The sequence below is a fragment of the Ranitomeya imitator genome, chromosome 2 (assembly GCF_032444005.1).
Source record: "Ranitomeya imitator isolate aRanImi1 chromosome 2, aRanImi1.pri, whole genome shotgun sequence".
Taxonomy (NCBI): domain Eukaryota; kingdom Metazoa; phylum Chordata; class Amphibia; order Anura; family Dendrobatidae; genus Ranitomeya; species Ranitomeya imitator.
The window spans coordinates 850609611-850753789 of NC_091283.1; the positions used below are offsets into that span (position 1 = coordinate 850609611).

The 144179-nt window shown below is 45.9% G+C and overlaps 1 protein-coding gene across 1 annotated transcript; it reads right to left on the minus strand.

Annotated features, from left to right (window-relative positions):
- Positions 1-12922: 12922 nt before the first annotated feature.
- Positions 12923-78079, minus strand: VAX1 (ventral anterior homeobox 1). Its single transcript, XM_069754397.1, has 3 exons — positions 77854-78079; positions 53763-53950; positions 12923-13390 (listed from the first exon to the last, which is right to left on the minus strand). The coding sequence occupies exons 1-3, from the start codon at positions 78077-78079 to the stop codon at positions 12923-12925; spliced, it is 882 nt and encodes a 293-aa protein (XP_069610498.1).
- Positions 78080-144179: the final 66100 nt, after the last annotated feature.

Below are 144179 nucleotides of genomic sequence, written 5' to 3' on the forward strand. Positions count from 1 at the left end.
GCCCATTTTATGGCTAAGCACTCTTTCTCAGCGATGCCATAGTTTCTCTCCCATGAAGAGAGCTTCCAGCTCAGATACAGGATGCTCCTCCCCACTCACTTCCTGAGATAGCACGGCTCCCAAGCCGATTTCTTGATGCATCTGTCTGGACCACAAACTCCTTGCTAAAGTCTGGTGCGACCAGAACTGGATGTCTACACAGAACCCGCTTCAGCTCTTGGAAGGCATCTCAGACTCAGCAGACCATTTAATCAATGATGATCTTGTGCCTTGAAGGAGGTCAGTTAACGGCACGGCAATCATGACGAACCTTGGGATAAACTGCCGGTAGTAACCCACAATTCCAAAAAACGCCCTCACTTGCTTCTTGGAAAATGGTTGTGGCTATTTCTGGATCACCTCAAATTTGTTTATCTGGGGCTTGATTTCTCCCCTCCCGACTACATAGGCTAGGTGTTTGGCTCTTCCTTTCCTATGGCACATTTTTTTTGGGTCTATGGTGAACCCCGAATTCTTCAACGCATCCAGGACTGCCTGTATCTTTGGTAGATGACTACTCCAGTCAGGGCTGAAGACCACAATGTCATCTAGGTAGGCAGCGGCATACTACTTATGTGGAGCCAGGACCCAATCCATAGCCCTCTGGAAGGTTGCTGTATCCCCCTGTAGTCTGAAGGGCATTCTGGTGTATTGGAAACACCCATCAGATGTCGACAAGGCCGTCTTCTCCTCCAGGACATGGGGATCTGTCAGTAGGCCTTTGTCAGGTCGAGGGTGGTAATGTACCTTGTGGTTCCCAGTCTCTCAATGATTTCATCCGCACGGGGCATCGGATATGCATCACATTTACATTTGTAGAACTCATTCAGTTTGCAGTAATCATTGCAAAACTGCCACTCACAGTCGGGCTTCAGTACAAGGATGATGAGACTCGACCAATCACTTTTTGACTCCTCAATCACCCCAATCTCTAACATCCTCTTCACCTCATGGGCTATTACCTTCCGACGTGCTTCGGGAAATCTATGGGACTGAGGTTTACCCTTACGTGTGGCTTTTTCAACAGACGCTGCAACGGAAACATCATCCACTGTGGCTTTGGGATTGGCTCCCAGGCAAGGGGTTTCCAGCGACTCCCAATGTCACCATTGCTTGAGCAAGTTCTCATGGTATATTTGGTGTGGCTTCCTTCAGTCGGCCTGGTGTACCTTGTAATTTACCTCGCATAGTTTCTTCACCACCACGTATGGGCCTTTCCACTTGAGTAGGAACTTGCTCTCCACCATGAGGATAACCACTAGCACGCAGTCCCCAGGCTGGAACTGCCTCACTCTCGCTGAACGGTTATACACCCTTGCCTGTGCCTCCTGTGCCTGGAGAAGATGCTCCTTCACGATGGACATCACTTTTACCATCCTCTCCTGTAACTGGGTAACATGCTCTATGATGCTCCAGTGTGGCGTGATCTCGGCTTCCCAGGTTTTCTTGGCAATGTCCAGGAGCCTTCGCGAATGTCAACCATACAGGGGCTCGAACGGCAAGAAGCCAGTAGAGGCCTGGGAACGTCTCTGATGAAGAACAGAAATGGAAGCAAATAGTCCCAGTCTTGACCGTCCTTCTCAATTACCTTTTTGAGCATCATTTTCAATATCTTATTGAAGCGCTCTACTAGTCTTTCTGCAGATGGTAGGCTGAGGTTCGCAGCTGGGAAATCTGAAGGACCAACTCCCTCAATACCTTGCTCATGAAAGGGATTCCCTGGTCTGTCAAAATCTCCTTCGGCAGACCTGTCCGTGCAAAAATACGAAGTAGTTCCCGAGAAATACTCTTGGCTGAGGAGTTTCTTAGTGGTGCTGCTTTAGGGTATTGCTGCCCTCTAGAGGACCCATTAGATCCATGGCAATCATCTCAAATGGGACCTCTATCATGGGTAATGGTTCTAGGGGACTTCGGAAGTGAGTAGAGGGAGCGGTTATCTGGCAAGTGGGACCAGACCTACAATAATTTAGGATCTCCTGGTAACACCCCGGCCAATAGAACCTCTGCATTATTCTCTTTTTCTTTCTCTACCCCCAGATGTCCCCCCAAAACATGTGAATGTGCCAAGTCTAACACCTTCCACCGGTAGGGACCAGGAACCAAGAGCTGCTCCACTATTTCTCCTCCCCTCAGTGTGGTCACCCAATACATCAGCCTCCTATGCCATTTTTAAAAGGGTGAGGTGTCAAAGAAAAATGTAAAATAAATAAGACATGCCCGGATGTTCCCGTCACATAGAACACCTGGGAGAAGAGCTTACACTTAAAACTTTTTGAAGCAGACCTCACACTGAACATATAGAAAAGAAGGGGAAACTCCGTATAGCTAGGAAGTGAAAGTAATTAAAAGAAGGGAAATAGGCAGAGAGATAATGCTTTAACCTCGTCTGAAGCAGATGATCCCTGCAGTGTACAGGTAATTAAACAGGAAAACTGGGAAAATAACTAGGCTGAAATGTGTTTATCGTAGGAGAAGAACTGCCCTTCATCCCAGGCGGAAGCTTCATATGATGAAAGGAAAGAATCTGGTGTAGACAACCTGGCTCCAGGGTCCGGAATGGAATATTGGGGTTTGTATCAATCCAATATTTATGAGCTATAGATTTTTGGCATTGTAGCAAAGGAACGGACATGACGCATTCACTGACTTCACTGTAGAGCCACTAGAATCCCTCCAACTAAATAATCATCCCGTAGATGAAGCCATACTTGTCATATTTGGTTTGCAATGGCAAACTCATGATAACAAAATATGACATCAATATCTAACACCTGGGACCTGCAGAGGTGAAGGTATTTTGTATGTTGGGGATCTCAAAATTCTAACAGACCCAGCACATCCCACAATCGGCCCGCATGAGGTTATCAAGGGAAGGTGTGTGGGAGTAACTTAGGAGTTAAAAAAATCAGAAACTGTCTGGGTTAAATGTACTTGGAAGGCATAGCTCGCTGTAGGTTCTACCTGTTTTCCCATCGGAGTGCTTCCCTCAGCCAAGCTCTTGACAAATAGGCAGTGGGTGGATCTGCATGATGCCCTGGCTGTGTATCCTTAACACTGTAACATCGTGTTTTATTTCCCAGTAATGCTACTTTCACACTAGCGTTAACTGCAATCCGTCACAATACGTCGTTTTGCAGAAAAAACGCATCCTGCAAAAGTGCTTGCAGGATGCGTTTTTTCCCCATAGACTTGTATTGACGACGCATTGCGACGGATTGCCACACGTTGCATCCGTCGTGCGACGGATGTGTCGTGCTTTGGCGGACCATCGGGAGCAAAAAACGCTACATGTAACGTTTTTTGCTCCTGACGGACCGCTTTTTCCGACCGCGCATGCGCGGCTGGAACTCCGCCCCCACCTCCCCGCACCTCACAATGGGGCAGCGGATGCGCCGGAGAAATGCATCCGCTGACTCCGTTGTGCAGTGCGTTAAACGCTAGCGTCGGAATCTCTGCCCGACGCATTGCGACGGGGAGATTCTGACGCTAGTGTGAAAGTAGCCTTACCTCCAGAGCTGCACTCACAATGCTGCTAGCACACTGATTAGGTCCAGTCATATGCCTCATGATAGCCAAATGCTGGAGGAGGTGATGTTGAGTGGACGCTCATAGATGTGGACACACAGATACAGGTATAGAGCCAGTAGAGGCTGCAGTAGCATGCGGGGAGTAACAGGACATCAGGGCGCAGTGATAGGCGCAGTGCTGAAAAAAGTGACGCCAGATGGAGCCTTTAACCAGATGGAGACATTTCAGTTTATTTCAGGTACAGACGTCCAGGAGACGCGAGAGTCGCTCGGATCCATCTCCTCCTTTACAAATAAGAATCTGCCGTTTAAATAGAATGTGAAAAATACAGAACTCTGCTCTCATATATATACGGCCTCCTATATATACAGACACATCATATATATACATATACGGCCTCCTATATATACAGTCACATCATATATAAACATATACGGCCTCCTATATATACAGACACATCATATATATACATATACGGCCTCCTATATATACAGACACATCATATATATACATATACGGCCTCCTATATATACAGTCACATCATATATAAACATATACGGCCTCCTATATATACAGACACATCATATATATACATATACGGCCTCCTATATATACAGACACATCATATATATACATATACGGCCTCCTATATATACAGACACATCATATATATACATATACGGCCTCCTATATATACAGACACATCATATATATACATATACGGCCTCCTATATATACAGACACATCATATATATACATATACGGCCTCCTATATATACAGACACATCATATATATACATATACGGCCTCCTATATATACAGGCACTTCATATATATATACATATACGGCCTCCTATATGTACAGACACATCATATATATATATATACATATACGGCCTCCTATATATACAGACACATCATATATATATATATATACACATATACGGCCTCCTATATATACAGACACATCATATATATATATATATATATACATATACGGCCTCCTATTTATACAGACACATCATATATATACATATATGACCCCTATATTTATACAGACACATCATATATATATATATACATATACAGTGTCCTATATACAGACACGGCTCATATATATGTGGCCCCTATATATACAGACATGGCTTCTATATATATATACGGCCCCTATATATACAGACACGGCTCATATATATACGGCCCCTATATATACAGACACGGCTTCTATATATACGGCCCCTATATACAGACAATTATTCTATATATATATACGGCCCCTATATATACAGACAAGTCATATATATATATACGACCCCTATATATACAGACAAGTCTTCTATATATATACGGCCCCTATATATACAGACATGACTTCTATATATATACGGACCCTATATATACAGACACGGCTTCTATATATATACGGCCCCTATATATACAGACAAGTATTCTATATATATATACGGCCCCTATATATACAGACATGGCTTCTATATATATATGGCCCCTATATACAGACACAGCTTCTATATATATACGGCCCCTATATATACAGACAATTCTTCTATATATATACACGGCCCCTATATATACAGACATGGCTTCTATATATATACGGCCCCTATATATACAGACAATTCTTCTATATATATATATATATATACGGCCCCTATATATACAGACATGGCTTCTATATATATATATGGCCCCTATATACAGACACAGCTTCTATATATATACGGCCCCTATATATGCAGACAATTCTTCTATATATATACGGCCCCTATATATACAGATAAGTCTTCTATATATATACGGCCCCTATATATACAGACATGGCTTCTATATATATACGGCCCCTATATATACAGACAATTCTTCTATATATATACGGCCCCTATATATACAGACAAGTCTTCTATATATATACACAGCCCCTATATATACAGACATGGCTTCTATATATATATATACGGCCCCTATATGTACAGACATGGCTTCTATATACATATATATATATGTATATATATATATATGGCCCCTATATACAGACACAGCTTCTATATATATACGGCCCCTATATATACAGACAATTCTATATATATACGGCCCCTATATATACAGACAAGTCTTCCATATATATATACGGCCACTATATATACAGACAAGTCTTCTATATATATATATACGGCCCCTATATATACAGACATGGCTTCTATATATATATATATATGGCCCCTATATACAGACACGGCTTCTATATATATACGGCCCCTATATATACAGACAATTCTTCTATATATATGGCCCCTATATATACAGACACAGCTTCTATATATATACGGCCCCTATATATACAGACAATTCTTCTATATATATATATATATATATATATACGGCCCCTATATATACAGACAAGTCTTCTATATATATACGGCCCCTATATATACAAACATGGCTTCTATATATATACGGCCCCTATATATACAGACATGGCTTCTATATATATACGGCCCCTATATATACAGACAATTCTTCTATATATATATATATGGCCCCTATATATACAGACAAGTCTTCTATATATATATACGGCCCCTATATATACAGACACGGCTTCTATATATATATGGCCCCTATATATACAGACAAGTCTTCTATATATATATATATATATATATATATATATATATATACGGCCCCTATATACAGTTAGGTCAATATATATTTGGACAGAGACATTTTTCTAATTTTGGTTATAGACATTACCACAATGAATATTAAACCAAACAATTCAGATATCGTTGACGTTCAGACGTTCAGCTTTCATTTGAGGGTATCCACATTAAAATTGGATGAAGGGTTTAGGAGTTTCAGCTCTTTAACATGTACCACCCTGTTTTTAAAGGGACCAAAATTAATTGGACAATTGACTCCAAGGCTATTTCATGGACAGGTGTGGGCCATCCCTTCGTTATGTCATTCTCAATGAAGCAGATAAAAGGCCTGGAGTTGATTTGAGGTGCGGTGCTGCATTTGGAAGGTTTTGCTGTGAAGTAAATATGCGGTAAAGGAGCTCTTCATGCAGGAGAAACAAGCCATCCTTAAGCTGCGAAAACAGAAAAAACCCATCCGAGAAATTGCTACAATATTAGGAGTGGCAAAATCTACAGTTTGGTGCATCCTGAGAAAGAAAGAAAGCACTGGTGAACTCATCAATGCAAAAAGACCTGGGCGCCCACGGAAGACAACAGTGGTGGATGATCGCAGAATAATCTCCATGGTGAAGAGAAACATTCACAACAGCCGACCAAGTGACCAACACTCTCCAGGAGGTCGGCGGATCAATATCCAAATCTGTCATAAAGAGAAGACTGCATGAAAGTAAATACAGAGGGTTCACTGCACGGTGCAGCCACTCATAAGCATCAAGAATAAAAAGGCTAAAAACATCTAAAAAAGCCGCACAGTTCTGGAAGAACATTCTATGGGCAGATGAAACCAAGATCAACCTCTACCAGAATGATGGAAAGAGAAAATTATGGTGAAGGCGCGGTACAGCTCATGATCCAAAGCATCGCACATCATCTGTAAAACCCGGCGCAGTCAGTGTGATGGCGTGGGCATGCATAAACCCGGCGGAGGCAGTGTGATGGCGCGGGCATGCATAAACCCGGCGGAGGCAGTGTGATGGCGTGGGCATGCATAAACCCGGCGGAGGCAGTGTGATGGCGTGGGCATGCATAAACCCGGCGGAGGCAGTGTGATGGCGTGGGCATGCATAAACCCGGCGGAGGCAGTGTGATGGCGCGGGCATGCATAAACCCGGCGGAGGCAGTGTGATGGCGCGGGCATGCATAAACCCGGCGGAGGCAGTGTGATGGCGTGGGCATGCATAAACCCGGCGGAGGCAGTGTGATGGCGCGGGCATGCATAAACCCGGCGGAGGCAGTGTGATGGCGTGGGCATGCATAAACCCGGCGGAGGCAGTTTGATGGCGTGGGCATGCATAAACCCGACGGAGGCAGTGTGATGGCGCGGGCATGCATGGCTGCCAGTGGCACTGGGTCACTAGTGTTTATTGATGATGTGACACAGGACAGAAGCAGCCAAATGAATTCTGAGGTATTCAGAACCGCCATACTGTGTGCTCAGATCCAGCCAAATGCAACCAAACTCCTGGTCGTCGTTTCATACTACAGATGGACAATGACCCAAAACATAAAGCCAAAGCAACCCAGGAGTTTATTAAAGCAAAGAAGTGGAATATTCTGGAATGGCCAAGTCAGTCACCTGATCTCAACCCAATTGAGCAGCATTTCACTTGTTAAAGACTAAACTTCAGACAGAAAGGCCACAAACAAACAGCAACTGAAAACCACCGCAGTGAAGGCCGAGCATCAAAAAGGAGTAAACACAGCGTCTGGTGATGTCCATGAGTTCAAGACTTCAGGCAGTCATTGCCAACAAAGGGTTTTCAACCAAGTACTAAAAATGAACATTTTATTTAAAATTATTTAATCTGTCCAATTAGTTTTGGTCCTTTTAAAAACAGGATGGTACATGGTTTTTCCACCAACATAGAAGAGGATTCTTTACTGTTAGGGCAGTGAGAATCTGGAATTGCTTGCCTGAGGAGGTGGTGATGGCGAACTCAGTCGAGGGGTTCAAGAGAGGCCTGGATGTCTTCCTGGAGCAGAACAATATTGTATCATACAATTATTAGGTTCTGTAGAAGGACGTAGATCTGGGGATTTATTATGATGGAATATAGGCTGAACTGGATGGACAAATGTCTTTTTTCGGCCTTACTAACTATGTTACTATGTTAAGGAGCTGAAACTCCTAAACCCTTCATCCAATTTTAATGTGAATACCCTCAAATGAAAACTGAAAGTCTGAACTTCAACTGCATCTGGATTGTTTTGTTTAAAATTCATTGTGGTAATGTCTATAACCAAAGTAAGAAAAATGTTGTCTCTGTCCAAATATATATGGACCTAACTGTATACAGACAAGTCTTCTATATATATATACGGCCCCTATATATACAGACATGGCTTCTATATATATACGGCCCCTATATATACAGACAAGTCTTCTATATATATACGGCCCCTATATACAGACAAGTCTTCTATATATATATATATATATATATATATATATATATATATATATATATATATATATATACGGCCCCTATATACAGACACAGCTTCTATATATATATACGGCCCCTATATACAGACACAGCTTCTATATATATATATATATACGGCCCTTATATACAGATACGGCTTCTATATATATACGGCCCATATATATACAGACACGGCTTCTATATTCTGTATATATATACGGCCCCTATATATACACAGACAAGTCTTCTATATATATATATACAGCCCCTATATATACAGACACGGCTTAAATATATATATATATATATATATATATATATATATATACGGCCCCTATATATACAGACGAGTCTTCTATATATATATACATATATATATATATATATATATATATATATATACGGCCCCTATATATACAGACACGGCTTCTATATACTGTATATATCGGCCTAGTCACTCGCATGACACCAACACAAGACGCCACTGAACGACACCTCGCAGGAAGTCTCGCCCCCATTTTTCCCGCTTTCCCTTCATTAAATAATTTACAAATAAATGACTATAATTACACTGAGGCATCGAGCGCGGCCCCTGATTGGCCGGTCACATGGCATGATCTCCGGATCAGCCAATCAGGAGGCGCTGAAACCTGCGACACATTCAAGTACAACTGACAAATCGCTGGTGGTATAATCATCCAAACAGGCCACAAATAACGTGAGCGCCGCGCGACACTGATGACGGGGGCACCGGACGCGTCTGATGCTGGGGTCTGCCCCACCGATAAGTGTCTGAGAGCGGCATACACTGCGGGACTATCCGGACCTACACGACTATCCGGACCTGCACGACTATGAGCAATTCCCAAACAAAAGGGTCCAGCTCCGGGCCCCAGGGGTCAGTGCAGGAACATTGAGTAATTGCTATACTAGTAATTTCCCGCCGTGTGGGCGTCACAGGGGAGCAGCTCTGGGGCCCTGTTATGACCTGGTGGTAAGGACAATAATGGACCTAGTGGTTAAGAGCACACGGAATGACCTGATAGTTACTAATAATATAGGACGAGCTCTGGGACGTGGGAACTCTGCTGACCGCAATCCCTAATCCTTTCACACACACTAGAAATAGCCGTGGATTGCTCCTAACGCTCCCTATGCAACTCGTCACAGCCTAAGAAACTAGCTAGCCCTAGAGATAGAAAAATAAAGCCTACCTTGCCTCAGAGAAATTCCCCAAAGGAAAAGGCAGCCCCCCACATATAATGACTGTGAGTAAAGATGAAAATTACAAACACAGAGATGAAATAGATTTAGCAAAGTGAGGCCCGACTTACTGAACAGACAGAGGATAGGAAAGATAACTTTGCGGTCAGCACAAAAACCTACAAAAAGACCACGCAGAGGGCGCAAAAAGATCCTCCGCACCGACTCACGGTGCGGAGGCGCTCCCTCTGCGTCCCAGAGCTTCCAGCAAGCAAGACAAAAATCAAAATAGCAAGCTGGACAGAAAAATAGCAAACCAGAGAAAAACAAGCAGGAACTTAGCTTCAGCTGGGAAGACAGGTCACAAGAACGATCCAGGAGTGAACTAGACCAATACTGGAACATTGACAGGTGGCATGGAGCAAAGATCTAAGTGGAGTTAAATAGAGCAGCAGCTAACGAATTAACCTCGTCACCTGTAGAAGGAAACTCAGAAACCGCAGCTCCACTCACAACCACCAGAGGAAGCCCATGGACAGAACCAGCCGAAGTACCATTCATGACCACAGGAGGGAGCTTGACAACAGAATTCACAACAGGGCCCCTGGGGTCAGTGCAGGAACATTGAGTAATTGCTATACTAGTAATTTCCCGCCGTGTGGGCGTCACAGGGGAGCAGCTCCGGGGCCCCTGGGGTCAGTGCAGGAACATTGAGTAATTGCTATACTAGTAATTTCCCTCCGTGTGGGTGTCACAGGGGAGCAGCTCCAGGGCCCCTGGGGTCAGTGCAGGAACATTGAGTAATTGCTATACTAGTAATTGCCCGCCGTGTGGGTGTCACAGGGGAGCAGCTCCGGGGCCCCTGGGGTCAGTGCAGGAACATTGAGTAATTGCTATACTAGTAATCTCCCGCCGTGTGGGCGTCACAGGGGAGCAGCTCCGGGGCCCCTGGGGTCAGTGCAGGAACAGTGAGTAATTGCTATACTAGTAATTGCCCGCCGTGTGGGTGTCCCCGGGGAGCAGCCGCCTCCTCAGCCACATTCATCACATGAGAATGCAGCAGTTTGGAGTAATAAAAAAAATCAGGTAGTGGGTGTGGTTTACTTGTGAGGGGCGGAGTCAGCAACTTTTCAAATGTTACGCCCATCTCTGCCTTTCATGGGGACCGGAGACAAAGTTCTGGAAGCCTCCGAGCGCCGCACTTTACTTCCCACAGAAATAACAGGAGCTGTGGATACAACACCGCGAAGTGAGCAACGCTGCGGCTCCTCAGAGGCGGGTCCCCGCTCTGCTGTTATCTGTAGCCCCGCCTCTAGCCCCGCCTCTAGTGGGAGGGACCTACAGCCACAACTCACCCATGAAAGGAAGACATGGAAAGAGAGAAAATGGCACAAAATTTACAACAAAGCTCGGCCTCCTCACAGCGCCGAAACAGGAGAGGATTTCATATTCTGACTTTGGGAAAATCCAAAAAGCACCAAATTTATTAGGAGGAGTTCGCTGCTAATTGTGCGAAATTGTAACGTCTGAGTCACCGTGTAACCAGCAGAAATAACTGAGCTAGTGTTATGCTCCAGAGCTGCAATCAGAATTCTGTTATCATCATATCTTATCCTCCAGCCACCTCCAGAGCTGCACTCACTATTCTGCTGTTACATCGTGTCTTATCCTCCAGAGCTGCACTCACTATTCTGCTGTTACATCATGTCTTATCCTCCAGAGCTGCACTCACTATTCTGCTGTTACATCGTGTCTTATCCTCCAGAGCTGCACTCACTATTCTGCTGTTACATTGTGTCTTATCCTCCAGCCACCTCCAGAGCTGCACTCACTATTCTGCTGTTACATTGTGTCTTATCCTCCAGTCACCTCCAGAGCTGCACTCACTATTCTGCTGTTACATCGTGTCTTATCCTCCAGAGCTGCACTCACTATTCTGCTGTTACATCATGTCTTATCCTCCAGAGCTGCACTCACTATTCTGCTGTTACATCGTGTCTTATCCTCCAGAGCTGCACTCACTATTCTGCTGTTACATTGTGTCTTATCCTCCAGCCACCTCCAGAGCTGCACTCACTATTCTGCTGTTACATTGTGTCTTATCCTCCAGTCACCTCCAGAGCTGCACTCACTATTCTGCTGTTACATCGTGTCTGTTACATGATGTAACAGCAGAATAGTGAGTGCAGCTCTGGAGGTGGCTGGAGGATAAGACACAATGTAACAGCAGAATAGTGAGTGCAGCTCTGGAGGATAAGACACGATGTAACAGCAGAATAGTGAGTGCAGCTCTGGAGGTGACTGGAGGACAGGACTCGGGGAGTACAGGGTTGCCCGCTGGCTCCTCACTCCTGCAGTGCTCTGGGGCAGCACATGTCGGGGGCAGCATTCTGCAGACCAGTGGGTGCGGAGGGCTGTGGGTGATAGATGCCTCCGCGCTGGCAGCGATGGCTGCTACTTGCCGCCTCCCCATTATGTGTGGGATAGCAGGGCCAGCAGCACCCCATTGGTGCTCTAGCGGTACCCTGCTGCTGTCAGAGATGCGGGGCCCCGGGCTGCAGCTGCAGATGATGATTGGGAGGCAGGAGGGTCCGGTCCGGTGGAATCCCGGAGCCGGGCAGCACTGAGCGGGTTGTTGGACCTGTCACTATTCATATGCTCTAGGTCTTGCTTTCTGTCTGTGGCCCCTGGGGCCCCTCTGCACCCCACTGGCGCTCTAGCGGTACCCTGCTGCTGTCAGAGATGCGGGGCCCGGGCTGCAGCTACAGGTGATGATTGGGGGGCAGGAGGGTCCGGTCCGGTGGAATCCCGGAGCCGGGCAGCGATGTGCGGGAAGGTGTGGAGCCATCTATGATGTCAGTGGATGCTTTGACTCCCTTACTGACCCTGGATCGGACGCCTGGCCCCTGCATTGTGTCGGGGTCCCCTCCTCCCCGGCCGCTCTGGTTTGGGGTGCAGTAAGGTTCGGGTACAGGTACACCTATCACACAGACACACACAAGCTGCAGGTCAGTCCAGAGACTTCTTGTCTAACGTCTCCTTGGAGGAGCTTCTAGAATACGGCTCAAAAGCGGAGGAGCTGAGGTAGCGGGCGGACAGTTCCTGCAGGTTTCCCGCCATTGTCAGGGGGTTGGATGTGAGCCGGTTGGTGACTGTGCCCAGGAGAGATGGCACTGGCATGCTGAAGATGCTGTGTCCAGTGGGAGAGGTGTGGAGTCCAGACTGGTGAGCAGGGGAGCTGGTAACATCAGGATGGGATGGGGCCCCAGGACCAGAACTGCTTGGGGCCCTTAAAGCACCCGTAGCACAAGCAGGTATTAGTCCAGGCAAGCCAGGAGGCGACAGGAGGCGACCTTGTTCTAAAAGTCTGAGGACACTGCAGGTGGCGGCCGTCTCTGACACCACTGACCGCAGCTCAGAGTCCTTTCCCTGGTCCTTCTTCTGCTTAGTCCTACGGTTCTGAAACCAAACCTTCACCTGAAAGAGAAGAGAACAGGCCATGAGCTTGTGAAAGGGAGAGATGGATGCAAGATCACGGCCGACATGCCCATCCGCGAGATGGGCCAATCCGGAGGTGGCTTGTCTGGCCGACAGCACATATCACAGTATCCGCACCCTCAGGATGCAGATGTATGACATCTGGACATGACCCAAACTTCATGGCACACGAAAATAAAACACACAACACAATATTTTTGGTGTAAAAAAGGCCACAGCTTTTTATTAAAGACCACATGAGTATCGCAAGAGTCAGGTGAAACTTTGGGCAAGTCTTTATTTCTCTAACTTATACAGCGCCATTAATTCCACAGCGCTGTACAGGAATCATCATCGCTGTCCCCATTGGAGCTCACAATCTAAATTCCTCACAATCTGTGGAAGGAATCCAGAGAACCTGGAGGAAACCCACACAAGCATGGGGAGAACATACAAACTCCTGCCAGATGTCCTTCGCGGGATCAAGTATATTCTGTGATTCACAGATACCATGCGATCCCTAAACTGCTGCCGCACGCTCTGACTTGCCACAGAAGCAAAGCCAGTCCACCACAAGGGCTCCAATCACCCAAGGGCCCTAATTCCTGTAGGTAACAGCTGAGCCACCCCTGGATGACGTTACCATGATCACAATCTCCATGCTGTACAACAAAGCTCGGCCTATCCACCACCATTGTGTAACAGCTGAGCTGCCCCTGGATTGAGGCTACCATGATCATATCCTCCAGGCTGGACACCAAATCTCGGCCCATCCACCACCATTGTGTAACAGCTGAGCTGCCCCTGGATGACGTCACCATGATCACATCCTCCAGGCTAGACACTGAATCTCGGCCCATCCACCACCATTGTGTAACAGCTGAGCCACCCCTGGATGACGTTACCATGATCACAATCTCCATGCTGTACAACAAAGCTCGGCTTATCCACCACCATTGTGTAACAGCTGAGCTGCCCCTGGATTGAGGCTACCATGATTATATCCTCCAGGCTGGACACCGAATCTCGGCCCATCCACCACCATTGTGTAACAGCTGAGCTGCCCCTGGATTGAGGCTACCATGATCACATCCTCCAGGCTGGACACCGAATCTCGGCCCATCCACCACCATTGTGTAACAGCTGAGCTGCCCCTGGATGACGTCACCATGATCACATCCTCCAGGCTGGACACCAAAGCTCGGCCTATCCACCACCATTATGTAACATCTGAGCTGCCCCTGGATTGAGGTTACCATGATCATATCCTCCAGAATGGACACCGAATCTCGGCCCATCCACCACCACTGTGTAACAGCTGAGCTGCCCCTGGATAACGTCACCATGATCACATCCTCCAGGCTTGACACCAAAGCTCAGCCAATCCACCACCATTGTGTAACAGCTGAGCCGCCCCTGGGTGATGTCACCATGATCACATCCTCCAGGCTGGACACCAAAGCTCAGCCAATCCACCACCATTGTGTAACAGCTGAGCTGCCCCTGGGTGATGTCACCATGATCACATCCTCCAGGCTGGACACCAAAGCTCAGCCTATCCACCACCACTGTGTAACAGCTGAGCTGCCCCTGGATAACGTCACCATGATCACATCCTCCAGGCTTGACACCAAAGCTCAGCCTATCCACCACCATTGAGTAACAGCTGAGCTGCCCCTGGATGACGTCACCATGATCACATCCTCCAGGCTGGACACCAAAGCTCAGCCTATCCACCACCATTGTGTAACAGCTGAGCGACCCCTGGATTGAGGTCACCATGATCACATCCTCCAGGCTGGACACCGAATCTCGGCCCATCCACCACCATTGTGTAACAGCTGAGCTTCCCCTGGATGATGTCACCAGGATCACATCCTCCAGACTGGACACCAAAGCTCAGCCTATCCACCACCATTGTGTAACAGCTGAGCTGCCCCTGTATGACGTCACCATGATCACATCCTCCAGGCTGGACACCAAAGCTCAGCTTATCCACCACCATTGTGTAACAAACAGCTGAGCTGCCCCTGGATGACGTCACCATGATCATATCCTCCAAGCTGGACACCAAAGCTCGGCCTATCCACCACCATTGTGTAACAGCTGAGCTGCCCCTGGATTGAGGTTACCATGATCATATCCTCCAGGCTGGACACCGAATCTCGGCCCATCCACCACCATTGTGTAACAGCTGAGCGACTCCTGGATTGAGGTTACCATAATCACATCCTCCAGGCTGGACACCGAATCTCGGCCTATCCACCACCATTGTGAAACAGCTGAGCTGCCCCTGGATGATGTCACCATGATCACATCCTCCAGGTTGGACACCAAAGCTCAGCCTATCCATCACCATTGTGTAACAACTGAGGCGCCCCTGGATGACGTCACCATGATCATATCCTCCAGGCTGGATACCAAAGCTCAGCCAATCCACCACCATTGTGTAACAGCTGAGCTGCCCCTGGATTGATGTTACCATGATCACATCCTCCTGGCTGGACACCAAAGCTCGGCCTATTCACCACCATTGTGTAACAGCTGAGCCGCCCCTGGATTGATGTTACCATGATCACATCCTCCTGGCTGGACACCAAAGCTAGGCCTATCCACCACCATTGTGTAACAGCTGAGCTGCCCCTGGATGACGTCACCATGATCACATCCTCCAGGCTGGACACCAAAGCTCAGCCTATCCACCACCATTGTGTAACAGCTGAGCTGCCCCTGGATAATTATTGTATATATTGCAACAACTCCTATTTACTACTGTTTAATGGTACATGAGTGTCTGTCTTCAGTAATAGTGTTATTAATGATGCATTGTTAATAAAAGAAACCATGAAGTTCCTGTTCACACTGTGTGTAGCTGGAGCACATTTTACTTTCACTTTACAAGCTGACAGACAAGATGCTAAGATCCTAAGCTAAGAAATACCAGTTGTAAGCTGTTATCTCTGTTCCTGAATAAATATATATTCACTGTGAACAGCTGGGCAGTACAGAGATTAATCTGCTGCCAGTAGGTTATGGGCCCAGAGATCTAAAGAACAGCCCAGAGAAGAGTGACTAACCATGTACTAAGAAGAAGAAGGTGCAAACATGGCCGCCAGCAGCAACTCTGTGAAGTTCACAGTGCCAAATCCGACTAATCAGAAATGCCAATCCGGAAATTCAAGGTAAAGATGCTGCTGATAAGAGAGGAAAAGTCGAAATACACACAGGAGTCTATACCTGATGCACTACCAGGAGACTGCATAGAGAAGGATCTTAAAGCACACAGCACCACCTCCCTCAGTATACTGTATGTGATGATCAGATTCTGCATGCATTTAAATGTGAAACTGCAAAAGAAATGTGGGAACAGCTGCAGAAAGTGCATGAAATGATAAATCTCAGCAATTAACTCTATTTTTTGTGTTTAAGCTGTATCAGTCTAAGCTAAATAAGGGCCAGGGTATGCAGGATTACATAAGACACACTCTAGAAATTGTGGAGCACCTGTGGGGCATTGGGGAGATCTACATTATTTCCATGTTTCCAAACTAATACTAAGCGGTCTACAAGAAAGCTATGACACACTTGTAACTGCACTAAATGCGCACCCAGATATGAGTTTACATTGGAGTATGTCAGAGGAAAGCTTGTAGATGAGAATAAGGGAAAGACAGAAAGCGTAAGTAGCAGTGGTGTATTCAAAGCAGAATCTGCTTTAAAAACCCAAGATCTACCCAAACATAAAAGTCATTTGAAGAAAACAAGTGAGTGTTTTGTCTGCAAGAAATCAGGACATCTAAAGGCTGACTGCACAGTTTGTAGAGATAGAATTAAATAGCTGAAAAAGCAAAATAATGATCAAAGGGTTAAAAGTGGAATTACTGAGGAATATGACACTTCAAGTACTGAAGCTGTGTTTACTATTAATACAAGTATATCAAAGCTGGCATGGTGTATAGACTCTGGGGCAACTAGTCACATGACTAATGACAAAAACTTTTTCTCTATCCTAGACCAGAGTAAGTCAAAGTACTTGGCCAATGGTCAGTATATGAATTCAGAGGGAAAAGAAGATGGTTACATTAATTGTCAAGTCTCCCCAACACAAGGCAGAAAGATCCCAGTAAAGGACATGCTCTATGCCCCTTGAAAGCAATCTGTTATCTGTGGAGAAACTCAAAAGACCAAGAAATTAAGTTACATTTAACATACAGTTGACAGCTGTATCATTTCAAAAGAAAGTCACACATTAGCAGAAGGAAAAATCAAAGATGAGTTGTACCAGCTAAAATGCAAGGAAAGTGTTTACACTGCTAAACATGAACAGCACAAGAACTGCATCCATGTGTGGCACAGGGGTCTTGCACAGAGAGACCCAGAATCAATAATAAAGTAACTTCAAAACCAAATTACTGATGATATAGTCGATCTGTGTAATCATACAATGAAATATACTAGCTGCTTTAAAAGGAAAATGTCAAGAAAATACTTTCCTAAGAGTAGTACTACAAAATCAGAACAGCTACTCAAACTCCTGGAAAGAAGATATATTTTATTATATTTATTGATGATTATTCAATATATACAGTTGTCTATTTGCTTCACAGTAAAGATGAAATTCCAGAGAAACGTGAAATATATCTCGCTGAAGTATATAACAAATTTTGGAGAATGAAAGCAATTCTGCGCATAGATAATGGAGCCCTGAACAAAATGGTGTAGCGGAATGAAGTAACCGGACACTTTGTGAAAGTGGAAGAATTAGGCTATGTGATGCCGATTTGCCAACAACAACATATTGGGGTCAAGCAAACATGACAGCTTGTCTCGTCAAAACAGACTACCAGGTAAAGCTACGAAGATAACTCAATTTGAGCAATGGAACAGTAAGAAGCCGAACTACAAGGCATAAGAATATTTGGAAGTAAAGTAGTTGTACATATTCCCAAAGAAAAATATACTAAGTGGGAGTCTCATGCCAAAAGAGGCATTCTGGTGGGCTACAGAGAAACCAAGAAAGGATGTAGAATCATGCACCCAAAAACCAACAAGGTGATAATAAGCAGAGATGCAAGGATTGATGAGAACTTCGTGTTGCTCAAATGTCACGACATCATACCATTAGACCAGCTAAAGCAACAATAATCTCAGTCACAACTTCAAAATAACAAGGAAAAGGATGTAGAAGTTTGGTTAGGTTCTTCAACCACTGAAGAAGCAACAGAAAAATCAGGTGAACCTGAAGTGAGGAGATCGTGGAGATCAAACAAGGGTATACCAGTTAAGTGTCAATCCTACCACCTGAGTCAGAGCCGCAATCATGGGTTGAGATGCAGCAACTAACTGGTCATGAAAATCTGAAGAGGATTAATGCTGCTAATGAGGAAATGAAGTCCCTTCATCAACTTCAAACTTGGTAACTCACCAAACTACCACAAGGCAAGAAAGCCATCAAATGTAAATTGGTTTTCAAGACCAAATGTGACTGAGAAAGCAAGTTTCATAGATATGAGGCAAGATCAGTCACAAAAGGCTAGTCTCAGAAATATCGTGAACATTATGATGCCACATTTTCTCCAGTCATTAAGCAGACCACACTCAGGACTCTAATGGCTACATCTGCTGTGCAAAATATGTTTGTTAGACATTTGGACACCAAAACTGCCTTTTTAAATAGTGACATTGAAGAGGACTTGTACACAACTTAACCTGAGGATTATATCAAAAAGGGTGCAGAGAATCTTGTTTGCAAACTATAAAAAGCAGTTGGCAAGAGCGTGGAACACTGAAATGATCAAAGTCTTATTGGAAAAAGCAGTTAACAGAGGTCAAGCAGATCCGTGTTTATACACAAAATTTTGACAGAAAGTGGATGTATATTCTCTTACATGTGGACGATGTGGTTTTGGTTCATCAAAAGGAAACAGAAATTGCAAAGATTACTAAAATTCTGAATCAGCATTTTGAAACTAAAGACCTTGGAAATGTGACACATTATCCAGGAATTCAGGTCTAAAGAGGAGACAATGAAAGCCTTCTAAACGAAAGTGCAAAAATCAGCGTAATTCTGAATAAGTTTGTGTGAAATATTTATTCTTACTTAAGCAAGATGTATTTCCCAGTAGGTCAGACACATAAGCCATTGTTCATGTAAGCCTGTACATTGACTCTTGAATTGATGTTTGTTTATGTACTTGTTCAATGCCTGCTGTTTAGCCATTTTATCAGCTCCTACAGTTTACTGTTCTGCTATCCTTGGGGGACAAATTGAACAATCGATATTTGGTAATACGTTATTTACCTATTGTATCATTATTATTATTATTTATTGTTATAGAGCCATTTATTCCATGGCGCTTTACATGTGAGGAGGGGTGAACATAATAAAAACAAGTACAATAATCTTGAACAATACAAGTCACAACTGGTACAGAAGGAGAGAGGACCCTGCCCGCGAGGGCTCACAATCTACAAGGGATGGGTGAGGATACAGGAGGAGAGAGGACCCTGCCCGCGAAGGCTCACAATCTACAAGGGATGGGTGAGGATACAGGCGGAGAGAGGACCCTGCCCGCGAGGGCTCACAATCTACAAGGGATGGGTGAGGATACAGGAGGAGAGAGGACCCTGCCCGCGAGGGCTCACAATCTACAAGGGATGGGTGAGGATACAGGAGGAGAGAGGACCCTGCCTGCGAGGGCTCACAGTCTACAAGGGATGGGTGAGGATACAGTAGGTGAGAGGACCCTGCCCGCGAGGGCTCACAATCTACAAGGGATGGGTGAGGATACAGTAGGTGAGGGTAGAGCTGGTCGTGCAGTGGTTTGGTCGATGGGTGGTTACTGCAGGTTGTAGGCTTGTCAGAAGAGGTAGGTCTTCAGGCTCTTTTTGAAGGTTTCGATGGTAGGTGAGAGTCTGATGTGTTGTGGTAGAGAGTACCAGAGTAGGGGGGATGCGCGAGAGAAATCTTGTATACGATTGTGGGAAGAGGAGATAAGAGGAGAGTAGAGAAGGAGATCTTGTGAGGATCGGAGGTTGCGTGCAGGAAAGTATCGGGAAACGAGGTCACAGATGTATGGAGGAGACATGTTGTGGATGGCTTTGTATGCCATGGTTAGGGTTTTGTACTGGAGTCTCTGGGTAATGGGGAGCCAGTGAAGGGATTGATAGAGGGGAGAGGCCGGGGAATAGCGGGGGGACAGATGGATTAGTTGGGCAGCAGAGTTTAGAATAGATTAGAGGGGTGCGAGAGTGTTAGAGAGGAGGCCACAGAGCAGTAGGTTACAGTAGTCGAGGCGGGAGATGATGAGGGCATGGACTAGGGTTTTTGCAGATTCTTGGCTTAGGAATGTACGGATCCGTGAAATATTTTTGAGATGAAGGCGGCAGGAAGTGGAAATGGCTTGGATATGTGGTTTGAAGGAGAGATCAGTGTCAAGGATTACCCCAAGACAGTGAGCTTGTGGGACTGGGGAGAGTGGGCAGCCGTTTACTGTAATGGATAGGTTTGTTGGGGGGGTCACGTGAGATGGAGGAAAGACGATGAATTCTGTTTTGTCCATGTTAAGTTTTAGAAATCTAGCGGAGAAGAAGGATGAAATAGTGGACAGACATTGAGGGATTCTGGTTAGTAGGGAGGTGATATCTGGTCCAGAGATGTAGATCTGTGTGTCGTCAGCATAGAGGTGATACTGAAAGCCATGAGATTCTATGAGCTGTCCCAGGCCAAAAGTGTAAATGGAGAAGAGCAGGGACTCTAGGACTGAACCTTGTGGGACTCCGACACATAGGGGGCGAGGTGAGGAGGTGGTGTGTGAGTGGGAGACGCTGAATGTCCGGTCTGTTAGGTATGAGGAGATCCAGGATAGGGCCAAGTCTGTAATGCCAAGGGATGAGAGGGTCTGTAATAATAGGGAATGGTCCACTGTGTCAAAGGCAGAGGACAGGTCCAGGAGGAGGAGGAGGAGGTACCAATCTACACAGCTTGTTGTCCTGCAAACATTAAAAGACAGACTATGATCAACCCTCGAACAATGAGAGATTAGCTCCTGCCACCTTCCCTCAATCCTGTGGAAAAATGCCTTATGAATTAAGAGCTGTGAACTATAAAAAGGGGATCTGCCTCTGTTACCCGTGAGATTTGACAGAACAGCAGCCAGACAAAATGGCTTCAGCCAGAGGAACACAAGTTTGATCCACTGCCAATCACTGAGCCCATGAAGACGATTGGAGCACCCAGGTTGGGAAAGTCAGGTCACCTGGCCAGATACCTCAATGAACTGTGTGGTATGGCGAGTGGCCATGTGATTAATGGGCGGTACAGTTAGGTCCATATATATTTGGACAGAGACAACATTTTTCTAATTTTGGTTATAGACATTACCACAATGAATATTAAACAAAACAATTCAGATGCAGTTGAGGTTCAGACTTTCAGCTTTCATTTGAGGGGATCCACATTAAAATTGGATGAAGGGTTTAGGAGTTTCAGCTCTTTAACATGTGCCACCCTGTTTTTAAAGGGACCAAAATTAATTGGACATTTGACTCCCAGGCTATTTCATGGACAGGTGTGGGCCATCCCTTCGTTATGTCATTCTCAATTAAGCAGATAAAAGGCCTGGAGTTGATTTGAGGTGTGGTGCTGCATTTGGAAGGTTTTGCTGTGAAGTAAACATGCGGTCAAAGGAGCTCTCCATGCAGGTGAAACAAGCCATCCTTTAGCTGCGAAAACAGAAAAAACCCATCCGAGAAATTGCTACAATATTAAGAGTGGCAAAATCTACAGTTTGGTACATCCTGAGAAAGAAAGAAAGCACTGGTGAACTCATCAATGCAAAAAGACCTGGGCGCCCACGGAAGACAACAGTGGTGGATGATCGCAGAATAATCTCCATGGTGAAGAGAAACCCCTTCACAACAGCCGACCAAGTGACCAACACTCTCCAGGAGGTCGGCGTATCAATATCCAAATCTACCATAAAGAGAAGACTGCATGAAAGTAACTACAGAGGGTTCACTGCACGGTGCAGCCACTCATAAGCATCAAGAAGAAAAAGGCTAGACTGGACTTTACTAAAAAACATCTAAAAAAGCCGCACAGTTCTGGAAGAACATTCTTTGGACAGATGAAACCAAGATCAACCTCTACCAGAATGATGGAAAGAGAAAAGTATGGCGAAGGCGTGTACAGCTCATGATCCAAAGCACACCACATCATCTGTAACACCCGGCGGAGGCAGTGTGATGGCGCGGGCATACATAAACCCGGCGGAGGCAGTGTGATGGCGCGGGCATGCATAAACCCGGCGGAGGCAGTGTGATGGCGCGGGCATGCATAAACCCGGCGGAGGCAGTGTGATGGCGCGGGCATGCATGGCTGCCAGTGGCACTGGGTCACTAGTGTTTATTGATGATGTGACGCAGGACAGAAGCAGCCGAATGAATTCTGAGGTATTCAGAGCCGCCATACTGTGTGCTCAGATCCAGCCAAATGCAGCCAAACTGATTGGTCGTCATTTCATACTACAGATGGACAATGACCAAAAACATAAAGCCAAAGCAACCCAGGAGTTTATTAAAGCAAAGAAGTGGAATATTCTGGAATGGCCAAGTCAGTCACCTGATCTCAACCCAATTGAGCAGCATTTCACTTGTTAAAGACTAAACTTCAGACAGAAAGGCCCAGAAACAAACAGCAACTGAAAACCACTGCAGTGAAGGCCGAGCATCAAAAAGGAGGAAACACAGCGTCTGGTGATGTCCATGAGTTCAAGACTTCAGGCAGTCATTGCCAACAAAGGGTTTTCAACCAAGTACTAGAAATGAACATTATATTTAAAATTATTTAATCTGTCCAATTAGTTTTGGTCCTTTTAAAAACAGGGTGGCACATGTTAAGGAGCTGAAACTCCTAAACCCTTCATCCAATTTTAATGTGAATACCCTCAAATGAAAGCTGAAAGTCTGGACTTCAACTGCATCTGAATTGTTTTGTTTAAAATTCATTGTGGTAATGTCTATAACCAAAATTAGAAAAATGTTGTCTCTGTCCAAATATATATGGACCTAAATGTATGTATCACAGAGGTGAGTGGCCCTGTGATGGAAGAAAGAGCTTTTTTTGCTCAGCAGATCTACTGCTGAGTGTTACTATACATTGGAAAGGCTTCCAGGTGACTTGGAGAGTTGGGTGGGTCCAGTCACCTACATACCCCACCGAAGGGGTTGTGTCTGAACATCCAATATATAGTCTGTGTGTTTGTGCACAGGCAGTGCTGGCTAAGCTGAGCCAGAGAGAGAAGGCCTGGGGTATACCTCCGGAGAGGATGCCTCTGAGGATAAGAGGTATCCAGGAACCTGTGTGGTCATCACGGACACTTAATGGACACTAATCTGGGTTAAGCACACCAAGGCTCAGTGAGGACCGTGGGTACTGTAGAGCTGAACGGTTGCAGAGCGGAGCCTTCTGGAGCCATGTAGAGCCTTGCAGAGCCTTGCGGAACTGTGCAGAGTTGTGCAGGGAGGTGCAGAGCCTGGCAGAGCGGTGTGGATCCTTGCTGTGAGGAACTGTTGGGGTAGATAGACTGTCGTGCACAGGCGGTGAGGAGCCTGAGAGGGCTGTGTGGTGGCGCTCTGGCAGCTTTGTTGCTGGGGGCAATGATATAGCTACAACAGCACACGGAAGCAAGCATCTGGCTGTAACTTGGCGGAGTTACGAAGATTAAAGCTTCTGGCTGTAACTCAGCAGGGTTACGAAGCTTGTCAACACCCTCATTCCAGGTTTTGCTAAGGCTCTGAAGAGCGTGCCAGAAACAAGAGTGACCTCAGCAGCAGCTGTGCAAATTGCCCAGTGTGGATCGGTGTGCAGTGTCGGGAGACCCAGCAACAGCCATGTGAGAAGTGGCTTGCAGTGACGCTTTCAAGAAGTTCTATCACTCCATGATCCGTGGGCATTCGCGGGTGTCCCAAAAGGGGGTGGAGTAAAAAAAGGGCGGTGTCGCAAAAGGGGTTGGCGTCCCAAAAGGGGTGGACTCCCAAAAGGAGGCAGTATCCCAAAAGGGGGTGATTGCCCAAAAGGAGGTGGAGTCCCAAAAGGGGTTGGCGTCCCAAAAAGGGGTGGTGACCCAAACAGGGGTGGTGGCCCAAAAAGAAGTGGCGGCTAATGCACCAAAGGACTGTTGCCGGGAACAATGTTCAAACAGCACATGTTCAGTATCCTGTACCGAGTATACATCTGATAAGACTTCACAGAGGTGTTTGGTGGAAGTCAATGGAGAGAGAGTGATTAGACTTCTAGATTCAGGGAGCTCGGTGACCCTGATGGGCGCCACACTCCCAGTCCATCTGATTCCTGGAAGGAAGATGGAAGTCCACTGCATCCATGGGGTCGCTAGGGAGTAGGGACTATCCAGTGTCCAGGGTGATCATTGAGACGCCCACAATTATTAAAAGCCATGACGTCCCTGTGGTCTTGGACTTGCCATGCCCCTATGAAAACGGGGTAGCTCCAGAAAAGGGGTCTGACACCTGTTTAAGTGAGGACTTGTTGTGCCAGGGTGACTGGGTGAGTAGTGGTGACTTCCATTCAGACTGTCACTCTAACGCAAGGGAAAAAGAGTGCAGTAAGGTTGAGCCGGGTACAAATGGCAAGTCTTCCTCTTGTCGCCTGGGACACGGCGATCACAGAAAGACAGGACATGCTACACCCTCTGAAAAGAGGAATGAAGGAGAGATGGGGTCAGGTGCAAACAAGCTTAATGCCCTTGGTAAGGTGGTCACCTTGCCACTAACAAACCACAGCAAAGAAGTAGTCGATGATGTGGGGGAAATAAAATTGATCCATTGTGACGGTGGATATCCATCAGCAGTGAGCACAAGTGGAGGGAAAACCCACAAAGGTCACGGAAAGCAAACTGGTGGTTCATTCACCTCTGAGGTTGCGGAAGACGACAACTGCACCAAAACTCTGGAAGAGGTCGGAAACTGTACTGAGGCGTGTGACACCGGGACAGTAGGTGGTGAGAACTCCAGGGAACCCGAGGTTGGGGAGATGGAATCTGGGAATGAGGACATTGAATCTTTAGCGAGCCCAGCAGAGACCCTAGAGGCGGTTGAAGGTAATGGAGGGAAGACTCGAGAGAAAGCTGAACCTGCTGATGAAGGTAGTGACTCTTCTGTGAGCTCAGTGCTGAGTGTCCTAGGCGGGAGACCCCGTAGCGGATGTGGTGACAGAGGGTCAGTCCAGACAGAAGGTATGGGTGCCAGGGAATCACCACATGGTACTGACCGCCGGGGATGGGGTGGACCGACAAAAGGACAACTCTATCAGAGGAGGTGACGGGTGGTTCCAAAAGGGTTCAGTGACAGGGCCCGATTCTTCAGTATTTGAAAGAGTTGTGATTTGTTGTAGGGATAGCGTTATTTAGAGCAGCCTCGTCGGTGGCATTCTTTGTGGCATTGAGAATTGGGCACACAAAGAATTCCAGAAACGGTCTGTTGTTCAAGGATGTGGTCATTTGTGGTTGGATGTTAAAAATATGTGACAGGAGGTCAAAAACAGATGTTTTCAGATGTGGCACATGGTTGTCGGCGAACAAGTCCAGATGGAATTCTGCCCAGTTAAAATGATAAAAGAGTATTTGTAAAGGAGTGTTTGTGGGTTAGAGGTGATGGTGGAGTTTTCTTGTTGCATAAGGATAATACACCGCTGACTCGTTACCAATGTTCGGTGGCATATAAAAAGGGCATTGGCGAATTAGGTTAGCCCCTCAGAATTTAGGACGCACTCCTGTGTCAGGGCAGCTAAAACGGCAGATGCGTGGGGTATGTCACCAGGGGAAGTCAAAACATTGGATGGGTAGAAATCCGATTGTTTTAGAAGTTAGATCCTCCCCAACCTTGTCATTTAAGTTGTCAAGTGTATGTAGGGCATAATACAGTGTATGAGGTATGGATCTCCCCATTTCATTCTGTTGCAGGTATCACAATGAAAAAAAATGTTTTTGTAATAGGACATTCGTTCATTTTTTGGGCAGAGAGGAGAGCAGGCATCTGACCCAATGGAATTAATTTGGGCAGTTCACAGGTTTTGGTCTAGACGGGCTAGAGGTCTTTGTTGGACCCATGTCCTCCTGATGGTTGTGAAATGCAGCCATTAGTGTGGTGACAACGTTGTGCTCATAATTCATGCAGGAGGTAATGACTTGTGCAAGATAAAGGTAGAACATTGGCTGGCATTGTCGGAGGAGGATTCTTCTAGATTTAAGGATTTCTTTACAGGTGTGACTATCGTCTGGTCAGAAATAGTGCCTAGAACTAATTGGCAGGAGGCTAGGAGTTCAGCAGGTGTTGAAATGGCAAGGCAATTACTAAATGTTAGGGTTTCAACACGTTCAGGCTTTGTTCGGGGTGGTGGGACATAGAGAGCTAGAAGGGGACAATAAGGACGTATTTAGGAGTGACGGGGTTCATTTGGACGAGATAGAGATGGATATCTTCTCTTATTTTCTGCTGGGGTTGGTCGGAATGCAATGTAGGGCTCAATTACCTCCTGCCGTGGCGGTTCTCGTCCTTGCTCGATACGCTTTATTCACTGTTCAGAGGTCGGCCTTTGGAACTTTTTTTTATTGTAAAGCATAAAATAAGCATGGATTAGGAATGATTTTTTGGCAATGTGTGTGTGGCACCCCAAGGAGTTCGGGTACCGCAGTAGTGCTGCCTTCCTCTTGGGGAGGGTAGTGCTATGCCTGGAGACAAGAAGGTTCCCTTTGGCAGGTAATCTCACACACAACACCTTCTGAATCCAGGCCGGGGGGTGCTCAAAACCTGGTTTTAGGGCAGCTTCCCTGAATAAAGATTCTGGTCTGGAGGAGGAGTCAGACAGTTGGTCCAGAGAGACCAGAGAGTTCAGTTCAGTCTGGAGCAGACAGGAAAGGAGCAGAGCAGAGATTGAGGGCTCAAGGAGGCGACGATTAGACCCCTAAGAGCAAGAGCGCAGAAACCGGGCATTGGGAGCCCGAGGTTGTGGATAGCTGTAAGGTCCACAGCAGAGCCGGGGGGCATAGGACTATAAGTATACTGCCCATACCATACCTGGGGCAAAGCAGCAGATAGAGCCTGGAGTCACCGTGTCAGAGACCCCCAAGAGTACAACTCAAGCTGCCTGCAGTGCAGGTTCTGTCCCAGGACAGGAGAGAGGAGTACTTTGTCAGCAAACCACAGGTAGCAAGGTACCAGAAACCCAGCGCGTAGAAGAAGGCTCCCATACTGACCTGCCAAGGGGACTTCTTCTTGTTTCCGGGCTGCCTGGACACCTTCTCTACCTGTTGCGGGTACCCTGGACTGTGGCCTGCCACCAACAGTAAACCAGGTAAAGACTGCAACCCTGAGTCCTCTGTTATTTCCCAGCAACACATCATTCCTGCCACATACCTTGGGAGCCCTGGGGACCCCGCATCACCTGTGGGAAGCGTCACCATCCAGCCGCCATGCCATCACCCCAGAGGACACCTTTAAGTGGCGTCGGTCCCTACTGACCGAGAACCACAGGTGGCGTCACGACAATAGACTTTCACAATACCCCTTAAAAGTCAGTTCCCCTTTAACTGAGTCCCAGGGCTACGGACCGGGTCGCAGCCACTGTGACATCCCCTTTAAGGCTATGTGCACACGCAGCGGTTTCCCATGCGTTTACAGTACAATGTAAACCTATGGGAAACGAAATCCACAGTGCACATGCTGCGGAAAAAAACGCGCGGAAACGCAGCGGTTTATTTTCCCGCAGCATGTCAATTCTTTGTGCGGATTCCGCAGCGGTTTTACACCTGCTCCAATAGAAAACTGCAGGTGTAAAACTGCCGTGAAAACTGCAATAGAAACCGCGATAAATCCGCAGGAAAAACCGCAGCCCTCACAGATACGTGTGCACATACCCTGAGAGCGACCGGACCCAGTACCGAGTATCGCCATTGCCCTGGTGGGTGACTCATATGGATGGTGTTTTTTGGCTAGATAAAAGCTGTGGCCAACCACACAGCCCAGCAGTGGCGCACAGTGTCTGCTAATCAGGGTGGTCAGCAGTGTGTTTCGTTAATGCCGCCCATGATATTATTGAGAAGGAGGGTGATGTTTTACCCTCCATACAGTCGGCGTGACACAGGTTGTCAGCTCATGTATTTTAGCCAAACTATTGCCCAATACCTTATGCATTTTCTACAGCTTTTTCACTGCACATTGTGGCTTCTTTTCTGGGTGCAGCCGCTTTGTATTGGGCTCGGGGGCCTATTATCATGGGGCTGCCGCCTCCTCCAGGGGTTATGTTGGGCTCGGGGGCCTATTGTCATGGGGCTGCCGCCTCCTCCAGGGGTTATGTTGGGCTCGGCGGCCTATTGTCATGGGGCTGTCGCCTCCTCCAGGGGTTATGTTGGGCTCGGGGGCCTATTGTCATGGGGCTGCCGCCTCCTCCAGGGGTTATGTTGGGCTCGGGCGCCTATTGTCATGGGGCTGCCGCCTCCTCCAGGGGTTATGTTGGGCTCGGGCGCCTATTACCATGGGGCTGCTGCCTCCTCCAGGGGTTAGGTTGGGCTCGGGGGCCTATTGTCATGGGGCTGCCGCCTCCTCCAGGGGTTATGTTGGGCTCGGGGGCCTATTATCATGGGGCTGCTGCCTCCTCCAGGGGTTATGTTGGGCTCGGGGGCCTATTGTCATGGGGCTGCCGCCTCCTCCAGGGGTTATGTTGGGCTCGGCGGCCTATTGCCATGGGGCTGCCGCCTCCTCCAGGGGTTATGTTGGGCTCGGGGGCCTATTATCATGGGGCTGCTGCCTCCTCCAGGGGTTATGTTGGGCTCGGGGGCCTATTGTCATGGGGCTGCCGCCTCCTCCAGGGGTTATGTTGGGCTCGGGCGCCTATTGTCATGGGGCTGTCGCCTCCTCCAGGGGTTATGTTGGGCTCGGGGGCCTATTATCATGGGGCTGCTGCCTCCTCCAGGGGTTAGGTTGGGCTCGGGCGCCTATTGTCATGGGGCTGCCGCCTCCTCCAGGGGTTATGTTGGGCTCGGGCGCCTATTATCATGGGGCTGCTGCCTCCTCCAGGGGTTAGGTTGGGCTCGGGGGCCTATTGTCATGGGGCTGCCGCCTCCTCCAGGGGTTATGTTGGGCTCGGGGGGCCTATTGTCATGGGGCTGCCGCCTCCTCCGGGGGTCTCGTGACCACTATTGGGAAGTGCAGCTACGGCCTCAGGGATATTTTCTGTAGCGAAGAATTGAGAATGGAAACAGTCATCATGGTGCTCCGAGCTGAACAGAAAAGAAAATGCAAAATGAATGGTTGATCAGACAGAACGACAGCGGTGAGTCAGCCTCTTGTTGTATGGTCTTCTGAGCGCCGGTATCTACCGCTGTACGGCACTGTATGGCGGTAATACTGCCGTTACTACAGTGCTCTTATCACTACGGTATATGCTGGCGATATGTCACCACGGTTTATATTGCAGTATTTATGACAATATTGTTTTTTGTTAATGGCGCCATTAATCATGGTTAATGATGGTATTAAAGGGATTGTGTAGGCCTGAGGCTCATGCCTGCAGTGACTCTATGTGACTGCAGCCTTGTGAATCCTCACAGTGCGTGCGCTGCGCACTGTCAGTAACCTACGTTCGGTCATGTGCCGCCTAGACGTGCGTGGCTCATTCAATACAAGTGAATAGAGCGAGGCCAGACGTGTCAAGTCAGAACGTGGCTGAAAGACTGCAAATCGCATACTTGTGGTCTCCTGCTGGAGAATCCTGACTCTGCACACTTGAGCCCCAAGCCTGGACAACCCCTTTAATGACGGTATCATGTGGTCACGGATTGGCGGTATTATATGGCGATGTTCATGCATAATGGTACTGTTTGCACACTGCGTGGCGGTGTTATCAGTGATGTTACTATGGTGATAATATTAGGCGGTCAGACAACATTGGTCACGGTTTGTATTCTGCAACTGTCTCATTTATGCTGTTAAAATGAATAGTGATGTGAGTGGGGAAATGATTGTGGAGCACGTGGTCCCGTCTATGAGAACAGCCCCGATCAGCAGCAACAACCGGGGGGCGCCATTTAGTTACAAGCAATTGCAGCAGCAAAGTGCCGGATGCCCCTGGGGAGATGGCACCTGTTCACACTTGTGCACAGGAGAATTTATCACACCATACGGCATCACCCTCTTAATGAATTTGGCACATGTTTTCTATCTTCCAGGTGCCACCACAAGAAGCGCCCCACAGCCAAGGACTCTCTGCCGTATTTACGACACTTTTCTGGATGAAATTTTGTCAGATTTTTTTTAGCGGCGATCACTTACACACTTCTCATAAAGCTCTGACCACTTTTTACAAAGCCATCAGAGTTGCCCAGGACTGGGGTAAAAATGTCAAAAGTGGTAAAGAGTTTTCAATATTTCAAACAGTTGTACAATAGATTTCTGGCAAAATGTGTTTGATGAATCATGACCTGCATGTATAAAGACAGGGGAAGAGGTCTGCAGGGGAGAGGTCTGCAAGAGGGGGAGGAGGTCTGTGGGCAGATGAAGAGGTCTGCAGGGGAGAGGTCTGCAAAAGTTGGAGGTCTGTGGTCAGGGAAAAAGGTTTTCAGGGGAGAGGTCTGCGAGAGGGGGTGAAGGTCTGTGGGCAGATGAAGAGGTCTGGCGGGGTAAGGTCCGCTAGAGGGGTTGTCTGTGGACAGGGTAAGAGGTCTGTGGGGAGAGGTCTGTGGGTGGTGAAGGTGTCTGAACAGGGGAAGAGGTCTGTGGGGAGAGGTCTGTGGGTGGTGAAGATGTCTGTGAACAGGGGAAGAGGTCTGCAGTGGAGAGGTCTATGTGTAGTGAAGATGACTGTGGGCAGGGGAAGACGTCTGTAAGCAGGGGAGTGTGCTGGGTTGAGGAGGTCTATGGGCAGAGGAAGAGGTCTGCAGGTGATGGTGGGATTAGAGGTATATGGTGGGAGGTTTCTGAGGGGGTGAGGAGGAGTTTGCAGAGGAGAGCTCTGCGGTGAAGAAGTCTGCGGGTCTGCCTCGGTGACGTGTCCACTCCTGGTCGCTACTGTCAGTAGGTTCTCTCTGAAATGCCGCAGCATAGAACACAAATGGCTGTAATGATGGTACCAGACTCTGATGTCCGTGGTTCTACAGCATCAGCCACTGGACAGGTTGTCTTTCCTTTTTGTCTCTGTATGCTGCACATCATATCGGCCACTCCTGAGCCACAAAGACTTTTTCACGGGACGGCCCTTTATTTGGTCTCCTGCCACTGAGTATTGACACCAGTCCTGCTGATCACATCTACAGGAGGATCTGCCGGGATCAGAGTTTTCTCCGATGTGGACAGTGGCGGCAGCTTATATATATAAATAATACAGGCAGGAGGTGATGTATACAGGCTCGGACTGACCCATAGGGGAACAGGGCAATCCCCCGGAGGGCCCCAACCCCACTGTATGGGCAGTACTTTGCATAATGCACGAGGTACAGAAAAAAGCAACGTCTCCATCATTCATTTATCAAATTACCCAGTTTATTATTGTATAGATGATTAGGTAAATTTCTGAATGAAGGTCATGTGATATTTACATGCAGGTGAAAAGTGGCCCCCAAAGGTAATGCTACTGTTGGGCCCTTGGCACCCCAGTCCGACACTAGAGGTACATAAAATATATATATATACTGTATATACAGTGCAGACCAAAAGTTTGGACACACCTTCTCATTTAAAGATTTTTCTGTATTTTCATGACTATGAAAATTGTACATTCACACTGAAGGCATCAAAACTATGAATTAACACATGTGGAATTATATACTTAACAAAAAAGTGTGAAACAACTGAAAATATGTCTTATATTCTAGGTTCTTCACAGTAGCCACCTTTTGCTTTGATGACTGCTTTGCACACTCTTGGCATTCTCTTGATGAGCTTCAAGAGGTAGTCACCGGGAATGGTTTTCACTTCACAGGTGTGCCCTGTCAGGTTTAATAAGTGGGATTTCTTGCCTTATAAATGGGGTTGGGACCATCAGTTGTGTTGTGCAGAAGTCTGCTGGATACACAGCTGATAGTCCTACTGAATAGACTGTTAGAATTTGTATTATGGCAAGAAAAAAGCAGCTAAGTAAAGAAAAACGCGTGGCCATCATTACTTTAAGAAATGAAGGTCAGTCAGTCCGAAAAATTGAGAACTTTGAAAGTGTCCCCAAGTGCAGTTGCAAAAACCATCAAGTGCTGCAAAGAAACTGGCTCACATGAGGACCGCCCCAGGAAAGGAAGACCAAGAGTCACCTCTGCTTCTGAGGATAAGTTTATCCGAGTCACCAGCCTCAGAAATCGCAGGTTAACAGCAGCTCAGATTAGAGACCAGGTCAATGCCACACAGAGTTCTAGCAGCAGATACATCTCTACAACAACTGTTAAGAGGAGACTTTGTGCAGCAGGCCTTCATGGTAAAATAGCTGCTAGGAAACCACTGCTAATGACAGGCAACAAGAGGAGAGACTTGTTTGGGCTAAAGAACACAAGAAATGGACATTAGACCAGTGGAAATCTGTGCTTTGGTCTGATGAGTCCAAATTTGAGATCTTTGGTTCCAACCACCGTGTCTTTGTGTGACGCAGTAAAGGTGAACGGATGGACTCTACATGCCTGGTTCCCACCGTGAAGCATGGAGGAGGAGTGTGATGGTGTGGGGGGGAGGGGGGGGGGCTTTGCTGGGGACACTGTTGGGGATTTATTCAAAATTGAAGGCATACTGGAACCAGCATGGCTACCACAGCATCTTGCAGCGGCATGCTATTCCATTCGGTTTGCATTTAGTTGGACCATCATTTATTTTTCAACAGGACAATGACCCCAAACACCTCCAGGCTGTGTAAGGGCTATTTGACCAAGAAGGAGAGTGATGGGGGGATACCCCAGATGACCTGGCCTCCACAGTCACCAGACCTGAACCCAATCGAGATGGTTTGGGGTGAGCTGGACCGCAGAGTGAAGGCAAAAGGGCCAACAAGTGCTAAGCATCTCTGGGAACTCCTTCAAGATTGTTGGAAGACCATTCCCGGTGACTACCTCTTGAAGCTCATCAAGAGAATGCCAAGAGTGTGCAAAGCAGTCATCAAAGCAAAAGGTGGCTACTGTGAAGAACCTAGAATATAAGTCATAATTTCAGTTGTTTCACACTTATTTGTTAAGTATATAATTCCACATGTGATAATTCATAGTTTTGATGCCTTCAGTGTGAATGTACAATTTTCATAGTCATGAAAATACAGAAAAATCTTTAAATGAGAAGGTGTGTCCAAACTTTTGGTCTGTACTGTATATAAATTGATACAGGCAGGAGGTGATGTACATTATATATATAATACAGGCTGGAGTTGATGTATATAATACAGTGTGGGCTAAATATAATGGGGATGGTTGGTGATATCGACTTCCTGTTTGTAAACAAAGTATAGAAAAATACCGCACACTCGATTTTGGTATGATGCAAAAGAGGTTTTGTGTCAAATTTATTTAAATGCAAGGTACAAGAAGTTGCCACATTGAAAGAGTGAAGGAGAGAACCCAACGTTTCAACCCTTCCCGGGTCGTATTCATGGGGTTGCTAGGAGAGTAGAAAAACAACAGTGTAAACATCTGTTTCTAATACAGCAACATAATTTACATAATTTACATAATTTACATAATTTACATAGGACATGAGATCAAAAATAAAGAAATAAAGATAAAGATTGACAAATGTCACAAGTTAACAGAACAAAAACAAAAACAAAATATCACCAATAAGTTAAAAATCAAAAATAGAAATAAAAATAAGAACAAGCAGCCAGAAGCCACGAAGGGCTGGCGATCGGAGGCGACAGGAGTCAGTTTCTCTGGACATGTTTAAGGTCAGTTGAGATATACATATTTAAGTTACCTCTGGTTCTTGTTACAATTGTATACAACAGTGGCAATGGTAGAGGAAAAGACAAGCGATCCCTCCCAGGTATGTCCTGTCATTATGATAAGACCCCATGTTAGACTACACAAGTTATATATAATATAGAGATAGACAATCGTGTAGGTATCAGACAAGAGTAAATCTATAGGTATAAGCTGTATGTTATAGGTGTTACCATATAGGTGATCCCATCGAGTATGGGCTAGGAACCAATTAGAGGGGTCCCCTATGATATGTCATAAAGTGTGAGAAAGGTCATAGTAGCAGTGGGAGGTCTGCTATAGAGGTACTAGATCCATATAGTGTGTCCATGATGCAGGGTGAAGGGATGATAAAGGAAAGGGGGGGAGGAGAGATAACAACACACTTAGGAACAAGCCTTAAACAGGTACGGAGATCCCCTACGGCAGCACCTCACCAGCCTTCTGCCCTGTTATTTATAGAAGCCTTATACTCATTGCACCTCCTAACAATTAGGCCTTCTTTCCAGTGTGACAGCCTTCCCTAGCAGGCTCCATATACTTGGGACACAGGATATTTACTTGACCCTATACAAAGGTATTTATCTCTCCTCCCCCCCTTTCCTTTATCATCCCTTCACCCTGCATCATGGACACACTATATGGATCTAGTACCTCTATAGCAGACCTCCCACTGCTACTATGACCTTTCTCACACTTTATGACATATCATAGGGGACCCCTCTAATTGGTTCCTAGCCCATACTCGATGGGATCACCTATATGGTAACACCTATAACATACAGCTTATACCTATAGATTTACTCTTGTCTGATACCTACACGATTGTCTATCTCTATATTATATATAACTTGTGTAGTCTAACATGGGGTCTTATCATAATGACAGGACATACCTGGGAGGGATCGCTTGTCTTTTCCTCTACCATTGCCACTGTTGTATACAATTGTAACAAGAACCAGAGGTAACTTAAATATGTATATCTCAACTGACCTTAAACATGTCCAGAGAAACTGACTCCTGTCGCCTCCGATCGCCAGCCCTTCGTGGCTTCTGGCTGCTTGTTCTTATTTTTATTTCTATTTTTGATTTTTAACTTATTGGTGATATTTTGTTTTTGTTTTTGTTCTGTTAACTTGTGACATTTGTCAATCTTTATCTTTATTTCTTTATTTTTGATCTCATGTCCTATGTAAATTATGTAAATTATGTTGCTGTATTAGAAACAGATGTTTACACTGTTGTTTTTCTACTCTCCTAGCAACCCCATGAATACGACCCGGGAAGGGTTGAAACGTTGGGTTCTCTCCTTCACTCTTTCAATGTGGCAACTTCTTGTACCTTGCATTTAAATAAATTTGGCACAAAACCTCTTTTGCATCATACCAAAATCGAGTGTGCGGTATTTTTCTATACTTTGTTGACTTGGATCACACGGTCCGTTATACCAGCACCTCCGTGTCCCAGACTCGAGTGCACACCATTACCAATATATTTAACTTCCTGTTTGTGGCACACTAGTATATGGGAGGGGGAACTTTTCAAGATGGGTGGTGACTATGGCGGCCATTTTGAAGTCGGACATTTTGGATCCAACTTTATTTTTTCCAATGGGAAGAGGGTCATGTGACACATCAAACTTATTGAGAGTTTCATAAGAAAAACAATGGTGTGCTTGGATTTAATGTAACTTTATTCTTTCATGAGTTATATACAAGTTTATGACCACTTATAAAATGCGTTCAAAGTGCTGCCCGTTGTGTTGGATTGTCAACCCAACCCTCTTCTCACACTTTTGAGACACTGATAGCAACACCGCAGAAGAAATGCGAGCACAGGCGTCCAGTATCGATGCTGCACATCTCGTATCTCCACAGGATAGACAATAGCCTTCAGATGACCCCAAAGATAAAGGTCTAAAGGGGTCAGATCAGGAGACCTTGGTGGCCATTCAGCTGGCCCTCAACGACCAATCCAGTTTCCAGGAAACACAAAAATTGATGGCATGGTGTGGTATATGGGGTAGAAAGATAGTGGGGCCATTCTTCATCAATGGAAACCTCAATTCCCCTGGATATCTAAAATTGATACATGATGATGTGTTGCCCTCTTTAAGCACTGAAAATGTCACGTTCCCTGAGTTTTTCCAGCAAGATGGAGCACCACCACATTATGGGTGTCAGGTCCAAGTATTTCTACATGAACAGTTTCCTGGAAAGTGGATTGGTCATCGTGGGCCAGTTGAATGGCCACCAAGGTCTCCTGATCTGGTCATAAACTTGTAAATAACTCATGAAAGAATAAAGTTACATTAAAACCAAGCACACCATTGTTTTTTTTTGTGAAATCCTCAATAAGTTTGATGTGTCACATGACCCTCTTCCCATTGGAAGAAATAAAGTTGGATCTAAAATGGCCGCCATGGTCACCACCCATCTTGAAAAGTTTTCCCCCTCCCATATACTAATGTGCCACAAACAGGAAGTTGATCTCACCAAACATTCCCATTTTATTTAGGTGTATCCATATAAATGACCCACCAGGTGTAAATATAGTATAGGCAGGAGGTGATGTATATAAAATATAAAATACAGGCAGTAGGAAATGTATATAATATATATAATACAGGCAGGAGGTGATGTAAACTAGATGGAGGCCCGATGCTATCGGAGCGGGAGGGCAGTAATGTCACGCCGGGATCAGCCAAATGATTCACTGCGCCTGGGCGGATTTCACGCAGGCGTAGTAAATCAGACTGCTGCCATCTTTGTGCAGACAGATAGAGGCGGTCACATTAAAACTGCGCATGTGCTCCTCCTGTACAAAGATGGCGGTGGTCAGTGAATCATTCAGCTGATTCCGGCAGCGGTGTATTCGCGACGGTGTTCCACTGGTGGTACCGCACAAGAGGCTGCGTACGGCGTATACAGTGTGTGTGTGTGTGTGGCGCGTACAGCGTATACAGTGTGTGTCAGTGGTGCGTACGGCATATACAGTGTGTGTGTGGTGTGACAGTGTTCCGCTGGTAGTACCGCGCAAGAAGCTGGTACCAGCAGCAGTTTCCATATTGAGACACCCATCACTTGGGTGTCCCAATTTGGTGGTCGTTGAAATTCCGCCACTTGGAATTCTGAGATCCGGACACATCTGGATGGAACAGGATGTGAAGACATTACAAGGTAAGTATATATTAAGATATGTAATTGTCACGATCTTAGTCACTTTTGGTCATCATCTTGCAGCTCTGGCGCCCCCCTTACCCTGCTGGCTAATAAGGGTATTGACAGAGGATAAGAAAGTGAGCGCAGCTGCTCTAATGTATGTTGAATATTGCAGCACGTGATGTGACAGGATGTAGATATACCACCAGTTCCTGATAGAAACTTATATATCCCGATTCAGTCAGCATCAAGTCCCCCAACACCACATAAATATGAAAACTATGCTGCCGCCACTGACCTCTTATAGGTGGATCGGACTCCCGTTGGTAACGTGAATTTGGTCGGAGTACGTGGCGGATCATTCATAGAGCAAGAAGAACAAAGCTAGTAAATTAATACGTTTACTCCAGAAAAAATCATCAGAGTTTACAAAAGATACAAATGATATTACAAAAGAGACAAAATACAAATATGTATAAGTACTTATGAAATAAAAGGGATGAAAATACAAAACGTACTAAATTTCAGTCACAGGTATGACGTGTCGATAAAGGGGAGGAGAGATCCCAAAGAAATGATCCGGTACCACAGCATGGTGTCTAGCGCATGGTGCCTAGCTGTCTCTACCGGCTCTGAATGAATGCCAAAGAGGAACGTTCCTGTTTTATGCTTCGGCCATACAACTAAGGACTCCTACTTTGCTGACCTCACGTATGGGCTGATTTCTGGGAGGTACACATAGCTAGGGAAGTTATCAATAACTCATTTTCTCATTTCTCATTTCCCACAATCCATCTCTTCTGACCCTGCAGCCTGGAGTATAAATTTAGAACCATCCTTAGGGGTGCATGCATGTGGGGGTGCACGCGTCCCAGAAGCAAAGCGTCACGGAGATAAGCGTCGTGATACAGCAGTTATTCCATGGCAGTTAGTCAGGGCAGGAGTCAGGTAACCCACACTCTGCACTCCCCTTTATCCATGTGCTTTATTCCTATCCTCCTATGTTCCCTTGCAATCCACTTTCACCGCCCAATCCCCCCTCCACCACGACTCATATACATCAGCTCCTCTTCTCCTTCCCTCTCCCATGTACAGCTCCCATGCACTTCTCACCTTCCAGAAAAACCTCAGCCTATCTTGCCCAAACACATCGCACAAAAAAACTTCAAACAATTCCAAAAACTACTTGCTCTTTATTTTCCTGCTCCTACTGATTTCAGGGGACATCTCCCCCAACCCCGGTCCACCATCCACCAACCTCAACCTCTACCCTACCTCACATCGAAACCTTAATAATCTTACTAATATTATTTGCACTCCTTCATCTCCTTCTTTTAATTGTGCCCTTTGGAATCCACGGTCTGTTTGAAACAAGCTTCCTTTCTGAAAAACTCTCTGAATCTGTTGGCCCTCACGGAAACCTGGATTCAGGATTCTGACACTGTCTCTCCTGCTGCCAATTCCCATGGTGGCTTACAATTCTCCCATTCCCTGAGACCAACAAACAGACCTGGTGGTGGAGTAGGCTTACTCCTGTCCCCACAATGCACTTTCCAGGTCATCCCCCCAGTTCCATCGCTCTCATTCCCTTCTTTTGAAGTTCACACCATCAGGCTCTTCCGTCCCCTCTCCCTCAGAGTAGTGGTCATATACCGGCCCCCAGGCTCACCCACCCACTTCCTGGACCATTTCTCTGCCTGGCTGCCGCACTTCATGTCCTCAGAACTACCAACCCTTATCCTGGGAGACTTCAACATCCCCATTAACAGCCCCACTTCCACATCTGCATCCCAGCTTCTATCACTAACCACTTCTCTTGGCCTCTCACAGCTCTCAACCTCGGAAACACACAAAGATGGTAACACCCTGGACCTGGTTTTCGCCCGGCTCTGCTCAATCCCCTACCTAGATAACTCACCACTTCCCCTCTCTGACCACAACATTCTCTCCTTCACACTCACAAATCCTCGCTCACCCCAGCACCCTCCTACCTACCATTTAGTCAGAAATCTACATGCCATTAACCCTCTTACACTTTCAGACTCCCTACGCTTATCATTGTCCCCAATCTCTTCCTTTTCCTGTCCTGATCTGGCGGTACATCACTACAATGACACTCTTAGAAGCACCCTTGACCAAGTAGCTCCCCTCACCCTCAGAACCTCCAAACACAGAATAAAACAGCCCTGGCTCATATCGCAAACCCGATTTCTCCAGCGATCCTCTAGGTGTGCTGAACGCTTATGGAGGAAAACACGCACACCAGAAGACTTCATACACTTCAAATTTATGTTAAGGACCTATAATTCTGCCCTTCACCTTGCCAAACAGACCTACTTCACCACCCTGATCTCACTATCCAACAACCCCAAGAAACTTTTTGACACCTTTCACTCCCTCCTCAGGCCAAAAGCAAAAGCCCCTATCACAGACATTTGTGCTGATGACCTGGCCTCCCACTTTATAGAGAAAATAGACAATATCCGTCAGGAAATCCGCTCCCAGCCACCAAGTGCAATGACTCCCATCCCTCCCTGCATTTCCCCTGGCTCATTCTCCACATTCGATCCCATCACAGAAGAAGAAGTCTCCAGGCTCCTCTCCTCTTCTCGTCCGACTACATGCACCACTGACCCCATTCCCTCTCATCTCCTCCAGTCTCTCTCTCCAGTCGTCACAACTCACCTAACTACAATCTTTAATCTCTCCCTCTCCTCTGGCATTTTCCCCTCCTCCTTCAAACACTCTATCATTACTCCATTACTAAAGAAACCCACCCTCGACCCATACTACACAACTACAGACCAGTCTCCAATCTCCCGTTCATCTCTAAACTCTTGGAGCGCCTGGTCTACTCCCGCCTTACCCATTACCTCTCCACTCACTCCCTCCTAGACCCTTCACAGTCCGGTTTCCGCCCCCTACATTCGACAGAAACTGCACTCATCAAAGTGACCAACGACCTCCTGACAGCAAAACGTAACGGTGACCACTCTCTGCTCATTCTTCTCAACCTTTCTGCAGCTTTCGACACTGTTGACCACCCTCTCCTACTCTCTAGGCTCCAGTCACTTGGCATTAAGGACACTGCTCTCTCCTGGTTCTCCTCCTATCTTTCTGACCGCTCCTTCAGTGTTCTGTTCTCTGGCTCCACTTCATCTCCTCTTCCTCTCACTGTCGGGTACCTCAGGGCTCAGTCCTTGGCCCCCTTCTCTTCTCTCTCTACACGGCCCCAATTGGACAGACCATCAGCAGATTTGGCTTTCAGTACCATCCTTATGCTGATGACACACAACTATACACGTCATCCCCTGACCTTACCCTCGCTGTACTACAGAACACCACTGACTGACTGTCCGCAGTCTCCAACATCATGTCCGCTCTCTATCTGAAACTCAACCTCTCCAAAACTGAATTTCTTCTGCTCCCGCCATCTACTAACCTCCCTAAATCTGACATTTCCCTCTCCGTGGGTGGCACCATAATAACACCCCGGCAGCAGGCGCACTGTCTGGGTGTTATGTTTGACTCCGATCTCTCCTTCACCTCCCATATACAATCTCTTGCCCGCTCGTGCCGCTTACACCTAAAGAACATCTCTAGAATCCGCCCTTTTCTCACCATGGAAACAACAAAACCCCTCACTGTCGCCCTGATCCACTCCCGCCTGGACTACTGCAACGCTCTATTAATTGGCCTCCCCCTTACTCGACTTTCCCCTCTCCAGTCCATCCTTAATGCAGCAGCCAGGGTCGTCCATCTGGCTAATCGTTACTCGGACGCGTCCGCTCTTCGCCAGTCGTTACACTGGCTGCCCATTCATTACAGGATAAAATTCAAAGTACTTGTTCTCACCCACAAAGCTCTCCACAGTGTGGCACCCCCATACATCTCCCTCATTTCAGTCTACCGGCCTAGCCGACCACTGCGCTTTGCAAATGACTTTCGACTAACCTCTGCATTAAGCCGTACCTCCCACTCCCGACTCCAAGACTTCTCCCGCGCTGCGCCAATCCTCTGGAATGCTCTACCCCAAGATATTAGGACCATCCACAACTTGCATAGTTTTAGGCGCTCGCTCAAAACACATTTGTTCAGAGCGGCCTATCACATTCAGTAATCAAAGTCATGTTATGTTTGTGTGTGTGTGTAGCCCATTCACTATCCCCATCTATCCCCCACCCCCTGAAGATGGCCGGACCATGATTGTAAATACATCATTGTAAATACACACCTGTACTTTGTATCTCCCCCACCTCATTGTAGTTTGTAAGCTCTGACGAGCAGGGTCGTTTTATTTACCTTTAATTATTGTATTGTTAACATTGTTACTTATGTCTGTGGTGTTTGAAACTGTTAAACTGTAAAGCGCTGCGGAATATGTTGGCGCTATATAAATAAAGATTATTATTATTATTATTTTCTTCATATCTTTGGCCTTGAAGCTCATAGGCCAGCGATATTGGCATTATTTTTCCCCTGCAATTTTACCATTCTTTAGAGTCCAAACACGATATGTATGAGATTTTCTGGTGGGCAGAAATTAATTTCCCAGGTTTTTGATGACCCTAAATGCTGCAAAATGCTGCCATATGTAACACCAAGTGCCCAGATCCTGGAAACCTAAATTTTCATGTGTCTGGGATTAATGTGTTTTATTGAATTCGACTTTGAGTGCTTGACTTAATAATAAATAATAATAATCTTTATTTTTATATAGCCCTAACATATTCCGCAGCGCTTTACAGTTTTGCACACATTATCATCGCTGTCCCCGTTGGGGCTCACAATCTAAATTCCCTATCAGTATGTCTTTTGGAATGTGGGAGGAAACCGGAGTGCCCAGAGGAAACCCACGCAAACACGGAGAGAACATACAAACTCTTTGCAGATGTTGTCCTTAAAGGACAAAGAGATTTTTTGGGGGAAACACATTCAGCTCTGCTAGTCCTAGCAGGCAATGAAAATCGCATTCCAAAGCTGACCATCTGCCTGAAGGGAGTGGAGGTGGAAATTGACAGAGGCGGAGAGGGGCTGCATGAAGGATTTGGTCCTACAGAATCCCATGATCGGAGGAGTCAGCTCTGCTTGTGTCTCCAGACAATTATTATTATTATTATTTATATAGCACCATTAATTCCATGGTGCTGTACATGAGAAGGGGTTACATCAAAATACAAATATCACTGACAGTAAACAAACTAACAATGACAGACTGATACAGAGGGGCGAGGACCCTGCCCCCGCGGGCTTACATTCTACAGGATGGTGGGGAAGGAGACAGTAGGTCGAGGGTTGCGGTAGCTCCGATGGTGTTGAGGTGAACGGATAAAACTTGCATGAATACGCCAAATGTTGCAAAACTATTTTACCCAATGTGACGAAAATGTTTTGATGAATTAGTGCCCAAATATTTGTCAGGACCATTAATTGTCATAAAGTTGGACGACAACCACTTAGAAGCCAATGGAAGATAATTCATGTTTTCCTGACAATAATATAGGCAAGGGTGATATATATAATGCATATTATGAGACAGATAGGAGGTGATGTATATAATATATATATAAGTATATATATATATATATATATATATATATATATATATATATATATGTATATATATATATATATATACCGTATATATACAGCTCTGGCAAATATTAAGAGACCACCACATCACATCCCTGTCATGGCCGCCCAATCTCCAGACCTGAACCCACTGAAAACCTCTGGAATGTAATCAGGAGGATGATGGAGAGTCACCAGCCATCAAACAGAAAAGAACGGCTGACATTATTGTACCAGGAGAGGCATAAGGTCACCCAGGAGCCGTGTGAGAGACTGGAGGAAAGCTGCCGAGACGCAGGAAAGCCGGGATTAACAATCATGGTTATTCCACACAATATTGATTTCTGAACTCTTCCTGGGGTAAAACATTAGTATTGTTCTTTTTAAATGATTATGAACTTGTTTTTTTCATTATTTGAGGTCTGCAAGCAATGCATTTTTTATTATCTTGACCAGTGTGAAGATTACTGTAGAATTAAAACCAGAATTGAACCAGAAGGGAACTGAAGGTAACTGGCCAGTCACTGTAAACAATGTTTCTGTTTGTTTTCACTTTCACCCCTATAATCCTTCACTTTATGCAAACTCCCCTAATCCCCACACCAAGTAAGGAACTGTTCATCTCTTCTTCAATCCTCCCCATCCACCTCACCTCCTCCTCTGAACTGTTCCTTAACATACAATCATCTGTCTCCAAGCACAGACAGCCACCTCATGTCCTCTCCTGCTCCCACCTGCTAACACTTTCTCTGCTGCTTCTCACTGCTGGTGATATCGCTCCAAATCCTGGTCCTCCTCACCACATTCCCACAGTCAGTTCTACCTCCCATCCACAATCTATCACAACCTTCTGTAACCTCTCTAACCTTATACCCATTCACCCAGCCCCCGCTTCCCCAGTCCCACTAACAGGAGCTCTGTGGAACGCTCACTCTGTCTGCAACAAGCTCTCCTACATCCATGATCTTTTTGTTACTACCAAACTTTCCTTCCTCGCCATCACCGAAACCTGGCTCACCCCTTCTGACACAGCCTCTCTTGCTGCACTTTCGTATGGCAGCTTCCACCTTTCTCACACACCCCGCCCCAGCAGCAAGCATGGTGGAGGAGTTGGTTTTCTGTCAAATAACTGCTGCTTCACCCCAATCCCACTGCCACCCTCTGTTACCCTTCCTTCCTTTGAGGTGCACTCTGTGCGCATCTACTCCCCGTCCAACCTCCAACTGGCTGTCATCTACTGCCCCCCCAGGGACAGCCACCACCTTCTTTGACCACTTCACCACCTGGCTACTTCATTTCCTTTCCACGGACATCCCTACTATCATCTTGGGCGACTTCAACATCCCCATTGACACTTCTCTCTCAGCTGCCACTAAACTTCTATCTCTCACTTCCTTCTTTGGCCTCACTCAATGGTCTCCTACAGCCACCCACAAAGATGGTCACACACTGGACCTCATCTTCACCCGCCTCTGCTCCCTATCTAACCTCTCTAACTCACCTCTTCCTCTTTCTGACCACAACCTACTCACATTCTCTTCCCTCTCCACTCCATGTCTACAATCCCCACCCCACAAACTTTCACACCCTCGCAGAAATCTTAAACACCTTGATCTACACTCACTCTCTGAATCCCTCCTCCATCTCACAGACATATGTTCACTACACAATGCGGATGACGCTGCCGCTCTATATAACATCACAATAGTTGTAGCTTTGGAATCTGCTGCCCCAGTTACACATACCAAAGCTCGTAAAATCAACAGACAGCCCTGGCACACCAGCCTGACCAAAGAACTGAGGCGATTTTCCAGGGCTGCTGAGCGGAGATGGGAAAGATCCCACTCCAACGAGCACTTCATCGCATTCAAACAGTCCTTCACTACTTTCAAGGCCACACTCGCCACAGCTATACAAACCTACTTCTCATCTCTCATATTCTCCCTGTCTCACAACCCTAAACAGTTATTCAACACCTTCAATTCTCTCCTCTGTCCCCCAGCACCTCCTCCCTCCCCACTCATCTCAGCTGAAGACTTTGCCTCATTTTTCCAGCAGAAGATTGATAACATCAGTGACAGTTTTGGTCAACAACCCCCAGAGCCCTTCCTCCCGACTTCCCAGCCTCCACCTCCAAAACCAACTTCTCCACCATTACAGAAGATCAACTCTCCACTCTACTCTCAAGATCGCATCTCACCACCTGTGCACTTGACCCGATCCCATCCCACTTCATCCCAAACCTCACCACAGTCTTCATCCCAACCCCTACCCATCTCTTCAACCTATCACTAACAACTGTTTTTTCCCCTCAAGCTTTAAACATGCCTCAATCACGCCTATCCTCAAAAAGCCCTATATCACTTCTGCCCTATGCCTCCAAACTACTGGAACAACACGTCCATCTTGAACTGTCCTCCCATCTCTCTTCTTGCTCCCTCTTCGACCGCTTACAATCTGGCTTCCGGTCACACCACTCCACTGAAACTGCCATTACAAAGGTCACCAATGACCTCTTAACCGCCAAGAGCAAGCAACACTACTCTGTCCTCCTCCTCTTGGACCTGTCCTCTGCCTTTGACACAGTGGACCATTCCCTATTACTACAGACCCTCTCATCCCTTGGCATTACAGACTTGGCCCTATCCTGGATCTCATCATACCCAACAGACCGGACATTCAGTGTCTCCCACTCACACACCACCTCCTCACCTTGCCCCCTATCTGTCGGAGTCCCGCAAGGTTCAGTCCTAGGGCCCCTGCTCTTCTCCATTTACACCTTTGGCCTGGGACAGCTCATAGAATCTCATGGCTTTTAGTATCATCTCTATGCTGATGACACACAGATCTACATCTCTTGGCCAGATATCACCACCCTACTAACCAGAATCCCTCAATGAATGTCTGCTATTTCATCCTTCTTCTCCTTTAGATTTCTGAGACTTAACATGGACAAAACAGAATTCATCATCTTTCCCCCATCTCACGCGACCCCCCCAACGCACCTATCCATTACAGTAAATGGCTGCCCACTCTCCCCAGTCCCACAAGCTCGCTGCCTCGGGGTAATCCTTGACGCTGATCTCTCCTTCAAACCACATATCCAAGCCCTTTCCACTTCCTGCCGCCTTCAACTAAAAAATATTTCACGGATCCGTACATTCCTTAGTCTACCACCCTACCCGTGCCCTCCGCTCCGCTAATGACCTCAGGTTAGCATCCTCAATAATCAGAACCTCCCACTCCCGTCTCCAAGACTTTACACGTGCTGCGCCGATTCTTTGGAATGCACTACCTAGGTTAATACGATTAATCCCCAATCCCCACAGTTTTAAGCGTGCCCTAAAAACTCATTTGTTCAGACTGGCCTACCGCCTCAATGCATTAACCTAACGATCCCTGTGTGGCCTATTTATAAAAAGGTTCCTCGCATCATGTTCTCATACACTTTATGCAGTATTAGCCCTCTGTGTCTGTACTGCTACATACTTAGGCAGGTAACTGGTTCATGCAGCTTTACATGAACACCTGAGCCTTACACTATAGCTGGTCCGAATAACTAAAGCAATTGTTACCATCCACCTCTCGTGTCTCCCCTTTTCCCCATAGTTTGTAAGCTTGCGAGCAGGGCCCTCACTCCTCCTGGTATCTGTTTTGAACTGTATTTCTGTTATGCTGTAATGTCTATTGTCTGTACAAGTCCCCTCTATAATTTGTAAAGCGCTGCGGAATATGTTGGCGCTATATAAATAAAATTATTATTATTATTATTATTATTATTCCTAAACCAAGAATCTGCAAAAACCCTAGTCCATGCCCTCATCATCTCCCGCCTCGACTACTGTAACCTCCTGCTCTGTGGCCTCCCCTCTAACACTCTCGCACCCCTCTAATCTATTCTAAACTCTGCTGCCTGACTAATCCACCTGTCCCCCCGCTATACCCCGGCCTCTACCCTCTGTCAATTACTTCACTGGCTCCCCATCACCCAGAGACTCCAGTACAAAACCCTAACCATGACGTACAAAGCCATCCACAACCTGTCTCCTCCATACATCTGTGACCTCGTCTCCTGGTACTTTCCTGCACGCAACCTCCGATCCTCACAAGATCTCCTTCTCTACTCCCCTCTTATCTCCTCTTCCCACAATTGCATACAAGATTTCTCTCGCATATCACCCCTACTCTGGAACTCTCTACCACAACACATCAGACTCTCACCTACCATCGAAACCTTCAAAAAGAACCTGAAGACCCACCTCTTCCGACAAGCCTACAACCTGCAGTAACCACCGATTGACCAAACCGCTGCATGACCAGCTCTATCCTCACCTACTGTATCCTCACCCATCCCTTGTAGATTGTGAGCCCTTCCGGACAGGGTCCTCTCTCCTCCTGTATCCTCACCCATCCCTTGTAGATTGTGAGCCCTCGCGGGCAGGGTCCTCTCTTCTCCTGTATCCTCACACATCCATTGTAGATTGTGAGCCCTCGCGGGCAGGGTCCTCTCTCCTCCTGTATCCTCACCCATCCCTTGTAGATTGTGAGCCCTCGCGGGCAGGGTCCTCTCTCCTCCTGTATCCTCACCCATCCCTTGTAGATTGTGAGCCCTCGCGGGCAGGGTCCTCTCTCCTCCTGTATCCTCACCCATCCCTTGTAGATTGTGAGCGTTCGCGGGCAGGATCCTCTCTCCTCCTGTATCCTCACCCATCCCTTGTAGATTGTGAGCCCTCGCGGGCAGGGTCCTCTCTCCTCCTGTATCCTCACCCATCCATTGTAGATTGTGAGCCCTCGCGGGCAGGGTCCTCTCTCCTCCTGTATCCTCACCCATCCCTTGTAGATTGTGAGCCCTCGAGGGCAGAGTCCTCTCCTGTATCCTCACCCATCCCTTGTAGACTGTGAGCCCTCGCGGGCAGGGTCCTCTCTCCTCCTGTATCCTCACCCATCCCTTGTAGATTGTGAGCCCTCGCGGGCAGGGTCCTCTCTCCTCCTGTATCCTCACCCATCCCTTGTAGATTGTGAGCCCTCGTGGGCAGGGTCCTCTCTCCTCCTGTATCCTCACCCATCCATTTTAGATTGTGAGCCCTCGCGGGCAGGGTCCTCTCTCCTCCTGTATCCTCACCCATCCCTTGTAGATTGTGAGCCCTCACGGGCAGGGTCCTCTCTCCTCCTGTATCCTCACCCATCCATTGTAGATTGTGAGCCCTCGCAGGCAGGGTCCTCTCTCCTCCTGTATCCTCACCCATCCCTTGTAGATTGTGAGCCCTCGCGGGCAGGGTCCTCTCTCCTCCTGTATCCTCACCCATCCCTTGTAGATTGTGAGCCCTCGCGGGCAGGGTCCTCTCTCCTGTATCCTCACCCATCCCTTGTAGATTGTGAGCCCTCACGGGCAGGGTCCTCTCTCCTCCTGTATCCTCACCCATCCCTTGTAGATTGTGAGCCCTCGCAGGCAGGGTCCTCTCTCCTCCTGTATCCTCACCCATCCCTTGTAGATTGTGAGCCCTCGCAGGCAGAGTCCTCTCTCCTCCTGTATCCTCACCCATCCCTTGTAGATTGTGAGCCCTCGCGGGCAGGGTCCTCTCCTCCTGTATCCTCACCCATCCCTTGTAGATTGTGAGCCCTCGTGGGCAGGGTCCTCGCTCCTCCTGTATCCTCACCCATCCATTTTAGATTGTGAGCCCCCGCGGGCAGGGTCCTCTCTCCTCCTGTATCCTCACCCATCCCTTGTAGATTGTGAGCGCTCACGGGCAGGGTCCTCTCTCCTCCTGTATCCTCACCCATCCATTTTAGATTGTGAGCCCCCGCGGGCAGGGTCCTCTCTCCTCCTGTATCCTCACCCATCCCTTGTAGATTGTGAGCCCTCGCGGGCAGGGTCCTCTCTCCTGTATCCTCACCCATCCCTTGTAGATTGTGAGCCCTCGCGGGCAGGGTCCTCTCCTCCTGTATCCTCACCCATCTCTTGTAGATCGTGAGCCCTCGAGGGCAGGGTCCTCTCTCCTCCTGTATCCTCACCCATCCCTTGTAGATTGTGAGCCCTCGAGGGCAGGGTCCTCTCCTCCTGTATCCTCACCCATCCCTTGTAGATTGTGAGCCCTCGCGGGCAGGGTCCTCTCTCCTCCTGTACCCTCACCCATCCCTTGTAGATTGTGAGCCCTCGCGGGCAGGGTCCCCTCTCCTCCTGTATCCTCACCCATCCCTTGTAGATTGTGAGCCCTCGCGGGCAGGGTCCTCTCTCCTCCTGTACCCTCACCCATCCCTTGTAGATTGTGAGCCCTCGCGGGCAGGGTCCTCTCTCCTCCTGTATCCTCACCCATCCCTTGTAGACTGTGAGCCCTCGAGGGCAGGGTCCTCTCTCCTCCTGTATCCTCACCCATCCCTTGTAGATTGTGAGCTCTCGCGGGCAGGGTCCTCTCTCCTCCTGTATCCTCCCCCATCCCTTGTAGATTGTGAGCCCTCGCGGGCAGGGTCCTCTCTCCTCCTGTATCCTCACCCATCCCTTGTAGATAGTGAGCCTTCGAGGGCAGGGTCCTCTCTCCTCCTGTACCAGTTGTGACTTGTATTGTTCAAGATTATTGTACTTGTTTTTTATTATGTATACCCCTCCTCACATGTAAAGCGCCATGGAATAAATAATAATAGCGCTATAATAATAATATTAAGAAGAAGAATTTCTCACTTTCAGAAAAAAAAATAAAATTATTGCTTGGAACTTTGGAGACATGTTGTCAGTAGTTTATAGAATAAAAGAGCAATTTACATTTTACTAATGTTTTGCAGCCATTTTCTAAATTCAAAAAAGTTCATTTTTTCTCATTAATGTTCACTCTGCACCCCATCTTGACTGAAAAAAAACAGAAATTTAGAAATTTTTGCAAGTTTAATAAAAAAGAGAAACTGAAATATCACATGGTCAGACTCATAATTATTCAGACCCTTTGCTCAGACTCTCATATATAAGTCCCAAGCTGTCCATTTCCTTGTGATCCTCCTTGAGATGGTTCTTCTCCTTCATTGGAGCCCAGCTGTGTGTAATTACACTGATAGGACTTGATTTGGAGCGGCGCACACCTGTCTATATAAGACCTCACAGCTCACAGTGCATGTCAGACCAAAGGAGAATCATGAGGCCAAAGGAACTGGCCAAGGAGCTCAGAGACAGAATTGTGGCAAGGCACAGATCTGGCCAAGGTTACAGCAGAATTTCTGCAGGACTCAAGGTTCCTAAGAGCACAGTGGCCTCCATAATCCTTAAATGGAAGAAGTTTGGGACCACCAGAAGTCTTCCTAGACCTGGCCGTCCAGCCAAACTGAGCAATCGTGGGAGAAGAGCCTTGGTGAGAGGTAAAGAAGATCCCCAAGATCACTGTGGCTGAGCTCCAGAGATGCAGTAGGGAGATGGGAGAAAGTTCCACAAAGTCACCTATCACTGCAGCCTCCACCAGTCGGGCCTTTATGGCAGAGTGGCCCGACGGAAACCTCTCCTCAGTGCAAGACATATGAAAGCTGCATAGAGTTTACTAAAAAAACACATGAAGGACTCCCAGACTATGAGAAATATGATTCTCTGGTCTGATGAGATGAAGATAGACCTTTTTAGTGATAATTCTAAGCAGTATGTGTGGAGAAAACCAGGCCCTGCTCATCACCTGCCCAATACAATCCCAACAGTGAAGCATGGTGATGGCAGCATCATGCTATGGGGTGTTTTTCAGCTGCAGGGACAGGACGACTGGTTGTCATTGAAGGAAACATGAATGCGGCCAAGTACAGAGATATCCTGGATGAAAACCTCTTCCAGAGGCTCTGGACCTCAGACTTGGCCGAAGGTTCACCTTCCAACAAGACAATGACCCTAAGCACACAGCTAAAATAACAAAGGAGCGGCTTCAGAACAACTCTGTGACCATTCCTGACCGGCCCAACCAGAGCCCTGACCTAAACCCAATGGAGCATCTCTGGAGAGACCTGAAAATGGCGTCCACCAACGTTCACCATCCAACCTGAGGAACTGGAGAGGATCTGCAAGGAAGAATGGCCGAGGATCCCCAAATCCAGGGGTGGAAAAACTTGTATCATTCCCAAGAAGACTCATGGCTGTACGAGCTCAAAAGGGGCTTCTACCCAATACTGAGCAAAGGGGCTGAAGACTTATGGCCATGGGATAGTTCAGGTTTACTTTTTTAATAAATTAGCAAAAATTTCTACATTTCTGTTTTTTTCAGTCAAGATGGGGGCACAGTGAACATTAATGAGAAAAAATGAACTTTATTGAATTTACCAAATGGCTCTAATGAAACAAAGAATGAAAAATTTAAAGGGGTCTGAATACTTTCTGCACCCACTGTATATAACACATGCAGGAGGTGATGCATATAATAAAGTGAAGGGAATAAGTATTTGATCCCTTGCTGATTTTGTAAGTTTGCCCACTGACAAAGACATGAACAGTCTATAATTTTAAGGGTCGGTTAATTTTAACATTGAGAGATAGAATATCAAAAATAAAATCCAGAAAATCACATTTTATAAATTATATACATTTATTTGCATCTTGCAGTGAGAAATAAGTATTTGATCCCCTACCAACCAGAGTTCTGGCTCCTACAGACCAGTTAGACTCCTAATCAACTCATTACCTGCATTATAGACCGCTGTCTTACATAGTCATTAGTGTTGAGCGATACCGTCCGATATTTGAAAGTATCGGTATCAGATGGTATCGGCCGATATTCGAAAAATATCGGATATCGCCGATACCGATATCCGATACCAATACAAGTCAATGGGACACAAATATCGGAAGGTATCCTGTATGGTTGCCAGGGTCTGAAGGAGAGGAAACTCTTCTTCAGGCCCTGGGATCCATATTCATGTGTGAAATAAAGAATAAAAAATATTGTTATACTCACCCTCGGACGCGCCCTGGTTGTCACCGCTGCAACCGCCATGATTCCCTTCCTAAAAATGAGCGCGTTAAGGACCTTTGATGACGTCGCGGCTTGTGATTGGTCGCGGTAGTGTCATGTGAACGCTCACGCGACCAATCACAAGCCGCGACGTCATCGAAGGTCCTTAACGAGCTCATTCTTAGGAAGGGAATCATGGCGATTGCAGCGGTAACAACCAGGGCGCGTCCGAGGGTGAGTATAATAATATTTTTTATTTTTATTCTTTATTTTAAACATGAATCTTAATCCCGATACCGATTCCCGATATCACAAAAATATCGGAACTCGGTATCGGAATGCTCAACACTAATAGTCACCTTTATATAAGACTCCTGTCCACATACTCAATCAGTCAGACTCTAACCCCTACAACATGGGCAAGACCAAAGAGCTTTCTAAGGATGTCAGGAACAAGATCATAGACCTGCACAAAGCTGGAATGGGCTACAAAACCATAAGTAAGACGCTGGGTGAGAAGGAGACAACTGTTGGTACAATAGTAAGAAAATGGAAGAAATACAAAGTGACTGTCAATCGGCATCGATCTGGGGCACCTTGCAAAATCTCACCTCGTGGGGTATCCTTGATCATGAGGAAGGTGAGAGATAAGATAAAACTGCACCGGGGGAACTTGGCAGCTGGGACCATATTCACTAAGAAAACAATTGATAACACATTACACAATAAAGATTTACAATCCAGCAGTGCCGCAAGGTCCCGCTGCTCCAGAAGGCACATGTGCAGACCCATCTGAAGTTTAACAATGAACACGTGGAGGATTCTGTGAGGGATTAGGAGAAGGTGCTGTGGTCAGATGAGACAAAAACTGAGCTCTTTGGCATTAACTCAACTCACCGTATTTGGAGGAAGAGAAATGCTGCCTAAGACCCAAAGGACACCATCCCCACTGTCAAGCATGGAGGTGGAAACATTATGTTTTGGGGGTATTTCTCTGCCAAGGGCACAGGACTACTTCACCGCATCAATGGGAGAATGGATGGAGCCACATACTGTAAAATCCTGAGTGACAATCTCCTTCCCTCCGCCAGAACATTAAAAATGGGTCGTGGCTGAGTCTTCCAGCAAGACAATGACCCGAAACATACAGCCAAGGCCACAAAGGAGTGGCTCAAAAAGAAGCACATTAAGGTCAGGGAGTGGCCTAGCCAGTCTCCAGACCTTAATCCCATAGAAACCATATGGAGGGAGATGAAGCTCCGAGTTGCCAAGCGACAGCCTCAAATCTTAATGATTTAGAGATGATCTGCAGAGAGGAGTGGACCAAAATTCCTCCTGACATGTGCGCAAACCTCATCATCAACTACAAAAAACATCTGACTGCTGGGCTTGCCAACAAGGGTTTTACCACCAAGTATTAAGTCTTGTTTGCCAGAGGGATGAAATACTTATTTCTCACTACAAAATGCAAATACATTTATATAATGTATACAATGTGATTTTCTGGATTTTATTTTTGATATTCTATCTCTCAATGTTAAAATGAACCGACCCTTCAAATTATAGACTGTTCATGTCTTTGTCAGTGGGCAAACTTACAGAATCAGCAAGGGATCAAATATTTATTTCCTTCACTGTATATATTTATGCATATAATACTGGTAGGATGTAATGAATATAATATATTACAGGCCGTAGGTGATGTATATAATATATATTTATACATATAATACAGGCAGGGGGTATCTAGCACTATAATGTATAGCGGTGTTTTCGGTACCTGGGTTTCAGAGAGGTTCAGCTGCCGGGCCAGTTCTGTCCGCTCACGGCCAACCACATACTGACACCTTTGGAACTCCATCTCCAGCCTATAGAGCTGCTCCGCTGTGAACGATGTTCGGGTCCGTTTGGGTCGGTCCAGGTCCAGCCCCTTTGGCAGAATGATCTCCCGGATAGAGCCTTTGGCATCTGGAAGGGTAAATCCAGTTGATCAGCAATGGCATCACATACCCAAGATGTACCCCATCTGCCCGCCATAGTGACATGTAGACCCCTCACTACTGCAGAGCTGGGGACATTATCCTGAACCATTAATATCTACACATCCCGCACCCCAATATCTACACATCCTGCACCCCAATATCTACACATTCTGCACCCCAATATCTACACATCCCGCACCCCAATATCTACACATCCCGCACCCCAATATCTACACATCCTGCACCCCAATATCTACACATCCCGCACCCCAATATCTACACATCCCGCACCCCAATATCTACACATCCCGCACCCCAATATCTACACATCCCGCACCCCAATATCTACACATCCCGCACCCCAATATCTACACATCCCGCACCCCAATATCTACACATCCTGCACCCCAATATCTACACATCCCGCACCCCAATATCTACACATCCCGCACCCCAATATCTACACATCCCGCACCCCAATATCTACACATCCCGCACCCCAATATCTACACATCCCGCACCCCAATATCTACACATCCCGCACCCCAATATCTACACATCCTGAACCATTAATATCTACACATCCCGCACCCCAATATCTACACATCCCGCACCCCAATATCTACACATCCCGCACCCCAATATCTACACATCCCGCACCCCAATATCTACACATCCCGCACCCCAATATCTACACATCCCGCACCCCAATATCTACACATTCTGCACCCCAATATCTACACATCCCGCACCCCAATATCTACACATCCCGCACCCCAATATCTACACATCCCGCACCCCAATATCTACACATCCCGCACCCCAATATCTACACATCCTGAACCATTAATATCTACACATCCCGCACCCCAATATCTACACATCCCGCACCCCAATATCTACACATCCCGCACCCCAATATCTATACATCCCGCACCCCAATATCTACACATCCTGAACCATTAATATCTACACATCCCGCACCCCAATATCTACACATCCCGCACCCCAATATCTACACATCCCGCACCCCAATATCTACACATCCCGCACCCCAATATCTACACATCCCGCACCCCAATATCTACACATCCCGCACCCCAATATCTACACATCCCGCACCCCAATATCTACACATCCCGCACCCCAATATCTACACATCCCGCACCCCAATATCTACACATCCCGCACCCCAATATCTACACATCCCGCACCCCAATATCTACACATCCCGCACCCCAATATCTACACATTCCGCACCCCAATATCTACACATCCTGCACCCCAATATCTACACATCCCGCACCCCAATATCTACACATCCCGCACCCCAATATCTACACATCCCGCACCCCAATATCTACACATCCCGCACCCCAATATCTACACATCCCGCACCCCAATATCTACACATCCCGCACCCCAATATCTACACATCCCGCACCCCAATATCTACACATCCCGCACCCCAATATCTACACATCCCGCACCCCTAATACCTACACCTCCTGCACCCCAATATCTACACATCCCGCACCCCAATATCTATACATTCTGCACCCCAATATCTACACATCCCGCACCCCAATATCTATACACTAGGGCCCAGTGCTGGTGAGAAAGAACTGAACCCCCAGATAATCATCATGATATACATTGTAACAGAATAGATAACAAATATAACATGTTATAAATGTAAGACATAATATATAGGACATGTAATAAATATAAGATCTAATATACAGAACTGTGATAAATGTAATATATAATATACAGGACGTGTAACAAATGTAAGATATAATGTATAGGATGTGTAGTAAATGTAAGACATAATATACAGAACTGTAATATATGTAAATATAATATACAAAGAGTATAACAAATATACCCAGGAGGTGTAATAAATGTAAAACATAATATACATGACATGAAATAACTGTGAGATATAATATACAGGATGTAAAAAATGCAGGATATAATATATAGGATGTGTAATATACTTAAGATATAATATACAAAGACTGTATTAAATGTAAAATATAATATTAAAAACTGTAATAAATGTAATATATAATATACAGGACCTGTAATAAATATAAGATATAATATACCGAACTGTAATAAATGTAAGACATATATGAAGTTAAATTAATGTAATATATAATATATAGAACTGTAGTAAATGTAATATATAATATACAGAGGGTGTAATAAATGTAAGATATAATATACAGGACCTGTAATAAATGTAAGATATAATATACAGAACTGTAATATATGTAAGATATACTGTAATATACAGGACCTGTAATAAATATAAGATAAAATATAGAGGATGTGTAATAAATGTAAGATATTCAGTAATATACAGAACTGTAATAAATGTAGAATATAATATAGAGGACGTGTTACAAATGTATGATATTATATATGTAATATATAATATACAGGACCTATAACAAATCTAAGATATAATATACAGAACTGTAATAAATATAAGATATAATATATAGGACCTGTAATAAAGGTAAGATATAATATACAGAAGTGTAATAAATATAAGATATAATGTACAGAACTGTAATAAATGTAAGATATAATATACAGAATTTCAATAAATATAAGATATAATAAAAAGAACTGTAGTAAATGTAAGATATAATATATAGAACCTGTAATAAATATAAGATATAATGTACAGAACTGTAATAAATATAAGATATAATGTACAGAACTGTAATAAATATAAGATATAATGTACAGAACTGTAATAAATATAAGATATAATATATAGAAGTGTAATAAAAATAAGATATAATATATAGAAGTGTAATAAGTATAAGATATTATATACAGAACTATAATAAATATAAGATATAATATACAGAACTGTAATAAATATAAGATATAATATATAGAAGTGTAATAAATATAAGATATAATATACAGAACTATAATAAATATAAGATATAATATACAGAACTGTAATAAATATAAGATATAATATATAGAAGTGTAATAAGTATAAGATATTATATACAGAACTATAATAAATATAAGATATAATATACAGAACTGTAATAAATATAAGATATAATATATAGAAGTGTAATAAATATAAGATATAATATACAGAACTATAATAAATATAAGATATAATATATAGAAGTGTAATAAATATAAGATATAATGTACAGAACTGTAATAAATATAAGATATAATATATAGAAGTGTAATAAATATAAGATATAATATACAGAACTGTAATAAATATAAGATATAATATATAGAAGTGTAATAAATATAAGATATAATATACAGAACTGTAATAAATATAAGATATAATGTACAGAACTGTAATAAATATAAGATATAATGTACAGAACTGTAAGAAATATAAGATATATTATATAGAAATAAGAAATATAAGAAATATAAGATATATTATATAGAACTGTAATAAATATAAGATATAATATACAGAACTGTAATAAATATAAGATATAATGTACAGAACTGTAATAAATATAAGATATAATGTACAGAACTGTAATAAATATAAGATATAATATATAGAAGTGTAATAAAAATAAGATATAATATATAGAAGTGTAATAAATATAAGATATAATATACAGAACTATAATAAATATAAGATATAATATACAGAACTGTAATAAATATAAGATATAATATATAGAAGTGTAATAAATATAAGATATAATGTACAGAACTGTAATAAATATAAGATATAATATATAGAAGTGTAATAAATGTAAAATATAATGTACAGAACTGTAATAAATATAAGATATATTATATAGAACTGTAATAAATATAAGATACAATACTACGAACTGTAATAAATGTAAGATATAATATACAGAATTTCAATAAATATAAGATATAATAAAAAGAACTGTAGTAAATGTAAGATATAATATATAGAACCTGTAATAAATATAAGATATAATGTACAGAACTGTAATAAATATAAGATATAATGTACAGAACTGTAATAAATATAAGATATAATGTACAGAACTGTAATAAATATAAGATATAATATATAGAAGTGTAATAAAAATAAGATATAATATATAGAAGTGTAATAAGTATAAGATATTATATACAAAACTATAATAAATATAAGATATAATATACAGAACTGTAATAAATATAAGATATAATATATAGAAGTGTAATAAATATAAGATATAATATACAGAACTATAATAAATATAAGATATAATATACAGAACTGTAATAAATATAAGATATAATATATAGAAGTGTAATAAATATAAGATATAATATACAGAACTATAATAAATATAAGATATAATATACAGAACTATAATAAATATAAGATATAATGTACAGAACTGTAATAAATATAAGATATAATATATAGAAGTGTAATAAATATAAGATATAATATACAGAACTGTAATAAATATAAGATATAATATATAGAAGTGTAATAAATATAAGATATAATATACAGAACTGTAATAAATATAAGATATAATGTACAGAACTGTAATAAATATAAGATATAATGTACAGAACTGTAAGAAATATAAGATATATTATATAGAAATAAGAAATATAAGAAATATAAGATATATTATATAGAACTGTAATAAATATAAGATATATTATATAGAACTGTAATAAATATAAGATATAATATACAGAACTGTAATAAATATAAGATATAATGTACAGAACTGTAATAAATATAAGATATAATGTACAGAACTGTAATAAATATAAGATATAATATATAGAAGTGTAATAAAAATAAGATATAATATATAGAAGTGTAATAAATATAAGATATAATATACAGAACTATAATAAATATAAGATATAATATACAGAACTGTAATAAATATAAGATATAATATATAGAAGTGTAATAAATATAAGATATAATGTACAGAACTGTAATAAATATAAGATATAATATATAGAAGTGTAATAAATGTAAAATATAATGTACAGAACTGTAATAAATATAAGATATATTATATAGAACTGTAATAAATATAAGATATAATACTACGAACTGTAATAAATGTAAGATATAATATACAGAACTGTAATAAATGTAAGATATAATATACAGAACTGTAATAAATGTAAGATATAATATACAGAACTGTAATAAATATAAGATATAATATATAGAAGTGTAATAAATATAAGATATAATGTACAGAACTGTAATACATATAAGATATAATATATAGAAGTGTAATAAATATAAGATATAATGTACAGAACTGTAATAAATATAGGATATAATATACAAAACTGTAATAAATATAAGATATAATGTACAGAACTGTAATAAATGTAAGATATAATATATAGAAGTGTAATAAATATAAGATATAATATACAGAACTGTAATAAATATAAGATATAATATATATAAGTGTAATAAATATAAGATATAATGTACAGAACTGTAATACATATAAGATATAATATATAGAAGTGTAATAAATATAAGATATAATGTACAGAACTGTAATAAATATAGGATATAATATACAAAACTGTAATAAATATAAGATATAATGTACAGAACTGTAATAAATATAAGATATAATATATAGAAGTGTAATAAATATAAGATATAATATACAGAACTGTAATAAATATAAGATATAATATACAGAACTGTAAGAAACATAAGATATAATATATAGAAGTGTAATAAATGTAAAATATAATGTACAGAACTGTAATAAATATAAGATATAATCTACAAAACTGTAATAAATATAAGATATAATATACAGAACTGTAATAAATATAAGATATAATATACAGAACTGTAATAAATATAAGATATAATATACAGAACTGTAACAAATATAATATATAATGTACAGAACTGTAATAAATATAAGATATAATATACAGAACTGTAATAAATATAAGATATATTATATAGAACTGTAGTAAATATAAGATATAATACTACGAACTGTAATAAATATAAGATATAATATATAGAAGTGTAATAAATACAAGATATAATATATAGAACTGTAATAAATATAAGATATAATGTACAGAACTGTAATAAATATAAGATATAATGTACAGAACTGTAATAAATATAGGATATAATATACAGAACTGTAATAAATATAAGATATAATGTACAGAACTGTAATAAATATAAGATATAATATATAGAAGTGTAATAAAAATAAGATATAATATATAGAAGTGTAATAAATATAAGATATAATATACAGAACTATAATAAATATAAGATATAATATACAGAACTGTAATAAATATAAGATATAATATATAGAAGTGTAATAAGTATAAGATATAATATATAGAAGTGTAATAAATATAAGATATAATATACAGAACTGTAATAAGTGTAAGATATAATATATAGAACTGTAATAAATATAATATATAATATACAGAACTGTAATAAATGTAAGAGATAATATACAGATATTTATTACAACTGATATCTTACATTTTTTACATGTTTTGTATATTTTTGTAAATTACACGTATAAGATATAATATACAGAACCTGTAATAAATGTAATTCTGAACGCTTTGGTGTTTCCCCCTCATTATAACTAATAAACATTTATAGGATTATTATTCTCAGTATGTATATGATAATCATTATAGTAATGTGTTTCATTAATTAGAAGATTATTATAGATTCGATATTACATTATTATTATGTGTTCTGATATTATACAATTCTGAGGGTTATTAATGTATAATAATACAGTTACAGTCAGCACATCCTCTAATACTAATAATAATAATCTGTATGTAATATTCCCCAATATATAATAATATAGATTTCCAGAACTGTCTGATATATGGCAATATAGTAATAATTTGCAGTGTGATCACACCCTGATATATAATAGTGATGATTATATTATATAATCTGTGTATAATAAGAAGTCTCATTACTGTGATATTATTATTTATTAGATATTATCTCACCGTGTACAAAGTATTATTATTAATAAAGTCAAATAACTCTAATATTGCAGTAATCTAGTGATAATCGAGTCATCAGTATTTAATGTGATCCTCTCTAATACAGCGGTAACACAATGCCTGCAGTCTGTGTACAATGCGACATTCACTTTTTCATCGCTTTATCATTAATTGCGCAAACTTCCACCCGGTGTGATTCTCAGAAAGAGAAGTGACCAGGAACACAGATACTCAGCTGTGATACTCGGGTGTGATACTAGGGTGTGATACTCAGCTGTGATACAAGGGTGTGATACTAGGATGTAAAGTAGGGTGTGATACTCGGGTGTGATACTAATGTGTGATACTCGGGTGTGATACTAATGTGTGATACTAGGATGTGATACTAAAGTGTGATACTAGGATGTGATAATCTGGTGTGATACTAGGGTGTAAAGTAGGGTGTGATACTAGGGTGTGATACTAATGTGTGATACTCGGGTGTGATACAAGGGTGTGATACTAGGATCTAATAGTAGGGTGTGATACTAATGTGTGATACTCGGGTGTGATACTCGGGTGTGATACTCGGGTGTGATACTCGGGTGTGATACTCGGGTGTGATACTCGGGTGTGACACTAGTGTGTGATATTCAGGTGTGATGAGATTATCGACTTGTTTCTTTGTTAAAATTGCTATTTCATTCATTATTTGGCACTAATTATCAGCTGGAGAGAACCTCAGACAGAACTAGAATGTATTACTGTATTATGTGACGGGTGTAACATGGTGCTCAGGAAAGACTTAGACAAAAGTTAAAATATGGAGGTGAGAGTCCACGTGTAATGATATGGAGGTGAATGTCCAGGTGTAACGATATGGAGAAGATGTGTCAAGGGTTAAAGATATGGAGGTGAATGCCCAGGGTTAAAGATATGGAGGTGAATGCCCAGGTGTAACGATATGGAGGTGAGTGCCCAGGGTTAAAGATATGGAGGTGAGTGTCCAGGGGTGAAGATATGGAAATGAGTGTCCAGGGTTAAAGATATGGAGGTGAATGCCCAGGGGTGAAGATATGAAGGTGAATGCCCAGGTGTAACGATATGGAGGTGAGTGTCCAGGGGTGAAGATATGGAGGTGAGTGTCCAGGGGTGAAGATATGGAGGTGAGTGTCCAGGGGTGAAGATATGGAGGTGAGTGTCCAGGGGTGAAGATATGGAGGTGAATGTCCAGGTGTGAAGCTATGGAGGTGAGTGTCCAGGGGTGAAGATATGGAGGTGAGTGTCCAGGTGTAACGATATGGAGGTGAGTGTCCAGGGGTGAAGATATGGAGGTGAATGTCCAGGTGTGAAGCTATGGAGGTGAGTGTCCAGGGGTGAAGATATGGAGGTGAGTGTCCAGGTGTGAAGCTATGGAGGTGAGTGTCCAGGTGTGAAGATATGGAGGTGAGTGTCCAGGGGTGAAGCTATGGAGGTGAGTGTCCAGGGGTGTAGATATGGAGGTGAGTGTCCAGAGGTGAAGATATGGAGGTGAGTGCCCAGGTGTAACGATATGGAGGTGAGTGTCCAGGGGTGAAGCTATGGCGGTGAGTGCCCAGGGGTGAAGCTATGGAGGTGAGTGCCCAGGGGTGAAGCTATGGAGGTGAGTGCCCAGGGGTGAAGATATGGACGTGAGAGTCCAGGTGTAATGATATGGAGATGAGTGTCCAGGTGTAATGATATGGAGATGAGTGTCCAGGGTTAAAGATATGGAGGTGAATGCCCAGGTGTAACGATATGGAGGTGAATGCCCAGGGGTGAAGATATGGAGGTGAGTGTCCAGGGGTGAAGATATGAAGGTGAATGCCCAGGTGTAACGATATGGAGGTGAGTGTCCAGGGGTGAAGATATGGAGGTGAGTGTCCAGGTGTGAAGATATGGAGGTGAGTGTCCAGGGTTAAAGATATGGAGGTGAGTGTCCAGGGGTGAAGATATGGAGGTGAGTGTCCAGGGGTGAAGATATGGAGGTGAATGCCCAGGTGTAACGATATGGAGGTGAGTGTCCAGGGGTGTAGATATGGAGGTGAGTGTCCAGGTGTGAAGATATGGAGGTGAGTGTCCAGGGGTGAAGATATGGAGGTGAGTGTCCAGGTGTGAAGATATGGAGGTGAGTGTCCAGGTGTGAAGATATGGAGGTGAGTGTCCAGGGGTGAAGATATGGAGGTGAGTGTCCAGGGGTGAAGATATGGAGGTGAGTGTCCAGGGGTGAAGATATGGAGGTGAATGTCCAGGTGTGAAGCTATGGAGGTGAGTGTCCAGGGGTGAAGATATGGAGGTGAGTGTCCAGGTGTAACGATATGGAGGTGAGTGTCCAGGGGTGAAGATATGGAGGTGAATGTCCAGGTGTGAAGCTATGGAGGTGAGTGTCCAGGGGTGAAGATATGGAGGTGAGTGTCCAGGTGTGAAGCTATGGAGGTGAGTGTCCAGGTGTGAAGATATGGAGGTGAGTGTCCAGGGGTGAAGCTATGGAGGTGAGTGTCCAGGTGTGAAGATATGGAGGTGAGTGTCCAGAGGTGAAGATATGGAGGTGAGTGCCCAGGTGTAACGATATGGAGGTGAGTGTCCAGGGGTGAAGCTATGGAGGTGAGTGCCCAGGGGTGAAGCTATGGAGGTGAGTGCCCAGGGGTGAAGCTATGGAGGTGAGTGCCCAGGGGTGAAGATATGGACGTGAGAGTCCAGGTGTAATGATATGGAGATGAGTGTCCAGGGTTAAAGATATGGAGGTGAATGCCCAGGTGTAACGATATGGAGGTGAGTGTCCAGGGGTGAAGATATGGAGGTGAGTGTCCAGGAGTAAAAATAAGAAGATGAATGTCCTGGGGTGAAGATATGGATGTGAGAGTCCAGGTGTAACGATATGGAGGTGAATGTCCAGGAGTGAAGATATAGAAGTGAGGGTCCAGGGGTGAAGATAAAGAGGTGAGTGCCCTGGGGTGAAGCTATGGAGGTGAAAGTCTAGGGGTGAAGATTATGGAGGTGAGTGTCCAGGCATGAGGATATGGAGGTGAGTGCCCAGGAGTGAAGATATGGAGGTGAATGTCTAGGGGTGAAGATATGGAGATGAGTGTCCAGGCGTAAGGATACGTTGGTGAGTGTCCAGGGGAGAAGATATGGAGGTGAGAGTCCAGGTGTGAAGATATGGAGGTGAGTGCCCAGGGGTGAAGATATGGAGGTGAGTGTCCAGGGGTGAAGCTATGGAGGTGAATGCCCAGGGGTGAAGCTATGGAGGTGAATGCCCAGGGGTGAAGCTATGGAGGTGAATGCCCAGGGGTGAAGCTATGGAGGTGAGTGTCCAGGGGTGAAGATATGGAGGTGAGGGCCCAGGGGTGAAGCTATGGAGGTGAGGGCCCAGGGGTGAAGCTATGGAGGTGAGTGTCCAGGTGTGACGATATGGAGGTGAGTGCCCTGGGGTGAAGCTATGGAGGTGAATGTCTAGGGGTGAAGATATGGAGGTGAGAGTCCAGGTGTGAAGCTATGGAGGTAAATGCCCAGGGGTGAAGCTATGGAGGTGAATGTCTAGGGGTGAAGATATGGAGGTGAGAGTCCAGGTGTGAAGCTATGGAGGTAAATGCCCAGGGGTGAAGCTATGGAGGTGAATGCCCAGGGGTGAAGCTATGGAGGTGAATGCCCAGGGGTGAAGCTATGGAGGTGAATGCCCTGGGGTGAAGCTATGGAGGTGAATGCCCAGGGGTGAAGATATGGAGGTGAGGGCCCAGGGGTGAAGCTATGGAGGTGAATGCCCAGGGGTGAAGCTATGGAGGTGAGTGTCCAGGGGTGAAGATATGGAGGTGAGTGTCCAGGGGTAAAGATATGGAGGTGAGTGTCCAGGGGTGAAGATATGGAGGTGAATGCCCTGGGTGGTGACCAGGTGTAGTAATAGAAGTGAGTCCCTGGGGGTAAGTGTATGAGGATGGGTAAGGAGTTGGTATAGAGATGGCTGGCTGTATATAAGCCCATTTATATGGCTGAGTGTATGCTTCTGTATATATGGATGAATGGCTATAAGAATAAGAGTAGAGGACTGACTTTATATAGGTGTATGTGGGGTGAAATATATATAAATAATACTATTATTATGCTCTGCTTATACCACTCCATTACTTCCACTGCTTTACAGGCATCAGCACTGTCCCCATTGGGGCTCACAGTCTACATTCCCTATCAGTCTTTGGAGTGTGGGAGGAAACCCAGCATTGCCGTCCTAACCACTGAGCCACTGTACCGTGCTAACCACTGATCCACCATACAATGCCAACCACTGAGCCACGTACCGTGCTAACCACTGAACTACTGTACAATGCCAACCACTGAGCCACGTACCGTGCCAACCACTGAGCCAGCGTACAGTGCTAACCACTGATCCACCATACAGTGCCAACCACTGAGCCACGTACTGTGCTAACCACTGAACTACTGTGCTACGCCAACCACTGAGCCACCGTACAGTGCCAACCACTGATCCAGCATACAGTGGTAACCACTGAGCCACTGTACCGTGCTAACCACTAAGCCACCATACAGTGCCAACCACTGAGCCACAAACCGTGCTAACCACTGAACTACTGTACAATGCCAACCACTGAGCCACCGTACAGTGCCAACCACTGATCCACCATACAGTGCCAACCACTGAGCCACGTACCGTGCTAACCACTGAACTACTGTACAACGCCAACCACTGAGCCACCGTACAGTGCCAACCACTGATCCAGCATACAGTGGTAACCACTGAGCCACCGTACCGTGCTAACCACTGAGCCACCATACAGTGCCAACCACTGAGCCATGTATCGTGCTAACCACTGAACTACTGTACAACGCCAACCACTGAGCCACGTACCGTGCCAACCACTGAGCCAGCATACAGTGCTAACCACTGATCCACCATACAGTGCCAACCACTGAGCCACGTACCGTGCTAACCACTGAACTACTGTACAACGCCAACCACTGAGCCACCGTACAGTGCCAACCACTGATCCAGCATACAGTGGTAACCACTGAGCCACTGTACCGTGCTAACCACTAAGCCACCATACAGTGCCAACCACTGAGCAACATACCGTGCTAACCACTGAACTACTGTACAACGCCAACCACTGAGCCACCGTACAGTGCCAACCACTGATCCACCATACAGTGCCAACCACTGAGCCACGTACCATGCTAACCACTGAGCCACCGTACAGTGCCAACCACTGATCCACCATACAGTGCCAACCACTGAGCCACGTACCGTGCTAACCACTGAACTACTGTACGCCAACCACTGATCCACCGTACAGTGCTAACCACTGATCCAGCATACAGTGGTAACCACCGTACAGTGCTAATTACTGAGCCATTTTACAGTGATAACCACTGAGCCACTGAGCTGCCCACAAATAATACAATCTGTGTGTGGGAATATGAGTGAATATTCAGGGTGATCACATGTAGCAGGGCCGATGTAGGAGAGACGGTCAGTCATTGTGCAGATAGGACTCCGTGATATAGGTGATGTATAGGTGGTGGTGACTGTTTACAGCTCTTTATATGGGGGACTGTACAGCTGTGAATGTGAGGAGGTATAGGGCCCGATAGGTGTGATGACTATAGAAGGAAGGCGAATATACTGTATGGGATGTATATATACAAGGCGCTGATATGGGGCGTATACAGGGGTGCGGTAGTAAGGGTAAGTCTATACTGGGAGATTTGGGCCAGGGGGCAGCAGTGGGGGAATGTAGGAGGTCGGCATTTGGGGCAAGATGTGGCAGCTGCAGTGCAGAGACGGGCAGGTGGTGCGGTGTCTGGAAGCAGCAGGACATTCAGGCTCTGTGCACACGGTGCGGATTTGATGCTTCGGATTCGCAGCAGTTTTCCATGCATTGTACAGTGCCATGTAAACGTATGGAAAACAAAACCCGCTGTGCCCATGGTGCAGAAAATACCGCGCAGAAACGCTGAGTTGTATTTTCCGCAGCATGTCAATTCTTTGTGTGGATTCCGCAGCGTTTTACACCTGTTCCTCAATAGGAATCCGCAGGTGAAATCCGTAGGTGAAATTCACACAAAAAACTCGGCAAATCCGCAGGTAAAACGCAAGCCGTTTTACCTTTGGATTTTTCAAAAACTAAGCAGAAAAATTTGCACAGAAATCCGCAACATGGGCACATACCCTCAGAGAAGTAAGTGACGGGTAGAGCGCCGGGGGCTGGAAGCTGTCCGCACCGCGGCTCGGATTATAGACATTGCAGATGAGTGGAAGGACTGAGCTTTATGTACAGGGAATATTATGGAGCTGTATACAATACGTTCATCATGGAGATCTGCAAAATAAGGAAGTATGTGTATAATGGCTAATATATCAGCCAAATGTGTATGCGGAGGGAAGTGTGAGTATATAGGGTGTGTAGGAAAGTCTGTGTCTGTACAGGTGTGTGCATAGAAGATGGTATATAGGAGTATATTGCAGTCTATATAGAGCGAGTGTATGAAGGTTTGTATAGAGGATGGTATATAGGAGCGTACGACAGTCTATATAGAGCGAGTGTATGAAGGTGTGTATAGAGGATGGTATATAGGAGCGTACGACAGTCTATATAGGGCGAGTGTATGAAGGTGTGTATAGAGGATGGTATATAGGAGTATATGGCAGTCTATATAGAGCGAGTGTATGAAGGTGTGTATAGAGGATGGTATATAGGAGTATATGGCAGCCTATATAGAGCGAGTGTATGAAGGTGTGTATAGAGGATGGTATATAGGAGTATATTGCAGTCTATATAGAGCGAGTGTATGAAGGTGTGTATAGAGGATGGTATATAGGAGTGTACGGCAGTCTATATAGAGCGAGTGTATGAAGGTGTGTATAGAGGATGGTATATAGGAGTATATGGCAGTCTATATAGAGCGAGTGTATGAAGGTGTGTATAGAGGATGGTATATAGGAGTATATTGCAGTCTATATAGAGCGAGTGTATGAAGGTGTGTATAGAGGATGGTATATAGGAGTATATGGCAGTCTATATAGAGCGAGTGTATGAAGGTGTGTATAGAGGATGGTATATAGGAGTGTACGGCAGTCTATATAGAGCGAGTGTATGAAGGTGTGTATAGAGGATGGTATATAGGAGTGTACGGCAGTCTATATAGAGCGAGTGTATGAAGGTGTGTATAGAGGATGGTATATAGGAGTGTACGGCAGTCTATATAGAGCGGGTGTATGAAGGTGTGTATAGAGGATGGTATATAGGAGTGTACGGCAGTGTATATAGAGCGAGTGTATGAGGTGTGTATAGAGGATGGTATATAGGAGTATATGACAGTGTATACAGAGCGAGTGTATGAAGGTGTATATAGAAGATGGTATATAGGAGCGTACGATAGTCTATATAGGGCGAGTGTATGAAGGTGTGTATAGAGGATGGTATATAGGAGTGTACAGCAGTCTATATAGAGCGAGTGTATGAGGTGTGTATAGAGGATAGTATATAGGAGTATATGGCAGTCTATATAGAGCGAGCGTATGAAGGTGTGTATAGAGGATGGTATATAGGAGTGTACGGCAGTCTATATAGAGCGAGTGTATGAAGGTGTGTATAGAGGATGGTATATAGGAGTATATGGCAGTCTATATAGAGCGAGTGTATGAAGGTGTGTATAGAGGATGGTATATAGGAGTATATGGCAGTCTACATAGAGCGAGTGTATGAAGGTGTGTATAGAGGATGGTATATAGGAGTATATGGCAGTCTATATAGAGCAAGTGTATGAGGTGTGTATAGAGGATGGTATATAGGAGCATATGGCAGTCTATGTAGAGCGAGTGTATGAAGGTGTGTATAGAGGATGGTATATAGGAGTATATGGCAGTCTATATAGAGCGAGTGTATGAGGTGTGTATAGAGGATGGTATATAGGAGTATTCAGCAGTCTATATAGAGCGGGTGTATGAAGGTGTGTATAGGGGATGGTATATAGAAGTATATGGCAGTCTATATAGAGCGGGTGTATGAAGGTGTGTATAGAGGATGGTATATAGGAGTATATGGCAGTCTATATAGAGCGGGTGTATGAAGGTGTGTATAGGGGATGGTATATAGAAGTATATGGCAGTCTATATAGAGCGGGTGTATGAAGGTGTGTATAGAGGATGGTATATAGGAGTATATGGCAGTCTATATAGAGCGGGTGTATGAAGGTGTGTATAGAGGATGGTATATAGGAGTATATGGCAGTTTATATAGAGCGGGTGTATGAAGGTGTGTATAGGGGATGGTATATAGGAGTATATGGCAGTCTATATAGAGCGGGTGTATGAAGGTGTGTATAGAGGATGGTATATAGGAGTATATGGCAGTTTATATAGAGCGAGTGTATGAAGGTGTGTATAGAGGATGGTATATAGGAGTATTTGGCAGTCTATATAGAGCGAGTGTATGAAGGTGTGTATAGAGGATGGTATATAGGAGTATACAGCAGTCTATATAGAGCGAGTGTATGAAGGTGTGTATAGAGGATGGTATATAGGAGTGTATGGCAGTCTATATAGAGCGAGTGTATGAAGGTGTGTATAGAAGATGGTATATAGGAGTATATGGCAGTCTAGATAGAGCGAATGTATGAAGGTGTGTATAGAGGAAGGTATAAAGGAGTATATGGCAGTCTACATAGAGCGAGTGTATGAAGGTGTGTATAGAGGATGGTATATAGGAGTATATGACAGTGTATACAGAGCGAGTGTATGAAGGTGTATATAGAAGATGATGTATAGGAGCGTACGACAGTCTATATAGAGCGAGTGTATGAAGGTGTGTATAGAGGATGGTATATAGGAGTATATGGCAGTCTATATAGAGCAAGTGTATGAAGGTGTGTATAGAGGATGGTATATAGGAGTATATGGCAGTCTATATAGAGCGAGTGTATGAAGGTGTGTATAGAGGATGGTATATAGGAGTGTATGAAAGTCTATATAGAGCAAGTGTATGAAGGTGTGTATAGAGAATGGTATATAGGAGTATATGACAGTGTATACAGAGCGAGTGTATGAAGGTGTATATAGAAGATGGTATATAGGAGCGTACGATAGTCTATATAGGGCGAGTGTATGAAGGTGTGTATAGAGGATGGCATATAGGAGTATATGGCAGTCTACATAGAGCGAGTGTATGAAGGTGTGTATAGAGGATGGCATATAGGAGTATATGGCAGTCTATATAGAGCGAGTGTATGAAGGTGTGTATAGAGGATGGTATATAGGAGTATATGGCAGTCTATATAGAGCGAGTGTATGAAGGTGTGTATAGAGGATGGTATATAGGAGTATACAGCATTTTATAAAGAGTGAGTGTATGAAGGTGTGTATAGAGGATGGTATATAGGAGTGTACAGCAGTCTATATAGAGCGGGTGTATGAAGGTGTGTATAGAGGATGGTATATAGGAGTATATGGCAGTCTATATAGAGCGAGTGTATGAGGTGTATATAGAGGATGGTATATAGGAGTATATGGCAGTGTATACAGAGCGAGTGTATGAAGGTGTATATAGAAGATGGTATATAGGAGCGTACGACAGTCTATATAGAGCGAGTGTATGAAGGTGTGTATAGAGGATGGTATATAGGAGTGTATGAAAGTCTATATAGAGCGAGTGTATGAAGGTGTGTATAGAGGAAGGTATATAGGAGTGTATGAAAGTATATATAGAGCGAGTGTATGAAGGTGTGTAAAGAGGATGGTATATAGGAGTGTACGACAGTCTATATAGAGCGAGTGTATGAAGGTGTGTATAGAGGATGGTGTATCGGAGTATACAGCATTTTATATAGAGTGAGTGTATGAAGGTGTGTATAGAGGATGGTATATAGGAGTATACAGAATTTTATATAGAGCGAGTGTATTAAAGTGTGTATAGAGGATGGTATATTGGAGTATACAGCATTTTATATAGAGTAAGTGTATGAAGGTGTGTATAGAGGATGGTATATAGGAGTATATGGCAGTCTATATAGAGCGGGTGTATGAAGCTGTGTATAGAGGATGGTATATAGGAGTGTATGAAAGTCTATATAGAGCGAGTGTATGAAGGTGTGTATAGAGGAAGGTTTATAGGAGTGTATGAAAGTCTATATAGAGCGAGTGTATGAAGGTGTATATAGAGGATGGTATATAGGAGTATATGGCAGTCTATAGAGAGCGAGTGTATGAAGGTGTGTGTATAGAGGATGGTATATAGGAGTATACAGCATTTTATATAGAGCGAGTGTATGAAGGTGTGTATAGAGGATGGTATATAGGAGTGTACGGCAGTCTACATAGAGCAAGTGCATGAAGGTGTGTATAGAGGATGGTATATAGGAGCGTACAGCAGTCTATATAGAGCGAGTGTATGAAGGTGTGTATAGAGGATGGTATATTGGAGTATATGGCAGTCTATATAGAGCGAGTGTATGAGGTGTGTATAGAGGATGGTATATAGGAGTATATGGCAGTCTATATAGAGCGGGTGTATGAAGGTGTGTATAGAGGATGGTATATAGGAGTATATGGCAGTCTATATAGAGCGGGTGTATGAAGGTGTGTGTAGAGGATGGTATATAGGAGTATATGGCAGTCTATATAGAGCGGGTGTATGAAGGTGTGTATAGAGGATGGTATATAGAAGTATATGGCAGTCTATATAGAGCGGGTGTATGAAGGTGTGTATAGAGGATGGTATATAGGAGTATATGGCAGTCTATATAGAGCGAGTGTATGAAGGTGTGTATAGAGGATGGTATATAGGAGTGTACGGCAGTCTATATAGAGCGAGTGTATGAAGGTGTGTGTAGAGGATGGTATATAGGAGTGTACAGCAGTCTATATAGAGCGAGTGTATGAAGGTGTGTATAGAGATTGGTATATAGGAGAATATGGCAGTCTATATAGAGCGGGTGTATGAAGGTGTGTATAGAGGATGGTATATAGGAGTGTATGATAGTCTATATAGAGCGAGTGTATGAGGTGTGTATAGAGGATGGTATATAGGAGTATATGGCAGTCTATATAGAGCGAGTGTATGAAGGTGTGTATAGAGGATGGTATATAGGAGTATATGGCAGTCTATATAGAGCGGGTGTATGAAGGTGTATAGAGGATGGTATATAGGAGTATATGGCAGTCTATATAGAGCGAGTGTATGAAGGTGTGTATAGAGGATGGTATATAGGAGTGTACGGCAGTCTATATAGAGCGAGTGTATGAAGGTGTGTATAGAGATTGGTATATAGGAGAATATGGCAGTCTATATAGAGCGAGTGTATGAAGGTGTGTGTAGAGGATGGTATATAGGAGTATATGGCAGTATATATAGAGCAAGTGTATGAAGGTGTGTATAGAGATTGGTATATAGGAGAATATGGCAGTCTATATAGAGCAGGTGTATGAAGGTGTGTATAGAGGATGGTATATAGGAGTGTACAGCAGTCTATATAGAGCGAGTGTATGAAGGTGTGTATAGAGATTGGTATATAGGAGAATATGGCAGTCTATATAGAGCGGGTGTATGAAGGTGTGTATAGAGGATGGTATATAGGAGTGTATGATAGTCTATATAGAGCGAGTGTATGAGGTGTGTATAGAGGATGGTATATAGGAGTATATGGCAGTCTATATAGAGCGAGTGTATGAGGTGTGTATAGAGGATGGTATATAGGAGTATATGGCAGTCTATATAGAGCGAGTGTATGAGGTGTGTATAGAGGATGGTATATAGGAGTATATGGCAGTCTATATAGAGCGGGTGTATGAAGGTGTGTATAGAGGATGGTATATAGGAGTATATGGCAGTCTATATAGAGCGAGTGTATGAGGTGTGTATAGAGGATGGTATATAGGAGTATATGGCAGTATATATAGAGCGAGTGTATGAAGGTGTGTATAGAGGATGGTATATAGGAGTATACGGCAGTCTATATAGAGCGGGTGTATGAAGGTGTGTATAGAGGATGGTATATAGGAGTATATGGCAGTCTATATAGAGCGAGTGTATGAAGGTGTGTATAAAGGATGGTATATAGGAGTATATCGCAGTCTATATAGAGCAGGTGTATGAAGGTGTGTATAGAGGATGGTATATAGGAGTATATTGCAGTCTATATAGAGCGAGTGTATGAGGTGTGTATAGAGGATGGTATATAGGAGTATATGGCAGTCTATATAGAGCGAGTGTATGAAGGTGTGTATAGAGGATGCTATATAGGAGTGTACAGCAGTCTATATAGAGCGAGTGCATGAAGGTGTGTATAGAGGATGGTATATAGGAGTATATGGCAGTCTATATAGAGCGAGTGTATGAAGGTGTGTGTAGAGGATGGTATATAGGAGTGTACAGCAGTCTATATAGAGCAGGTGTATGAAGGTGTGTATAGAGGATGGTATATAGGAGTATATGGCAGTCTATATAGAGCGAGTGTATGAAGGTGTGTGTAGAGGATGGTATATAGGAGTGTACAGCAGTCTATATAGAGCAGGTGTATGAAGGTGTGTATAGAGGATGGTATATAGGAGTATATGGCAGTCTATATAGAGCGAGTGTATGAAGGTGTGTATAAAGGATGGTATATAGGAGTATATGGCAGTCTATATAGAGCAGGTGTATGAAGCTGTGTATAGAGGATGGTATATAGGAGTATATGGCAGTCTATATAGAGCGGGTGTATGAAGGTGTGTATAGAGGATGGTATATAGGAGTATATGGCAGTCTATATAGAGCGAGTGTATGAAGGTGTATATAGAGGATGGTATATAGGAGTATATGGCAGTCTATATAGAGCAGGTGTATGAAGCTGTGTATAGAGGATGGTATATAGGAGTATATGGCAGTCTATATAGAGCGAGTGTATGAAGGTGTGTATAGAGGATGGTATATAGGAGTATATGGCAGTCTATATAGAGCGAGTGTATGAAGGTGTATATAGAGGATGGTATATAGGAGTATATGACAGTCTATATAGAGTGGGTGTATGAAGGTGTATATAGAGGATGGTATATAGGAGTGTACAACAGTTTATATAGAGCGGATGTATGAAGGTGTGTATAGGGGATAGTATATAGGAGTGTACGGCAGTCTATATAGAGCGAGTGTATGAAGGTGTGTAAAGAGGATGGTATATAGGATTATATGGCAGTCTATATAGAGCGAGTGTATGAAGGTATGTATAATGGATGGTATATAGGAGTATATCGCAGTCTATATAGAGCAGGTGTATGAAGGTGTGTATAGAGGATGGTATATAGGAGTATATTGCAGTCTATATAGAGCGAGTGTATGAAGGTGTGTGTAGAGGATGGTATATAGGAGTATATGGCAGTCTATATAGAGCGAGTGTATGAAGGTGTGTATAGAGGATGGTATATAGGAGTATATGGCAGTCTATATAGAGCGAGTGTATGAAGGTGTGTGTAGAGGATGGTATAGAGGAGTGTACAGCAGTCTATATAGAGCAGGTGTATGAAGGTGTGTATAAAGGATGGTATATAGGAGTATATGGCAGTCTATATAGAGCAGGTGTATGAAGCTGTGTATAGAGGATGGTATATAGGAGTATATGGCAGTCTATATAGAGCGAGTGTATGAAGGTGTATATAGAGGATGGTATATAGGAGTATATGGCAGTCTATATAGAGTGGGTGTATGAAGGTGTATATAGAGGATGGTATATAGGAGTATATGGCAGTCTATATAGAGCGAGTGTATGAAGGTGTATATAGAGGATGGTATATAGGAGTATATGGCAGTCTATATAGAGCGAGTGTATGAAGGTGTGTATAGAGGATGGTATATAGGAGTATATGGCAGTCTATATAGAGCGGGTGTATGAGGTGTGTATAGAGGATGGTATATAGGAGTATCTGGCAGTCTGTATAGAGCGAGTGTATGAAGGTGTATATAGAGGATGGTATATAGGAGTGTATGGCAGTCTATATAGAGTGGGTGTATGAAGGTGTGTATAGAGGATGGTATATAGGAGTGTACAGCATTATATATAGAGCGAGTGTATGAAGGTGTGTATAGAGGATGGTATATAGGAGTGTACAGCATTATATATAGAGCGAGTGTATAAAGGTGTGTATAGAGGATGGTATATAGGAGTATACAGCAGTCTATATAGAGCGGGTGTATGAAGGTGTGTATAGAGGATGGTATATAGGAGTATATGGCAGTCTATATAGAGCGAGTGTATGAAGGTGTGTATAGAGATTGGTATATAGGAGTATACAGCATTTTATATAGAGCGAGTGTATGAAGGTGTATATAGAGGATGGTATATAGGAGTATATGGCAGTCTATGTAGAGCGAGTGTATGAAGGTGTGTATAGAGGATGGTATATAGGAGTATATGGCAGTCTATGTAGAGCGAGTGTATGAAGGTGTGTATAGAGGATGGTATATAGGAGTATATGGCAGTCTATGTAGAGCGAGTGTATGAAGGTGTGTATAGAGGATGGTATATAGGAGTGTACAGCAGTCTATATAGAGCGAGTGTATGAAGGTGTATATAGAGGATGGTATATAGGAGTATATGGCAGTCTATATAGAGCGAGTGTATGAAGGTGTGTATAGAGGTTGGTATATAGGAGTATATGGCAGTCTATATAGAGCGAGCGTATGAAGGTGTGTATAGAGGATGGTATATAGGAGTATATGGCAGTCTATATAGAGCGAGTGTATGAGGTGTGTATAGAGGATGGTATATAGGACTGCATGGCAGTCTATATAGAGCGAGTGTATGAAGGTGTATATAGAGGATGGTATATAGGAGTATATGGCAGTCTATATAGAGCGAGTGTATGAAGGTGTGTATAGAGGATGGTATATAGGAGTATATGGCAGTCTATGTAGAGCGAGTGTATGAAGGTGTGTATAGAGGATGGTATATAGGAGTATATGGCAGTCTATATAGAGCGAGTGTATGAAGGTGTGTATAGAGGTTGATATATAGGAGTATATGGCAGTCTATATAGAGCGAGCGTATGAAGGTGTGTATAGAGGATGGTATATAGGAGTATATGGCTGCCTATATAGAGCGAGTGTATAAAGGTGTGTATAGAGGATGGTATATAGGAGTGTACAGCAGTCTATATAGAGCGAGTGTATGAAGGTGTGTATAGTGGATGGTATATAGGAGTGTACAGCAGTCTATATAGAGCAGGTGTATGAAGGTGTGTATAGAGGATGGTATATAGGAGTATATGGCAGTCTATATAGAGCGAGTGTATGAAGGTGTGTATAGAGGTTGGTATATAGGAGTATATGGCAGTCTATATAGAGCGAGTGTATGAAGGTGTATATAGAGGATGGTATATAGGAGTATATGGCAGCCTATATAGAGCGAGTGTATGAAGGTGTATATAGAGGATGGTATATAGGAGTGTATGACAGTCTATATAGAGTGGGTGTATGAAGGTGTGTATAGAGGATGGTATATAGGAATATATGACAGTCTATATAGAGCGGGTGTATGAAGGTGTGTATAGAGGATGGTATATAGGAGTATATGGCAGTCTATGTAGAGCGAGTGTATGAAGGTGTGTATAGAGGATGGTATATAGGAGTATATGGCAGTCTATATAGAGCGAGTGTATGAAGGTGTGTATAGAGGATGGTATATAGGAGTATATGGCAGTGTATATAGAGCGAGTGTATGAAGGTGTGTATAGGGGATGGTATATAGGAGTATATGGCAGCCTATATAGAGCAAGTGTATGAAGTGTGTATAGAGGATGGTATATAGGAGTATATGGCAGTCTATATAGAGCGAGTATATGAGGTTTGTATAGAGGATGGTATATAGGAGTATACAGCAGTCTATATAGAGCGAGTGTATGAAGGTGTGTATAGAGGATGGTATATAGGAGTGTATGACAGTGTATGGAGTAATTTATGTATTAGTTAATATATAGAGCACGTGAATGGAGGTATGTGTATATAGGGAGCATGTATACATAGGCATGTCGGAGCTACGTATATACAAGTTAATGTGCATGAAGGTGTATATACAGCAGCGTGTATCAGGACGGATGTAAGTTATCTATATAGGGCGAGGAATACAGAGGTGTGTGAATGTAAGGGTTAATATGCAGGGTGAGTGTATGGATTTATATACTGTGTATACATTTTGCTTCAGTGAGTATATGACGGTCTGTATAGGGATAGGTACATGTAACGGGTGATAGAGGTGGGCGCGGTATGAAACGCTTTCTATAGGTGCATGTATGATGGTATACGGAGCCATATGGAAGCAGCTATTGAGCCTTAAAGGGATTTGAAGACGTAGCGTCTCCTACACAATGTATAGAGAACGAGGGTTTGAAGGTGCGAATAGGGATATATGGAAGTATGGAGGCATGGATAGCGGCTTTATACAGAGTCGTTGTATGGCGGTCTGCACATGAACAGTTATGCAGCCGTGTGCAGAGTAAAGGGTCATTCAGGGGTAATATAGAGCACGCGCATGAAGGTACGTATAGAGGTATAAAGGGTTAATATATGCTGTGAGTATGACGGAGCGTATATAGGTCCCGGCACACAGATGTGGCTATGAAGGGTTACTGAAGTATAAAGCTTTATACCCTACATGTATCGCCTACATATAAGGGCCCCTGTATGAGTGAGGTATGAAGGTGTGACGGAGGCACATAATGTATATAAGGGTATATATAGGGTGCGTGTGGGGAGCTATATGGAGGTGTACGGCGGGTTAGGGAGGAATGCGTATGAGGAAGGTGTAAGGAGTGAAGTTTACATGGGACAGATCTCTAAGGTCGTACATGTGGCTGCACGTGTGTGGTTGGGTGTATGTGGACACATGGGGGACATTGGGGGTTACCTCGCACCAGGATCCTCCTGCAGTAGTCCGGGTCTGTGCTCTTGCTTTTGGCGCAGGGGTCGGAGGCTCCCGGGGCCGAGGAGTAGGTGCCCTGTGTTTGATCCTTGAGATATGGACTGGGGATGCCCGACTGAGAGTCCCTGTGGTCCTTGCCCTCCTTGTGCCCGGGATTTGAGCTGCAGATGTTCTCCTCCCTCAGGTCCATGCTGTGCACCCTCCCAAACATAGATTGGTGATGGGGCGCTAATCGGGCGCAGTACAGCTGCTTCCTGAACGCGTCCAGCACTGAGCACACGAGCTGTCTGCGCTACATGAGCTGGAGGATGCGCGGAGTGCGAGGAGTCTGCAGCCTCCACACTGAGGTCTCCTCATCAATGCACCAGACCATCTGCAGATGGAGGAGATGTCAAGTGGCCCCAATCAATGACAAGAGATGATGAGGGACCCTAATTATTAAGGAAGGGAGATGAGGGGCCCAAATCACTGACACCAAAGGATGGAGGGCCACAATGATGAGCGGGGTGAGGGGCTCTAATTATCAAGGGGAGGGTGCAGACAATCAGATCGATTAAGGAGAGACCCCAATGACAGGAAAATAAATGAAGGGACCCAAATCATTGATGAAGTCGCCCCAGTCACCAAGAAGAGTTTGAGGAGACCCACATAGCAGAGGAGATGAGGGGCCTCAGTGCGGAGAAAAGGATATAAGGGCTCCAGTGACCTGCGAGAGAATAAAGGGCTACAAGGGATGAAGGGCCCCAGCAACTACGCAGACATCATTATGGACTCCGGGGACCGGGGAGAGGATGTAAGGGTCAGAGTGACTGAGGAGAGGAGGCGAGGGGTCCCAATGACCAAGGAGAGGAGGTGAGGGGTCCCAATGACCGAGGAGAGGAGGCGAGGGGTCCCAATGACCAAGTAGAGGAGGTGAGGGGTCCCCGTGAATGAGGAGAGGAGGCAAAGGGTCCCAATGACCGAGGAGAGGAGGCGAGGGGTCCCAATGACCAAGTAGAGGAGGTGAGGGGTCCCCGTGACTGAGGAGAGGAGGCAAAGGGTCCCAGTGACCGAGGAGAGGAGGCGAGGGTTCCCAATGACCAAGGAGAGGAGGTGAGGGGTCCCCGTGACTGAGAAGAGGAGGCAAAGGGTCCCAGTGACCGAGGAGAGGAGCCGAGGAATCCCCGTGGCCGAGTAGAGGAGGCGAGGGGTCCCAGTGACTGAGCAGAGGAGATGCAGTAACTCAGAAACTATGCAGTGGTCATCAGGGAACCCAGCGACTAAGCACAGGGAATGAATGGTCCCAGTGACTGAGAGGAGAGGAAGGGTCCCTAGAACAGTGGAAACAATATGAGGGGTCCTAACGAGATAGAGAGAAGAGGGTAGGGGACCCAATGAGTGAGAAAAGATGTGAGGGGTCCCATCGACTGAGCAGAGGGAATGAGGTTGCATTCAGCCAACAGTGGTCAGACAAGTCCTCATTGCAGGGTGTCAGCCCCGTGCCCGGTATTTATTCCAGCCTTCCAGTCCTCTGATGACACCAAATTATCCTCTTTTGTTGGAATGTGTGGTCTCGGAGGAGATCAGCGGCTCATTGAAGGATCTCTGGAATGGTCCCAGTGTCTGTTGCTGCCTCCGGTTCCCGTCCTCAACTTCTCATGTCCGGAGATGGGGGTCTGAGTGGCTCGGCTCATCTGACCATCCAGAAGGCGGCTGAGGTGCTGGTATGGGCACACAGTCCTCTGGGGAACAGCAGAAAGTTCTCCAGGCAGAAGCCACCTATTGTCCTAGCCCCACATCTCTGAGAGGCGCAGCCAGTAATCCAATAAAGCATTGATTAGGCCACAATGGCTCAATTCAAATCACTGGCCTTGTGAAGGGCGGCTGGAGCGCTCCTCGCCACCTTGCACTGGACCCCTCCTCGCAGACCTGCTCATTCAACTGCTTTATGAATTAAGGAGAATGGGCTGAGAGAAGGCAATTATCTAATGGGGCCGGGTGTTAACTATCCGGCCTGTCAGGGGAAAGGGGGCAAACTCCACCATGCAGAATAAGGAGCTGAGTTCTGGGCGGAGAGGTGGAGGTGCAACAAAGTCAAGTCAGCTCTTACCAGGGGCCACATATTAACCCCTGGAGGGCCGCGCCACTCTCAGGACACAAGTTCTGCAGGGATGAAACAGACGGGATGAGATTTATTTTTAGCAGACATATTCCAAGGTTGAGTTATACTGGGAGGGACAGGATCCCATCATTACTGGGATCTGGCCATATAAAAATGGTAAAAATGTGTCAGAAGGGGAAATTGTTACATTTCCAGGAGAGCAGAAGATATTCTGTTATTACACAGCCTGAGGTGTGGGCAGGAGGGGTCCGCAGGGTACAAGCGCCACGGGAGCTGTGAACACCCACAAATAATCCGAGGAGAACACATCGGGGAGCAGACGTACGGTCTGCTCTAATGGCCTCAAATATTACACCAGCAGCGGTAAGGGAGTGACCTCATCTGCGGGGAGTGATGTCATCAACAGGAGGATAACTGCTGTGGAAATTGACTGTATATTCAGGCAGGGAGTGATGTCAACGGGGAGGAGTTACATTAGCCTCAAGGAATGATGGCTGCAGCACGGAGAGACATTAGAATCAATGAGTCACATCTACAGCAGGAAATTATACTACAGTGAAAGCAGCAGTGGGAGCTGACGTTGTCGGAAGCACAGACTGATATCAGCAGCAAAAGAAGGGGCTGATGCCGGCAGCAGGGAGTGATATCAGCAGCACTAGCGGGAGCTGATGTCAGCAGCAGGGAATGATATCAGCAGCGCTATGAAGAGCTGATGTCTGCAGCAGGGAGTGATATCAGCAGCACTAGGAGGAGCTGATGTCAGCAGCAGGGAATGATAACAGCAGCACTGGGAGGTGCTGATGTCTGCAGCAGGGAGTGATATCAGCAGCACTAGAAGGGGCTGATGCCGGCAGCAGGGAGTGATATCAGCAGCACTAGGAGGAGCTGATGTCAGCAGCAGGGAATGATATCAGCAGCACTAGGAGGAGCTGATGTCAGCAGCAGGGAATGATGTCAGCAACGGTATGAAGAGCTGATGTCGGCAGCAGGGAGTGATATCAGCAGCACTAGGAGGAGCTGATGTCAGCAGCAGGGAATGATATCAGCAGCACTAGGAGGAGCTGATGTCTGCAGCAGGGAGTGATATCAGCAGCACTAGGAGGAGCTGATGTCAGCAGCAGGGAATGATATCAGCAACGCTATGAAGAGCTGATGTCTGCAGCAGGGAGTGATATCAGCAACACTAGGAGGAGCTGATGTCAGCAGCAGGGAATGATAACAGCAGCACTGGGAGGTGCTGATGTCTGCAGCAGGGAATGATGTCAGCAACGCTATGAAGAGCTGATGTCGGCAGCAGGGAGTGATATCAGCAGCACTAGGAGGAGCTGATGTCAGCAGCAGGGAATGATGTCAGCAACGCTATGAAGAGCTGATGTCGGCAGCAGGGAGTGATATCAGCAGCACTAGGAGGAGCTGATGTCAGCAGCAGGGAATGATGTCAGCAACGCTATGAAGAGCTGATGTCGGCAGCAGGGAGTGATATCAGCAGCACTAGGAGGAGCTGATGTCAGCAGCAGGGAATGATAACAGCAGCACTGGGAGGTGCTGATGTCTGCAGCAGGGAGTGATATCAGCAGCACTAGAAGGGGCTGATGCCGGCAGCAGGGAGTGATATCAGCAGCACTAGGAGGAGCTGATGTCAGCAGCAGGGAATGATATCAGCAGCACTAGGAGGAGCTGATGTCAGCAGCAGGGAATGATGTCAGCAACGGTATGAAGAGCTGATGTCGGCAGCAGGGAGTGATATCAGCAGCACTAGGAGGAGCTGATGTCAGCAGCAGGGAATGATATCAGCAGCACTAGGAGGAGCTGATGTCTGCAGCAGGGAGTGATATCAGCAGCACTAGGAGGAGCTGATGTCAGCAGCAGGGAATGATATCAGCAACGCTATGAAGAGCTGATGTCTGCAGCAGGGAGTGATATCAGCAACACTAGGAGGAGCTGATGTCAGCAGCAGGGAATGATAACAGCAGCACTGGGAGGTGCTGATGTCTGCAGCAGGGAGTGATATCAGCAGCACTAGAAGGAGCTGATGTCTGCAGCAGGGAGTGATATCAGCAGCACTAGGAGGAGCTGATGTCAGCAGCAGGGAATGATGTCAGCAACGCTATGAAGAGCTGATGTCGGCAGCAGGGAGTGATATCAGCAGCACTAGGAGGAGCTGATGTCAGCAGCAGGGAATGATGTCAGCAACGCTATGAAGAGCTGATGTCGGCAGCAGGGAGTGATATCAGCAGCACTAGGAGGAGCTGATGTCAGCAGCAGGGAATGATGTCAGCAACGCTATGAAGAGCTGATGTCAGCAGCAGCGAGTGATATCAGCAGCACTAGTGGGAGCTGATGTCAGCAGCAGGGAGTGATATCAGCAGCTATTGAAGGAGCTGATGTCAGCAGCAGGGAGTGATAGCAGCAGTATGAAGAGCTGATGTCAGCAGCAGTGAGTGATATCAGCAGCACTAGGAGGAGCTGATGTCAGCAGCAGGGAGTGATATCAGCAGCACTAGGAGGAGCTGATGTCAGCAGCAGTGAGTGATATCAGCAGCACTAGGAGGAGCTGATGTCAGCAGCAGGGAGTGATATCAGCAGCACTAGGAGGAGCTGATGTCAGCAGCAGGGAGTGATATCAGCAGCGCTATGAAGAGCTGATGTCTGCAGCAGGGAGTGATATCAGCAGCACTCGGAGGAGCTGATGTCAGCAGCCGTGAGTGATATCAGCAGCGCTATGAAGAGCTGATGTCTGCAGCAGGTAGTGATATCAGCAGCACTAGGAGGAGCTGATGTCAGCAGCAGTGACTGATATCAGCAGCGCTATGAAGAGCTGATCTCTGCAGCAGGGAGTGATATCAGCAGCACTAGGAGGAGCTGATGTCAGCAGCAGGGTGTGATGTCATGACTCAGCAGCTATTGAAGGAGCTGATGTCAGCAGCAGGGAATGATGTCAGCAGCACTAGGAGGAGCTGACGTCAGCAGCAGTGAGTGATGTCAGCAGCACTACTAGGGTATAGAAAATGTTCAGCACAGCATAGGAGGAGGTGCACAGTCATAGGTTCCCAAACCTTAGCAGCGCTACTGGAACGCCCGCCAGGGCCGTGGGGTACTTGATTCCAGGTGCGGTACTTATAGGGGATGTGTCATGGTGGCGGTGACCCGGTCTGTGGCTGTGGATGCCCAAGTAAAAGGGAATGTAGAGCGCCCAGCCAGAGCCTATGGGTACTCGGTACTGGGTCCGGTCTTTGTTAAAGAGTAGGTCATGGTGACGGCGACTCTGTCCATGGTCCTGGGCGCCCAAGTAAAGGGAAGGTCCTTAAAGGGGTTTGAATAAAGTTTGTGTTCGTGACGCCACCTGTGGTTCTTGGTCAGAAGTGACCGACGCTGCTTAGAGAGGTGCTCTGGTAGCGATGGTGCTGCAGTTAAGATGGTATAACTTCCCACAGGTGAAGCAGGGTCCCCAGGGCTCAAGGGTGTTTGGCAAGAGTGGTGGGGTGCCAGAATAAACAAAAGACACAGGTTTGCAGTCTTTGTGCCTGGTTTACTGAAGATTTCAGGCAGCCACAGTCCAGGGCACCAGATCACAGGTACAGGCAGGGTCCGGCCGGCTTGGAAGTGAGTTCAGAGTTCCCTCTACCAGGTGGAGTTAGAAGCCTTCCTACCAGCACTGTGGTGTAGTCCCTTGTTGCCTATGGCTTCTGTCAAGGTCCTCACTGTTCTCTCTGTCCTCCTTAAATGTGGGACACTAACCCGTATGACAGTTGGCTTGAGCCTTTATATAGGGTCTCTATCATGACTCGGGCTCTATGCACCACTGTGTCTCCAGGTGTCAGGGCGGACAGGTGGCTGCTGTAAGTCTTGGAGTCCCTCACAAGCTCGGTCTTCCGGCTACCGGTGTCTGCGCTCTGTAGGGAGGTAGGTCAGTAGCAACTGTCCTCCCCAGTTCTCACTCTCCTGTGCTTCGCTTCTCCAACACGCTCTCTACAATCTGTTCATCTATCTCTTTCCCTAGGAGTTGTAGCACTTCTCGTGGCTACACAGCCTCTTTGCTTCCTTCTCCTCTGTCTCTCTGACCGACTGACTGACTTTCCCTCCAAATCAGAATATATCTAGAGGATCTACCCACAAGCTGGACCAGAGCTCCCCCTTCTGGCCTGGAGTGTGAACATGTTGTATGCTTATGTGTACCTGATAGAGAAGATCCTCCCTCGCTTCCAAGCGTGACATCACTCTCCCCATGAGGAAAGCAATGTCACTGTAACAACCAGAAACCTGGGGTGTTACAAATGTCTTTAAAAGGATTTTGTGAATAAAGTTTGCTCGTGACGCCACCTGTGGTTCTCAGTCAGTGATGACCGACGCCGCTTAAAGGGGTCGTCTGGGGTGATGTTATGGCAGCAATGATGGCATGACTTCCCACAGGTGAACCTGGGTCCCCAGGGCTCCCAGTGTAGTGGGGACAGGTTGTAGGTGGTATAGAAAGAAACGAAGGACATAGGGTTGCAGTCTCTTTACCTTTTTACAGAAGGTTCAGGCAGCCACAGTACAGGGTACCAGATCACAGGTACAGGTATGGTCCGGCCTGCTTGGAAGCGAATCTGGAATCCTCCTTACCAGGTGGGGTTGGAAGCCTTCCTTCCAACGCTGTGGTGTTGTAGTCCCTTGCTGCCCTAGACCTCACACAAGGTCCTCACGCTATCTCTCTGTCCTCTATTAGGTAGGAGAATACCTGTATGACAGGTAACTCAAGCCTTTTTAAAGGATCTCTATCACGACCCAGGCTCTATGCATTACTGTGTCTTCAGGTGTATGGTGGACAGGTAACTTGCAATCTGCTTTCCCGCCGGTTCCTGCTGTGAGATGTAGAATACTACAGAATCTCAGTCTTCTGGCTACCAGTATCTGCGCTCAGCGTGGAGGAAGCCCAGTCGCAGCTTCTCTCTCCAGCTCTTAACTTCATCTTTACTTCTTTCCTCCTTCACGCTCTCTACAATCAGTTCTGCTTTCCTTTCTCTCTTTCCAGGAGCTGCAGTACTTCTCGTGGCTGCACAGCCCCTCCCTTCCTCTCTCCTCTGTCTCTCTGACAGACTGACCTCACTTTCCTTCCAGACCAGAATATATATATAGTGAATCCACCCACAAGCTGGATCAGAGCTCCCCCTTCTGGCCTGGAGTATGAACATGTTGCATGTTTGTGATTACCTGATAAAAGAGATCCTTCATCACTTCCAAGCATGACATTACTCTCCCCGTGAGGAAAGCAATGCCACTGTAACAACCAGGAACCTGGGGTGTTACACTCCCCCCTTCCCCATTAAATCCAGTACTCCCAGACTGGGAAAACAAAAACAACAGCAAATTGGTTAGATATACAAACGTTTTAAAATGCATGTAAACTGGTTAAACTATCTTAAAACTTTATTTACATTTATAATAAAAAAACCTGTTCATAAAACATTTTTTGTTGGAGATGGAGACAAACCATGCAGAAATGGAAATAGCAAAGCACTGGACAAATGATAAGCACTTAAGTCAGGAGAGAATAGATATTACCTAAAACACATGATAAGATGATATATATATCATTTAAAGGCACACATATATATATATATATATATATATATATATATATGTGCCTTTAAAACGAGTATACAGGGATTATTGCCAAATAGCTCAAATTAGTAAATAAAGTGCAAAGTGCAAAAATAATTGTGCTATGCAAAGTGATTTAAGACACAAAAATATAATAAATTAATAATGTTAGAGCTCCAGACACTGTTGGAATTTGTTCCTGATTAACTCCTTGTAAGCATAATAGAACACAAGTGTGGTTAGAGAAGAAAAGTAAAAAATCACAGAGGAAACCAGGAACAAATAGTGCACACCATAGCTTTAAGACCACATAGTCAATCTATATAATGTAAACGGGTGAAAGCTAGGGGCAGTCATACCTGAAATTCAGAAATAGCCCAGTGTACCCCTTGACGAGCATTTCGATAATGATGATCCTCAGAAGGGGTGCATAATGTAATATAATAACATGTTATGCACGATGAAATTCTAAGCCACTAAGCTATTATTTCTTATTTTTAGGGACTCTATAGCGACAGGGTCTGTTCCGCAGGATTGGCGCATAGCAAATGTGGTGCCAATATTCAAAAAGGGCTCTAAAAGTGAACCTGGAAATTATAGGCCAGTAAGTCTAACCTCTATTGTTGGTAAAATATTTGAAGGGTTTCTGAGGGATGTTATTCTGGATTATCTCAATGAGAATAACTGTTTAACTCCATATCAGCATGGGTTTATGAGAAATCGCTCCTGTCAAACCAATCTAATCAGTTTTTATGAAGAGGTAAGCTATAGACTGGACCACGGTGAGTCATTGGACGTGGTATATCTCGATTTTTCCAAAGCGTTTGATACCGTGCCGCACAAGAGGTTGGTACACAAAATGAGAATGCTTGGTCTGGGGGAAAATGTGTGTAAATGGGTTAGTAACTGGCTTAGTGATAGAAAGCAGAGGGTGGTAATAAATGGTATAGTCTCTAACTGGGTCGCTGTGACCAGTGGGGTACCGCAGGGGTCAGTATTGGGACCTGTTCTCTTCAACATATTCATTAATGATCTGGTAGAAGGTTTACACAGTAAAATATCGATATTTGCAGATGATACAAAACTATGTAAAGCAGTTAATACAAGAGAAGATAGTATTCTGCTACAGATGGATCTGGATAAGTTGGAAACTTGGGCTGAAAGGTGGCAGATGAGGTTTAACAATGATAAATGTAAGGTTATACACATGGGAAGAAGGAATCAATATCACCATTACACACTGAACGGGAAACCACTGGGTAAATCTGACAGGGAGAAGGACTTGGGGATCCTAGTTAATGATAAACTTACCTGGAGCAGCCAGTGCCAGGCAGCAGCTGCCAAGGCAAACAGGATCATGGGGTGCATTAAAAGAGGTCTGGATACACATGATGAGAGCATTATACTGCCTCTGTACAAATCCCTAGTTAGACCGCACATGGAGTACTGTGTCCAGTTTTGGGCACCGGTGCTCAGGAAGGATATAATGGAACTAGAGAGAGTACAAAGGAGGGCAACAAAAATTAATAAAGGGGATGGGAGAACTACAATACCCAGATAGATTAGCGAAATTAGGATTATTTAGTCTAGAAAAAAGACGACTGAGGGGCGATCTAATAACCATGTATAAGTATATAAGGGGACAATACAAATATCTCGCTGAGGATCTGTTTATACCAAGGAAGGTGACGGGCACAAGGGGGCATTCTTTGCGTCTGGAGGAGAGAAGGTTTTTCCACCAACATAGAAGAGGATTCTTTACTGTTAGGGCAGTGAGAATCTGGAATTGCTTGCCTGAGGAGGTGGTGATGGCGAACTCAGTCGAGGGGTTCAAGAGAGGCCTGGATGTCTTCCTGGAGCAGAACAATATTGTATCATACAATTAGGTTCTGTAGAAGGACGTAGATCTGGGGATTTATTATGATGGAATATAGGCTGAACTGGATGGACAAATGTCTTTTTTCGGCCTTACTAACTATGTTACTATGTTACTATGTTACTATGTTATTTTCCCCCCTCCCTCAGGAATGTCTTTGCTTACAGCTGTGAAACCGAAAGTAAAGAATAGCAAGGCATGGCAATCCCTATGTGTAGCTACAGTGGTCCTTTAAGACCAAATATATCAAAACAGGATATTCACAGAAATAGGCAGTTCATATTTCTGGAAACCGCAGGGACAGGGCTCCAAACTAGTGGGTTTTGGGAGATCAGCCCTTAGCAGAAATTGAGAAACGCATTACTGCTTAACTGGGGCTTATAGCCAAGATGTGTTTATACTTAAATTACCCCCAACCCCCCCAGTGATAACTTTGTCTTTCTTCTACAAGGTTCATACGCCAAGATATATGTAAAAATGGCTTTTCAAAATTTTAAGAAAGGGGAGTATTCAGCCTCTGAGTGAGGTCACCACAGGGGGAGTGCCTTGGTTCTGGACACAGGGATAAGTGAGTGAGACCTCAGTCTTCATGAATCTTTTGTCCAGGGTCTAGATGCGAGATACATCTGTAATGCATCTTGATGCGTCGCCCTTCCCCGAGCCACATGGTCTGCTATTAAATGATATGAAAGAACTGTAAGTCTATTTTCTTCCGTTAATCCCTTTGTATTTCAAATCATTCTGAACATAAATATAATTGTTTTCTTTTATAATATCTTTTTACACTGCTGTAAACACTGAAACACTGCCTATCTTTTGGAGTAAAATATATAAAATTACTAGCTTTGTTTCTCCTTGCTCTATAACGTATTGTCACGTCCTCTGAAGTGAATTACGCTATTAATTGGATTGGCTCCGGACCCGTTATTAATTAAGAAATTGGAGCCGGTGGCAGGGGATTTGTCCTGTGCCTTTGGTAAACCTGGTAGCGACGGAAGGCGTTGATAATTAATTATTGTTCCCACCTGAGTGGGAGTAGTTATATCTCCTTCGCTGCAGTGTGCCCATTAGCCAGTACATAATAAGGCAGCCTATCTGGCGACTAATTACCCTAGGTGCAGTACCCTGTCTGACCTGGGGGTAAAGGGGGTACCAGAGAGCTGCAAGTTCCAAACCGGAACTGGGAAATGGGACATAGATAAATCCCCTTCAGAAAAGAACTAGGGCAACCAAACAACCCCGGTTCATAACATATTGGTTTCAGAGGTGGGGATGATAAAGATATCCTCCCTGTGATTTGTGTCAGCAGCACTAGGAGGAGCTGACGTCAGCATCAGGGAGTGATGTCGGCACCAAAAGGACATGACTTCAGCAACAATAGGATGAGATCATGGCAGCAGGGAATGATATCAACAATACTAGGAGGAGCTGACAACAGCAGGGAGTAATGTCAGCAGCAATAAGAGTATCTAACGTCAGCAGCTGGGAGTGATGTCGTCAGCACTAGGAGGAGTTGTCAGCTGTAGGAGTGATGTCAGCAGCAGTGAGCGTTGTTGGCTGCACTAGGAGGAGATGATGTCAGCAGCATGGAGTGATATCGGAAGCACTAAAAGTAGATGACATCAGTAGCAGGGGGTGATGTCAGCAGCACTTGGAGGAGATGACGTCAGCAGCAGGGAGTGATGTGAGCAGAACTAAGAGGAGCTGATGTTGGCAGCACTAGGAAGAGGTGACTTCAGCAGCAGGGAGTGTTGTCGGCAGCACTAGGAAGAGGTGACTTCAGCAGCAGGGAGTGATGTCAGCAGCACTAGGAGGAGATGACCTCAGCAGTAGGGAGTGATATTGGCAGCACTGGGAGGAGATGATCTGAGCAGCAGGGAGTGATGTTGGCAGCACTTGGAGGAGATGACCTCAGCAGCAGGAAGCAATATCGGTAGCACTAGGAGGAGATGACCTCAGCAGCAGGGAGTGATGTTGGCAGCACTAGGAGGAGATGACCTCAGCAGTAGGGAGTGATATTGGCAGCACTGGGAGGAGATGATCTGAGCAGCAGGGAGTGATGTTGGCAGCACTTGGAGGAGATGACCTCAGCAGCAGGAAGCAATATCGGTAGCACTAGGAGGAGATGACCTCAGCAGCAGGGAGTGATGTTGGCAGCACTAGGAGGAGATGACCTCAGCAGTAGGGAGTGATATTGGCAGCACTGGGAGGTGATGATCTGAGCAGCAGGGAGTGATGTTGGCAGCACTTGGAGGATATGACCTCAGCAGCAGGAAGCAATATCGGTAGCACTAGGAGGAGATGACCACAGCAGCAGGGAGTGATGTTGGCAGCACTAGGAGGAGATGACCTCAGCAGCAGGAAGTGATATCGGCAGCACTAGGAGGAGATGGTGTTTGCAGCAGGGAGTGATGTCGGCAGCACTAGGAGGAGATGACATCAGCAGCACGGAGTGAGTAACAGCCCTCCTTCTAGAGTAGGAATTTGCAACACGTCCTTTACTGGTATGGCTGCATTCTATGCTTTATTACTGGGGAACGTGACGACTCCATGCCAAGAACCTTCTGTCTTTATTCTATTCTTATTTAAGCCAAGTTCTCTGCAAAATCTTCTATGGCATGTCTTAGGACTTGTTGCTCCTGAGTCAATGTGCCATGCTTGTAGTGTTGGAATTATTTGTTGTTTTAAAGGTTCAGTGCCAAATATCTGATATGGAGCAAAGATTGTAGCTGTAACCTTTTGTTTAGACTCTTTGGAAAGTATGTCAGTGCAGCGCCCCAGAGACCTGGTCGTTGCAGTAATGTCGCTCTGCCACTAAGGGGAGCAGCGGTACGTCTGATGGCACTAAAGGAGTTCATCTGACCAGGTATCACCAGCACACATTACACTTCACACTCCGGCCACTAGGGGGAGCAAAAGGTTTTATTTATTAGGCCACTCCTCACACTGGTAAAACTAGGGGTTGGATAGGAAGTTAGACAGAAGCTGGCTGGGTTTTGCCCTGGCAACATCCCGTGGCAGGGGGTGTTGTGGGGGAGACTTCAGAGGGGTCCCTGTCAGGCGTGGGAACCTGGCAGAGACTTAGCGACAAGAACAGAACGAAACGGAACCTCGCCTGCACTACGTTGCGGCGGTATCCTTAGAAAGGACACGAAGGGAAGGATATTGTGGACAGTGAGAAACGAGATCAAGCACAAAGGAGAGCCAGTAGGAGACGTGCCCCGAGAACGGCAACATCCTACTGAGGCACGTAGCCGGTGACTGGAACACTGAGGAAGTAACTGACTTTATGCCTTACTTCAAATACCGCAGGACAGTTAATTATGGGTTGGCTGTCTACCTTACATCACCTAAGCAAACATAGGGGGCAACCGTGGAGAGGGGCGTTTCAAGGGTCCCAGAATAGCTCCGAGCCTTCCCGTCAAACAGGTGCGTCCTAGCCATAACAAACTTGGGGGACAGAGAATAGAAAGAACGAGAAAGAACGATAACGAACAAGAACATAAGTTGTGAGGACTATCCCGAATGCTCAGCAGGGAAGCACTACAACACACAGGCGCTAGTGGTAGGCAACGATTTCCACCTGCAAAGGGAACTCTGGATGTGCCTTCGGACCGGCCGGTCTCAGATAGTCCTGTTAACAGTGCTCTGGATTGAGGATCCTGAAGTCACCAGTAAAGAGGTAAAAAGACTGCAATCCTGTGTCCTCGTTATTGACTGCACCTCACACCATCGCCACCTACACTATCGGGAAGCCCTGGGGATATACTTCACCTGTGGGAAGGTATACCATCTAGCTGCCATAACACCACCCCAGTGGACCCCAAGCAGCGTCGGTCATCCTGACCGAGTACCACAGGTGGCGTCACGAAACCTAGCCGGCTTTCATCATTCCTTTTATTGGACACGCCTTAGCAGGGTCACGGACCGGGTCCAGCCACCGTGACATCCCCAGAACTGAGCCAGAGAGGACCGGTACCGAGTAACCCGCGGCCCTGCGTCTGGGGGCGCTCGAACTATATTTCTGCTTTCCATTTTGTACAGGCTTTTTCTAAGCAGCCTTGTCTGTGACACCGGAAATACGTTCTAGTACGCTTATGTGACCTTGCATCCATTACTTTAACCCCTTAGCGACCGCCGATACGCCTTTTAACGGCGGCCGCTAAGGGTACTTAAACCACAGCGCCGAAAAAGTAAATAGCGCCCCCCAGAGTCGGATTTTCTCCGGGGTCTCAGCTGCCGGGGGTAGCCGAGACCCCAGAGAACATGATTCGGGGTTTTTTTTACCGACCCCGCATTTGCGATCGCCGGTAATTAACCGTTTACCGGCGATCGCAAAAAAAAAAACACGATCTCTTTTTAATTTCTCTGTCCTCCGATGTGATTGCACATCAGACGACAGAGAAAAGGGGTCCCAGATAGCCCCCCGATACTCACCTATCTCCCCCGGTGCTCCTCGTGGCTCCCGGTGGGCGCCGCCATCTTTAAAATGGCGGGCGCATGCGCAGTGGCTAGGGTTAGGGCTAGGGTTAGGGTTAGGGCTAGGGTTAGGGCTAGGGTTAGGGCTAGAGTTAGGGCTAGGGTTAGGGCTAGGGTTAAGGCTAGGGCTAGGGTTGGGGCTAAATTTAGGGTTAGGTTTGGGGCTAAATTCAGGGTTAGGGTTCTTTCACACTTACGTCGGTACGGGGCCGTCGCAATGCGTCGGCCCGACATACCGACGCACGTTGTGAAAATTGTGCACAATGTGGGCAGCGGATGTAGTTTTTCAACGCATCCGCTGCCCAATCTATGTCCTGGGGAGGAGGGGGCGGAGTTATGGCCACGCATGCGCGGTCAGAAATGGCGGACGCGACATACAAAAAAATGTTACATTGAACGTTTTTTGTGCCGACGGTCCGCCAAAACACAGCTGATCCAGTGCACGACGGACGCGACGTGTGGCCATCCGTCACGATCCGTCGGCAATACAAGTCTATGGGCAAAAAAACGCATCCTGCGGGCACATTTGGAGGATCCGTTTTTTGTCCAAAACGACGGATTGCGACAGATGCCAAACGACGCAAGTGTGAAAGTAGCCTTAGGGCTAGGGTTAGGGTTGGGGCTAAAGTTAGGGCTAGGGTTGGGGCTAAAGTTAGGGTTAGATTTGGGGTTAGGGTTTGGATTAGGGTTGGTATTAGGGTTAGTGTTGGCAAAAGGGTTACGCTTAGGATTAGGGTTAGGTTTGGGATTAGGGTTAAGGTTAGGGTTGTGATTAGGGGTGTATTGGGATTAGGGTTAGGTTTGAGGTTAGGGTTGAGATTAGGATTAGGGGTGTGTTGGATTTAGGGTTTTGATTAGGGTTATGGTTAGGGTTGACATTAGGGTTGTTTTGGGGTAAGGGTTGTGATTATCGTTAGGGTTAGTGATTAGGATTATGGATCGGGTTGGGATTAGGGTTAGGGGCAGGGCCGTATTTGCCACTAGGCACTTGAGGGCACGTGCCTAGGGCGGGGACAGGCGAGGGGGCGGCACCTCAGCAAGGTTTTTTTTTTTACCTTTTTTTTTTAAATACTAGTCCTGTGCGTCCCTTCCTGAAGAGTAGACAGGGGGCGGCAGAGCGGCAGCCAGAACACGTGGTGCTGGTGCCGACTCTCCCTACTTCCCCTGCTGAGACACAGTGACCCCCTGCTCACAGTCAGCCTCACTGGTGCCCGCAGAATGTGACTGCTGAGGTGGAGCAGCGGCGCCCTGTGTCCCGACCCTGGGTCCTGTCATGGACTCACATTGCCTGCCTGGAGAACTCGCAGTAGAGCAGTACATACACAGTAAGTAGTGTACTGTCTCTGTAATGATCTCCCTCCTGGCTCCTGCCCGCGCGCTGCCTGCTGCAATGCACAGATCTGTCTGTGACTCACCTCACGGTCCTCACCCCTTCCCTCACATTCCGACAGCCTCATTTCTGACTGTACTAGTACCTGAGGCTGGAGGAGCCGTGAAAACACAGCAGCCCTTGAATGTTTGATCTTTGCTCCTGGCAGACGGAGCCAGAGAGTGAGTGGTGGGGGTGGGGTGTAATACACCCCCACTCACTCTATCTGGGTCCTAGGAGCAAACATTGCCAGTGCTGGTGTGTGTGTGCCTGTATGTATGTGTGTCTGTGCGGGCAGCAGAGCCGTATGTGTGTGCGGGCAGCAGAGCCGTATGTGTGTGCGGGCAGCAGAGCCGTGTGAGTGTGCGGGCAGCAGAGCCGTATGTGTGTGCGGGCAGCAGAGCCGTATGTGTGTGCGGGCAGCAGAGCCGTGTGAGTGTGCGGGCAGCAGAGCCGTATGTGTGAGTGTGCGGGCAGCAGAGCCGTATGTGTGAGTGTGCGGTCAGCAGAGCCGTATGTGTGAGTGTGCGGGCAGCAGAGCCGTATGTGTGAGTGTGCGGGCAGCAGAGCCGTATGTGTGAGTGTGTGGGCAGCAGATCCGTATGTGTGAGTGTGCGGGCAGCAGAGCCGTATGTGTGAGTGTGCGGGCAGCAGAGCCGTATGTGTGAGTGTGCGGGCAGCAGAGCCGTATGAGTGTGCGGGCAGCAGAGCCGTATGTGTGAGTGTGCGGGCAGCAGAGCTGTATGTGTTGTGAATTCTGTGGCAGAGCTCCCTCCTGTGGTCACAAGTGGTACTTCGGCTGGTTCTCTCTGTGAGCTTCCGTTGGTGGAGGAGAGTGGTACTGCGGCTTCTGAGTTTCCTTCCTCAGGTGATGTGGTGAAGTCGTTAGGTGCTGCTCTATTTAACTCCACCTAGTTCTTTGATCCTGGCCTCCAGTCAATGTTCTAGTATTGGACCTGTTTCCTCCTGGATCGTTCCTGTGGCCTGCTGCTCTGCGTAGCTAAGTTCCGCTTTGCTATTTTGTTTGCTGTTTTTTCTGTCCAGCTTGTCTATTTGTTTTTCCTTGCTTGCTGGAAGCTCTGGGACGCAGAGGGTGTACCTCCGTGCCGTTATTTCGGTACGGAGGGTCTTTTTGCCCCCTTTGCGTGGTTTTTTTTAGGGTTTTGTGTTGACCGCAAAGTTACCTTTCCTATCCTCGCTCTGTTCAGAAAGTCGGGCCTCACTTTGCTAAATCTATTTCATCTCTACGTTTGTCTTTTCATCTTAACTCACAGTCATTATATGTGGGGGCAGCCTTTTCCTTTGGGGTATTTCTCTGAGGCAAGGTAGGCTTATTTTCTATCTTCAGGCTAGCTAGTTTCTCAGGCTGTGCCGAGTTGCATAGGGAGCGTTAGGCGCAATCCACGGCTGCCTCTAGTGTGTGTTGGAGAGGATTAGGGATTGCGGTCAGCAGAGTTCCCACGTCTCAGAGCTCGTTCTATGTTTTTGGGTTATTGTCAGGTCACTGTATGTGCTCTGACCTCTATGTCTATTGTGGTACTGAATTACCTTATCATGACAGTACTGGAGGCCCAAAGTACTAATGATTCTCAATAGAGGGAAAAAAGAAGTTCTGAGACCATTTTTTTTTTCTCTGCACTGTGTTTTGCCTTTTTTTTCCCCTAGACATTTGGGTGGTTCAGGACACAGGTGTAGCGATGGACATTAAAGGTCTGTCTTCATGTGTGGATCAGCTCACGGCAAGAGTACAAAATATTCAAGACTTTGTGGTTCAGAATTCTATGTTAGAACCGAGAATTCCTATTCCTGATTTGTTTTTTGGAGATAGAACTAAATTTCTGAGTTTCAAAAATAATTGTAAACTATTTCTGGCTTTGAAACCTCGCTCCTCTGGTGACCCAGTTCAACAAGTTAGGATCATTATTTCTTTTTTACGTGGTGACCCTCAGGACTGGGCATTTTCTCTTGCGTCAGGAGATCCTGCATTAAGTAATATCGATGCTTTTTTTCCTGGCGCTCGGATTGCTGTACGATGAACCTAATTCAGTGGATCAGGCAGAGAAAAATTTGCTGGCTCTGTGTCAGGGTCAGGATGAAATAGAGGTATACTGTCAAAAATTTAGAAAGTGGTCCGTACTCACTCAATGGAATGAATCTGCGCTCGCAGCTATTTTCAGAAAGGGTCTCTCTGAAGCCCTTAAAGCTGTCATGGTGGGATTTCCTATGCCTGCTGGTCTGAATGAGTCTATGTCTTTGGCCATTCAGATCGGTCGACACTTGAGCGTAAATCTGTGCACCATTTGGCGGTATTAGCTGAGCATAAACCTGAGCCTATGCAGTGCGATAGGACTTTGACCAGAGTTAAACGGCAAGAACACAGACGTCAGAATGGGCTGTGTTCCTACTGTGGTGATTCCACTCATGCTATCTCTGATTGTCTTTAGCGCACTTAGCGGTTCGCTAGGTCTGCCACCATTGGTACGGTGCAGTCAAAATTTCTTCTGTCCGTTACCTTGATCTGCTCTTTGTCATCGTATTCTGTCATGGCATTTGTGGATTCAGGCGCTGCCCTGAATTTGATGGACTTGGAGTATGCTAGGCGTTGTGGGTTTTTCTTGGAGCCCTTGCAGTGTCCTATTCCATTGAGAGGAATTGATGCTACGCCTTTGGCCAAGAATAAGCCTCAGTACTGGACCCAGCTGACCATGTGCATGGCTCCTGCACATCAGGAAGTTATTCGCTTTCTGGTGTTGCATAATCTGCATGATGTGGTCGTGTTGGGGTTGCCATGGCTACAAGTCCATAATCCAGTATTGGATTGGAAATCAATGTCTGTGTCCAGCTGGGGTTGTCAGGGGGTACATGGTGATGTCCCATTTCTGACTATTTCGTCATCCACCCCTTCTGAGGTTCCAGAGTTCTTGTCTGATTACCGGGATGTATTTGATGAGCCCAAGTCCGATACCCTACCTCCGCATAGGGATTGTGATTGTGCTATCGATTTGATTCCTGGTAGTAAATTCCCAAAAGGTCGACTGTTTAATTTATCTGTGCCTGAGCACGCCGCTATGCGGAGTTATGTGAAGGAGTCCTTGGAGAAGGGGCATATTCGCCCATCATCGTCGCCATTAGGAGCAGGGTTCTTTTTTGTAGCCAAGAAGGATGGTTCGCTGAGACCTTGTATAGATTACCGCCTTCTAAATAAGATCACCGTTAAATTTCAGTACCCCTTGCCGTTATTATCTGATTTGTTTGCTCGGATTAAGGGGGCCAGTTGGTTCACCAAGATAGATCTTCGTGGTGCGTATAATCTTGTGCGTATTAAGCGAGGCGATGAATGGAAAACTGCATTTAATACGCCCGAGGGCCATTTTGAGTATCTAGTAATGCCATTCGGACTTGCCAATGCTCCATCAGTGTTTCAGTCCTTTATGCATGACATCTTCCGAGAGTACCTGGATAAATTCCTGATTGTGTACTTGGATGACATTTTGATCTTCTCGGATGATTGGGAGTCTCATGTGAAGCAGGTCAGAACGGTGTTTCAGGTCCTGCGTGCTAATTCTTTGTTTGTGAAGGGATCAAAGTGTCTCTTTGGTGTTCAGAAGGTTTCATTTTTGGGGTTCATCTTTTCCCCTTCTACTATCGAGATGGACCCTGTTAAGGTCCAAGCCATCCATGATTGGACTCAGCCGACATCTCTGAAAAGTCTGCAAAAGTTCCTGGGCTTTGCTAATTTTTATCGTCGCTTCATCTGCAATTTTTCTAGTATTGCTAAACCATTGACCGATTTGACCAAGAAGGGTGCTGATGTGGTCAATTGGTCTTCTGCTGCTGTGGAAGCTTTTCAGGAGTTGAAGCGTCGTTTTTCTTCTGCCCCTGTGTTGGGTCAACCAGATGTTTCGCTTCCATTCCAGGTCGAGGTTGATGCTTCTGAGATTGGAGCAGGGGCTGTTTTGTCGCAGAGAAGTTCTGATTGCTCGGTGATGAAACCATGCGCTTTCTTTTCCAGGAAGTTCTCGCCTGCTGAGAGAAATTATGATGTGGGCAATCGAGAGTTGCTGGCCATGAAGTGGGCATTCGAGGAGTGGTGTCATTGGCTTGAAGGAGCTAAGCATCGCGTGGTGGTCTTGACTGATCATAAGAACTTGACTTATCTCGAGTCTGCCAAGCGGTTGAATCCTAGACAGGCTCGTTGGTCGCAGTTTTTTGCCCGTTTTGACTTTGTGATTTCGTACCTTCCGGGCTCTAAAAATGTGAAGGCGGATGCTCTGTCTAGGAGTTTTGTGCACGACTCTCCGGGTTTGTCTGAGCCGGCGGGTATCCTCAAAGAGGGAGTAATTGTGCCTGCCATCTCCCCTGATTTGCGGCGGGTGCTGCAAAAATTTCAGGCTAATAAACCTGATCGTTGCCCAGCGGAGAAACTGTTTGTCCCTGATAGGTGGACGAATAAAGTTATCTCTGAGGTTCATTGTTCGGTGTTGGCTGGTCATCCTGGAATCTTTGGTACCAGAGAGTTAGTGGCTAGATCCTTTTGGTGGCCATCTCTGTCGCGGGATGTGCGTTCTTTTGTGCAGTCCTGTGGGATTTGTGCTCGGGCCAAGCCCTGCTGTTCTCGTGCCAGTGGGTTGCTTTTGCCCTTGCCGGTCCCGAAGAGGCCTTGGACACATATCTCTATGGATTTTATTTCAGATCTTCCCGTCTCTCAAAAGATGTCAGTCATTTGGGTGGTCTGTGATCGCTTCTCTAAGATGGTCCATTTGGTACCCTTGTCTAAATTACCTTCCTCCTCTGATTTGGTGCCATTGTTCTTCCAGCATGTGGTTCGTTTACATGGCATTCCAGAGAATATCGTTTCTGACAGAGGTTCCCAGTTTGTTTCGAGGTTTTGGCGAGCCTTTTGTGGTAGGATGGGCATTGACTTGTCTTTTTCCTCGGCTTTCCATCCTCAGACTAATGGCCAGACCAAACGAACCAATCAGACCTTGGAAACATATCTGAGATGCTTTGTTTCTGCTGATCAGGATGACTGGATGTCCTTTTTGCCTTTGGCTGAGTTCGCCCTTAATAATCGGGCCAGTTCGGCTACCTTGGTTTCGCCGTTTTTCTGCAACTCTGGGTTCCATCCTCGTTTCTCTTCAGGGCAGGTTGAGTCTTCGGACTGTCCTGGTGTGGATACTGTGGTGGACAGGTTGCAGCAGATTTGGACTCATGTAGTGGACAATTTGACCTTGTCCCAGGAGAAGGCTCAATGTTTCGCTAATCGCAGACGCTGTGTGGGTCCCCGACTTCGTGTTGGGGATTTGGTTTGGTTATCTTCTCGTCATATTCCTATGAAGGTTTCCTCTCCTAAGTTTAAACCTCGTTTCATTGGTCCGTATAGGATTTCTGAGGTTCTTAATCCTGTGTCTTTTCGTCTGACCCTTCCAGATTCTTTTTCCATACATAACGTATTCCATAGGTCATTGTTGCGGAGATACGTGGCACCTATGGTTCCATCTGTTGATCCTCCTGCCCCGGTTTTGGTGGAGGGGGAGTTGGAGTATATTGTGGAGAAGATTTTGGATTCTCGTGTTTCAAGACGGAAACTCCAGTATCTGGTTAAGTGGAAGGGTTATGCTCAGGAAGATAATTCCTGGGTCTTTGCCTCTGATGTCCATGCTCCCGATCTTGTTCGTGCCTTTCATATGGCTCATCCTGGTCGTCCTGGGGGCTCTGGTGAGGGTTCGGTGACCCCTCCTCAAGCGGGGGATACTGTTGTGAATTCTGTGGCAGAGCTCCCTCCTGTGGTCACAAGTGGTACTTTGGCTGGTTCTCTCTGTGAGCTTCCGTTGGTGGAGGAGAGTGGTACTGCGGCTTCTGAGTTTCCTTCCTCAGGTGATGTGGTGAAGTCGTTAGGTGCTGCTCTATTTAACTCCACCTAGTGCTTTGATCCTGGCCTCCAGTCAATGTTCTAGTATTGGACCTGTTTCCTCCTGGATCGTTCCTGTGGCCTGCTGCTCTGCATAGCTAAGTTCCGCTTTGCTATTTTGTTTGCTGTTTTTTCTGTCCAGCTTGTCTATTTGTTTTTCCTTGCTTGCTGGAAGCTCTGGGACGCAGAGGGTGTACCTCCGTGCCGTTAGTTCGGTACGGAGGGTCTTTTTGCCCCCTTTGCGTGGTTTTTTGTAGGGTTTTGTGTTGACCGCAAAGTTACCTTTCCTATCCTCGCTCTATTCAGAAAGTCGGGCCTCACTTTGCTAAATCTATTTCATCTCTACGTTTGTCTTTTCATCTTAACTCACAGTCATTATATGTGGGGGCTGCCTTTTCCTTTGGGGTATTTCTCTGAGGCAAGGTAGGCTTATTTTCTATCTTCAGGCTAGCTAGTTTCTCAGGCTGTGCCGAGTTGCATAGGGAGCGTTAGGCGCAATCCACGGCTGCCTCTAGTGTGTGTTGAAGAGGATTAGGGATTGCGGTCAGCAGAGTTCCCACGTCTCAGAGCTCGTTCTATGTTTTTGGGTTATTGTCAGGTCACTGTATGTGCTCTACATTTCAAAAACCTGACCTGCACATCCAAACATAGACTGAGTGTGAACAGGTGCTGAACCCAGAGTCGCCAACTCGTATATAGTTAAATAAATAGGGCAGCACACTGCAGTGTGCTGCCCTATTTATTTAGCTATATACGAGTTGGCGACTCTGGGTTCAGCACCTGTTCACACTCAGTCTATGTTTGGATGTGCAGGTCAGGTTTTTGAAATGTATTCTCTAGCCTTCTGATCGTGCACTCCCCGCCTCCTAGCTTCAGGTGTTTTAATTATAGTAGGTCCAATACCCCTCCACATAGAGAGAGAATTTGAGTCCAAGAAGAGGTTTTTACATGCACCCATTCAGATGGAGACGTTTATTCTCAGTGAGGTAGGTCAAACGTAGGACCTCGTATAAGAGAGATGCCTTAACGTGGCTACGAGGTACACATAAAATTGGCCATTTTTGTGCGCTAAAAGCTCTCATTTTTCATATTTCTAGTGCAGTAATGCAGTTCAAATTTCGTTTTTTCAAGTTTGCATGTTTTGGCGCTGCAGTGTGCTGCCCTATTTATTTAACTGTATGTGCTCTGACCTCTATGTCCATTGTGGTACTGAATTACCTTATCATGACATGTATGTATGCGTGAGTCTGTGCGGTGCTGTATGTGTGTGTGTGTGCGGGCAGCAGAGCTGTATGTGTGTGTGTGCCCGGACAGCGGAGCTGTATGTGTGTGCGTGCACGGGCAGCGGAGCTGTGTGTGTGTGCGCGCGGAGCTGTATGTATGTGTGTATCTGTGCAGTGCTGTATGTGTGTGTGTGTGCGGGCAGCAGAGCCGTATGTGTGAGTGTGCGGGCAGCAGAGCCGTATGTGTGAGTGTGCGGGCAGCAGAGCCGTATGTGTGAGTGTGCGGGCAGCAGAGCTGTATGTCTGCGTGAGTCTGTGCTGTGCTGTATGTGTGTGTGTGTGCGGGCAGCAGAGCTGTATGTGTGTGTGTGCACGGACAGCGGAGCTGTATGTGTGTGCGTGCACTGGCATCGGAGCTGTGTGTGTGTGCGCGCGGAGCTGTATGTATGTGTGTATCTGTGCAGTGCTGTATGTGTGTGTGTGTGTGCGGGCAGCAGAGCTGTATGTGTGTGCGGGCAGCAGAGCTGTATGTCTGCGTGCACGGACAGCGGAGCTATATGTGTGTGTGTGTGCGCGTGGAGCTGTATGTATGTGTGTATCTGTGCAGTGCTGTATGTGTGTGTGTGTGCGGGCAGCAGAGCTGTATGTGTGTGCGGGCAGCAGAGCTGTATGTTTGCGTGCACGGACAGCGGAGCTATATGTGTGTGTGTGTGCGCGCGGAGCTGTATGTATGTGTGTATCTGTGCAGTGCTGTATGTGTGTGTGTGTGTGCGGGCAGCAGAGCTGTATGTGTGTGCGGGCAGCAGAGCTGTATGTCTGCGTGCACGGACAGCGGAGCTATATGTGTGTGTGTGTGCGCGTGGAGCTGTATGTATGCGTGTGTCTGTGCGGTGCTGTATGTGTGTGTGTGTGTGTGGGCAGCAGAGCTGTATGTGTGTATGTGCACGGGCAGCGGAGCTGTGTGTGTGTGTGTGCGCGCAGAGCTGTATGAATGTGTGTGTCTGTGCGGTGCTGTATGTGTGCGTGTGTGGGCAGCAGAGCTGTATGTGTGTGCGTGCACGGGCAGTGTGTGCGTGTGGGAAGCTCTATGTGTGTGCGGAGCTGTCAGTGCCAGTGTGTCGCCCCATCCCGGACCAACTTTTTACAATTGATGCTGCCTATGCAGCATCAATAGTAAAAAGATAAAATGTTAAAAATAATTACAAAAAATAAAAAATTGTGCTATTCTCACCTTCCTCCATCCACCGATGCGCGATGCTGCCACCAGCTTCCGTTCCCAGTGATGCATTGCGAAAGTACCCAGATGACTTAGCGGTCTAGACCGCTTAGTCATATGGGTAATTTCGCAATGCATCATTGGGAACGGAAGCTGGCGGCAGACCGCTAAGTCATCTGGGTAATTTTGCAATGCATCACTGGGAACGGAATCTGGCGGCAGCATCACGCGCATCGGTACAGCTTCGGTGGATGCCGGGGGGCGAGTATATAACTATTTTTTATTTGAATTCTTTTTTTTAACAGGGATATGGTGCCCACACTGCTATATACTACGTGGGCTGTGTTGTATTCTACGTGGGCTGTGTTATATACTGCCTGGCTGCTATATACTACGTGGGCTCTGTTATATACTGCGTGGGCTGTGTTATATACTGCGTGGGCTGAGTTATATACTGCGTGGGCTGAGTTATATACTACGTGGCTGCTATATACTACGTGGCTGTGCTATGTGCTATGTGGCTGTGTTATATACTATATAATATGGTACTGAGGGGGTATAGAGCTTAGAGCTGGAGTAATAGATCTACTCCCTCATTTGTATGAAAACCGATTTCAGATGAATTGATTGAACATGTAAAAATATTGCTGGAATTGTCTTTGAAAGAGCTACATGGGCATATACATAGATTTGGACCCCTTACTGGTTCCCTATGGGACTTGCGAACATGTGCAGCACTTGCGGTTTTACGGAAACCTGTCACCCCGTTTTTTCAGTATGAGATAAAAATACTGTTAAATAGGGCCTGAGCTGTGCGTCACAATAGTGTATTTTGTGTACCCTGATTCCCCACCTATGCTGCCGAAATACCTTACCAAAGTCGCCGTTTTCGCCTGTCAATCAGGCTTGTCTGGTCATATGGGTGTGGCGACATCACTGTTTCTTCCCCCAGATCTTGCATATCTTTCCGTTGGTGGCGTAGTGGTTTGCGCATGCCCAACTGCTGAATCCACTGCGCAGGTGAAGAAAAAATGCGCGATCGGCTCTATTTCCCTGGTGATCGGTGGGGGCGGCCATCTTCCTGAGGCAGCGCGTGCGCAGATGGAGTCCTCTGCTGCCCGGGGCTTCAGGAAAATGGCCGCGGGATGCCACGCGTGCGCAGATGAAGATCGCGGCGGCCATTTTCTTGAAGCCGAGTTCGGGGTACACAAAATACACTATTGTGACGCACAGCTCAGGCCCTATTTAACAGTATTTTTATCGGGGTGACAGGTTCCCTTTAAGATGAGACAAAAAAACACTGCTAGCAGCGTTTTTTTTCCGTTGCTGCAAGTACCGCATTTACCGGATCGCGGCAAAACCGCAAGTGCGGCACATGTCTGCAAGTCCCACAGGGAATGAATGAGGCCGAACGCAGTGTTGCCGTAAGTGATGCGTTACATGGCAGATGCAGAAAAACTGCCCGATCTGCCGCGAATGGTAAAAATCGCTGATGTGAAAGTAGCCGAAGACACTGCTGACAGTGTCTGCATTAGTCATAGTCACCAATGGGGGAGGCAGCACGAAAAGTGCCTAGGGCAGCAAAAACTCTAAATACGGCCCTGGTTAGGGGTGTGTTGGGGTTAGGGTTGGAGCTAGAATTGGGGGGTTTCCACTGTTTAGTTACATCAGGGGGTCTCCAAACACGACAGTCAATTTTGCGCTCAAAAAGTCAAATGGTGCTCCCTCCCTTCTGAGCTCTGCCGTGCGCCCAAACAGTGGGTTACCCCCACATATGGGGCATCAGCGTACTCTGGATAAACTGGACAACAACTTTTGGGGTCCAATTTCTCCTGTTACCCTTGTGAAAATAAAAACTTGGGGGCTACAAAATCTTTTTTGTGGAAAAAAAAATATTTTTTTATTTTCACGACTCTGCATTCTAAACTTCTGTGAAGCACTTGGGCATTCAAAGTTCTCACCACACATCTAGATAAGTTCCTTGGGGGGTTTAGTTTCCAAAATGGGGTCACTTGTGGGGGTTACTACTGTTTAGGTACATCAGGGGCTCTGCAAACGCAACATAATGCCCGCAGACCATTCTATCAAAGTCTGCATTCCAAAACGGCGCTCCTTCCTTCCGAGCTCTGCCGTGCGTCCAAACAGTGGTTTACCCCCACATATGGGGCATCAGCATACTCGGGATAAATTGGACAACAACTTTTGGGGTCCAATTTCTCCTGTTACCCTTGTGAAAATAAAAACTTGGGGGCTACAAAATCTTTTTTGTGGAAAAATTTTTATTTTTTTATTTTTACGACTCTGCATTCTAAACTTCTGTGAAGCACTTGGGCATTCAAAGTTCTCACCACACATCTAGATAAGTTCCTTGGGGGGTCTAGTTTCCAAAATGGGGTCACTTGTGGGGGGTTTCCACTGTTTAGGCACATCAGAGGCTCTCCAAACGCGACATGGCGTCCGATCTCAATTCCAGCCAATTCTACATTCAAAAAGTCAAACTGCACTCCTTCACTTCTAAGCTCTCCCATGCGCCCAGGAGAAATTGCATAACAAAATTTATGGTTTAATTTCTGTTTTTACACTTGTGAAAATAAAAAAAATGGTTCTGAATTAAAATGTTTGCAAAAAAAGTTAAATATTCATTCTTTCCTTCCACATTGTTTCAGTTCCTGTGAAGCACGTAAAGGGTTAATAAACTTCTTGAAAGTGGTTTTGAGCACCTTGAGGGGTGCAGTTTTTAGAATGGTGTCACACTTCATTATTTTCTATCATATAGACCCCTCAAAATGACTTCAAATGAGATGTGGTCCCTAAAAAAAAATGGTGTTGTAAAAATGAGAAATTGCTGGTCAACTTTTAACTCTTATAACTCCCTAACGAAAAAAAAATGTTGTTTCCAAAATTGTGCTGATGTAAAGTAGACATGTGGGAAATGTTATTTATTAACTATTTTTCGTGACATATCTCTCTGATTTAAGGGCATAAAAATACGAAGTTTGAAAATTGCAAAATTTTAAAAATTTTCGCCATATTTCTGTTTTTTTCATAAATAATCGCAAGTAATATCGAAGAAATGTTACCACTAACATGAAGTACAATATGTCACGAAAAAACAATCTCAGAAGCAGCGGGATCCGTTGAAGCGTTCCAGAGTTATAACCTCATAAAGTGACAGTGGTCAGAATTGCAAAAATTGGCCCGGTCATTAAGTACCAAATTGGCTCTGTCACTAAGGGGTTAACAGGAATTCCACCCTGACTTTCTGTGGAGTCAGCACAAGCTCCATTTCCTCTGGTCTTTCTCTGTTTGCCTGGTCTTTACAATTTCTGGTGTGGGGTCTGCCTTGTCTCGGGTACACTAATAACTGCACCACTGCATGTGTCAGGTAAGCTGTGCAGCAATATGCCTGCAGCTTGGCCATCTTTTATATCCTCACCCAGTGGTCTCAGGTATGTTCTCTCCTCCACCACTGTTCTTATTTGCTCCTGCATTTTCTTTCCTGCACTTATCTGCTCCTGTGCAGCCTTTTCTGTTTTGCTTTTATCTGCTCCTGTGCAGCCTTTTCTGTTTTGCTTTTATCTGCTCCTTCACAACCTTTTCTGTTCTGGATCTATCTGCTCCTGCACTGCCTTTACTTTTTTGCAGAAAAGAACTGTTTCCAAAAAAAACTGCCGGATCATGAACAGTGAATGATTCCAAAACTGTTTTGTATATAGTTTGCACCTTCTTAAAGGTGCTCCCTACTGGTTTTACACAGAAAGAAGACTTTGCGAAGATAATGCTTCTGGACATGACGCAGAAGGTCTTGCTTTCATTGGACTTGCAGACAGAGAGAATCTGCACTACCTCAGAGAGACTTGGTTCCCTCTTAAAGGGAATGTTCACATGTTGCACTGAAGTTATAATGTTGCCTTGAGAAAAGTTGGAATGTTAATAATGTTGAAATTTAGAAAAGTTTGATAATGTTGATAGAGATTGAGGACAGGAAAGATTGAAAGTGAACCCGTAGGGGTTAGAGAGAGAGTCCTCCCGAGAGATGTAGAACGACAGTTGGTTGCTGAAAGAGAGACAATGACAGTAGTCCCGGCCAAGGAGCTAGGCGGACCTGCATTGGTGAAGCTAGAAAGGAAAGACAAGTTGAGTTATTTTATAGTACTTTATAGTAGGCCATTAGTGGGTTCAGCTTATACGCCCTTAAAGGAGAAGTTAACTTATTGTACAGAATTTGCACTTAGTAGAATACCCGGTTGGGTGAAAAGAGTTATTTATAGTCATAATGTTATTTAAAAATATTTAATCCTGTTTTTGTTTGTAACGTTCAAGTGTCCTCACCTCCCATAAAGGGAAGCATTGTTCTATTTACTTGTTTTAAGCATTTCAAAATTTTGTATGTCTTTTGCTGAATTGTATTGTTGTTGTTCTTCTCAGCCCAGGAGTACTGGATTTAACCGGGGGGGAGTGCAGCGCCCCAGAGATCTGGTCGTTGCAGTATGACACTCTGCCACTAAGGGGAGTGATGGTACGTCTGATGGCACTAAGGAATTCTTCTGACCAGGTATCACCAGAACACATTACACTTCACACTCCGGCCATTAGGGGGAGCAAAAGGCTTTATTTATTGGGCCCCTCCTCACACTGGTAAAACTAGGGGTTGGATAGAAAGTTAGTCAGAAGCTGACTGGGTTGGATTCAGGCAACATCCCGTGGCAGGAGGTGTTGCAGGGAGAAGACACAGGGGGGTCCCTGTCAGGCGTGGGAACCTGGCAAGCACCTAGCGACCAGAATAAACGTTACGGAACCGCGCCGGCACACCCCGCGGCGGTATCCTAAGAAAGAGACACGAAGCGAAGGATATTGTGAGACAGTGAGAAATGAGATCAAGCACAAAGGAGAGCCAGTAGGAGTCGTGCCGTGAGACCGAGGCAACATCCTACTGAGACGCGTAGCCGGTGGCCAGAACACCGAGGGAGTAACTGACTCTACACCTTACTTCAAACTCCGCAGGACAGTTAATTATAGGTTGGCTGTCTCACCTAAACACCTACGAAGAAATAGGGGGCAACAGTGGGTCCCGGAAGACCTCCAGGCCTTCCCGTCATACGGGTGCGTCCTAGCCATAACATACCTGGGGGACGTTGAACTAGAAACATTTGGAACATATTAGAAAGAAGGAACGAACGAGAACAGAAGTTGTGAGGACTATTCCGAATGCTCAGCAGGGTAGCACTACAACACACAGGCGCTATTGGTAGGCAACAATTTCCACCTGTAAAGGGAATTCTGGAAGTGCCCATCGGACCGGCCGGTCTCAGATAGCCCTGTTAAGCGTGCTCTGGATTGCGGATCCTGAAGTCTTCAGTAAAGAGACTGCAACCTTGGTTCCTCGTTATTGACTGCACCTCACACCATCACCATCCACCTTACTGGGAAGCCCTGGGGACATACTTCACTTGTGGGAAGGTATACCATCCAGCTGCCATTCCATCACCCCAGCGGACCCCACAGCAGCGTCGGTCACCCTGACCGAACACCACAGGTGGCGTCACGAATCCCTGACAGACTGTACCACCTTTATTGGACGCCCCTTAGCAGGGTCACGGACCGGGTCTAGCCACTGTGACAGCATCAGAACCGAACCAGAGAGACCCGGTACCGAGAACGCGTGGCCCTGTGTCTGGGGGCGCTCCATTTCCATGACAAAATGCAGACCTTAACGCAGTTGGTGTATGACAACATGACGCAGGCTCAAGCTTACCAGAATCACTTGTATGACCAGAACACCTGGGAGCGGACATACCAGGTGGGTAAAAAGGTGTGGGTGCTGGTCCCCGCACCAAAGGATAAGCTTCAGGCAGCCTGGGAAGGCCCGTACATCATGCACCAACAGCTCAACCCAGTCACCTACGTGGTCACACTTGACCATGCACGGGGTAGGCGAAAGGCCTTTCATATCTGGATGAGGGAGAGGACGAGTGGTCACAGCAGAAGAAAAAGGGTAACAGGAAAACACCTAAGGATGAGAGGGGGTCCGGGTCTCGAGCCTCCTCCTTGGAGTGCGACCCCTCTGACTCCGTAGCCCTGATCCAGGTGCCATTGGAAGGTCCAGCCGCCCCCCCCCTCTGGTGGATCTCTCTAACCGGTTCCGGGCCCTCCAGGACTCCCCTCCAGAGGGGGGCGATGGGGACCCGGGGCCGGAGGTTGCGGACAAGGTTGTTGGGGCTCAGGAGGTCGCTGGGTCTTCTTCTCAGGGGGCAAATACAAAGCCTTCTGGGGAGGGACTACCTCAGGACCACCAGACAAGGGTCAGAGTGTATGTAAGGAGAGAATGGATGAGTCTGTTTGTCTTAAGCGCACTAAAAACTCATTGTCAGAGGAAGAGGGTGAAACTGTTGGGGGTGGGAAGAAAAAGGCTGTCTAACTCAATCAATCATGATGGCGGCACCCACCCCGTTGACGCTGGCAACTATTAATGTTGCCGGCATAAAGTCAGAAGCGGCAAGGTACACGGCCTTTCATTTTCTTGGCCAACTTGATGCCGACATTTTGTTTTTGCAGGAGACCAGGTTGACCGACCTATCAACCATGCATAAGGCAAGGCGGGAGTGGAGGCACGGGCCCTCCTACTCGTCTCTTGCGGCCGAGCCGTATAGCGGGGTGGCGGTCCTTTTTAAGACCGCAGCGGTTGAATGCAGACGATTGATCGAGTTAGAAATGGGGAGATGCTTGATCCTAGACGGGCACAAGGGGGCATTCTTTGCGTCTGGAGGATAGAAGGTTTTTCCACCAACATAGAAGAGGATTCTTTACTGTTAGGGCAGTGAAAATCTGGAATTGCTTGCCTGAGGAGGTGGTGATGGCGAACTCAGTCGAGGGGTTCAAGAGAGGCCTGGATGTCTTCCTGGAGCAGAACAATATTGTATCATACAATTATTAGGTTCTGTAGAAGGACGTAGATCTGGGGATTTATTATGATGGAATATAGGCTGAACTGGATGGACAAATGTCTTTTTTCGGCCTTACTAACTATGTTACTATGTTACTATGTTACTAGATGTCTCCATGGGGGGACAGGAGCTTCGGCTCAGTAATATCTACGGTCCCCAGTCCAAGTGGGACCCCAAGTGTCTCTTCATGAAGATCAAATCTTTCTTATTTTCGAGCCGGCAGGTGGTCTTTGGAGGGGATTTCAACAACGTCACGAGACCCTGTGATAGAGGAGGTTCCGGAGACCGGCTGGCTTACGATTGCGTCGCGCTAAATATGATAGTAAGTGAGGCACGCCTGGTGGATGTCCACATCCGGCACAACACAGGCCACGCGGGGTTCACCTTTTTTAGAGGTAGTTAGTGCAGGTCTAGGTTAGACAGGTTTTATTTGAAGGAGGAGGCCGTTTCCTCGCCGTTGTCGGTTGTGGAGGTGGAATTCTCCGATCACTGTTTGATTATGTTTTCACTGTACGTTACAGAGACTCCTCGGATGGGAAGAGGTTATTGGAAGCTGAATTCGTCACTCCTTGAGGAAGAAGCTGTAAGACGGTCCTTTGAGGAATTTCTTCAGAGCCAGGTACCGCTGCTGCGCCTAAGTAACACTAAGTCTGAGTGGTGGGAGATGTTCAAACATCGGGTGGTGAGATTCTTCCGGCAACTCTCGAACCTCAGAAGCCTGAACAGGGATCGCCTGTATCAGAGCCTGAGGAGGAAACTCGAGCATCTTGTCTCGACTGGGGGTAGCCACGAGGCGATCTCCAGTGTGAAATCCTTGCTAAAGAGGTGTCAGTACGATAGGCACGCATCTTTGGTTTTTGAGAGGGACTACAGGAAGTACTACTCACCCGACCCTTACAGAAGCTGCAAGATGTCAGTGAATAGTAAGATAGTGACAGGGCTGATGGACAGTACGGGATCCCTGAGAAGGTCCAGATCAGGGATCTTGGAGGTCGTCAGTTCATACTACTCGCACCTCTTGGGAAGGAAGGAACTGGATCGTGACAGGATGTCGGCTTTCCTGGCTGAAGCTGTTCCAGAGCCAGGGGCTGACCTCTCGCTGGGCGGTTTGACAGAAGCGATCAAGGAAGAGGAAGTGAGACTGGTGATCGATGGGCTCCGGCCCAAAAAATCGCCAGGTCCGGATGGCTTTACATCCGAGTTCTTTAAGACCTTTAGGGACTCCTTGGTCCCCCTCTTGACTCAGGTGTTTAATGAGTGTCTCTCCTCGGGCACTCTGCTGAGATCATTAAGGAGGTCGGCTTTGATCATTTTGTCAAAGGGTAAGGATCCGTCACGCATTGAGAATTGGTGTCCCATATCACTTCTCAATGTGGACAGATAGGTTTTGGCTAAGATACTCTTCAACAGGCTGGTGAAGTTTGCGCCACGGCTCCTTTCGGAGGCCCAGCACTGTTGCGTTCCTGGCCGTAGCACTTTCAGTGCTGTTCTGGGTGTCCGAGAGGCTGTGGAGCGGGGCAGGGCAGGCCTTTGGAAGGGGTTCTTGCTGACCCTGGATCAGGAAAAAAACCTTTGATCGGGTCGACCACGAGTACTACCTCTGGTCCACTCTTTTGAGGTATGGTCTGCCTGGAGGGTTTGTGGACTGGCTTAAGACCTTGTACGCAGGGGCTGAGACTTTCCCTCTGGTAAACGGGTGGATTGGACAACCTTTCGGGGTGGGATCTGGTGTCCGCCAGGGCTGCCCTCTTAGCCCCTTGCTTTACGCGTTTGCGATCGATCCCTTCCTCAGAAGGGTTGATTGTGGACCGTTGGCGGGGGTGAAGATGGGCGGGTTGGCACCAGAGGCTATCCTGAGGGTAGTGGCCTACGCGGACGATGTTACCATCTTTGTTTCTTTGCAAGAGGAGGTGATGGTGGTGATGTCAAAAGTGGAGAGCTACTCAAAGGCATCCGGGTCCAAGGTCAACCAGGACAAGTGTGAGAGTCTCTGGCTGGGAGGCGGGGATCCCACGTTTGATCTTCCGGACACCCTCCCCAAACCCCAAGAACATGCCAAAGTCCTAGGCATCTAAATTGGCCAGGGTGATTACCCCACGAAAAACTGGGAAGGCAGAATCAAAGGTGTCGCCCAAAGAGTGGACCAATGGAAGGGTTGGTATTTGACCCTGAGGGAAAGGGTTGACATGTGCAAAGCTTTCCTGCTCCTCTTGCTAATCTACCTGGGCAGCGTCTGTGTCTTGCCAGAGCCTCTCTGGACACGGGTCTACAGTCTGTTCTTCCAGATGTTATGGGAGAATAGACTAAACCTAGTCAAACGGGAGGTCACTTATCGCACGAGGAGACTAGGGGGGTTGAATATGGTGAACCCCGTGGTGTTTCTAGTGAACCAAAAAGAAAAAGGGAAGAAGCCAGCACTGCTTATGGTCAGAACGCAATAACTGAAGTGCAATTGCACATAAATTCTAACTGTATTTCAAATATGAGACATTTAGCAAACAATTGATCAATTCTTTGAGCTACCCCGCCACTTCACGGCAATCTCATAATGGGGCAGTCCTAATCTTCGTATTTTATTTACGTTGTGCCATTATGGCCTCCTGAATGTATAAAGAGTATAAAAAAAAAAAAAAAAAAAAAGACCACGTTTCTAGTGAACACCTTTTTGAAAGTTAACGTGGCAAACCTCTGGAAAGAGAGGGCTCCTCCATGGGTATTCTCCTGCAAAGGATGGTTTCAGCCTTTCTTCGAGGAATGGGAGACAGGGGGAAGATTGAAGGATCTTCGCACACCCCACGGGCATCTCTTGGCTTATGTTACCCCGGTTCTGAAAATGATGCACCGGTGGGGTCTGGGAATGTGGGGTCTCTCCCGAGGAAACTCCTCAACATGCGGGTCTTGCTTTCGCATTTTCAGAGACCATTGTTCCTCAAGGACTGCCCGAGTCGGGATCTAGAGGTTGGGTTAAGTTTGTTAAATTCTAGCAGGATCCCCAAGAAGTATTGGGACTTGACTTGGCGCTGCTTCCAAGGTAAGTTGTATGTGAGGGACAATTTGAAGCACAGGAGCTCCGAGGACAGGAATTGTCCCCGTGAGGCTTGCGCTACCATGCTGGAAAGCATGGAGCACTTCCTGCTTCATTGTCCCTTTAATACAGAGGTGTACAACAGGGTGGGCGCTTCCATTGGTTGGCCGCGGCTGGCCACTCTGTCCTATGCCGATTGGGCCTATGGAGCGTTCAGAGACCTCGGGAGAAGGGACCGAGCCACTTTATTCTTAGTCAGCACAGTGGTCAGGTATTTCACGTGGAACGCACGAGTTTTAGTTTCGACGCAGAGTAAAATCCTCCATGTAGATGAAGTTTGTAGCAGCATCCTAGGTGCCCTGGTGAAGGTGCGTTCTCTGGAGTGCGGGGGGCTGGGTGCCCGGAGGGCGGCCCATCTCTGGAGGGGTTTCTCCTTCAGGGTGCCTTAGTCCGTTAGCGCTCCTATATCCTGGTGGTGGGCTGATGTCTTTACACCCTAGATTTTTGTTTTGTATTTCTGTTCCCTGAATAGAAGGTTTGCAGGCATCGAACTTGAGCCTCGGGTGGTGAGAATGTAGGTCGTGTTCTGTGATGTTGGTTTATGTATATATTGTATATAGTGTATTGTATATATTGTATATAGTGTGTATAATAGAGGGTCTTAGTTAGGTTGGGTGGGGGGGTTGGGGGGTTCAACGGCGGTGATAAGAGACTGATCTGGCCTGGCCCAGGCCCCGCCTGGGGAAAAACTTTGGGGCCTGATCCTAGCTTGGATGATTCCTGAACTTTGTGGCCAGAGCTGGATCAGGGGTGGCAGGATAGTTAGAGTAGGTGTGTGTATATATATATTTAAAAAAAAAAATTAACAAAATAAATAAAAAAAAAAAATAATAATAAAATAAGAATAATAATAATAATAATAATAATAATAATAAAAACAAATGTTATGTTGTACACTGTGTTGTGTTTAGGTTTGTTGTAGGGTGAATGTGGTGGTGTAAGGGGGGCTGTAAGGTGCGGCAGTGGGACCAGCAGGGTTTTGTTGTGTTTGCGGAGTTGTATAGTGTTTGGTTTAGTATAATGTGTTTATAGTGTATATATTGTATATAATATTGTATATAGGACGGTGTGAATGTAGTTGGGGTTGTATATAGTAGTATGAATGAAGCTGGGCCGGGGGTCTTACATGATTTTATACTATTTATTATTTATAATTTTTTACAGGTATTCACGTAAGTTATGAGTATTTTGTTTGTTGTCTTTTAGTTTTGTTTTCTTTATTTTATTGGAATTTTTCTTTCTTGTCCCTGATTTGTAGGTCATGAACTTTCTCCATTTTGGTTCCATTTCTGGTTTATTTCTTTGTGATTTTTGTCGTTTGTTGTCGTCTGATTGGAGCTTTGTTCTTATGTTTTGTTCTGTTGTGTTTTATTTGTAATGTATCACAGTTAGTGTCATGTGAAAGTATTTTATTTTATTTAATAAAAGACCTGGAGGATAAGACACGATGTAACAGCAGAATAGTGAGTGCAGCTCTGGAGGTGACTGGAGGATAAGACACAATGTAACAGCAGAATAGTGAGTGCAGCTCTGGAGGTGACTGGAGGATAAGACACAATGTAACAGCAGAATAGTGAGTGCAGCTCTGGAGGTGACTGGAATGTTGGGGATTGTTTGATTTCGGATCTGTAATGCAGCCCCCTTTGTGGACAGCACAGACCCCATTTTCCCTGGAGTCGGATTGGTCGCAGGTAATCAGTGGCGCCTCCCAGTGACATAAAGGCAGAATTTTGCACAGTCACGTGTCCCATCCACATCACGTTCTCTCGCTTAGGCCGGAGTCACACTAAACGTATGAAAAATCGTCCCGAGTCTCCCTGCGAGAGTCACACGAGTGTAATGCAAGTGCAATCCGATTTCTCACACCTAACATCCAATTGCCATGTGATATTAACATGAGCTTTTACATACAGCAATTTCCTATTTAGTCAAAGCACATATATAAATAAAAGCCGGCAAATCATGTGCCGCGTACAGTAAAATCACATTGTGACAGGTTAGAATAGATAAATACACATAGAATACATATATATATATATATATATATATATCTATCTATATATATATATTGTGGTGCGGTGACCCATGTTGCAGCCAGGGGGCGCTGTGTGTGCGCTTCAAGATGCGCTTGGAGGCATAAATGTGATGAGACAAAGTCCGGCAGGAGTGTAAATGGCCGGTGTGTGTGTTGCAGAGGAAGACACTCTGCGCTGTCAGTCTGAAGTTTGGTTGGTGTTCTGGGACCTGTAGTCCCATAAGTAATGGTGTCGTTCTAATGGGAGACTGGCAGGGCTAGTTATGAGAGATGAGCGGGTCAGACTAGCCACACACACACACACTCCCACCCAGGGGAGTGGTTACACCTAGATAATGTGACCGGGGTGGGGGTCACATGGGTTCAGAATGTATGGATCTGTTTGGTCCATGTGCAAGGTCCTGGATGTTCGGGGTTGGAAGCTCCTGTGAGTGGAGTCTTCCTGGAATCACCTGAGACCGTGGACCTAGTGGACGGTCAGTGTTAGAGTCTCCTGGCATTGGAGAAGTCCTGGAAGCACTGTAGAGTGAGTCCTGCAATAGCCTGGGTGTTGGATTGTCCTGAAGTGGGCTGGAGTCCTGGAAGCACTGCTGAGGCTATGGACTGAATGCTCGAGGTGTTGGATTGTCCTGGGATGGACTGGAGTCCTGCAAGCACCTGGTAAGAGTGTGAGTCCTGGAATGGTCAGAGTGTTGGATTGTCCATGGATGGACTGGAGTCCTGTAAGCACTTGGTAAGATCATGGACTGATGGCCTGTGTGTTGGAAGTGCCTGTGATTGGACTTCCTGGAAGCGCATGGAAAGGCTGCATCTACAGAGCCTGGGACTGTTTCTGTGTTGGGGAAGCTACAGTTCCTACTGTGGGTCTGGACTATCCGAGGTGCCCTGGTCACAAGGACGGTGATCCCAGTGAGGCAGTTTCCCTGTGAACCAGCACTGGCAGGAGTCAGTGTGTGGAGCCGGAGCTCCTGAGAGGTAGTCCCTGGTATGGGAAAAAACTTGTAATATACGGCAGAGATGTATCTGCCATTGGAAAAGACCGTCAGTGGTTAATATGTTCCGTTGATACATACAATGAACTGTATGAACTGTGCGCTAACATATGACAGTTGCTGAACTGTGCAGTCACCTGGTCACTGGAGAGAAAACTATTGAATGCTTTGTAATGCCACACGTGTTAAAGTAACAGACTATGTGTAAGCTGGTGACGTGTAACCTGGCTTACGGTGCGGTTTATGACGCTTTAATAAACTGCAATGGACTTAATTTGTGTGAGATATCGGGCCTGTATGCGTTATTCCCGTGCAAAGCGAGTGTCCCCCAAGACCCGAAGAAAGGGAGACGCATATATATATACATATATATATATATATATAGATGTCAGTGACACACACATATATATGTATATACAAAGGTACAGAAAGTATTCAGACCCCTTTAAATTTGTCACTCTTTGTTTCATTGCAGCCATTTGGTAAATTCAGGAAAGTTCATTTTTTTCTCATTAGTGTTCACTCTGCCCCCATCTTGACTGAAAAAAAACAGAAATGTAGAAATTATTGCAAAATTGAAAAGAAGCCCCTTTTGAGCTCGTACAGCCAGGAGTCTTCTTGGGAATGATGCCACAAGTTTTTCACCCCTGGATTTGGGGATCCTCGGCCATTCTTCCTTGCAGATCCTCTCCAGTTCCGTCAGGTTGGATGGTGAACGTTGGTGGACGCCATTTTCAGGTCTCTCCAGAGATGCTCCATTGGGTTTAGGTCAGGGCTCTGGCTGGGCCGGTCAGGAATGGTCACAGAGTTGTTCTGAAGCCGCTCCTTTGTTATTTTAGCTGTGTGCTTAGGGTCATTGTCTTGTTGGAAGGTGAACCTTCGGCCAAGTCTGAGGTCCAGAGCACTCTGGAAGAGGTTTTCATCCAGGATCTCTCTGTACTTGGCCGCATTCATGTTTACTTCAATGACGACCAGTCGTCCTGTCCCTGCAGCAGAAAAACACCCCATAGCATGATGGTGCCTCCACCATGTTTCACTGTGGGGATTGTATTGGGCAGGTGATGAGCAGGGCCTGGTTTTCTCCACACATACCGCTTAGAAGTATCACCATAAAGGTCTATCTTCATCTCATCAGACCAGAGAATCTTATTATAGTCTGGGAGTCCTTCATTTTTTTTAGTAAACTCTATGCGGCTTTCATATCTCTTGCACTGAGGAGAGGTTTCCTTCGGCCGCTCTGCCATAAAGGTCTGACTGGTGGAGGCTGCAGTGATAGGTGACTTTGTGGAACTTCCTCCCATCTCCCTACAGCATCTCTGGAGCTCAGCCACAGTGATCTTGGGGATCTTCTTTACCTCTCACCAAGGCTCTTCTCCCACGATTGCTCAGTTTGGCTGGACGGCCAGGTCTACGAAGACTTCTGGTGGTCCCAAACTTCTTCCATTTAAGGATTATGGAGGCCACTGTGCTCTTAGGAACCTTGAGTCCTGCAGAAATTCTGTTGTAACCTTGGCCAGATCTGTGCCTTGCCACAATTCTGTCACTGAGCTCCTTGGCCAGTTCCTTTGGCCTCATGATTCTCCTTTGGTCTGACATGCACTGTGACCTGTGAGGTCTTATATAGACAGGTGTGCGCCGCTCCAAATCAAGTCCTATCAGTTTAATTACACAGCTGGACTCCAATGAAGGAGTAGAACCATCTCAGGGAGGATCACAAGGAAAGGGACAGCATGTGACCTCAATATGAGTGTCTGAGCAAAGGGGCTGAAGACTTATGACCATGGGATATTTCAGTTTTTCCTTTTCATTAAATTTCTGTTTATTTTTTCAGTCAAGATGGGGTGCAGAGTGAACATTAATGAGAAAAAAAATGAACTTTTTTGAATTTACCAAATGGCTGCAATGAAACAAAGAGCTAAAAATGTAAAGGGGTCTGAATACTTTCGGCACCCACTGTGTGTCCCAGTGTAATCTGCCTGTGGGGTCTCGGCCTGTACTATAGCTTTGTAATGCAGGTGTCTGGATGCAGGGAACAGAGATAACAAGTGGGAATAGTCAGGGGGTGATATTATGCTATTTGTATGTAACAGTAACTTTAACCCCTTAATGACCAAGCCAATTTTGACCTTATTGACCAAGTCACATTTAACAATTCTGACCACTGTCACTTTATGAGGTCATAACTCTGGAACGCTTAAACGGATCCCACTGATTCTGAGATTTTTTTCGTGACATATTGTACTTCATGTTAGTGGCAACATTACTTCGATATTACTTGCGTTTATTTGTGGAAAAAATGGAAATTTGGCAAAAAATTTGAAAATTTCAAAATTTTCAAACGTTTAATTTTTGTGCCCTTATATTAGATATATCACACAAAATACTTAATAAGTAACATTTCCCATGTGTCTACTTTACATCAGCACAATTTTGGAAACATAATTTTTTTTGTTAGGAAGTTATAAGAGTTGAATGCTGGCCAGCGATTTCTCATTTTTTTCAACAAAATTTGCAAAACCATATTTGGAGTCATTTTGAGGGGTCTATATGGCTGAAAATACCCAAAAGTGACACCATTCTAAAAACTGCACCCCTCAAGGTACTCAAAACCACATTCAAGAAGTTTATTAACCCTTCAGGTGCTTCACAGGAACTGAAGAAATGTGGAAGGAAACAATTAACATTTATTTTTTTTCACATAAAATTTATTTTAGACCCAAAATCTTTTATTTTCACAAGGGCAACAGAAGAAAATAGACCCCAAAATTTGTTGTGCAATTTCTCCTGAATACGCCGATATCTTGGAATACCACCATGAATTGAACTACCCAAAAAGTATGAATATTAAAATAATTTAATCTTGATTATGCAAATTGTTAAAACATTAAAATTATTATTATTATTATTTACTGTTATAGCGCCATTTATTCCATGGCGCTTTACATGTGAGGAGGGGCATACATAATAAAAACAAGTACAATAAGGAGGAGAGAGGACCCTGCCCGCGAGGGCTCACAGTCTACAAGGGATGGGTGAGGATACAGGAGGAGAGAGGACCCTGCCCGCGAAGGCTCACAATCTACAAGGGATGGGTGAGGATACAGGAGGAGAGAGGACCCTGCCCGCGAGGGCTCACAATCTACAAGGGATGGGTGAGGATACAGGAGGAGAGAGGACCCTGCCCGCGAGGGCTCACAATCTACAAGGGATGGGTGAGAATACAGGAGGAGAGAGGACCCTGCCCGCGAGGGCTCACAATCTACAAGGGATGGGTGAGAATACAGGAGGAGAGAGGATCCTGCCTGCGAGGGCTCACAATCTACAAGGGATGGGTGAGGATACAGGAGGAGAGAGGACCCTGCCCGCGAGGGCTCACAATCTACAAGGGATGGGTGAGGATACAGTAGGTGAGAGGACCCTGCCCGCGAGGGCTCACAATCTACAAGGAATGGGTGAGGATACAGGAGGAGAGAGGACCCTGCCCGTGAGGGCTCACAATCTACAAGGGATGGGTGAGGATACAGGAGGAGAGAGGACCCTGGCCGCGAGGGCTCACAATCTACAAGGGATGGGTGAGGATACAGGAGGAGAGAGGACCCTGCCCGTGAGGGCTCACAATCTACAAGGGATAGGTGAGGATACAGGAGGAGAGGGGACCCTGCCCGCGAGGGCTCACAATCTACAAGGGATGGGTGAGAATACAGTAGGTGAGGATAGAGCTGGTCATGCAGTGATTTGGTCGATCGGTGGTTACTGTAGGTTGTTGGCTTGTCGGAAGAGGTGGGTCTTCAGGTTCTTTGTGAAGGTTTCGATAGTAGGTGAGAGTCTGATATGTTGTGGTAGAGCATTCCAGAGTAGGGGGGATGCACGAGAGAAATCTTGTATACGATTGTGGGAAGAGGAGATAAGAGGAGAGTAGAGAAGGAGATCTTGTGAGGATCGGAGGTTGCGTGCAGGAAAGTACCGGGAGACGAGGTCACTGATGTATGGAGGAGACAGGTTGTGGATGGCTTTGTACATCATGGTTAGGGTTTTGTACTGGAGTCTCTGGGTGATGGGGAGCCAGTGAATGGATTGACAGAGGGGAGAGGCCGGGGAATAGCGGGGGGACAGGTGGATTAGTCGGGCAGCAGAGTTTAGAATAGATTGGAGGGGTGCGAGAGTGTTAGAGGGGAGTCCAGAGAGTAGGAGGTTACAGCAGTCGAGGCGAGAGATGATGAGGGCATGGACTAGGGTTTTTGCAGATTCTTGGTTGAGGAATGAACGGATTCGTGAAATATTTTTGAGTTGAAGGCGGCAGGAAGTGGAAAGGGCTTGGATATGTGGTTTGAAGGAGAGATCAGTGTCAAGGATTACCCCAAGACAGCGGGCTTGTGGGACTGGGGAGAGTGGGCAGCCATTTTCTGTAATGGATAGGTTCGTTGGTGGGTCGCGTGAGATGAGGGAAAGACGATGAATTCTGTTTTGTCCATGTTAAGTTTTAGAAATCTAGCGGAGAAGAAGGATGAGCTAGCGGATAGACATTGAGGGATTCTAGTTAGTAGGGTGGTGATATCTGGTCCAGAGATGTAGATCTGTGTGTCATCAGCATAGAGGTGATACTGAAAGCCATGAGATTCTATGAGCTGTCCCAGGCCAAAGGTGTAAATGGAGAAGAGCAGGGGCCCTAGGACTGAACCTTGTGGGACTCCGACAGATAGGGGGCGAGGTGAGGAGGTGGTGTGTGAGTGGGAGACAATGAATGTCCGGTCTGTTAGGTATGATGAGATCCAGGATAGGGCCAAGTCTGTGAAGCCAAGGGATGAGAGGGTCTGTAATAATAGGGAATGGTCCACTGTGTCAAAGGCAGCCGACAATAGAAAATACGAAAATAGAAAATAGAAGATACATTAGGAAAAGGGGAAACCCAGCAAAGACAAAAAGTGGTAAGCAATCCATTTATAAACAAATTAATTAATAAATACACAGATGTAAAGTTAATCATATACATACCATAGTTTGACAATATTTGTATAAAATATTACAAAACATTCTGTGTGGAGACATGGTTAAGTTAAATACAGGTATTATGGTTCCATCTAGTGGTTGTGTGCGAAAATGCAGTCATGGAGGTAAATATAATAGAGACTTGCCGTCCCGTAAGTAAATATATTCAAAGAGAGTGGTGGTTGCTTTACAAAGGACCCAAATGCAGTGCAGAGAGCAGATTCTGGCTCTGACCAGCCGTACTTGGGAATATCTTCTGGGGAATCCGGACCTTGCCAAGAGGTGGCGTAGACTCCCTGCTGAAGCCTGTCACGTTGGTCTCAGCAATGTCTCTGGACCACATATGCCCCACTCTCTTCCCTGGCTCCAAAACTCCTTGTGGTTAGGTGCGCAGGGCTTTTATACCAGGTAAGTCCTTCCTGTGAGTCAATCCACACAGACACAAAGCGATCAGCATTGCGGCAACACCTGTAGCGTAATGTGCAACTTGAAAACCAGAAAAACGCTGCAGGCATGTATACCTGGGCTCTCGGTGCCAACTCAGAAAAAAACAGTACTGGTAGTCCAAACAAGAAGAAGAAGGGTGGCACGCACCACTCTGTAAAATCCAAAGTTTATTTCAAATCTTTAAAACATGTGCAGCATGGAAATGTAGAGCGGAGTGTGAGTCCTCAGGATCTGAAGCTATGGGTTATAAAAGTCACCTAGGCAGTTTATTCCTCACATCCATCATTTACAACAAATATATTCTGTAGTGTGGTGCAGAGGTAGCACCCTGTGCAGTGACGAGGCAGTGACCCAGCAAAGTTCCAACACAAAAGTCTCTTTAATGTTCAACTCATATAAACACAACACACGATATCCTCCAAATCGCAGCCGGGCACAAATCCTCTGGATTACAGTCACTAAACATGCCAGTCCACCTGTGACTCTTTACATGGGCAACTGCACCGCCGTGTTAATGTCTCTTTACCCACAGCAATACACAGTACACAATATCCTCCGAATCGCAGCAGGGCACATATCCTCTGCATTACAGTCACTAAACACGCCAGTCCACCTCCTGAGACCGTTGCCGTGGGCAACTGCATGGCTGTGTACGCAGTCGGGTGCCAGGCTTTTCCGCTGTCTTGGCTGTTTGGCTCTACTTGCCTGTGTTGCCTCACACAGGTGGAGCTCTGCTGTGCCTCCTGCTCTGTACTCCTGCCCACACCAGACTGACACTGACACTGAATCTGGGACACCCAAACCCTATACTGCAGGGTTTTTAACTTGAATCTGTGGCCTTCAGCAACATGGAAAACCTGGGCCGGGAATGAAACGGACTGCACCACTACTATCCTGTAGTCCATTTCAAAACACAAAAAGCCCAGAGCAGGTATTCCCTAAATTTGCCTTAGACAAACAGCATGTCCAAGACCTATTCTCACTTTGGTCTGCATTGCAACCACATCTACGCCTGTGACTGCAATGCACTCTCATAGCCTCAATACGCCTCTGTGCGCATCCTGGGGGGAACATACAGTGACTAGTGTTGAGCATTCCGATACCGCAAGTATCGGGTATCGGCCGATACTTGCGGTATCGGAATTCCGATACTGAGATCCGATACTTTTGTGGTATCGGGTATCGGTATCGGATACATAGAGATGTGTAAAATAAAGAATTAAAATAAAAAATATTGATATATTTACCTCTCCGGCGGCCCCTGGACTCAGCGCGGGTAACCGGCAGGCTTCGTTGTTCAAACTCAGCGCTTTTAGGACCTGAGAATCACGTCCCGGCTTCTGATTGGTCGCGGGCCGCCCATGTGACCGCCACGCGACCAATCACAAGCCGCGACGTCACCGCAAGCTATTAGCGCGCTCATTTTTGAAAAATGAGCGCGTTAATGACTTTCAAAGACGTAGCGGCTTGTGATTGGTCGCGGCCACGCGACCAATCACAAGCCGCGACGTCACCGCAAGCTATTAACGCGCTCATTTTTAAAAATGAGCGCGTTAATGGCTTTCAAAGATGTAGCGGCTTGTGATTGGTCACGTGGCCGCGACCAATCACAAGCCGCGACGTCACCGCAAGCTATTAACGCGCTCATTTTTAAAAATGAGCGCGTTAATGGCTTTCAAAGACGTAGCGGGTTGTGATTGGTCGCGGCCGCGACCAATCAAAAGCCGCGACGTCACCGCAAGCTATTAACGCGCTCATTTTTAAAAATGAGCGTGTTAATGTCTTTCAAAGACGTAGCGGCTTGTGATTGGTCGCGTGGCCGCGACCAATCACAAGCCGCGACGTCACCGCAAGCTATTAACGCGCTCATTTTTAAAAATGAGCGCGTTAATGGCTTTCAAAGACGTAGCGGCTTGTGATTGGTCGCGTGGCCGCGACCAATCACAAGCCGCGACGTCACCGCAAGCTATTAACGCGCTCATTTTTAAAAATGAGCGCGTTAATGGCTTTCAAAGACGTAGCGGCTTGTGATTGGTCGCGTGGCCGCGACCAATCACAAGCCGCGACGTCACCGCAAGCTATTAACGCGCTCATTTTTAAAAATGAGCGCGTTAATGGCTTTCAAAGACGTAGCGGCTTGTGATTGGTCGCGTGGCCGCGACCAATCACAAGCCGCGACGTCACCGCAAGCTATTAACGCGCTCATTTTTAAAAATGAGCGCGTTAATAGCTTGCGGTGACGTCGCGGCTTGTGATTGGTCGCGTGGCCGCGACCAATCACAAGCCGCTACGTCTTTGAAAGTCATTAACGCGCTCATTTTTCAAAAATGAGCGCGCTAATAGCTTGCGGTGACGTCGCGGCTTGTGATTGGTCGCGTGGCGGTCACATGGGCGGCCCGCGACCAATCAGAAGCCGGGACGTGATTCTCAGGTCCTAAAAGCGCTGATTTTGAACAAAGAAGCCTGCCGGTTACCCGCGCTGAGTTCAGGGGCCGCCGGAGAGGTAAATATATCAATATTTTTTATTTTAATTCTTTATTTTACACATCCCTATGGATCCCAGGGCCTGAAGGAGAGTTTCCTCTCCTTCAGACCCTGGGAACCATGAGAATACCTTCCGATACTTGATGTCCCATTGACTTGTATTGGTATCGGATATCGGTATCGGCGATATCCGATATTTTTCGGGTATCGGCCGATACTATCCGATACCGATACTTTCAAGTATCGGACGGTATCGCTCAACACTAACAGTGACCCATACATGTAACACCAGTTACTGCCTCACAGTAGTCACAGACCAGACTCCTCCAGATGACAAATAACACAACCGTCGCCCATTTATCCAGCATCGACAGTCTTTAAGAAAGTTCTTGAAATCCAGACAACAGATCCCTCAACTGTACCAATGGGATCCAACCCAGCTGGCAACCGATCTCCAAAAATATCCCTTCTACAGGAGGAAAGGAATGAATGGAAGGAAGACAACTACCAGAAGTTAAAGAGGACTACATTAAAAGATCTGGTGGAAGCCCGAGGGTTAATCGCCAGCAACAAAACAAAAGCGGATTTGATAGCAGCCATCATGGAACACGACAGTGCAGCGCCCCCCAATGTGAACGTGGAGGAGACTGGGGGTTCTATGGCCCAAACCCTGCAGTAGAGATCATACGAGAGGTGATGGCTGATGTGCGTACTGATCTGAAGGAAAAGATGGCCGAGCGGACCAGGATAGAGCTAACCAAGATGGAGATGGCAGAGCGGACCAAAGTGGAGCTGGCCAAGATGGAGATGGCAGAGCGGAGAGAGGAGAGTCAGCGAGCAAGGGGAGCTCTGGCCTTTGACCAGGTACCTTCAAAAGTAAGCCACAAAAAGATCCAGTATAATGCCTTCCGACAGTTGGGGGAGGCAGAGGAAGACATTGATGGCTTTCTGCAGGACTTTTAGCGGCAGTGTGCCCTTCATCAAGTGAAGCCGGAGGAACGGGTTCAGATTCTGACCAGAAAGCTGACAGGCCGGGCAGCGGACGCCTATCACACGGTACCTGATGAGGACTGTATCGACTATGAGCGGATCAAAGAAGTGATCTTGGCCCGGTATGCGCTGACACCAGAGGCATACCGCCAAAAGTTCAGCGAACTTATAAAACGAGTAACCGATACCCACGCTGAATGGGCCTGTAAATTACGGCGGTCACTGCTACAGTGGGTACAAGGAGCCAAGCAACCACTAAGGAGGACGTCCTCCAGCTCTTCTTGTTAGAACGATTCTTAAATGGACTAAACCCCGAGACACAGGAATGGCTTCGGGACAGGCGGCCAATGACTCTTGAGGAAGCCGCTCGTCTGGCCGATGAACATCATGACGCCAGGAGGCCTCAGTTGTCCGGATCAAAGATGGTCACTAGGGGTCCGCCCATGGACCTGGAGGGCCCCAAACCACAGAAGATTGTAGGGGGACCAGCTAGAAACCCGGCCTACCACAGTTCCTCTGGGGCGTGATGCCACACCTGCCGTCAGCGGGGCCACCTGCAAAGACAATGTCCCAACCGGACTCAGCATACCCAGTGGCCAAAGGCGGGAACAGCTACCTTCCGCCGGGCCGCTGTACACTGCTACCAAGGCGAAGCTGACCCGGCATTGGGGGCTACAACTAACCAAGGGGTGGAAGACATGGAGGAAGTGCTGCATGAAGTAGACCCCGTGCAGGCAGCCCGGGCAGATAATTGACAACAGCATCAACAGGTCATGTGGGTTAATGGGAAACGCATGCAGGGACTAAGAGATTCTGGAGCAACTTTGACCCTTGTGAAGCCTCATCTCGTCCGGGACCAAGAGAAGACGGACCGGACAGTGGCAGTCCGTGTAGCAGGGGGAGTCATACATCGACTACCCACTGCCAGGATTCACCTGAACTGGGGAGTTGGGGATGGCCTTGTTGAGGTCGGCTTGATGGAGGATTTGCCTGCAGACGTTTTGCTGGGAAATGACTTGGGGCCCATGTTGCCTGCCTTCTCGGTTGACCCTCTGGCTGAGACATATCCTGTGACCACCCAGAGACAAGCTCGAGCTGCAGAGGCGGAATCACACTCAGAGGAGGGCCAGGTAAGACATCCCAGCCCTACACGTATTCCCATAGCCAGACACAGTTCTTGGGCCACCCCAGATGAATTTAAGAGGGAGTTACTTGAGGATCCAGAGGCGGTTGCGTTACCTAACATACTAGCAGAGACAGTGGCGGCTGCCTTGCTCCAGGTTTTCTCACGGGTTGGATTTCCCCGGGAGATTATCTCGGACCAGGGTACCCAGTTTACAGCAGAGGTGACCAACCAACTGTGGAAGCTGTGCGGCGTAAAGTCCATTAGAAGCGCCCCGTACCACCCGAAAACCAATGGGTTGTGTGAACGCTTTAACGGGACGTTAAAACAACTCATTGGGACTTTTACCAGGACCTACAGGGACTGGGAGAAATTCTTGCCTCACCTCCTGTTTGCCTATCGAGAGGTGCCCCGAGAATCCACAGGGTTCTCCCCATTCGAACTGGTATACGGGAGAAGGGTAAGGGGACCCCTAGACTTAGTGCTAGAACACTGGGAAGGGGAGGGCACCATAGAAGGGGTACCTATTGTATCCTATGTGCTGGAATTCCGGGACTGCCTACAGGAGCTGACCCAGGCTGTACGTGGGAACATGCAGGTGGCCCAGTGGCGCCAGCGCGTATGGTACGATCGGAGGGCCAGAGAGCGCACCTTGGAAGTAGGGCAGAAGGTCCTGGTGTTAGAGCCCACCAGGCAGAATAAGTTCCAAGCTGCATGGCAGGGGCCCTACCAGGTAGTGGTGAAAATAGCCGACACCACCTATAATGTCGCCGATTGTGACGACCCCTGGGTTATCCGCATGTTCCACGTGAATATGCTGAAGCCCTATAGGTAGCGCCCTGAAGAGGTAGTGGCCATCTGTGCCCCTGAAGCAGAGGATTTAGCCGGACTTCCCTTGCCTGATGTCTTAGGGGAGAGGACTCAGTCTAAAACATGGGACCAGGTACACTGGGGTGAAGACTTAGGTCCCCGGGAGAGACAGCAGGCGGAGGAGTTGTTGAGGCAGCGACAGAGGATGTTTTCAGGGAAACCCGGGTACACTCACCTGGCACAACACAAGGTTGAGACCCAGGATCAGACCCCCCTGCGACAACCCCCCTTCCGCGTCCCTGAGTCTGTACGAGAAGGGATGCGACAAGAGATACAAGAGATGTTGCGTTTAGGGGTCATTGAAGAGTCAGATAGTCCCTGGGCATCCCCCGTAGTGTTAGTGCCCAAGAAGGATGGGACTACACGGTTTTGTGTAGACTATCGTAAGCTCAATGAGAAAACAGTGACGGCTTGTTAGACCGGCTGGCGGGGCAAAGTATTTGACCACCATCGATCTATGCAAAGGCTACTGGCAGATTCCCCTTAATCCTGATTCTATTCTCAAGTCGGCATTTGTCACCCCGTTTGGCTTATTCCAGTTTCGAGTTATGCCATTCGGGATGAAGACTACCCCGGCGACCTTCCAGAGGCTGGCTGACCGGCTTCTGGATGGTCTCCAGGACTATGCGTGTGCCTACCTGGACGACATCGCAATCTACAGTGCGACATGGGAAGAGCATCTAAATCACCTAGAGACAGTATTGGACAGGATCCACAAGGCCGGAATGACCCTGAACCCAAACAAGTGTCACGTGGGCAAAGCAGAGGTTCAGTATTTAGGGCATTGGGTGGGAAGTGGGAAACAGAGACCAGAACCAGCCAAGATTGAGGCCATAGCCAAATGACCCACCCCACGCACTAAAACCCAGGTCATGGCGTTTCTAGGGACAGCGGGGTATTATAGGAAATTCGTTCCCTATTACAGCAGCGTGGCCAAGCCCCTCACTGATCTGACCCATAAGAACCAACCCCGCCAGGTAACCTGGACCCCAGAGTGTGAGAAAGCCTTCCGCCAGCTAAAGGACGCCCTCACCAATACCCCTGTATTGGCCGCACCCGATCCAACTAAACGTTTCCTTGTTCACACAGACGCTTCTATGTTTGGATTGGGGGCAGTACTAAGCCAAGACGGCCAAGAACACCCGGTAGCTTACCTGAGTCAGAAACTACTGCCCCGTGAAGTGAGCTATGCGGCCATCGAGGAGTGCCTGGCGATAGTATGGGCACTCAAAAAGTTACAACCATATTTGTATGGACGACAGTTTTCCCTCCTAACGGACCATAATCCCCTAGTCTGGCTTAATCGGGTCTCGGGAGACAACGCCAGATTACTGCGGTGGAGTTTAGCCCTACAACCTCTGGACTTCACCATCCACTACAGACCCGGCAAACAAAACGGTAATGTCGATGGACTAAGTCGACAAACGGAACTTGTACCAACCCCATAAACTTCGGTCATCCCCAAACCGATCCGTTAAGGATCAGACTATGTATGCCGATCGCGTCGCTGAAAAGGGGAGCCGTGTTACAGAACCCCCAGCACCAAGAATATGTTAGGCAGTATATATTATGTATAATAGGTTCCATGTGAAATGCATCAGTCCACAGGCTGCGCCCCTGGGCTAGGAAAATAAGGAGTACATATTGTGAATTTCTGTCGGTAGATCTGTCAATCACTCTAAGCGCTAGCAGCTAAATGCAATGAGTACAAAGTGCGGATTTCTCCTGAACCATGTGGAACAACTAGTCCCAGTGCGGTATCAAGAGAAAGCTAATTTCAATACAAGATGAGTGATGTGTGTGCCTTTACTCTGCTAGATTCTCAAGCCAAGTTATGAGAATTATAGGTATTGCTGGTAAATCTGTATCTCGGAGGAAAGAGGAGGGCGGGAGTAACTCAACTCCCTTTAGTGATGTCACAGCCTACAAGTATGAGTTACTGCCAGTGAGTCCAGCACTCACTCTTGCCTGGGACTTCACACCAAGAAGACTCACTGACGAAGTGGGACATTTGGCTCCACCCACCAGCATGGTTAGCTAGGATGATCTGAGCACATGTGAGTGTAAATTTCTGTTTTAATCCCTGTTTATTTTGTGATTGCCTTGTACATACTTTAAATTGTCTCATATTGTAAAACCTTTATATACCTTTTATAAACACTGCCTAATCTTTTATGGAGTCAAATATAAAACTACTAGCTTTGTTTTCCTTGCTCTAAAATATACCCTAAGTCCTCTGAAGTTAATTACGCTACTAATTTGAGTTGGCTCTGAACCCCTCTGTGGAGAAATCTGAGCTGGTGGCAGCGAAGTGTGTTCTGGGCTAGGCAGGTGAGCTGGCAGCGATGGAGCAGGGTTTTATAAGCTATTGTGTGGCTGTGGCCTGATCATTTATAATTCCCTCGCTGCAGCGTGCCTGCTAGCCTGTCCACAGTGAATTGGCCCATCCGGCGAACAAAATATCCTAGGTGTAGTTCCCTGACTGACCTGAGGGTAAGTGGGGCACCGGAGAGCTGCAAGTTCTGAAGCGGAACTGGAAAGCGGGATATACATAAATCCCTGCAGTTCATGATATATTGTAGCAGCAGTGGGATAACTAAAATAAGTCCCTGCGGGAAATTGATAGGTCAATAGCCTTGTGTGTCTTTTCATCACATTGTAGCAGTGGGGGATAACTAAGATAAGCCCCTTGCACATGAGATAGCCATGTGCTGGCCAAAGGTCACCCCCGATTCGCGACAATCTATCCCACTTCCTAGTTGCAGTTTGGAACTTGCAGCTCTCTGGCACCCCCTTTACCCTCAGGTCAGATTAGGTACTGCACCTAGGGTAGTTAGTCATCAGAAAGGCTGCCTGCTATGTACTGGCTATTGGGCACGCTGCAGCAAGGACAATGTAACCAGTCCCACACAGGCGGGAACAATAATTATCAATGCCGCCGTTGCTGCAAAAATCCCCAATCGCACAGAACAAAGTATGCTGCCACCAGCTCCAATTCTACCAAAGGTTAACAGGTCCAGAGCCAACCCAAATCAGTAGCGTAATTCACTTCAGAGGAAGCGACAGTTCGTTCATAGAGCAGGAAGACACAACTAGTAAATTATATATTTTACTCCATAAAAAGATAGGCAGTGCTTACAAAGTAAAAAGTATTTTACAAAGAAGACAAATTCACGTGTACATTACAGATTACAAAAAAATAGGATTAACATTAAATAGAGAACACTGACAGGTTGTTAAGATCATTTCATATCAGCATGGCGGCTGTGTGCTCAGGAGATACATCCAGGTGCATTAGCACAGCTTTGTTGAGCTGTTGTTAGCTCGCTTCCTGGACCAAGACTAAAACACAACTCAGCAGCGTAAGATATGCCCTCTCGTCGTGAAATCACTAAGTGAGCTGACTAATGATATGCATTCTTTTCTCAGAATTTATGTTTTTAGAGTCCCCAGACAAAGGCATTCCTGGGAGGAGGGAGGGGCTGCTGCATCTTGGTCTCCCATTACACTATATAGCAGGGGAGAGGGAGGGTGAGTGGCTTTACAGGATTGATCGCCTGCAGTTTAAAAGCCACATCTTGCTCACACATTTGTATCAAGTTGCACCGTGTCTCTGCCATAGGGCTTTCTTTGTGGTATGAGCAAATGTAGGGGGGGAGAAAGGGGGATCGAAGCTGCAGTGTGTGTCTGTGACATGGTACTTTCTAGAACTAGTCTCACATTATGACATTTTTACATTATCTTGACAATGTTGCATTGTATATGGATGCCATAATGATTCTAGGGGAGGAATGTTGCATTGTATCCAGATGTCATAGTGATTCTAGGGGAGGAATGTTGAATTGTATCCAGATGTCATAGTGATTCTAGGGGAGGAATGTCGCATTGTATCCGGATGTCAGTGAATCTAGGGGAGGAATGTCGCATTGTATCTGGATGTCATAGTGATTCTAGGGGAGGAATGTCGCATTGTATCCGGATGTCATAGTGATTCTAGGGGAGGAATGCCGCATTGTATCCGGATGTCAGTGAATCTAGGGGAGGAATGTCGCATTGTATCTGGATGTCATAGTGATTCTAGGGGAGGAATGTCGCATTGTATCCAGATGTCATAGTGATTCTATAGGAGGAATGTCGCACTGTATCCAGATGTCATAGTGAATCTAGGGGAGGAATGTCGCATTGTATCCGGATGTCATAGTGATTCTAGGGGAGGAATGTCGCATTGTATCCGGATGTCATAGTGATTCTAGGGGAGGAATGTCGCATTGTATCCGGATGTCATAGTGATTCTAGGGGAGGAATGTCGCATTGTATCCAGATGTCATAGTGATTCTAGGGGAGGAATGTCGCATTGTATCCGGATGTTATAGTGATTCTAGGGGAGGAATGTCGCATTGTATCCAGATGTCATAGTGATTCTAGGGGAGGAATGTCGCATTGTATCCGGATGTCATAGTGATTTTAGGGGAGGAATGTCGCATTGTATCCGGATGTCATAGTGATTCTAGGGGAGGAATGTCGCATTGTATCCAGATGTCATAGTGATTCTAGGGGAGGAATGTCGCATTGTATCCAGATGTCATAGTGATTCTAGGGGAGGAAGGTCGCATTGTATCCGGATGTCATAGTGATTCTAGGGGAGGAATGTCGCATTGTATCTGGATGTCATAGTGATTCTAGGGGAGGAATATCGCATTGTATCCGGATGTCATAGTGAATCTAGGGGAGGAATGTCGCATTGTATCCGGATATCATAGTGATTCTAGGGGAATGTCACATTGTATCCGGATGTCATAGGGAATCTAGGGGAGGAATGTCGCATTGTATCCGGATGTCATAGTGATTCTAGGGGAGGAATGTCGCATTGTATCTGGATGTCATAGTGATTCTAGGGGAGGAATATCGCATTGTATCCGGATGTCATAGTGATTCTAGGGGAGGAATGTCGCATTGTATCTGGATGTCATAGTGATTCTAGGGGAGGAATATCGCATTGTATCCGGATGTCATAGTGATTCTAGGGGAGGAATATCGCATTGTATCCGGATGTCATAGTGAATCTAGGGGAGGAATGTCACATTGTATCCGGATGTCATAGTGATTCTAGGGGAGGAATGTTGCATTGTATCCGGATGTCATAGTGAATCTAGGGGAGGAATGTCGCATTGTATCTGGATGTCATAGTGATTCTAGGGGAGGAATGTCGCATTGTATCCGGATGTCATAGTGATTCTAGGGGAGGAATGTCGCATTGTATCTGGATGTCATAGTGATTCTAGGGGAGGAATATCGCATTGTATCCGGATGTCATAGTGATTCTAGGGGAGGAATGTCGCATTGTATCTGGATGTCATAGTGATTCTAGGGGAGGAATATCGCATTGTATCCGGATGTCATAGTGAATCTAGGGGAGGAATGTCGCATTGTATCCGGATTTCATAGTGATTCTAGGGGAGGAATGTCGCATTGTATCCAGATGTCATAGTGATTCTAGGGGAGGAATGTCGCATTGTATCCAGATGTCATAGTGATTCTAGGGGAGGAATGTCGCATTGTATCCAGATGTCATAGTGATTCTAGGGGAGGAATGTCGCATTGTATCTGGATGTCATAGTGATTCTAGGGGAGGAATATCGCATTGTATCCGGATGTCATAGTGAATCTAGGGGAGGAATGTCACATTGTATCCGGATATCATAGTGATTCTAGGGGAGGAATGTTGCATTGTATCCGGATGTCATAGTGAATCTAGGGGAGGAATGTCGCATTGTATCCGGATGTCATAGTGATTCTAGGGGAGGAAGGTCGCATTGTATCCGGATGTCATAGTGATTCTAGGGGAGGAATATCGCATTGTATCCGGATTTCATAGTGAATCTAGGGGAGGAATGTCGCATTGTATCCAGATGTCATAGTGATTCTAGGGGAGGAATGTCGCATTGTATCTGGATGTCATAGTGATTCTAGGGGAGGAATATCGCATTGTATCCGGATGTCATAGTGAATCTAGGGGAGGAATGTCGCATTGTATCCAGATGTCATAGTGATTCTAGGGGAGGAATGTCGCATTGTATCTGGATGTCATAGTGATTCTAGGGGAGGAATATCGCATTGTATCCGGATGTCATAGTGAATCTAGGGGAGGAATGTCGCATTGTATCCAGATGTCATAGTGATTCTAGGGGAGGAATGTCGCATTGTATCTGGATGTCATAGTGATTCTAGGGGAGGAATATCGCATTGTATCCGGATGTCATAGTGAATCTAGGGGAGGAATGTCGCATTGTATCCAGATGTCATAGTGATTCTAGGGGAGGAATGTCGCATTGTATCCGGATGCCATAGTGATTCTAGGGGAGGAATGTCGCATTGTATCCAGGTGTCATAGTGATTCTAGGGGAGGAAGGTCGCATTGTATCCAGATGTCATAGTGATTCTAGGGGAGGAATATCGCATTGTATCCGGATGTCATAGTGATTCTAAGGGAGGAATGTCGCATTGTATCCGGATGTCATAGTGATTCTAGGGGAGGAATATCGCATTGTATCCGGATGTCATAGTGAATCTAGGGGAGGAATGTCGCATTGTATCCAGATGTCATAGTGATTCTAGGGGAGGAATGTCACATTGTATCCGGATGTCATAGTGATTCTAGGGGAGGAATATCGCATTGTATCCGGATTTCATAGTGAATCTAGGGGAGGAATGTCGCATTGTATCCAGATGTCATAGTGATTCTAGGGGAGGAATGTCGCATTGTATCTGGATGTCATAGTGATTCTAGGGGAGGAATGTCGCATTGTATCTGGATGTCATAGTGAATCTAGGGGAGGAATGTCGCATTGTATCCAGATGTCATAGTGATTCTAGGGGAGGAATGTCGCATTGTATCTGGATGTCATAGTGATTCTAGGGGAGGAATGTCGCATTGTATCCGGATGTCATAGTGATTCTAGGGGAGGAATGTCGCATTGTATCCAGATGTCATAGTGATTCTAGGGGAGGAATGTCACATTGTATCCGGATGTCATAGTGATTCTAGGGGAGGAATGTCACATTGTATCCGGATGTCATAGTGATTCTAGGGGAGGAATATCGCATTGTATCCGGATGTCATAGTGATTCTAGGGGAGGAATGTCGCATTGTATCTGGATGTCATAGTGATTCTAGGGGAGGAATGTCACATTGTATCCGGATTTCATAGTGATTCTAGGGGAGGAATGTCACTTAGTTCTTTCCTGCTCTCGTCGGACTTTTCTGCAGCGGTTTTTGATGGTGTGACTGCAGCCGTAACATAGAGAATAATAACATAATAACTTCACGATATGAACGCAATCAACCATTTGAGCATGAAAAGCATGGATCCCTACTTACCTGGTATGTGGGACCGTTCCGGAAATACCCAACGCGCATAACTTGTGCAGTTTTAGCACCAGGAGGGTCAGGATGAGCAGGGTTACAGATTCCTGTAGACGGGTGGACGGAGCTGGGATGTGGGGGGGACGCTGAGATTAGGAATTGGAGCGTTTCTCTGCCACATACAGGGCCAAGTGATTCCATCATTTCACATCCATTAAATCCGGCAATCATCAGATTAACGTCCGTAAATTATTCATTCCTGCGAGTTCCCTGATGATTCACGTAGTGCGCCGCCATGTTATCCTGATGAACAAGCATTATCATCAATGATTCATGTCCAGCACAGGGCGCAAGAGCTCACACTCTACACAGAGAGGAAGACAGGAGCCAGCCGCTCTCTGCTGGTAACAGCATTAACAGTCACCTCCAGAGCTGCACTCACTATTCTGCTGTTACATCATGTCTTATCCTCCTGTCACCTCCAGAGCTGCACTCACTATTCTGCTGTTACATCGGGTCTTATCCTCCAATCACCTCCAGAGCTGCACTCACTATTCTGCTGTTACATCGGGTCTTATCCTCCAATCACCTCCAGAGCTGCACTCACTATTCTGCTGATTAGTGTTGAGTGATACCTTCCGATACCCAGAAGTATCGGTATCGGATTGGATCGGCCGATATCCCCAAAAAATCGGATGTCGCCGATACCGATACCCGATACCAATGCAAGTCAATGGGACACCAATATCGGAATGTAAATAAGCCCTTTCTGTCCTTCTACATCCTGTTCCGGAGGGGGCAAGAGTGTGGGCGGTGAGTGGGCGGACACTGTGCGTGTCTGTGTGTGGGCGGGGTCTGTGTGGGCCTGCCGGAGATCTGTACGGGCCTCTCGGGGGTCTGTGTGGGCTGCCAGGGGCCTGTGCGTGCCTGCCGGTGGTCTGTACGGGCCTGCCGGGGCTCTGTGTGGGCTGTCGGGGGTCTGTGCGGGCTGCCGGTGGTCTGTACGGGCCTGCCGGGGTCTGTGCGGGCCTGCCGGGGGTCTGTACGGGCCTGCCAGGGGTCTGTGCGGGCCTGCCGGGGGTCTGTGCATTCTGCCGGGGGTCTGTACGGGGTGCCGGGGCTCTGTGCGGGTTGCCGGGGGTCTGTGCGGGCTGCCGGTGGTCTGTACGGGCCTGCCGGGGGTCTGTGCGGGATGCCGGTGGTCTGTACGGGCCTGCCGGGGGTCTGTGCGTGCCTGCCGGGGGTCTGTACGGGCCTGCCGGGGGTCTGTGCGGGCCTGCCGGGAGTCTGTGCATTCTGCCAGGGGTCTGTGCGGGCTGCCGGGGGTCTGTGCGGGCGCATCTTACAGACAGTCCGCAGCCGCCCCAGAAATGGCACATCTGTAAGATGCGCCAATTCCGCCACTTAGCCCCTCTCTTCCCACTCCCGTGTAGCTGTGGGATTTGGGGTAATAAGGGGTTAATGTCACCTTACTATTGTAAGGTGACATTAAGCCAAGTTAATAACGGAGAGGCTTCAATAAGACACCTATCCATTATTAATCCAATAGTAATAAAGGGTTAATAAAACACACACACATTAGGAAAAAAGTATTTTCATATTCTTCATTTAACCATAGTTACCATACATCAGCACCTGCAAAAAATGTAAAATAATAAACCGTATACTACCTGTCCGCCGTAGTCATAGGGCCCTCAGTGACACACTGACAGCAATGCCAAAAGTGAGACTAGGGACTATTTTTTGACAGCGGCGGAGGAATACAGTGCGGAAAGATACCTTCCTCCCGTCATTGTGTTCCTGGAGCCCCTGGAGAGCGGTCGCAACAGCTGATGCTGCTGTTCTCCACGGGAGATCGTCATGGGACACTCGTGGATTTCTGAGGATCAGGGAGTGTATTGGTTGTTGGTTATTTTAATCTTTTTTACAGATGACACTGGTTCGGGGATCAAAATGACAAGTAATGGTGAGTATGTACTCTATGTTATATGTACTGTATGTCTGTATGTATGTATTGTATGTAATGTATGAATGTATTGTATGTAGTATGTATGCATGTAGTATGTTGTATGTAGTATGTATGTAGTATGTTGTATGTAGTATGTATGTAGTATATAGTATGTATGTATTATGTATGTATGTATGTAGTATGTATGTAGTATGTAGTATGTATGTAGTATGTATGTATGTATGTAGTATGTATGTATGTAGTATGCAATATGTATGTAGTATGTATAGTATGTATGTAGTATGTATGTATGTATGTAATATGTATGTAATATGTATGTAGTATGCATGTAGTATGTAGTATGCATGTAGTATTTAGTATGTATATAGTATGTATGTATGTAACATGTAGATTCAAGATTCAAGATTCAAAGAAGCTTTATTGGCAGGACCAAATACACATCAGTTTCGCCAAAGCAAGTGTATAAAGGCAATAGGGATAGGGACTGTGGGGATGTTGGGTAGGAGCTGTAGGGAAGGTGGATGGGGGCAGATCCAGGGTGGGGGCTATAGTCCATGGCATAGGGGAGGTGGATGGGGCAGATCCATTGTGGGGGCTATAGACCATGGCATAGGGGAGGTGGATGGGGCAGATCCATTGTGGGGGCTATAGACCATGGCATAGGGGAGGTGGATGGGGCAGATCCATTGTGGGGGCTATAGTCCATGGCATAGGGGAGGTGGATGGGGCAGATCCATTGTGGGGGCTATAGTCCATGGCATAGGGGAGGTGGATGGGGGCAGATCCATTGTGGGGGCTATAGACCATGGCATAGGGGAGGTGGATGGGGCAGATCCATTGTGGGGGCTATAGACCATGGCATAGGGGAGGTGGATGGGGCAGATCCATTGTGGGGGCTATAGTCCATGGCATAGGGGAGGTGGATGGGGCAGATCCATTGTGGGGGCTATAGTCCATGGCATAGGGGAGGTGGATGGGGGCAGATCCAGGGTGGGGGTTATAGTCCATGGCATAGGGGAGGTGGATGGGGCAGATCCAGGGTGGGGGCTATAGTCCATGGCATAGGGGAGGTGGATGGGGGCAGATCCATTGTGGGGGTTATAGTCCATGGCATAGGGGAGGTGGATGGGGCAGGTCCATTGTGGGGGTTATACATGTATGTAGTATGCATGTAGTATGTATGTAGTATGTATGAAGTATATATGTAGTATGTATGAAGTATATATGTAGTATGTATGCAGTATGTATGTAGTATGTATGTAGTATGTATGAAGTATATATGTAGTATGCATGTAGTATGTATGTAGTATGTATGAAGTATATATGTAGTATGTATGCAGTATGTATGTAGTATGTTTGTAGTATGTAGTATGTATGTAGTATGCATGTATGTAATATGTATGTAATATGTATGTATATGCATGTAGTATGTATAGTATGTATGTATGTGGTATGTATGTATGTAGTATGTATGTATGTAGTATGTATGTAGTATGTATGTGGTATGTATGTAGTATGTAGTGTGTATGTAGTATGTATGTAGTATGTATGTATGTAGTATGTATATATGTAGTATGTATGTATGTAGTATGTATGTAGTATGTATGTGGTATGTATGTAGTATGTATGTATGTAGTATGTATATATGTAGTATGTATGTAGTATGTATGTGGTATGTATGTATGTAGTATGTATATATGTAGTATGTATGTAGTATGTATGTGGTATGTATGTAGTATGTAGTATGTATGTAGTATGTATGTAGTATGTATGTAGTATGTATGTAGTATGTATGTAGTATGTATGTAGTATGTATATATGTAGTATGTATGTAGTATGTATGTGGTATGTATGTAGTATGTAGGTAGTATGTATGTAGTATGTATGTAGTATGTATGTATGTAGTATGTAGTATGTATATATGTAGTATGTATGTAGTATGTATGTGGTATGTATGTAGTATGTATGTTTGTAGTATGTATGTATGTAGTATGTATGTAGTATGTATGTATGTAGTATATATGTGGTATGTATGTAGTATGTATGTATGTAGTATGTTTGTAGTATGTATGAAGTATGTATGCAGTATGTATGTATGTAGTATGTATGTAGTATGTATGTATGTAGTATGTATGTATGTAGTATGTATGTAGTATGTATGTGGTATGTATGTAGTATGTATGTAGTATGTATGATTGTAGTATGTATGTAGTATGTATGTATGTAGTATGTATGTAGTATGTATATATGTAGTATGTATGTATGTATGCAGTATGTATGTAGTATGTATGTAGTATGTATGAAGTATGTATGTAGTATGTATGTATGTAGTATGTATGTAGTATGTATGTGGTATGTATGTAGTATGTAGTATGTATGTAGTATGTATGTTTGTAGTATGTATGTAATATGTATGTATGTAGTATGTATGTAGTATGTATATATGTAGTATGTATGTATGTAGTATGTATGTGGTATGTATGTAGTATGTATGTTTGTAGTATGTATGTAGTAAGTATGTATGTAGTATGTATGTAGTATGTATGTTTCTAGTATGTATGTAGTAAGTATGTATGTAGTATGTATGTAGTATGTAGTAAGTATGTAGTATGTATGCAGTATGTTGTATGTAGCATGTATGTAGTATGTAGTTTGTATGTAGTATGTATGTATGTAGTATTTTTTTTTACATTCAACACATTAGCCGGATGGTGGGACTACTACTGCCCCATCACTGGCTAATGTGTCAATCACTGTCACTGTAGCAGGCATCGTCCGATGGGACTTGTAGTCCCATCGGATGATGCCTGCACACACGCACAGACCCCCGGCAGCCCGCACAGACCCCCCGGCAGGCTGCACAGACCCCCGGCAGCCCGCACAGACCCCTGCCAGCCCGCACAGAGCCCTGCAAGCCCGCACAGACCCCCGGCAGCCCGCACTGACCCCCGGCAGCCCGCAAAGACCCCCAGCAGGCCCGCGCAGACCCCCGGCAAGCATGCACAGACCCCCGGCAGGCATGCACAGACCCCCGGCAGCCCACACAGACCCTCGGCAGGCACGCACAGACCCCCGAGAGGCCCATACAGACCCCCGGCAGCCCACACAGAGCCCCGGCAGGCCCGCACAGACCCCCGACAGGCACGCACAGACCCCCGGCAGCCTGCACAGACCCCCGGCAGCCCACACAGACCCCCGGCAGGCACGCACAGACCCCCGAGAGGCCCGTACAGACCCCCGGCAGGCCCGCACAGACCCCCCACGGTCACGCACGCACACACGTAGTCTCCACCCACGCACCTCCCAACACTCCATTATAGTGCATTATTGCACTGTGGGAACTTCCGATTCCGGTATCCGATATTGCAAAAGTATCCGAACTCGGTATCAGAATTCTGATACAGCGAATATCGGCCGATACCCGATATTTGCAGTATCGGAATGCTGAACACTACTGCAGTGCTGATACATCATGTCTTATTGTCCAGTCGCCTCTAGAGCTGCAGTCACTGTTCTGCTGTTATATCGTGTCTTATCCTCCAGTCACCTCAAGAGCTGAATTCACTGTTCTGCTGTTATATCGTGTCTTATCCTCCAGACATCTCAAGAGCTGCAGTCACTATTCTTCTGTTACATCAGGTTTTATCCTCCCGTCACCCCCAGAGCTGCAGTGTCACGATAATCTGAATATGCCATGTTTGAGTATCTACCTAAAAGTTCCATGTCTTTTCAGACACACGCTGTGGGCCTAAACCCCTCATTTCCCCCTCCCTCAAGAATTTATTTGGCTCTATGCTGTGACAGATAAGTCTCCCTACCCTCCTCATCCCCCCTCCCACCTGGTACTGGCTAGAACTGGTACAGAAAGCATGAGATTCTTTTGTTCTTTCAAGGGTACATCTATTGGCACCAATTAGGGCTATAGATATAAGAATTATATATTCCGGATGTCCATCAAGGGATCTATAACTCCCTGAAATCGCTAGAAGCTAAACCCAACGAGTGCAAAGAGCGGGTTTCTTCATAAGTGGGTCATGTAATTACACCATGTTTACACTTAAAAGAATCCCCCTGATGGGGCACATCCTCATCATTGTCTTTCATATACGAGATTCATACAGCAAGCTAGGCATAAAAATGGTTGCATATAGTAAAAAAGAAGAATACGTGGCACTCACCCAGAAAAGCTGCTGAATTAAAGTCCTTTATTCATGATGCGATAAAACAGAACACTTTTGGAGAGGCGGCTGGGATCGGGAGATGGTGCTGGGAGGAGGAGAGGTGGACGACGATCGTTTTGCGCGAAACGATCGTCGTCCACCTCTCCTCCTCCCAGCACCATCTCCCGATCCCAGCCGCCTCTCCAAAAGTGTTCTGTTTTATCGCATCATGAATAAAGGACTTTAATTCAGCAGCTTTTCTGGGTGAGTGCCACGTATTCTTCTTTTTTACTATATGGAATGGACTTGATTTTTCTATGTGGAGCACCGCCGTAGTCTGCTTTATCTGTGCTTGCTACACGAATCCTGCGCAGACATTGTGCTGCTTTGCGTCAAAGATTGGGTGCATTTTGAGCCTGGTGCCGTCTATATTCTTTGTTTTGTCAATAAAAATGGTTGCCATAACTCTAAGTAAAGGGGAGGTTTCAACCTCTAAGTGAGGTCACCACAGGGGGAGCACCTTGGTTTTAGGCTAGGAAATAAGTGAGTGAAGCAGCAGTCTTCACGTGTCTTTTGTCCGGGGTCTAGCTGCTATACAGATGCATGCTATGCATCTAGATGTGTCCCCTCTTCCACAGCACAAGGTATAATATTTTTTTATACCTCTGTAAACACTGCCTACCTTTTTTTGAGTAAAACATAAAATTACAAGCTTGTCTCTCCTTGCTCTATAACGTACGGTCATGTCCTCTGAAGTGAATTATGCTACTAATCTGGGTTGGATCAGAACCCGTTAATAATTAAGAAATCGGAGCTGGTGGCAGCGGATTTGTCCTGGATGTTTGGGAGTCTTTGTAGGGACTGGCGGTGTTGATAATTATTGTTCCCGTCTGAGTGGGAGTAGTTGTATCGCCCTTGCTTCAGTGGGCCCATTTGCCAGTACAAAGTAAGGCAGCCTTTCTGGCGACAAATTATCCTAAGTGCAGTGCCCGGTCTGACCTGAGGGTAAGGGGGCGCCAAGAGCTGTAAGTTCCAAACCGGAACTGGGAAGTGTGATATAGATGAATCCCCTTCAGAAAGAACCAGGGGCAACCAAACAACCCCAGTTTATGAAAAATCGGTGTGAGTGGTGGGGATGATAAGGGTATCCTCCCCGTGAACCGTGACATGCAGTCACTATTGTGGTGTTACATCATGTCTTATTCTTCCGTCACCTCCAGAGCTGCACTCACTATTCTGCTCATATATCGTGTCTTATTCTCCAATCACCTACAGAGCTGCACTCACTATTCTGTTGTTACATTGTGTTTTATCTTCCAGTCACCTCCAGAGCTGCAGTCACTATTCTACTGTTACTGTCATGGTCAGGACCTGGTTAATGTCCTGTCAGGGTTAATTTTTGCTAGCCTCTTTTCTATATTGGGAGGGGTATTTATACTCGCTCCTAGCCTGGTTTCTCTGTCAGCTATAGATTCTGTGTTTGTCTGTATGCGTGACTCCTGGATTGTGTGCTTGGTTTGCATAGCGTTGTCTTGCTTTCCGTGCTTTACCCTGTTCGTGTTCCTGGCTTCTGAACTCTGGCTTTGCTTCTGACGATCCCGTCTCTCTGTTTTGGTACCTCGTAATCTCCTGGCTACGACTTCTGCTTGTTTGACAATTCTTTAGTGCTTGTCCCTTCTCTGTTTCCCTGGCGTCTGGCTCCGCCCCCTTTTCCTCCTCCCACTCTGTCACATGGTCTAAGGTCCTGTTCGTTACCTGTCCACTCTGTTTCATGTCTAAGGTCCCGTGGGTTCAGGTTAGTAACTTGGCGTTTTGTTCAGCTGCTGTTTGCAGCTTCCCCTGCAGCATAGATATCCAGGCACCGTGACATTATAGCTGACCATACAGTCTTTTTCCCTGGTGGGGGGGTTGTTGGTATGCCATGGATCCTGTACAGGTTCTCACGGGGCAGATTAATGAGCTCTCCCAGTTGTTGCAGAAGCTGTCTGTGGAACAGCAAGCCCTGGTCCACTCTCACCAGCAGGTGCAGAGAGATGTGGCAGGTGCTTTACAGATGTCTGCTTCCTTGCGGTCCCGGGAGGGGGGCACCACTGATGTATCCCTGGTGGACCCCGAACCACCTGTAAAGTTACCCGATTCTTTTTCTGGGGATAAAAAGTTATTCAGGGTCTTTAGGGAGGGATGCAGGTTGTTTTTTGAGTTGCGTCCCCGGGCCTCGGGAAATGAAAGACAGAGGGTGGGGGTAGTTATGTCTTTATTAAGGGGGTCCCCTCAAGCATGGGCCTTCTCCCTCTCTCCCTCTGCTCCTGAACGTATGTCTGTGAACCTGTTTTTTGAGTCCCTGGGGCTCATTTATGATGAACCTGATAGAGTACATCTGGCGGAGGAAATGGTGATGAGTTTGACACAAGGGAAGCACTCTGCTGAATGGTTCTGCTCAGAGTTTAGGCGCTGGGCAGCTGAAATTTCTTGGAATGATGCAGCCCTGAGGGGGTTGTTCCGCATGGGTCTGTCCGACCGTCTGAAGGACGCTCTGGCACTTCATCCTCCTCCTAATACCCTGGAGGACGCCATGACTCAGGCAGTTCGAATGGACCGGAGACTCCGTGCTAGAGGAGTGATGCAGCAAGAGACTTCCTTGTTTTCCAAATTGCGTGACGCTGCTCCTGTATCTGAACCCATGGAGATTGGGTCAGTTTCGGTTATGGAAAAAGAAAGGAGGCGCCGGAGAGACAATCAATTGTGCTTTTACTGTGGAGCCTCTGGACATTGGAAAAGCAACTGTCCACTCTGCCCTTCTTCTGTGAAACCGTCTGAGAAACGACTGAGTCTGGGCAACAATCGAGGAGGTTGTCCAGACTCCCAGGTACATGTTTTTTCACTTGCCAAAATATTGCTTCAAGTGGAATTGGAACTTGCTGGCGGTCCTGTGGTGACCACCGCCTTTGTTGACTGTGGCTCTTCTATTAATTTGATTGATGCCCAAGTTGTGACTCGTCATAAGATAGGGACAGTCAGGCTGAAAAACCCTGTTAAAGTTGTGGCTGTTGATTCATCCCCTCTTACCCGGGATGGAATTTGTTTCGGGACTGATGTTTTTTCTCTAAAAGTGGGTTCCACTCATGTGGAAAAATTAAGTTGCTTTGTAATGAATAATCTACCTGCAGGACTGGTACTGGGTATGCCTTGGCTGCAACGCCACAATCCTGTCATTGATTGGGTGGCAGGGGAAATCACTCAATGGAGATGTAAGGGTAATGGTCCGTGTTGTAACCTGGGACCTCTTGTTAACCCTATTAAGTCTGTATCTGTGTCGTCTGTCGGTCTGGAGGGTATTCCGGAGTACCTGAAGGACTTCGAAGACGTGTTTTCCGAAAGTGAGGCTGAGGCGCTTCCACCACATCGACCCGGTGATTGTGCAATTGATTTGATCCCGGGAGCCAAATTACCCAAGGCTCGTCTGTACAATTTGTCTGGGCCTGAGCGCCAATCTATGAAAGAGTACATCACAGAGAGCCTCCGCAAGGGGCATATTCGGCCCTCTGTCTCACCCGTTGCAGCGGGGTTTTTCTTTGTCAAGAAAAAAAATGGTGGTTTGCGACCGTGCCTCGACTTTCGAGAACTAAATAAGATTACTGTTAAAAACACGTATCCTCTTCCTCTGATTCCTGATTTATGTAATCAACTCACTGGGGCCAAGTGGTTTTCCAAGCTTGACTTACGAGGGGCTTATAATCTGATAAGGATCCGAGAGGGGGATGAATGGAAAACAGCATTTCTGACGACCGAGGGCTTGTTTGAAAATTTGGTCATGCCCTTCGGTCTCACCAACGCTCCTGCTGTTTTCCAGAGTTTTATTAATGTTGTGTTTTCTGATCTGATTGGGCGTTATGTTGTCATTTACCTGGATGACATCTTGATATACTCAGAGGACAGTCAGTCACACTTACACCATCTTCACTCGGTTCTTGTAAGACTCAGGGAGAACCATTTATATGCTAAGCTGGAGAAGTGCTCGTTCTTTTTGCAAGAACTGTCTTTTCTGGGGTTAATTGTATCTGGGGAGGGATTCCGCATGGATCCTGGGAAGGTTCAGGCCATTTCTGATTGGGTGCAACCTCAGGACCTGAAGGGGTTGCAACGATTTCTGGGCTTCGCTAATTATTATAGGAAGTTCATTAAAGGGTTTTCGCAGGTAGTGAAACCCTTGACGGACCTCACACTCAAAGGGGCGGATGTAAAAAATTGGTCCATGGCCGCAAAAAATTCCTTTCTGGCACTGAAGAAATGTTTCACTTCAGCACCCGTGTTGATACAACCCGATCCATCGAAACCTTTTATCGTGGAGGTTGATGCCTCGGAGGTGGGGGTGGGGGCAGTGTTGTCTCAGGGTCCGTCCACCCTTACTAACCTTAAACCCTGTGCCTTTTTCTCTAAAAAATTCTCTTCGGCCGAGAGAAATTATGATGTCGGCAACAGAGAATTGTTGGCAATTAAATTGGCCTTCGAAGAATGGAGGCATTTTCTGGAGGGGGCTGTTTTTCCCGTTACGGTCATCACTGATCATAAAAATTTGGCCTATATCGAGTCCACTAAGAGATTAACCCCCAGACAGGCTCGGTGGGCACTTTTTTTTTCTCGGTTTCATTTTACCATTACATTCCGACCAGGGTCTAAAAATGTGAAGGCGGATGCCTTATCTCGTAGTTTTGATTCTGTGTCCCCTCCAGAACCTCCTTCCTCCATTCTTCAACCTGGAGTGGTTGTGGCTGAAGTCTCGTCTGAGTTACAGAGGGAGATTTTGAATGCACAAGCACAAGTTCCCAGGAATAAACCCCAAGGTAAACTGTTTGTACCCGATCACTTCCGTTTCACACTTCTGCAAGAATTTCATGATTCTGTGTTGAGTGCACACCCTGGGATTACAGCTACCCGGGGAGCAGTAGCTAGGAACTTTTGGTGGCCTTCTATGGGTTCGGATATCAAAAAGTTTGTGAATTCTTGTGGGGTGTGTGCTCGTTCTAAGAGCTCTCTGGTCCGGCCGGCCGGGGAATTGGTACCTTTGCCAATTCCGGATAAACCCTGGACACACCTCTCCATGGATTTTA

Bases quoted from the DNA above. Each gene is read 5' to 3' on its own strand.
- VAX1 (XM_069754397.1), bottom strand. From the start codon at position 78,079: ATGTTTGGGAGGGTGCACAGCATGGACCTGAGGGAGGAGAACATCTGC. The intron at 53,951-77,853 runs GTAACCCCCAAT...TTACCCTTCCAG, and splicing joins CAGGAGGATCCTGGTGCGAG to ATGCCAAAGGCTCTATCCGG. The intron at 13,391-53,762 runs GTACCGAAAACA...CTTCTCTTTCAG, and splicing joins TGAACCTCTCTGAAACCCAG to GTGAAGGTTTGGTTTCAGAA.